The following is a 132,261-nucleotide window of genomic DNA, read 5'->3' on the forward strand; positions in this document are numbered from 1 at the left end:
TCATTGCCCATCGGTGCCACCTGTCATTGCCCATCGGTGCCCAGTGCCCACCCATCAGTGCCACCCATATGTACCAATCAATGCCACCTACGAGTGCCCATCAGAGCCACATACCAGTGCCCATCAGTGCCACCTGATCGGTGCCCATCAGTGCCGCCGTATCAGTGCAGCCATATCAGTGCCCGTCATTGAAGGAGAAAATTTACTTATTTACAAAAAATTTTAACAGAAACAAAGAAAAACTTTTTTTTTTTTTAATTTTCGGTCTTTTTTATATTTGTTGCGCAAAAAATAAAAACCGCAGAGGTGATCAAATACCACCAAAAGAAAGCTCTATTTGTGGGAACAAAATGATAAAAAATTTGTTTGGGTACAGTGTAGCATGACCGCGCAATTGTCATTCAAATTGCGACATCGCTGAAAGATGAAAATTGGCCTGGGCAGGAAGGTTCCTAAGAGCACAGTGGCCTCCATAATCCTTAAATGGAAGACGTTTGGGATGACCAGAACCCTTCCTAGAGCTGGCCGTCCGGCCAAACTGAGCTATCGGGGGAGAAGAGCCTTGGTGAGAGAGGTAAAGAAGAACCCAAAGATCACTGTGGTCTCTTTTTTAATAAATCTGCAAAAATGTCAACAATTGTGTTTTTCTGTCAATATGGGGTGCTGTGTGTACATTAATGAGGAAAAAAATGAACTTAAATGATTTTAGTAAATGGCTGCAATATAACAAAGAGCGAAAAATTTAAGGGGGTCTGAATACTTTCTGTCCCCACTGTACTGTCTGTAACCAGTCCAGTACAGCGCCATCATACAGCTGGTGTGGCAGTGACCAGGGAAACTGACTTGTAACATGTAAAAGGGAAAAACAAAAAAACACACACACACACACACACACTTTTTAAAAAGTATTTTTCAGAGCAATGAAGTGTAACCATAGTGACATGATACCACTCTGAGGAGTTGATTTTTTTTTTTTTTTTACACATACTATGATTCACTGCTATAAGCAAATATTTGTACTGAATGGCAGTGTGTAGACACGGTGTATGGTTGTGATTAGCTGTGGTTTGCCACAGCTAATCACATGGTACAAATGGGCTGCAATTGGTCCTGTCTGTACCATGTGATCACTGTGACCAATTACAGCTAGCAACACAATTGTATACAATGAATGGGATGAAAGGAAGCCATTTATTGTTTACAACTGTCATGTGGTCTGCTGTGATTGGTCAGTGATCACATGGTTCCGGCAGCAGGCCAGTTCACTGATCAGTGATTCGCTGTGTCCTGACAGATCATGCCAGAGGCATGTTATCTGGAGGTCATAAGACGCCCTCCCATAACTATAGGGTTCCTGCCCGACCAGGAAGCAGTTAAAGCGGTTGTATCCGCCGCTTAGATTTTTTTACCTACAGGTAAGCCTATAATAAGCCTTACCTGTAGGTAAAATGAAGATCTCCTAAACTTTCACAGTTTAGGAGATATTCACCCTGAATGCAGCCGCTGACGTCAGTGGCGCAATGCACTCTGAAGGTCCGCCGGATCGTGCCGAAAATTCAGAGCTCCTTGCCTGAACGGAGGAGTCCCGCGCATGCACAGGAGTGACGTCATCGCAGCTCCGGCCACTCACAGCAAACCCTAAAACGCAGGTCGGTTGTGCTGTGAGGGCCTCGTTCTAAGGTAGTATGCGATTATATCAAGGGCTCCTCTATAGTAAAAAGGCTGACACAGGGCTTGGAGTCATCAATGCCAGATGAAAGGAAAGGAGTACAAAGTCAGGACTGCCAACAGCAGAATTCTGAAAGAGGAACTAAACTCGCTGATTTCACAGGACAACCACAGCATGCCAAGAATGAGAACCAAACATCTGATGTCATAACTGATCACATGTGCAGCACCATGGCAACTGCAGATCAGAGGCCAAGATGGCAGCCTCCTTAGTGACAAAGGATAGGAGGGTTTAGTTCCGCTTTAAAATAAATTACAAACCTGATTGGTTGCTGAGGGCGATAATCTATAATATCATATTATAATCCCTCATAAAACTCAGGAGTCCCTACAACCCTCATCTCCTTCTAACACAACCTTCTTATTGAGGTTTTGAGTGAATGAATTAATCCTGATCAGGAAACCCCCCCCCCGTACGTGTGACCCCATCCTCTGAACCCCATCGGGGGTGACCCATCCCCTGACCCCCATCGGGGGTGACCCCTCCCCTGAACCCCATCGGGGGTGACCCATCCTCTGAACCCCATCGGGGGTGACCCCTCCCCTGAACCCCATCGGGGGTGACCCATCCCCTGACCCCCTTATGTATTACCCCATCCCCTGACCTCTTATATGTTACCCATCCCCTGAACCCCATCGGGGGTGACCCCTCCCCTGTAAGGATGACACTTACCCAGCCAATACCTCCTCCAGATGAGACGTCCGTTGTCAGGTCCCTGCTGGGCGGAGCTCTAAACCCCGCCCTCTCCCCAGGCTGACTCTTCCGCTCCTGTTCCTCACCAGTCTCCAGCCCCACCCTTCAGCAGACCCGCCCATCTACTGCTTCAACCAATCACACAGTGTCGTCAGGCGGCCTCTCTACAGCGCAGACCACGATTGGTGCGTGACTAGACCCTGATTTCCAGAAGTGCGGCTCCCTGCTGTTACACTGAATGTCCTCCTCCGCGCAGCCCAACCAAGGGATGTAGTAGGCGGTATACAGAGAATGCTATGTTGTAGTGTATGGGAATGTGCGGGGTGAGGTGCCGTACCTTGCCTGTGCTGCAGGGCAGCTGAGCCCGCTCCGGTCCCGCACACAGCCGCCATGGCAGCACGGAGAGCTCCGTGTCCGCTTCTCCACCTATGTGTGAGTCTGGCTGAACTCAGCCAATAGGAGAGCGAGGCCTACAGAGGGTAAGCCAATCCCAGACAGCCTGTTATCCTACCCCCGCCCTCCTGTCTCTATAGTGTGATTGATCAGCCCACATGTCATTTACAGAGTCCTGTCCAACGTGATCCTGCCAGGGGGGAGGGACTTGACTTGACACTTCCTGTTATAGGTGACACCTCCTTCCTACAGTGCTTTGCTCTTATTGGGCCTCCTACTAAAGCCCAATGTATTGTTATGGGGCTGCAATGGACGGTTTATTTATATTTTTCTTCTTTTTCTAACTTTATTGAAATGTTACAAAATGACACTTCATTGAGCTCTCTGCAGTGTGTTGCGGCAAATTTCAGAGAGGTGCTGTGCGCCGTTTTCTCAGAACATGAAGCATTTTATACGTAACACACCACAAGTGATATAAATTACTTGGCCTTCGGAAGATTTACTCCCATTCATGACCAGGCCGTTTATTTGTGATTCGGCATTGCGTTACTTTAACTGACAATTGTGCGGCCTTGTAACGTACACAAATAAATAAAACTTGTCATTTTTTTAACACAAATAGAGCTTTATTTTGGTGATATTTGATCACCTCTGCGGGTTTTTTTTTTTTTAGCGCTATAAACAAAAACAACAATTTTGAAAAAAAAAAAATATATATTTTTTACTTTCTTCTATAAAACATCCAATAAAAAAATGAAAAAAATCTAATTTCTTCATAAATGTAGGCCAATATGTATTCTTCTACATACTTTTGGTAAAAAAAATCAGAAATAAGCGTTTATAGGTTTGTTTTGCGCAAGTTATTGCGTCTACAATCTATGAGGTATTTACTGGAATTTGTATTTATTTTTTCTACTAGTAATGGCGGCGATCAGCGACTTATAGTGGGACTACGATATTGCGGCGGATAATTGGGCATTACCTAATTACTTTTGAAGCTTTGTGGGAACCAGTGACGCTAATAAAGTGATCAGTGCTAAAAATACGCACTGTCACTGTGCTAATGACACTGGCTGGGAAGGGGTTAAACATCAGGGGCGATCAAAGGGTTACCAGTGTGCCTAGCCAGTGTTTATGTGTACTGTGTGTGAGGTGCTTTTACTAAGGGAAGTGATGGCATTTATTCCCTGCTTTGCAGGAACACAAAATCCATCACTTCCCCCTGTCAGAACGGAGATCTGTCTTGTTTACATAGGCAGATTTCTGTTCTGACTCTCTGCCCAACAACTGGCGGGTGCCGGCGGACATCCAGTGCCCTCAGATCGGCTACTACTGTAATCATAGCATAAGTGTATATATACATGATTCTGCGTAGGAGGGTCACCCTGTAGCAGTATATCTGCTATGGGCGCGGTCCAGAAGTAGTTAAAGGTTTTTGTTTTTTTTGTCTTAAAGCAGTATTAAACCTAAAAGCCAACATATATATTTATTATATTGCAGCTTTCCAATTCTTAGATGAGGTGGCTGCATTAGTTTTCTTTTTTAGGCTTCCTTTCTGTTATTTTCACCTGGCCATCCAGCTAGTAAGTCTGTTGTTTTTCACAAAAACAAGCTGTCCTGCAGATGTAGTAGTTAGAGGATTGAGACAAACCATTTAACACTGGCAGGGGTGCTTACAATGATTAGCTTTTATCCCAAAAGGAACAAAACTGTTTGCTGTGAATGCTTTTAAAGTGTTGGCTGGAGTTCAGGTTCAAATTGTTAATGTATCCAAATCTGCTAGTACATCTAACCCCACCCCCCCTCCCAGAGACGGACAATGCTGCTGTCCAAAAGTGCCCCTTGTGCTCCTTCATCCAGAGGGGGGGGGCACTGCAATGCCCCGTACACACGGTCGGATTTTCCGATGGAAAATGTGTGATAGGACCTTGTTGTCGGAAATTCCGACCGTGTGTGGGCTCCATCACACATTTTCCATCGGATTTTCCGACACACAAAGTTTGAGAGCAGGATATAAAATTTTCCGACAACAAAATCCGTTGTCGGAAATTCCGATCGTGTGTACACAAATCTGACGTACAAAGTGCCACGCATGCTCAGAATAAATAAAGAGATGAAAGCTATTGGCCACTGCCCCGTTTATAGTCCCGACATACGTGTTTTACGTCACCGCGTTCAGAACGATCGGATTTTCCGACAACTTTGTGTGACCGTGTGTATGCAAGACAAGTTTGAGCCAACATCCGTCAGAAAAAATCCTAGGATTTTGTTGTCGGAATGTCCGATCAATGTCCGACCGTGTGTACGGGGCATAAATCACACTATTGCGGTGGGGGAAATGTGATTCAGACAGGAATCGCACCGCTTTCCTGTTCAAATGTATGCGATTCTTTGCACTGTGATTTTAGCCATTCCTTTTGTATGGCACAAATCAAATCCGCACCCACACAAAAGGTGCAGGAATCGTTTTTCTCCACATTTGGATCGGATCACATAGGTGTTCACACCCATGCGATCCGATTCAGCAAATTGCACTGTGTTTTGCAAACCATTCTTGGAGTGACGTTAAGTTAACATTGACACCCGCGGCGGTTCGCATGAACGGAGTGCGATTGTGATGCGGGAAACACACAGGAATGAATGCGAATCCCGCACCGCATCAATGTGTACTGGCACTAATACAGAAGGTGTGTTACTGGTCAGATAATCAGGTGCAAACAGAGGGGAAAAGGCTAAAAATGACAGTTTGCAGCATTTCTGTCTGCTGAGCAGGGCGGCTGGATGACGGGTCCACGTTTACCGATCCCCTTTTTTTTTTTTTGTACCAGGAGGTAGCCGGGTGTAGAAGGGCACAAATCTGTTTACATCAGACTGCCCTTAGAGGAGAATGCAGGGTCTGACCTGGTCCGAATCAGACCTCTCATGCAAAAGGGGCCATAAAGCGGTTGTAAACCAATAGTCTTTTTTTTTTTGGACCCTGCAAGGTAATGTCATAATGTGCTAGCACACAATGTTAAACTTACCTTAACCACTTCAGCCCCGGAAGATTTGGCTGCTCAATGACCAGGCCATTTTTTGCACTTCGGCCCTGCTTCGCTTTAACTGACCATTGCGCGGTCGTGCGAAGTTGCACCCAAACAAAATTGATGTCCCTTTTCCCCCCACAAATAGAGCTTTCTTTTGGTAGTATTTGATCATCTCTGTGGTTTTTATTTTTTCCGCTATAAACAAATAAAGAGCGACAATTTTGAAAAAAACACAGTATTTTGTACTTTTTGCTATAATAAATATCCCCATTTTGTTTTTTAAAAAAAGCTAATTTTCTCTCAGTTTAGGCCAATATGTATTCTTCTACATATTTTTAGTAAACAAAAAACGCAATAAAGCTGGCCATACACCTATAGATTATCTGCAGATTTTCTATGGTTAGATGGAAAAAGTGGGAGATTCCTCCATCCACACAATTTAGCGAACATGGAGAGATCTGTTGCACTTTTTCTATCTAACCATAGAAAATCTGCAGATAATCTATAGGTGTATGGCCAGCTTTAGCGTATATTGATTGGCTTGCGCAAAAGTTATAGCGTCTACAAAATAGGGGATAGATTTATAGCATTTTTTTTTTTTTTTTTACTAGTAATGGTGGCGATCTGCAATTTTTATCGTGACTGCGACATTATGGCGGACACATCGGACACTTTTGACACATTTCACATTTTTGGGACCATTGGCATTTATACAGCTATCAGTGCTATAAATACAATGCACTGATTACTGTAAAAATGTCACTGGGAGGGAAGGTGTTAACACTAGGGGGCGATCAAGGGGTTAAATGTGTTTCCTAGTGTGTGTTCTAACTGAAGGGGGGATGGGACTATCTAGGGGAGATGACAGATCGCTGTCCATACTTTGTATAAATAGACGATCTGTCTCTTCTCCCCTCAGAGAACCGGGAGCTGTGTGTTTACACACACAGCTTCTGGTTCTCACTGCGTCACGAGCGATCGCGGGAGCCCAGGCAGTCATCAAGCCCACCAGGCACTTGCATTGGCTCGGGGGTGAACAGCGGGCGCACGCGCACCCCTAGTGGCCACAGGGCGAAGCGATGTAACATAAAGTTGTTTCGCCCAGCCGTGCCATTCTGCAGCAGTATAACTGCGGCGGTTGGTCGGCAAGTGGTTAAAAGGATGCCTTCCAGCGCCGAGATGTCAGACCTGTAGGCGCTCCCATCTTCACTCGTCTTGCTTCCGGGTTCGTGGACTCCAGCTCTGTGGCTGACCGTAGCCCCGATGATGTCACTCCCACGCATGTACACGGGAACCGCCATTTACGGCACAGGGCTCTAAAGGAACGGCATGGGTGGCAGTTCCTTCAGAGCGCATGCGCCAGTGATGTCACTGGTTGTATGTAGAGTAAATATCTCCTAAATGGTGCATGTATAAGAGATATTTACACTACCTATAGGTAAGCCTTATTATAGGCTTACCTATAGGTAAAAGTTAGTGATAGAAGTTTACTTCCACTTTAAGATCTGTTTGTAACATTTACAAACTGGAGTTGAATGGAACTTTAACCAGTTCCCAACCGGCTCACGCCGATATACGTTGGCAGAATGGCACCGCTGGACGAAGCCTCGTACCCGTACAGCGCTCGCGCCTGCAGGCAGGTGACGCGTACGCCCGCGACGATCGGATTCATTTCAGAACCGATCAATCTTCAGGTCCAGGCCAGTGATTTCTGTACTGAACCTGCTGATCGGTTCTGGCGAATGAAATGCTTCCCCTGCCTGTAAGTGTAAACACAGGCAGGGGAAGTGATGTCATCTCCCCTCCTGGAATTCTTTTCGATTCCAGAGAGAGGAGAGATGACATCTAACTGTGTCTTGCACCAACACTACACTAACACCAGTACAGGTAGGCACACATTTCACCCCCCCCGATCGCCCCCCCCGATCGCCCCCCCCGTTAACCAAGTGCAGTCTTCAGATTTTTTACTGATCACTGTACTGGTGTCACTTGTGACTCTAATCAGCATTAGGGCAGTTAGTAGTAGGCCCAGGTAGCTTTAGGGTACCCCCCTAAATCCCCCTAATAAGGGGTTTAACCCCTTGATTGCCCCCCAGTTAACCCTTAACCCCCTGTCTCCAGTGTCACTAATATAGTGTACAGATCTATATTTTGATTGCCGTATTAGTGTCACGGGTTAGCCAGTCAGTTGGTTAGTTTCACCGTCAGGTTTTTATAGCGTCAGGTATCCCCATATATTACCTAATAAAGGTTTTAAGCCCCTGATTTCCCCCTAGTTAACCATTCCACCCCCTGTCACCAGTGATCACCGTATCAGTGTTACGGGTGACGCTGGTTAGTTAGTTTTTTATAGCGTCAGGTTACCCGTCGTATATTACCCAATAAAGTTTTAACCCCCTGATCACCCGGTGGGTGACATCAGTTAAGTTTTAGTGTCAGATAGTGTCAACGTCAGTCCCAGGCAGGATCAGATTAGTGCCAGTAGCGCTAACACCCACGCATGCACCATACACCTCCCTTAGTAGTATAGTGTCTGAATGGATTAATATCTTTGATCCGATCAGAAATATATTAGTTTAGGGTTCCCAAAAACGCAGTGTTAGCGGGATCAGCCTAGATACCTGCTAGCACCTGTGTTTAGCCCCTCCGCCCAGCCCACCCAAGTACAGTATCAATGGATTACTGTCACTTACAAAACACAACACACATAACTGCAGCATTCACAGAGTCCTAATTGGGAGCCCACCACTTCTGCAGTACCCATACTTCCCCCATTCACTGGCCAACCCGGAATTCAGGGGGAAACAGTAGATTTTATGTCACTTGATTTTTATTCGCTGTTTATAACGGAAGATCTCTATAGATCTATTGTGGACCAAAGCAATTTGTATGCTGGTCAATTCATCGCAGCTAATCCCCAGTTGATCCTTGCCAGAGATTGGAGACCTATTACGATTTCCGAATTTAAGACCTTTCTGGGCCTATCCCTCCTCACGGGCATAATTAAAGAAAGTGAGTTACGGTCTTATTAGTCCACTGACCCAATTCACCATATCCCCGTGTTCTCTGCCTCCATAACCAGGACACGATACGAGCAGATCTTGCGGTTCATGCATTTCAATGACAATGAACGCCGTCATCCTCAGGGTGACCCTGGATACAATCGGCTCCACAAAATTCGGCCCCTCGTAAAAGACTTCAACCAACAAGTTTGCAGCCTTGTTTACTCCCCATCAAGTTGTCTGCGTTGATGAGTCCCTGATTAAGTTTTCTGTCCGCTTGTCATTCAAACAGTATCTTCCCAGCAAGTGTGCCAGATATGGGGTCAAGATGTATAAGCTCTGTGACAGGGCAACAGGCTATACATATAGTTTTATGGTTTTATGAGGGAAGCCGGAGAACTACCCAGACTACATAGGGAGCGCTGGTTAGATTGTTTGGGACTTGGTGTCACCCTTATTCGGAAAGGGATACCACTTGTACATGGACAATTATTACACGAGCGTGCCACTTTTTAGACACTTGTTTGATCATGGAATTGGTGTATGTGGCACCGTGCAATCTAATCGCTGGGGCTTCCCCCCCAAGGGCTTGTAGAATACCGACTTAGACTGGGGGAGAGAGCCTACTTGAGAAGTAATAATTTGCTTGCAGTGAAGTGGAGGGATAATCGGAATGTTTTCGTTCTGTCCTCCCTTCATGCAGATACGACTGTCCAAATTCCTACGGCGACTGGTATTGTGGAGACACCTCTTTGTGTCCACGAATATAACCTTAATATGGGAGGAGTGGACCTCAACGACCAGTTAATGGTGCCGTACTTAATTGGCCGTAAGGCCAGTCGCTGGTACAAAAAATTGTCTGTATATCTATTTCAATTGGCTTTGCTGAACTATTATGTGCTATACAAAGCGTCAGAACGAACTGGATCCTTCCTTAAATTCCAGGAAGAGATCATCACAGCCCTTCTGTTTCCAGACGGTGCTGTGGCCCAACTTCCCAGTCAAAATGCAATAAGCCGGCTGCATGAGAGGCATTTTTGGTATGTCCTCCCTGGTACCCCTACCCAAAGATCACCCCAAAGAAAATGCGTCTGTGGAAAATGTGGATATAGGCGTGACACTTGCTTTTATTGTCCCTCCTGTCCTGGCCAACCTGGTCTCTGCATCGGATGAATGTCTCGAACGCTACCACACATTAGTGGAGTGTTAGCGTAGGGTACAGCACTGCACAGACTAGGACACACTTTCACAGGGTCTCCAAAGATGCCATCACATTTTGAGAGACCCAAACCTGGAACCGTTACAGTTACAAATAAAAGTGTAAAAAAAATAATATACAGTAGGGACGGAAAGTATTCAGACCCCCCCTTAAATTTTTCACTCTTTGTTATATTGCAGCCATTTGCTAAAATCATTTGAGTTAATTTTTTTTTCCTCATTAATGTACACACAGCACCCCATATTAACAGAAAAACACAGAATTGTTGTCATTTTTGCAGATTTATTAAAAAAGAAAAACTGAAATATCACATGGTCCTCAGTATTCAGACCCTTTGCTGTGACACTCATATATTTAACTCAGGTGCTGTCCATTTCTTCTGATCATCCTTGAGATGGTTCTACACCTTCATTTGAGTCCAGCTATGTTTGATTATACTGATTAGACTTGATTAGGAAAGCCACACACCTGTCTATATAAGACCTTACAGCTCACAGTGCATGTCAGAGCAAATGAGAATCATGAGGTCAAAGGAACTGCCTGAAGAGCTCAGAGACAGAATTGTGACAAGGCACAGATCTGGCCAAGGTTACAAAAAAATTCTGCTGCACTTAAGGTTCCTAAGAGCACAGTGGCCTCCATAATTCTTAAATGGAAGACGTTTGGGAGGACCAGAACCCTTCCTAGAGCTGGCCGTCTGGCCAAACTGAGCTATTGGGGGAGAAGAGCCTTGGTGAGAGACATAAAGAAGAACCCAAAGATCACTGTGGCTGAGCCCCAGAGATGCAGTCGGGAGATGGGAGAAAGTTGTAGAAAGTCAACCATCACTGCAGCCCTCCACCAGTCGGGGCTTTATGGCACAGTGGCCCGACGGAAGCCTCTCCTCAGTGCAAGACACATGAAAGCCCGCATGGAGTTTGCTAAAAAACACCTGAAGGACTCCAAGATGGTGAGAAATAAGATTCTCTGGCCTAATGAGACCAAGATAGAACTTTTTGGCCTTAATTCTAAGCGGTATGTGTGGAGAAAACCAGGCACTGCTCATCACCTGTACAATACAGTCCCAACAGTGAAGCATGGTGGTGGCAGCATCATGCTGTGGGGGTGTTTTTCAGCTGCAGGGACAGGACGACTGATTGCAATCGAGGGAAAGATGAATGCGGCCAAGTTCAGGGATATCCTGGACGTAAACCTTCTCCAGAGTCCATAGGACCTCAGACTGGGTCGAAGGTTTACCTTCCAACAAGACAATGACCCTAAGCACACAGCTAAAATAAGGAAGGAGTGGCTTCACAACAACTCCGTGACTGTTCTTGAATGGCCCAGCCAGAGCCCTGACTTAAACCCAATTGAGCATCTCTGGAGAGACCTAAAAATGGCTGTCCACCAACGTTTACCATCCAACCTGACAGAACTGGAGAGGATCTGCAAGGAGGAATAGCAGAGGATCCTCAAATCCAGGTGTGAAAAACTACTAAATACTGAGCAAAGGGTCTGAATACTTAGGACCATGTGATATTTCAGTTTTTCTTTTTTAATAAATCTGCAAAAATGTCAACAATTCTGTGTTTTTCTGTCAATATGGGGTGCTGTGTGTACATTAAATTAAATGAATTTAAATGATTTTAGCAAATGGCTGCGATATAACAAAGAGTGAAAAACTTAAGGGGGGTCTGAATACTTTTCGTCCCCACTGTATATAGAAAAAAAGGCAAAAATAGTTGTCATTTTATTGTTCCTCTCTCTCGATTGTTCTCCCTCTATTGTTCTCTATTTTTTTTTTTTTTGTCATTTTTCAGTCACTTGTGACAAAAAAATAAAATATTCAATGGGCTCAACATGCCTCTCAGCAATTTCCTTGGGGTGTCTACTTTCCAAAATGGGGTCATTTGGGGGGGGGGGGGTTTGTACTGCCCTGCTATTTTAGCACCTTAAGAAATGAGATGGGCAGTCATAAACTAAAAGCTGCGTAAATTCAAGAAAATGTACCCTAGTTTGTAGACGATATAACTTTTGCACAAACCAATAAATATACACTAATTTAATTTTTTTTTTTTTTTTTTACCCGAGACATGTGGCTGAATGCATTTTGGCCTAAATGTATGACTAAAATTGAGTTTATTCTATTTTTTTTTATAACAAAAATTAGAAAATATCATTTTTTTTCAAACTATTCAGTCTTTTTCCATTTATATCGCAAAAAATAAAAACCGAAGAGGTGATCAAATACCACCAAAAGAAAGCTCTATTTGTGGTAAAAAGTGGACGCAAATTTTGTTTGTGTACAGGATTGCATGACCGCGCAATTAGCAGTTAAAGAAGCGCAGTGCCAAATTGTAAAAAGTGCTCTGGTCAGGAACGGGGTAAAATCTTCCGGGTATGAAGTGGTTAAAAGATTCAACAAAGCTTGCTGAAAGCTCTTCAAATGCTTTGAAAAAGCTTGCTGTTCACACTGCTCCTATACAAGCTGGAGCCATAGTTTTTTTCTCTTTATTTTCAGCTGGTGATCCGGCCAGTAAAACACTTTGTCTTTGGATGGCTACACTCTGTGGAGAGGGTAGTGTAAGACCCCATACACACTACACAACTTTTGTTGTCTGCTTTCCTTTAGATTTACCAAAACCATGTAGTGCAAGAGCCTACCTGATTGAATACAAATTGAAATTCTTGAGGTTTGACCTCATATTATATGGTTTTGGTAAATCTAAAAGAAAATTCTATAGTGTATACCCAGCTTTAGGTGGACTAGTAGATTTAGGCCTTATTTAGAAATGCTGTTGGGGGGGGTGTTAAAAATTGGCAGCTCCTTCTTCTTCTCCTCAAGCTGCAAATGGTAGTGGATGGAGATGTTTACGTGCCGCAGTTGCGATGCTTAACGCCTGCTGCAAAAACTACCCACCCATAAATACCCCATTTCATTGCATGTGCTTGCAGCAGGCTTGTTGGTCTAAAACAGGCATCGCATCACATCCTTACCGCTTGTCAATCACCAGATAGCTCTTCAAAGGAGAGGGAGATGAAGACGAACATCTAAATTTACCCTTATCCCCTTCCCGCCGTCTGTACACATCTATGCAGCCTCACAGAAATGGGTTGTTTTCTGTGGGGCTGCATATACACTATAATGTCAAAAGTATTGGGACGCCTACCTTTACACGCACATGAACTTTAATGCCATCCCAGGCTAAGTCAGTAGGATTCAATATTGAGTTGGCCCACCCTTTGCAGCTATAACAGCTTCAACTCTTCTGGAAAGGCTGTCCACAAGGTTTAGGAGTGTGTCTATGGGAATGTTTGACCATTCTTCCAGAAGCGCACTTGCAAGGTCCGTCACTGATGTTGGACGAGAAGGCCTGGCTCTCAGACTGTGCTCTAATTCATCCCAAAGGTGTTCTATCGGGTTGAGGTCAGGACTCATCCATGTCTTTATGGACCCTGCTCTGTGCACTGGTCCTAATAATTTGGTGGAGGGGGGATTATGGTGTGGGGTTGTTTTTCAGGGGTTGATCTTGGCCCCTTCCTTGTTCCTTGTGCATTTTGGACAATTTCATACTCCCAACTTTGTGGGAACAGTTTGGGGATGGCCCCTTCCTGTTCCAACATGACTGTGTACCAGTGCACAAAGCAAGGTCCATAAAGACATGGAAGATGAGTTTGGGGTGGACTTGGATCCAGTAATAGATCCAGCAATACAATATATATTTTATTATTTTTTGTAAATTTGGACAGTTTTTTTACAGATGTTGTAGAGATACAACATATTTTGTTGTTTATCCTTTGTGTGCATTGCATTGCTGTATGTTGCAAAAAAAAAAAAAAAAAAAAAAAGCAAGCAGAGGAGTGATTGTTTTTGTATTGAAGGCAATTTAAATTAAAGTAATACTAAACACACACTGTTTATTTACATTGCCCCTTCTCTTTCTGTATATGGATGGTGGCACTGTAATTATTTTAATTTAAAAAATCTAAGTACATTTTTCCTAATCAATATACAGCTGTCACATGACCCAAATCTTTCCCAGCCTGTCTGCAGGGAAACATAAGCAGATAGAGCTTCTAGTTCTTTGCTGCTGGTCAAACGGCCTTTGGAATAGAGCGTAAAAATAAATAATATCAATACATTGTCATACAAATATATATTTGAAATGAAATCTTTATTATTTTGTGGAAATAACATGGTGTGGGCAGATTTCTGTCAGTCACAGCCTGTGTCATGTCCCTCCAGCCTGTGTCTTAGAATAAGGAGGAGGTGAAGCCTCCATTAATCTACATATAATATCCCACCCCCATTGTGTTTAGTTGATTAGTGGGCATGGAGGAGGAGGGAGGGAGTGGGCTGTCATTTACCACTGTGTATACATCCACATGTGTGACTCTATAGTCACATGGTCTGCTCAGATGTGATAGGGAGGAAGTGCTCAGCATGGAATCTCACTGAAAATTGAGCATGTGCAGAGTTGCCAACACTGCTCTGCAAAATCCTCAACTGAATTGGGAACATGGACAGAAGGGAGTGATAGAGAGCAGCAGGATCAACCAAGTTTTTTTTTTTTTTTGCAGAGTACAGAAAACAGATCCCATAGTGACAGAGGAGTATGAACAGCATGTAATACATAATTTACAGATAGTTTTTTATGATGTGGGTTTAGTGACACTTTAATAGGCTGTTGAACGCAATTGGTATTATGGTATGAATAAGAGTTAAAGGAAACGTGTAATGAGAGAAATATGGAGGCCAGGAGTGCTGATCTCCTGAAAATGCTAGTCCCCACATAGTTCTTCTGATATTGGTGTCTGTGTGCAGCTCGCAGTGGACAGCACAGTGATTACTCCACACTGACCATAGTATAGAGCAGGGGTTTCCAAACATTCTAAACAAAGGGCCCGTTTAGACTGCATTCCCCCCTTGAGCGTTTCAAAGGCGCGTGTTTTTCCCGTGATTTTGTTCAGGTAACAAATGTAAAAAGCAGAAAAACGCCTGTAATCTGCCTTAAAGAAGCTCATGTTCTTTTTTTGAGCTTAGGGTGTTTTTCTTCAGGTGACAAAACGCTCCGATGTGAACAGGTGCCATTGAAATGAATGGGATTTTGCTTGTTGAGCATTTTTCGGGCAATTTACAAGCATTTTAGGAGCTGAAAACGCTCAGGTGTGAATGCAGCCTAATGCCGCGTACACACGGGCGGACTTTTCAACTGGACTGGTCCGATGGACTGAATCCAGTGGACAATCCGACCGTGTGTGGGCTCCATCGAACCTGCAGCGGACTTTTTTGGTCAAAAATCTGACGGACTTTAGATTTGAAACATGTTTCAAATCTTTCCGACGGACTTGAGTCCAGTCGAAAAATCCGCTCGTCTGTATGCTAGTCCGATTAACGAAAACCCACGCTAGGGCAGCTATTGGCTACCAGCTATCAACTTCCTTATTTTAGTCTGGTCGTACGTCATCACGTACAAATCCATCGGACTTTGGTGTGATCTTGTGTAGGCAAGTCCATTCGTTCAAAAGTCCGTCGGACCAGTCCGGTCGAAAAGTCCGCCCGTGTGTACGCGGCATTACTGTCCTGACTAATGTCCCATTTTTGGTGTCAGTTGGAGGAATATCACCCCATCATTGGTGTAAGGATGGAAGGCATTCTGCTCCATCATTGGTGTCAGTGGGAGGATTTTTGCCCTTTCGTTGGTGTCAGTGAGAGGAATAGTTTCCCATTGTTGGTGTCAGTGGGAATAGTTTCCCATTGTTGGTGTCAGTGGGAGGAATAATTTCCCATTGTTGGTGTCAGTGAGAGGAATAGTTTCCCATTGTTGGTGTCAGTGGAAGGAATAGTGGCCCATCGTTTATCAATGGATGGAATTGTGCCCATTGTTGGAGTAAGTGGGATGAATTGTGCCCCATCATTGGTATCAGTGGGAGGAATTGTGCGCTTCTGATGGTGTCAGTGACAGGAATTATGCCCCATTATTGGTGTCATTGGATGGACCAGATTAGTGCAAGCAAAGGGATGCACCTGACCTTCAGGCTGCAGTTTGGAGAACTTGCACCATCCTCCAGAGTTCTCTTCATTATGCTGCAGAGAGTACCTAGTGATTGGAGGAGAGGCAGGGCGCGAATGGCAGGACACATGACCTACCACTCCTCTTCCCAGCTTTTTTTTTTCCTGTTAATTCGTTCATTGGAATGAATAACGGTGTTTGCTTCACAGTTCAAAAGCACAGTTTTATAGCAAGTTGGGGCATACCACTGCTTTATATATAGGGTTCTGTGCATCACAAGGTGACCTTTACATGGCAGCTGGGCCCACCAAACACACCTATGACTAAGAGTACCCCATAAGAGAGGAGCCTCTCCAGAACTAAACTCCGGAATATACTCACCTCAGCCTTCCAGTGATGCGAAAGTTACATCCACCTGTTGCTATCTTCTTCTCTCCGGGTTCCGGGTTTTCAGCCACTTGATTGGCCAATTGGCATAGCGTCACCCCTTACATGCGCCCTGGAGTCATTCATTCTGGCACAGCAGTGTACATTTTTGCTTGCACATTAGCAGAGCTTCACCATTCACTAAGGCCCCTTTAACACTTATGCGACCTGAAGCAATGTCTGTGTAATCTTGAGGTCTATGGACCTCAAGTGACAGCAAAGACGGACCAGAGTAGCGCATTGACTACTTTGACGTTGCACAGAACAGAAACTCATTGGAAGTCATGGGGTATGGCTTGTCATACAAATTTGCAGTCCCAAGTCGCAGGACAAGTCACACAAGTGTGAAAGGGGCCCAAGAGTGAGAGGAACTGCACTTGCAAAATGCAGTCTTTTTGTCTTTAGTAAATCCATCCCACGGCATGTCTTTTCTGCAATAAAGAGCTGCATGCTGGCCGTTTTCTACAAGTTAGGTTTAGTTCCACTTTAGGCTTACCACTGCTGTCTTCTTTTTGATATTCTACTGCTGTGGTACGTAGCTTGTATATTCTCATATAGTAACCAACTGAAGCTATGTAGTCAGCTGGTGTGTTTTGTTTGCACACCCTCAGCCACTTCCATTTACATCAGTAAGCACAGACTAACTCTCTTCTCTCCTACTTTTAGCATTCCTCCCAAGGGAACTGCAGGAACATGCCCATCAGCAGAGCAGGCCAATTGGGATATCTGTGGCTGAGTGCATGAGACCTGCAGAGGCTTACATCAGTGTGTCTGTGTTAAAATTGAATGCATTGCTTTTTCAGGTAATCATTAAGCTGTGATGCATAAACACTTAATGACATTGACGTTTTTTGTAAATTTTGTCTGGACTTGTAAACAGGCTTTGGCTGGATCAGAAAAATTTATCTGGCATAGCGATTGAACATTGTTGGGATAGCAGGCAGAAAGTGTAGAAATCAAGACCGTTCTTGTTTTAGGCTAGGGTTTCCACTATTGCGGCCCTAAAGTCGCGCAATTTACAGTGCGACTTTGCAATGCGATGTCATGCGACTGGTAAGAACCACGGGAGAACAAGTTGCACCAAAGTCGGAACAAAGTAGTACAAAAACCTTTTTTGGAGTCGCACCAATTAGAACAGGGACCATTGAAATACATGGATTTTGACTTGTTATGTGACTTGACATGTGTCAAGTCACACAACAACTCGCAGTAGTGGAAACAGAGCCTTGAAGGGGTTCTAAAGTCAGGCGGTTTGTTATCTTAATGCATTCTATGAAAAAACCTTCTGTGTGCAGCAGCCCCCCTAATACTTACCTGGGCTCCCTCTCGGTCCAGCAATGTTGCACAAAAGCTATGAAGTCTGGGGACTCTCCTTCCTGATTGGCTGAGACACAGCAGCAGGCACCATTAGCTCCCGCTTCTGTCAAAGTCAGTGAGCCAATAGTAAGAGAGGGGACAGGGCTGAGCTGCAGCCCTGTGTTTGAATGGACAAACACAGCAGCGGCTCAGGTGCCCCCATAGCAAGCTGCTTGCTGTGGGTGCACTCGACAGGAGGGCGGGGCCAGGAGCCGCAAAGAGGGACCCAAGAAGAGGAGGATCTCAGCTGCTCTGTGAAAAAACACTGCACAGAGTGGGCAAGTATGAATTTTTTTTTGTTTGTTTAAAATAACAAACAAGACTTTAGTATTGCTTTAAAAATGTTAGCGCCGGACAGATATAAATGACACCATAAAAACAGAAGTGTGGCTTTTCAAAAAAACAAAACACACATACTCATGCAGGTGGATGCAGCATCGATCTGATGCTGCATCTGAACCTTGCCTCCTCTGTGACTAAGAACTGGGCGATCAAAGACAGCTGATCGCTCTGCCCCTGTGGAGGGGGTGGGAGCAGAGGTTTAGGCTCTCAGCAGTGCACTGATAGGCTGAGCCAGCTGCTGGTCAGGAATCTGGGTGGATCCCAACATTAAAGTCAGGATCCCTCCAGAGCCTGGACCGGCTCAGTGACATCAGATGACAGCAGGCTTTAGAGGAATCTGGGTCACAGGAGTGCAGAACTAAGTGCACTCTTGTGACCCACAGGAGAAGTAGGGCCAAAAGAGCTTTGGCCCTACTTCTCCTTTAAATGCAGTCATGTATGTTACTGCAATGCACAGATGTGTAGTCAGACAAAATGTATTTATTTGAGCCTCCTGTAATCCCCTTTACAGCAGGAAAGACAGCACTAGGAGCCAATCAGGCTCTGCTGCTGTGCACTTGACAGGAGGAGCGAACAGAGTGAGGGGGACTCATTTTTGTACAATTAGCAGGGTGGAGGTGTGCTCATAGCTAAGCCCTGTTGCTGCTGCATTGTAGGTAGAGGATCTGCCTATTCTCTCAAGATTATAAGATAGGTCACTTTGCCATCATTGCAAGGGGCTGGGACATAGAGGGATGAATTGGGCAGTGTATGGTCAGTACAGTGGAGTAGAAATGGGTAGAGTGGGACCTAAGGAGTCAGTGGTGCAAGGAGGTGACAATGTAGGCTGGGTTTGCACTGAGCTTGTAGACTATGGGGCTGATTTACTAAAACAGGAGAGTACAAACTCTGATGGAGCTGTGCATGGTAGCCAATCAGCTTCTAACTTCAGCTTGTTCAATTAAGGTTTAACAAAATGTAAAAAAAAAAAAAAAACTGGAAGCTGATTGGTGTCTATGCAGAGCTGCACCAGATTTTGCACTCTAGTTTTAGTAAATCAACCCTATGTGTTTCCTATATGCATTGCAAGGGTTGACTTCCCAGGTAGAGCATGTTTCTTAAGGCCCATACACACGATCTGATTTTTTGACAACAAACATGCAAATGACCTGTTTTAAGGCAACATCCGACCGTGTGTACGCTCCATCGGACAAACTTTTTCGTTTTTCATCGGACAAATGTTGGCTGTGCAAACAGACAAACCTTCCTGCAACAAAAGTCCTACGTCGGCAGGTCCGATCGTGTGTACATAAATCCATCAGACTTTAGTCCAAAGTACAAACACGCATGCTCAGAACCAATACAAAAGATTAGACAACAATACAGAAGTTGACCAAAAGGTGGCTGCAAAGAGCTGAAAAATCACGTGATTTGGTGAAAGTTGGCTGAAAAAGTCCTGCCGTGTGTATGCATACCAAGTTCATGGCCAAAGCCCTTGGAACAGAAATCCACGGAAAAGTTTGTTTGAAGTCCGATCGTGTGTATGAGGCTTTACTCAGTGCTGCTGACTTCATGATGTCACTGCATTAGTGTCTTTCTCTGCACCAGTACACTGTGATTGAAGGGCAATGTGTTGACGCCCTGAGCACCATTTTGTCACGGTCTTCCTGATTGAATGAAAATTAGGGATATCTATCAGCAGAGAAGATGTACTAAAAGAAACAGTCCCTGACTGAAGGCGAGTATTACAGCCTAAGCATTTTTTGCAGGGGAGGCTGGAGGACATTCATAACAATAAAAACCTGCCTAGGTGACCATATACAAACATTAGTCCACAGGTGGGATTTAAAAACTAGAATGCTCTGCTCAGTCCCTCTGTTCAGAAACCTGCAAGAATAGCAAGACTGGCCCCTGCTTGTAACCATCAGAAATAATAAAATGAACACAAAATAGGATTCTGCACAGTATTTCTATAATAACCTTTATTAGTATTTTTAAAAGATACAAGATAATCCTAAACAAGCCAATAGTAATGTACATTTATTATACAAACAAGTAACATTGGAAATACAGTTGTTGTGCTCTGGCACCCTGATAAAATGGCCAATCCATCGTGTTTTTTCATATTTAGCTATCCAGATTAAATTAAATGGTTAGATTGAGTGAAACAACCACATACATAGTATATAGTATTTGCAAATCTAAATGTTACACTATGGCTCTTGAACAGAATGTGTGACTCCACTTACATAAGCATAATACAGAATGTGCACACTAGTTTTCGAACGTTCAAGAAAAGTCACAGGCTGTAATACTGCATAAGGTTCATGTTTTTGGCCAGGCTAATAGAAACGTATAAAGTACACCTCTACACAATGGAGGCAGCTTCTTGTACACTGTACAGCATAGCCTTATGGACAAACTACCTTTTGTGGGGCACCCAGCTCCAAATTAAAGGATGCATACCCCATTTTTGTATTTTCTGACTATATGATAGGGTAGCAAAATACTAAGCAAGTAAGTAGTATTCATTACTTGTCGTATTCCCTTATGTCTGCATGGACTTTTATATCTACTCTTTCCAATGTGTATGTTCAAAAAAGCACTGCCATGTGGAAACAAGGTACCCATAAACCTTATACGAGGAACTGTAGAAATAAGGTACCATAGACCCAACATAATGGAACTGTAGAAATAAGGTACCATAGACCCAACATGAAGGAACTGTAGAAATAAGGTATCAAAGACCCAACATGATGGAACAGTAGAAATAAGGTACCAAAGACCCAACATGATGGAACTGTAGAAATAAGGTAACCACAGACCTAACATGAAGGTACCGTGGAAACAAGATTATTATGATTACTGCAGTACCCACAGACTTAACATGAGGGAACTGTATAAGTAAGGTACTCAAAGATTCTAACATGAGGGAACTGTAGAAAAAGGCCGATGTGTGTAAACTAGAATAGAGTAAGGTACCCACAGACTTAAAGTGTAACTAAAAGGCATAACTTTTTTTTTTTCCCATTTTGGATTGAGTAGGGGAGGGTAATAATCCCTGTCAGATTTTTTTTTTTTGCCATCTGTGTCCCATAGGGGAGATTTCCCTTTATGTTCTGTCCCATGACCAAAACAGGAAGTGGGAGGAAATCCCTCCAAAGTGAGGAAATCCTGGGGTGTCACCATTGCAAGAAGATTTCTGCCCCATTACTGTTCTGGAGTCAACACAAAATTTTACTTTCACTTTTAATGATAATGGTAAACATGACAAATAGAGAGGGTGAATCTCCCTACCAGGGGAACAGACAGCAATAAAACCCGACAAATGTTCTAATGCCTCTCCACTCTATCCAAAACTAAAAAAAGAAAAAAAAAAGTTTTGCCTTTAGTTACACTTTAATATGATGGTACTGCAGAACTAAGGTACACACAGATTCTAACAAGAATAAACTGCAAGAATACGATATCCACAGGCCTGACATGAGGGAACTGTAGAAATGAGGTACCCACAGACCCAACGTGAGGGAACTGTAGAAATGAGGTGCCTGCAGACCTAACATGAGGAATCTGTGGAAATGAGGTATCCCCAGACCCAACATGAGGTACCCCCAGACCCAACATGAGGAAACTGTAGAAATGAGGTACCCACAGACCCAACACGAGGGAACTGTAGAAATGAGGTACCCACAGACCCAACATGAGGGAACTGTAGAAATTAGGTACTCTCAGACCTAACATGAGGGAACTGTAGAAATGAGGTGCATGCAGAGCTAACATGAGGGAACTGTCAAAATAAGGTGTCCACAGACCTAACACGACGGAACTGTATAAATGAGGTGTCCCCAGACCTAACATGAGGAAACTGTATAAATGAGATGTCCCCAGACCTACTAACATGAGGGAACTCTCAAAATAAGGTGTCCACAGACCTAACACGAGGGAACTGTATAAATGAGGTGTCCCCAGACCTAACATGAGGGAACTGTATAAATGAGGTGTCCCCAGACCTAACATGAGGGAACTGTATAAATGAGGTGTCCCCAGACCTAACATGAGCGAACTGTACAAATGAGGTGTCCCCAGACCTAACATGAGGGAACTGTGCAAATGAGGTACTGCAGACCTAACATGAGGGAAATGTAGAAATTAGGTACTTGCAGATTCTAACATGATAGTCACGCAGTCTAGCCAATGAGACTCATATCAGGAAATTGTTTGCCTCAACCTAACTTGTCCAGACACCCCTTAACTGAGTGGTGGTCAGATCTTATGACCTCTGGCTTCATTTAATGGGTACATATAATCTTTATATCATAAAGATTATAGAGTTAACAGTGTAAAGGCACATCCCTACATAAAAAGGAATGCAAAAGTATGTTTTAAATAACTGAATATGCTCAACAGAAGAAAACAGCTTGTGAATACTATGGCTATATATTTTGCTGCCCTGTCTTACAACAAATGTACCTGAAAGGCAGAGTTATACTTTAACTTCAAGAGTGTAGAAGCCACCAAGTCAGGACCCATATGGGCAGAGTTCAATAAGACAATGTATTTTGGGAATTGTTTTATTAAAGAAAATGTGTTTTAGGAATCAGAACTCCCCATAAACTACCCACTGACACACAACTCTGCTGTAAATAATTTAACAGCATGACTCAGGCCAATTCAGTAAAGTAGCCAGCAAAGTGCAGACATCCACACCAGCAATCCTAATTCAACTGTTTTTGCCTTTTTTTTAAAACCATTTGATTGGCTGAAATGGGTACCTGCACTTTGTACATCATAATTGTGCTTTGTCTTACTAAATGAGCTTAAAGGCTTCTTTGTCCAAAACATTGCTGTATCACAATGTGTTTACCTCCATTGTTATCTAGGTACACAAACTTTACATTTCCCCACTCATCTGCTTTAACCAAATAGCGCCATTAATGTTGTCTCCCGCAGTACAGAACAAAAATTACACAAAAGGAACTTCCCCAAGCCCCCTATTAGGAAATCATACAAATTCTAAATGGTACATTCTATTAATTGAGAACAATGGCTTTTCTTATTAGTAGAAAAAGAAAATAATATCAAATAAGTGACACTTCACAGGTAAGCAGATTCCAGCTGCAGCTTAGTTAAAAAGGGACCAACATCAAATTATCCCGCTGGAGTTAAGCGCATAGGCAGCGCAGGTATGATTCCCCTCCCTCCATCCCCAAAGAAGTTAGACATATGTTAACATATCTAAACTTTGAAATTATTATGTAGAAAGAAGTTCTCCAGAAAAGAACAATGTTCTACATACTGCAATGAGGCCTAATGTTCACAGATTAGACATATGATGAGTATATGGTTATTGCTTCCTATGTAAAGGTGCATTGTAATTATGACTGTGTCATTAAAGGGTTATACTTTCAGAAATTCAGGATCACAGTAGCAATCAATAAAAGAAATGTGTTATAAAATATCACATATTGCCTAAAAGAAACCATGCTGTGATGGGCTAGCCTAGAACAATGGACATTCTTCTCAAGCTTAAAAAGAAGCCTATGAAGAAAGAAGCATGGGCACAACCTTCACGCTCAAATTTTGTAGCTTCATGTTCCATGGTTGTCCCATAAAACAGTTCAGTGTTTTTTCACTACCTGGTGAATAAATGACCCCAAAAAAGCATTTGTATATCAAGTGTTAGTGCCGGTTCACACAGGAGCAACTTGTCAGGCGACTTAGCCGCCTGACAAGTCGCGCTCCGTCCTGTACTATGGAACTGTTCTAATAGGAATGACTCAAGTCGCTCAGACTTGGAAAAGGGTTCCTGTACTACTTTGGGACGACTTCAGGGAGACTTGCATTGGCTTCTATACAGAAGTCATTTTGCAAGCCTCCGCTGAAGTCGTGTGTAGATCGCCTTGCAAAGTCGCACTGCCCCTGTGTGAACCGGCACTTAGAGAAGGTGTCAGGACTCCCTATCCTTCTCCTATTTGGCACTGCTAGTGCCCCATGATTGGCACAGTGCTGTCACATGGAAGCAGGTAAGAGGACCATAGCCCTGTGTAAGCTCCAAGTCAGTTGGCAGCTTACGCAGGGCTTTCTTTCCATAGTCCTAGTGGGTGAAGTGATCTGTGTGGGAGGGCGTAAAGGAGAGTACATGGTACAGGGGAGAGGTGGTGGGGGAGTTAATTGTCCTGTTTACTTTGTTATTCAAGGGCAAAGAAAAGGGTTGGATTAAAGTGGAAGGTCAGTCAAAAGACAACTAAGGCAGGCCATACACGGTGCAATTTTTTTTTTTCCTATAAACACAAGTTGCAGGAAAGAAATTTGCAGGATTCCCCCATCAATACAGACAGTGCTGGCAGGGGAATCCCTCCTGCCGAGCAATTGTCTGCTCCTGGTGCGGGGGGGGGGGAGCTGTCCCCGCTAGAGGAGAAGACCGTGATTATCGCTAGCAGCTATTGCAGCCGCCAGCGATAATCACAAGAGAATCCAGCAGGCTGGTTGTACCCAAGTTGATCAATTGATCAACTTGGTACATTCAGCCTGCCCATTAACGGTTCGAATCTAAGCAAGTTCCTTTGAACTGTGTATTGTCAGCCTAAGGCTAAACCTACTCCCACCCCCATTCTAGGACTATTCTCTCTACCCTGTGAAAGAAAAGGTGTCTATACTTACCTATTCTAATGCCACTCTGGTCTGGTCACAATGGTTGCAAATGCCTGTGTGTTGATGTCACCCACAGGCCAACTATGGGGCATCCATTGTCGGCTGCCCCTCCTCTACACTGAAGCCGGTGGTGGAACCTGATCATGTGACCTGACCGGAGTGCCCTCAGAATAGGCAAGTATGGACATCTTTTCTTTCACAGGGTAGATAGAATAGTATTAGAATGGGGTGGGAGTAGATTTAGCCTTAGTTAGATTTTGACTGACCGAAAGTACGTACAAATATGTAAATTTTTCTGATGTATCCATATATTTTAGTATCACAAAATATGTAGTTATGTTTGTTAAAAGATAGTGAAAACTAATCCATGCACAAACAAATCCAAATATTTTTTTTTAAAAAGTCAGCTTTAGCCAAGAAATGGTTAGCTTTATAATCTTCAATAGGGAAATCCCAATAAAGGTCTATTAGGCTGCTGGAGGCATTATTGTAATTTTCATTACAAACTTGTCCTTTAACTATGATTTTCAGGAAACCAAGATAATATTTTTGTAAAAGAGCATGTTGAAGTAAAAAATTTTAAATTCATATCTTTCGCCTGGCAATACAAATGTTTGGATGCTATCCAATGTAAGCAATGAAATGTAAAACTTGATTCTCCAATTCAGGTTGGAAAATAACAGTTAGAATCTGATAGACTATTAGGAGAAAACACCTCAAATTTGTATTGTTTAAGCTTATATGTCTAACCCTTTGTGCCTGTGGATATCCTGAATTTCATACTGGTAAAGAATACCTGTACGGGGGAAAACATGGTGACATCCACTGCCAACCTCCTTCTGAAAGTACCAGATGCCTGGCTGTCTCTAGCCTTGATATTTTGTGAGTCACAGACCTGAACTGAGCATGCAACAAGCAAAGTTACAACTCCTGATTAGCATACATAGTTTTGGTTCTGAGACTGGACAATTGGGTCAGCATGATAACAAGGCAACAATCCTTTTCAATGAAAGAGGTCAGCAGCCCACACGTTTCTTTCCGCACAGATTTCCTTCAAGAACAACAGCAAATATTCTGATCCAATTAGTGCCCATCACAATGCACCTTTAATGAAAGCTGCTATAATGCTATTTAATTTAGTAAGACGTAAACAGTGGGATCAAGTCACCGTTAAAAAATGAAAATGCTGATTTTGTACAATATTTGTGTAATCCTCAAAGAATGGCACATAAACAAAAATAATCATTTATAATATAACCCAATGGACATGTTTAACAATGAAAAATGACAGATGCCTGAACATGTAAATAAAGCTTAGAGTTCTAGCAGCAAAGACAAAACTAATTTGCATATTATGTAGTGCAATGGGTATTCAGCACATGTCTCTGACCAAATATCACCCCTCCCCCAATGAATATGGTTAGATGATACAGAATTGGGCACACCGACGTGGGGGCCTAGTCATTTCCTGCTACATAGCAGGGGTATGCTGGAACCTGTAATTAACAGCAATAGCATTGTAGGGTTGATTTACTGAAACTAGAGCATGCAAAATCTGGAGCAGCTCTGCATAGAAACCAATCAGATTCCAGTTTTTTTTGTTAAAGCTTAATTGAACAAGCTGAATTTAGAAGCTGATTGGCTACCATGCACATCTAACACGAGATTTTGCACTCTACATTTTTAGTAAATCAACCTCAGTGTGTCTGAATCTGAGCATTATAAGGAAAGTCCAACCCTAGCAGAACAGTCTGCAAGGCTGCAGCTCCGTGTCACTAAGTCGCGTCCTACACCTTTGATTCTCCGGGTGATTATAACCAAAGAATACAAACTGCAGTAGCTTGCAACATATTCCAGAGGCACAGCAATGCAGATTGGGCTACCATCACTGAGTATGAAGGCCACAGGTGGACATTCTCATAAAGCAGTTCAGTGGCTGAAAAAGTCCTTCAATGTATTAATCTGTGTAAATTCAGCCACAGCCCACGGGATTACGAAAGCTAATACCCAAAATCATTAACCATAAATAACACGCTATAATTTTCTATTATAGACAGGTCTATGCAAAGGTATGCTCTGGATAGCTAACTTTTATGGCTCCCCAGTAACAGGCCCGAATAAGACAAACTAAGCCTAAAAGATAGGCAACCGCCCAGGAGACATATGTTGCACGGAAATGCCTGGCAAAGTCTTGTGTGCCAACCTGCGAAAAAGCAGAGAATAAAGTCACTTTAACTGCAGTAGTATTTCATGCATTTTAACAGTTAATTTCTGTATTAATTCCGCTAAAATGAAAAGAATATTGGCAATAAAGTTTGGCCATACATGAATAGAAATTCTGCCAGTTCAACAGGGACCAGACAAAATTTCCATCAGCCAAGGCTTGGCAGAAGTCGGTTGATGATTGACACACACTAATGGGGGGGGGGGGGGGGGGTGTCATACAGCAACCTCGTTTTGGGGGTGGAGGAATTTGTTCATTATTTTCGTTGAGCTCACTGGCTAAATAGCAGTGTATGGGCAACTTAAAGTGGTTCTAAAAGGCTCAATATTTTTTACCTTAATGCATTAGGTAAAAAACCTTCTGGCTGCAGCCCACCCCCCACACACACACCCAAGCAGCAACTTATAACTTATCTGAGCACCATCTTGATCCAGCAATGTGCATGAGAGCTGTAATTTGTATTATGGCCACACATATCAATTTCAATATGATATGAAATTGATCATTCAACTGATCATTTATTACAACTAATTTAATCAATTTGAATGAACCACTTAACCTTAGGTGGAGGTCATATAATGTCCTTAGGTTGAAGTGAAGATATTGGAATGATGCCTGTCAGATATTTTTTTTCAGCAGGCGATTCCCTGCAATGTAAAAGCAATCATAGCAGTTTAGCCGCTTTAAAGCTTTTACAGGTGGCAGGAGGGGAAACCCCCACTGCCCCCTGGTGCTCTCCCAGCTCACTAGTGCGATCAGCAAACCAGAGAATTAATCCATGTATAAAAAATACTGCGCTAACAATCAGGGTGATAAGTGAAGCTGCAACTAAGGAGTGTTATACGACACCAATCAAAGTAATAGGAGAATAAAGTTGCGCTAATAAAAATTGTGGTGAAAACTAAAAAGTTAAGTGCCACAATTAATAATGATAATAATGAATAATAAGTAATTTTAAATGCAAAAATGAAAATCGAAACAATTATAATCAAACGTGCGGACATAGGAAAGTGCTGTTGAAAAGTTTTGGTTTGATTATAATTGTTTCGATTTTCAGAGAATGAATCCGCCAGCAGGTGCTGTTTACCATGGAGCTGACCGTGGACCAGACGGTCTTCAGGGTTTTTGACCCTCAGAGGCCGGAAGTGACGTCATGACGTTACTTCCGGCGCTGGCAGATGTAAACACTGGCTACAGTCACCCAGAGGTTATAGATTGGTATTCTTTTGGGCTAGTTCACACCTGAATCTCACAGGAATGCAGCCCACAGCGTTTGCGATCTGCATTTGTGTGTGTTAATGTCGTTAAGAATAGATTGACTTCCGGAGCAGATCACACATCCAGTGCATTTTAAACACCGCACATAAACGCGAATTTCCCGCACAGTGTTCTGCTGTGAACCAACCATTAGGCCCCTTTCACACGGGCGGACCGATCAGGTCCGCCTGTCAGTTTTTTTAGGCAAACCCAATCTGACCATCTATTGCCCTCTACGGAGCTGCGGATGTAAAGGGACATGTGCCTGTTTACACCCACAAACATCCGATCCCATCCGCTAAAAACAGACAGATGGGGGATTCATTCCCCATACGTCTGGCAGATCAGGTCGGTTGTAAACAGACAGGTGGTCCATTTACATCCAAAGCACATAGAAGAAAGTGGGCTGTGTCCATGTCCACTCTGCTGAGCAGGCAGATCTGTGTGAAAGAGCCCATTAAGTGAAAACAAATATTTATTGTGAGAAAGAACTTAATATCTTGCGTTTCCTAAACCTAAACAGCTACGTAATTATAGAATTCTCAATGCTAAAACTAAAAAATTTTCGGTAGTTTTTAAAACCTGGTATTTTAAAAAGGATATCAAATACAAAGATGGATTTAGTTTAGAAGTTATAAAAAACACATTTCAAAATTGGTGGACAGACTTCCTTGCAGTAAATTGTAATGGCACTCCATGTACCAGTCATTCTCGTGAACTTAAAATTTACAGGAAAGAAGCCTGTGGGAGAAGGAATAGTTAACAGTAAATGACTCGCTTACCGTTAGGCCAACACCAATAAAAATGCAGATCATTCCCATTGTAATATAAGCACAACAGCGTCGGCGGGGAAGGGCACTTCCTACAGATGATCTGTCAGAAAATAATAGAAAAGAAAATTATTATTTTTTCCTTACGCCCCTCACAAGCATCTCTTTCAGATTACAGTTTTTTTTTTTTTAAAGCATGCAGCCGTGTGGGGCTCTGCCCACATGGCTGTGTCAATCATTCACAGAGTTCTGCGAATGAATCAACTAGAAGTACTGACATTCTTTGCGGATGTCGGCTTGTACTTCTTAATGAACTACCATGGCGCCGTTGCATGCTCTGGTTGTTCATAGATTCTTTACGATGTACAGCAGACAGCTTACACTAACAGTTTGCAGCAGTCCTGCATGGCACCATCGATCTACTGATCGCTGGTGAAATGCTTTCCAGGCTCCTAAAAAAAAATAAAAAAAAAAAATAATAGTAAATGCACTTTTTTTTACCTGCAAAAAAATGTGCATTTATTCTTTTTATTTAAAAGGTGAACGTATCCCTTAAATAAAATGTGTTTTTGATTTTTCACATCATTGTCATTTAACAAGTTATTCCTCACACACAGCATAGGCATACAGTGGATATAACCTGTAAAAATGTCAGGTTTCTGTGATGTAAAAAAATGACAAAGATAAATCAATTCAGAATCTTTACACCTTTAATGTGACCTATAAACTGTACAATTCAATTGAAAAACAAACTCTTATAACTGGGAATGTAGCTGTGTTCATAATTAAGCAATCACATTCAAACTCATGTTAAATAGGATTCAGTACACACCTGAATTTGATGCCTTTGACAACGTCGATGATGAAACGCGTAAGGCGGAGCTACGTACCTACGTCACACGCGGAAGTCGGAGAGAGTGTGGAGCGCAGCTGAGGCACATGCCGCTCGGCTGTCAGTTTGCATCCACGAGCTTCTCTCCAGGCTTGACCTCCCATTACGCAGTGTGATAGTCTGACTCCTATTAAGGAGTACGAATCTTTTTAACACTTTATAGTACTTATTTTTTATTTTATTTCATTTTTATTGCTGCTATTCAGCATCTTTTTAATAAAATTCAATTACGTTATCACACTATGGGAGCCCTGTTTCTTTCATGTGAGGGTAACTCAAATGATCTACTAATGGCTAAAGCCAATGGACACTATTCTGTACTACGTCTCCTGGATCTCTCTGCTGCCTTTGACACAGTGGACCACCCCCTCCTCCTCAAAAAACTCCACTCCTTCGGTCTCCGTGACTGTACTCTTCGCTGGTTCTCATCCTACCTATCCCACCGCTCCTTCAGTGTCACTTACAACTCTACTTCCTCCTCTCCTCTTCCTTTTTCCGTTGGGGTCCCCCAAGGTTCTGTTCTTGGACCTCTCCTTTTCTCAATCTACACCACCTCCTTGGGTCAGTTGATTGCCTCCCACGGCTTTAAATATCATCTCTACGCTGATGACACCCAAATCTATCTCTCCACCCCCCAGCTCTCTCCATCTGTCTCCTCACGCATTACCAACTTACTAGCAGACATATCAGCCTGGATGTCACATCACTTTCTCAAACTCAACCTATCCAAAACTGAGCTCATGATATTTCCTCCCTCAGGTGCCACTTCCCCTGATTTCCCTGTCAAGATCAGCGGCTCAACTATCAACCCATCTCCCCACGCCAAGGTCCTAGTTGTAATCCTGGACTCTGAACTAACCTTTCGACCCCACATTCTATCACTATCCAAAGCTTGCCGCCTCAGTCTTCGCAACATCTCCAAGATACGCCCCTTCCTAACCAATGACACCACAAAGCTTCTAATCCACTCCCTGGTCATCTCCCGCCTCGATTACTGCAACTCCCTCCTCATTGGTTTACCTCTAAATAGGCTATCCCCACTTCAGTCCATCATGAACGCTGCTGCCAGGCTCATCCACCACACAAACCGCTCAGCGTTTGCCACACCCCTCTGCCAATCTCTCCATTGGCTGCCACTCAGTCACCGAATTAAATTCAAGATACTAACTATAACTTACAAAGCCATCCACAACCTGGCCCCCAGCTACATCTCTAACCTAGTCACAAAATACCAACCTAATCGTTCTCTTCGCTCCTCCCAAGACCTCCTGCTCTCAAACTCCCTTGTCACCTCATCCCATGCTCGCCTTCAGGACTTCTCCAGAGCCTCCCCCATCCTCTGGAATGCTCTACCCCAATCCGTCCGATTTTCTCCTACTTTATCCACTTTCAGACGATCCCTGAAAACTCATCTCTTCAGAGAAGCCTATCTGGCCCCCACCTAACAACTGTACATTTATCTTCTCAATCAGCACATCAGCCATAGTTATTACCTCTTGTATCTCTTGACCTTCCCTCTTAGATTGTAAGCTCTAAGGAGCAGGGCCCTCTGATTCCTACTGTATCAAATTGTATTGTATTTGTACTGTTTACCCTCAAGTTGTAAAGCGCTGCGTAAACTGTTGGCGCTATATAAATACTGTATAATAATAATAATAATAATAACCCGGAGCTTTGAAGGATACACCGTATTTGGAGTGGAAGCCCCCAGGGACAACTTCACTGGAACCCTAGACGCCACCGAGTGCTGGATAGTATATGCCGATTACCCCTGTAGGGGTGCATGGAGCTGGTGAGTGGGGACCCTTGAGGGGGAGCACCGGAGTCACTGGATATCAATTGTCGCTGTCACAAAAGTCACTTTACACAGAAATTTTGAATTTGGTGGAACTATATGGAACTTTTTAAGCTGGGACTTTCACAATTAATTTTTTCATTTTTCATATTACATTTTTTACATTTAATGTGGTTCTAAATAATTTTCACAAGTTTTTACACGTTTTCTTATTACTATGGTGTTTTTTAACGCTGATGAACTGTGTTAAGGCTGTATTCAGCTGCCCAACTGTCTGCTGGGGAGATAATGTGGTAACACGTATATCAGATGTTATATTAATAATTGCAAACTGATTGATGGTCAATGCTTACATTAGTTGGAAGGAGGATTTCTATTTATTTATTCATTTAATCCCCTCAATGCATTTAGGGGGACTAGATTACTTATACATTTTGATCAACTGTCACTGATGTGGCTGTACCTAAACCTTTTTATACAATAAGGATTCATTTGTTTGTACACACTGTCACGGGACATCAATCCCAATTGGCACACATTCACTTTATAATTTATTTTTATGTTTATTTTGAGTGGAGTGCACATTTGCGCACTCAGGAGAGATTATATATCCAACTAGGTATCCAATACAGGTAGCGCCACTTGCCCCTATCTATAAACTCGCTTCAGTACACACCTGCCATCATTTAAAGTACCTCTGATTAACCCCCCAAAAAGTTCAGCTGTTCTAGTAGCTCTTTCCTGACATTTTTTTTGTCACATCCTACAGCAAAAGCCATGGTCTGCAGAGAGCTTCCAAAGCATCAGAGGGATCTCATTTTTAAAAGGTATCAGTCAGCATAAAGGTACAAAAGAATTTCCAAGGTATTAGATATACCATGGAACACAGTGAAGACTGTCATCATCAAGTGGAGAAAATATGGCACAACAGTGACATTACCAAGAACTTGTCCCTCCAAAATTGATGAAAAGACAAGCCTGACAAGAGGCCTAAAGCAACATTAAAAAGGAGCTGCAGGAATAACTGGCAAGTACTGACTGTGTGGTACATGTGACAACAGTCTCCCGTATTCTTCATATGACATCCAAGCCTGGCTAACTTTTGCAAAAACACATCTGAAGTCTCCCAAAAGCATGTGGGGAAATGTGTTATGATCTGATGAAACCAAGGTTAAACTTTTTGGCCATAATTCCAAAAGATATGTTTGGAGCAAAACAACACTGCACATCACCAAAAGAACAACATACCCACAGTGAAGCATGGCGGTGGCAGCATCATGCTTTGGGGCTATTTTTCTTCAGCTGCAACAGGAGCCTTAGTCAAGGTAGAAGGAATTATGGACAGTTCCAAATACCAGTCAATATTGGCACAAAACCTTCAGGCCTCTGCTAGAAAGCTGAACATGAATAGAAACTTTACCTTTCAGCATGACAATGACCCAAAGCATACATCCAAATCAACACCAGAAGATGATTAAAGTTTTGGAATGGCCCAACCAGAGCCCAGACCTGAATCAGAATAAAAATCTGTGGGGTGATCTGAAGAGGGCTGTGCACAGGAATATGCCCTCGCAATCTGACAGATTTGGAGTGTTTTTGCAAAGAAGAGTGGGCAAATATTGCTAAGTCAAGATGTGCCATGCTGATAGACTCATACCCAAAAAGACTGAGTGCTGTAATAAAATCAAAAGGTGCTTCAACAAAGTATTAGTTTAAGGGTGTGCACACTTATGCAACCATATTATTTTAGTTTTTTTATTTTTACGTCCCTCCACCTAAAAGATTTCAGTTTGTTGTTCAACAGAGTTGTACAGTTTATAGGTCACATTAAAGATAGAAAAAGTTCTGAAATGATTTAGCTGTCTCATTTTTTTACATCACAGAAACCTGACATTTTAACAACAGGGGTGTGTAGACTTTTTAATATCCACTGTACTTCTAATGACACCCCAAAACACATTTTTCTACTCCTGCAGAGTATGGGGATACCACATGTGAGATTTTTTGACAGCCTAGATACATAATGGAGCCCAAAATCCAAGGAGAACCTTTAGGCTTTCAAGGAGCATAAATTTGTCTAATTTTTCTGATTACCTATCATATTTCTTGAGTCCCTGAAATGTCAGGGCAGGTGAAACACCAACAAAATGACAACATATCGAAAAGCAAACACCACAAGGTATTTTCTGAAAGGCATAGTGAGTCTTTTTGAGTATTTTTTGCCACAAGTTTTTGGAAAATGCAGGAAAGAAAATTCAATAATTTTATTTTTAGACAAATTCACTGAATAAGATATTTCTAACACGGCATACTTAGAATAACAAACCAAAACACATTCTACTACTCTGCCAAAGTGTGGGGATACCACATGTGTAAGACTTATTTTTACAACCTAACATAGTGGGGCCCAACATCCAAGGCGCACTTTCTGGCATTCTAGGGGAATAAATGATACATACTGTATTATACCACCTATCACTTTTTTCTGGAGTCCCTGGAGCACACAAAACACCCAGAAAATGTCCACATTTTGGAAAGCCAACACCCCAAGATATTTTCTAAGAGGCATGGGGAGTCTCTTGACTTTGCCACAAGTTTTTGGAAAATGCGGAAAGAAAATTCAAATTAATTTACACAAAGTTGTCAATTTAATAAGATATTTTTCACGTAAAGCATGGTCATATGTAAAATCTCACCCCAAAATACATTCTACTACTCCTTCCAAGTATGACATATCACATGTGTGAGACTTTTCCAATGTTTGGATTAGGGACTAGTGGTCAAGGGCTATAGCTTAGTGTAGTTATCACCTATAGCAGTTCCCGTTCCTGCAAATCTAGCCAACTGGAATGCCATGTTCACTGGCCAGGAAGTACAGGAGACTGAAGAAAAAAAAGAACAAGACAGTTCCTGTGACTTCAGGAGTGCAGTTGTCTGCAGGGGATGGCTGGGACTGGTGTCTCACAGAAACGTAGTCAGTGGGAAGTGCAGATGATCAGTTCAAACGACAGGCAGAGACATGGTCAGCAAAACAGGAAAAGGATAAGTCCAGGCAGCAGGCTGAAATGTGGTCAATAAACAGGCCAGGATCAGTACAGGCAATAGGCAGAGGCAACGATGTGCCCTTTTCTAAGGTGCGCATGCGCTTGGGTCTTTCGTAAATACCTACTAAACCGTGGAGGTTTAGGAGATATTTCAAGCACCTACAGGTATGCCTTAATATAGGTTTACCTGTAGGTAAAAGTGGTTGTACAGGGTGTAAAACCACTTTAATGAACAGGCTGTCAGACATTTCAGGACAAACAGTTCAGGATTGCTCATCCATCCTTGTTTGCATGTAACCACTCAGACATGCAGTTATAGGCATACAGGCGCAGCGTTTGACAGCTTGATATTGAGGTTTACAGACTGCTAGCCGCAGCTGTACTCCAACACCTGTGACTTTTCAAGTGCAGAAATATGCTGAATTTTTTTGTGCATGAGCCTTTACAGTGGCAGTAGTTACAGTAGATGCCATCCCAAACTGAAAGATATATAGTTTGCTAAAGCATTGTGTATCATGAACAATTGCCTTTTTTTTTTAAATACTTTTTAATTTTACTCCTGCAGCCACTTCCTGTCTACAAACATGCATTCCAGCAATTGCTTCTTGTCATATCCTAGGAAGGGTTTTGTGAAGATGACAATAGTGGACCATGCCTATATATGTGCATAAGAGTGGCCTTTTGTATAGGCAGAGCATGTGACAGTATAATAGCGCAGAAAATCAACTGGTAAACAGGGACAGGGCGCAGTCACCCTATAAGAGAAACTTTCTGTGCAATGACTTTCATGGCAGGATTAACAGGTATTTATTTTAATGAAAACTTCAGTTTTAAAAATATTGAATATTACTTTTGAAATGCAATTAACATGTTTATGTGAGATTGTAGTGGTTGGGTATACATACAGTATACTTTAATGAAAATATAAGCATTAGATTCTAACTATTCATTTTTATAAGGACAATGATTTGGTAAAAATCTTATATATACAGTGGTACCCTGAAAAGGTATTCATACCCCTTGAAATTTTCCACATTTTGTCATGTTACAACCAAAAACGTAAATGTATTTTATTGGGATTTTATGTGATAGACCAACACAAAGTTGCACATAAATGTAAAGTGGAAGGAAAATAATAAATGGTTTTCAACATTTTTTTACAAATAAATATGTGAAAAGTGTGGCGTGCATTTGTATTCAGCCCCCCTGAGTCAGTTCTTTGTAGAACCACCTTTAGCTGCAATTAAAGGTGGTGCAAGTCTTTACTAGCTTTGCACATCTAGAGAGTGACATTTTTGTCCATTCTTCTTAGCAAAATAGCTCAAGCTCTGTCAGATTGGATGGAGAGCGTCTGTGAACAGCAATTTTCAAGTCTTTCCACAGATTCTCAATTGGATTTAGGTCTGGACTTTCACTGGGCCATTCTAACACATGAATATGCTTTGATCTAAACCATTCCATTGTAGCTCTGGCTGTATGTTTAGGGTCGTTGTCCTGCTGGAAGGTGAACCTCCGCCCCGTCTCATGTCTTTTGCAGACTCTAATGCCGCGTACACACCAGCGGAATTTCCCTCAGAAAAAACTTGGATGGTTTTTCTGACGGAATTCCGCTCAAGCTTGCCTTGCATACACACGGTCACACAAAAGTTCTCTGAACTTTTCGACCGTCAAGAACGCGTTGATGTACAACACTACGACGAGCCGAGAAAATGAAGTTCAATGCTTCCGAGCATGCGTCGAATTGTTTCCGAGCATCCGTGATTTTTTTGCGCAGCCGATTGCATACAGACGAACGCATTAACGGATAAGAACTTTTTCCGACTGAAAAATAGAGAACCTGCTCTCAGTCTTTTGCTGGCTGGAATTCCGCCAGAAAAAGTCTGATGAAGCATACACACGGTCGCATTTTCCAACCAAAACCTCTCATCGGAGTTTTGCTGGCAGCATTTCCGATCGTGTGTACGGGGCATAACAGGTTTTCTTCTCAAGCCTCGTACACACGATCGGATTTTCCGATGGGAAATGTTCGATGTCAGGCTGTTGGCGGAAAATCCGACCGGACAATTGTTGTTGGCCTTTCCGCCAACAAATGTGGGCTAGCAGGTTTTCAAATTTTCCGACAACAAATGTGTGTTGGTCGGATTTTCTGATCGTGTGTACACAAGTCAGTCGGACAAAAGTCCAAAGTACAAACACACATGCTCTGAAGCAAGGACGAGCCAGAAGTGGTCGGTCTTGTAAACTAGCATTCATAATGGAGAATTAACATTTGTGACGTGGCAAATTATGAAATCTCCAAAACAATGCAGCGCACAATTCTCTTCTTCTTTAATGGGATAATAATGAAGCTGCTTTGCTGGTGATACTGATGGAGTTATTGCAGACAAATTTTCAAAGGCTTTTTTTTCTAGTGATATCAAGATTATTATTTTTATGCTTTTTTATTTGGGCAAGTTAACACAATTATCCCGTAGTTTTTAAGATCAAACATACAACTATGTTGGTGTCCCTTGTCAATTTTATATTGTATTTTTTAAAATGTAACTGCCTACTCCCAAACTGTCATTTGAAGTAAAACACATAGCCAAGTATTATTCTACAGAATTTTTTTATTGTGCTTTAAAAAAAGAAAACAAATAAAATTAGACATGCTATCTGCCAATAGAACTTAACTGCTTCGCGACCGCCTCACGCAGATATACTGCGGCAGAAGGGCACGTACAGGCAGATTAACGTACCTGTACGCTGCCCTTTAAGAGGCAGCTTGCGGGCGTGTGCGTGCCTCCGGGAGCTCTGCGAGCGTGATTGCGGGTCCCGCGGACTCGATGTCCACGGGGATACCCGCGAGCGCCTCACGGAGAGGAAGAACGGGGAAATGCTAATGTAAACAAGCATTTCCCCGTTCTGCCTAATGACACCGACACTGATCACAGCTCCCTATAATCGGGAGGAGTGATCAGTGTTGTGTCACATAGCCCATCCCCCCCCACAGTTAGAATCAATCCCTAGGACACACTTATCCCCTACAGCGCCACCTAGTGGTTAATCCCTTCACTGCCAGTCACATTTACACAGTGATCAATGCATTTTTAATTGCACTGATCGCTGTATAAATGTGAATGGTCCCAAAATCGCGCCAAAAGTGCCCGATCAGTCCACCATAATGACGCAGTCACAGTAAAAATCGCTGATCACCATAACTAATTAAAAAAAAATTATTAATAAAAATGCCATAAAACTATCCCCTATTTTGTAAACGCTATAACTTTTGCGAGAACCAATCAATAAACGGTTATTGCGATTTTTTTTACCAAAAATATGTAGAAGAATGCGTATCGGCCTAAACTGAGGGAAAAAAATGGTTTTTTTAATATATTTTTGGGGGATATTTGTTATAGCAAAAAGTAAAAAATTATGCGTTTTTTTCAAAATTGTCGCTATTTTTTTGTTCATAGCGCAAAAAATAAAAAACCGCAGAGGTGATCAAATACCACCAAAAGAAAGCTCTATTTGTGGGGGAAAAAAAAAAGGACGTCAATTTTTTTTGAGAGCCACGTCACGTGACCGCGTAATTGTCAGTTGAAGCGGCGTAGTGCCGAATCGCAAAAAGTGCTCTGGTCTTTTGCCAGCCAAATGGTCCGGGGCTTAAGTGGTTAACCAAAAAGTGCAAAAATATAGAAAATATACCAAATCAAATCATTCAACCAAAAAAAGAATGTTGAAGCAATAACTCCAAGGCCAATAATAAATAATACGTTATCTCCTCCGATTCCGCAACATGTCTGGTTGAAGAACAGCCTTTCAGAAATGAACCGAAAAGCATGAAATGAAAAACGCAAACTGAAAAGCACGAAATGAAAAGTGCGAAAAGAAAAGCGCAAATCAACACTCAAACTTTTACTAACACAAAATTAGCAGAAAGAGCCCAAAGGGTGGCGCTAAAGAGCTGAAAAAACACGTAGTACATCACTACGTTCGTAATTGTTGGCCAACAATTGTGTGGCCGTGAGTATGCAAGTTTGAGACAACACCCTTCAGACAAAATTCCACGGTTTTGTGGTCGCAAAATCTGATCGTGTGTACGAGGCATAAGAGTGTCCTGTATTTGGCTCCATCCATCTTCCCATCAACCAGGGGCGTTGCTAGGTGGCAAAAAGACCAGGGGCTTCAGCCCGAAGTCCAAGGCCGGCACGGGGGGCCTCTAGTGGCGCTGGGTTTTTTTTGGTTGGGCGGAGGGGTTGTGTGGTGGGTGACAGGCTGACTTGCTGGTTGCTGCCTGGCTTACCAGTGCCCATCAATGCTGACCACTAAACTGGCCTACCTACCTGACACACACTGACCTACCTGACATACTGTGACCTACATACACTGACCTACCTGACCCACACTGACATACACACACTGACCTACCTACCTGACATACACTGACCTACCTGACATACACTGACCTACCTGACCCACCCTGACCTACATACATTGACCTACCTGACCCACACTGACCTACCTGACCCACACTGACCTACATACACTGACCTACCTGACCCACACTGACCTACCTGACATACACTGACCTAACTAGCCCACACTGACCTACATACACTGACCCACACATACTGACCTACCTGACCCACATTGACCTACCTGACCCACACTGACCTACATACACTGACCTACCTGACATACACTGACCTACATACACTGACCCACACACACTGACCTACCTGACCCACACCCACCTACACTGACCTACCTGACCCACACACACTGACCTACACACACTGACCTACATAAACTGACCCACCCACACTGACCTACCTGACATACACTGACCTACATACACTGATCTACCTGACCTACATACACTGACCCACACACACTGACCTACCTGACCTACATACACTGACCCACACACACTAACCCACACTGATCTGGTACCTGCCATACACACACTGACTGACCTACCTGTGTCCAGGTCCTGCAGCAGCAGCTCAGCCGTGGTGCTGGTGTGTGAGGCAGCCAGAGGAGAGCCGCCCGCCCGAGCGCCGATCGATGTCGCACGGCGGCCAAACTGTAATTGCCGCCTTCTTCCTCTTCCAGTCACAGCACGCTGGCAGAGGACTGATAGGTGGAGTGCAGGCTCTGGGAGGCGCTGGGGATGCTGCTCAGGGTGGCGCTCTCTTCTCTCTCTCCCTCCTGGGCTGTTCCCGGCTGCCCAGGTATCGCCATCCCTGCACTCCACGGCGCCACCGGAGGGCCGCTCCAGTCCAGAAATGGCAGGCCCCATGAGCACGAGAGCGGAGGAGGAGGAAGTGCAATCCTCCTCCGCTTTGAATGCTGGACAGTGTGGGCACAGTGGGCAGTGACGTCACTGGTTGCTAGCCACTAGGTGGCTATAGCAACCAGTGACCAAGAGTAAAGTCAGGCGGAGCTGGAGCCGGAGCCAGCGCTACCACGGCTCAGTCCGCCCCTGTCCCCTGCATTCTAGGACCGGGACAAGAGACTCGGGGCTATTAACCCCAGGCTCGGGGCTTTAGCCCCAATAGCCACCCTCTGATGACGTCTTTGCCATCAACTCTGACCACCTTCTCTGTCCCTGCTGAAGAAAAGCATCCCCACAACATGATGCTGCCACTGCCACGTTTCATGATGGGAATGGTGTGTTCAGGGTGATGTGCAGTGTTAGTTTTCTGCCACACATAGTGTTTTGCTTTTAGGCCAAAAAGTTTAATTTTGGACTCATCTGACCAAATGATATTAGTGCAACAGTTTATGAAACTATGAAACGTAAAATTCAGTAAGTTAATTTTAGGACACACAAACACAATAATTCACCCAATTTTTGGGTAAAATATAAAATATGAAATTGAACCGAGTAAATAGATACCCAATATGTCAAGCATTTGCACCTGTGAAGCAGTGAAGAAACTTCAATGCCCTATATTTTCCATGGGCAATGCTTTAAAAGCACCTACATGTCATCTGGTTAGCATTACCCATGAGCTCTGGTGCTAAAATGATATATCTCACTGTGGCCTGCGCTGGGATATGCAACATGTGTAGCACAAACGCTGCTTTTTACGTAGGTGCCCCCAACGCACGCGTCTTTGTATGTATGCCTGCATATGTGGGGTGGGGAGGCTCAAATTTAATTTAATTTTTTTTAAACTTATGTGTCTTTTTAAATGTTTAATTTTTTTAAACTTATGATTTTATTGCGATCACATAGGAGACCAATAGCCCCTTATGTGATAGCATATAGGGGACAGGTCCTCTTTGTGGCAAGGGGAGGGAGCAGTGTATATACAGTGAGGGGGCAATGTGTACAGAGGCTCCCTCACTTGCCCGCTCTGTTGTTGCCGACACTGAATGCAATTGATGGCTCCTTTGTTTAGTTTGGAGGAGGAGCGGTCATTTGGTCTAGTTGCTAAAGTAAACAAAGGGGCGTGGTCACCCGGTGACATCACTCCTACATTCTGCCCCATTCTCTACTTCAGTGATAGGGCCAAATGACAGCTCCTTCTCCTTCTAAAGATGAAACAAAGGAGCCATCAATTACAGTTAGAGTCGGCAAGTGAGGGAGCCTGTCTGTACACACTGCATTTTTTTTTTCATAATTTTTATCCTTTATTTTCATCTGTGATTTCCCCTCTAATGTCTACCAGTTATGCTCTTCCTCCTAGGGTGACAATTATTACTCACTGGAGTGCATTTATGAAGGACACCTCTTCATAACAGAGGGGAGGCATTCTTTAGTTCACAGACGGCACTGGGAGGAAAGCTAACTGTTAACAGTGCAGCAAATATTTGGCAGGATCAGCCTTACGATTTTTTTTTTCACCTATTGGACATGTTATGCGTTATATTTAACAAACCAAAAAAGACAGCAGATAGACTGTGCACTTTGCAAAGTACAGTTGCGCTCTGCAAGAACAGTTGCTCCAGAGCTTAGTAAATAAGGGGAAGCTCTGCTGACTTCCATCATCCAATCACGTGCAAGCAAAAATTCTGTTTTTTTAATTTTCCTTGCATATGATTGGGTATTCTTTGCAAAGTGAAGCTTTACCTCATTTACTAAGCTCTGGGGCAACTGCACTAGGGTGCAACTGCTTTTTGCTAAGTGCACAGTCTATTTGCCTTTGGTAAATCAACCCCATAGCGTTTAGCAAACTAAAAGTCATTCAGTTAGGGTTTACATGTACATTGGAACTTCAATGATTATATACTATCCTTTGTGTGTTAACTTTTTTTTACAGCTCTGCACAATTTCTATTATAAAATGCCATCCTCAGAGTGGGATTTCAGCATGCCTGGCCTACATTAGTAAAAAGTTTAGGGAAACCACGTGACATTTGACTATATCCACTATGTGATCATTTAATGGTATGCTCGCATGACTACAATGTGACTGGGCTTTTCTCATGGAATGCGTAGAGGTGAAAAGTCTCTGCTTCGAGCTATGCTCTCCCCAAATAGGAGAAAAATGTCTGGTTGAGTTGATCTGGAAAGCAATTTTCGTTACTCCGTGTGAATTCTTTCTAGAATTGCAGTCATTGTTACATTTTAGCTTTCATAATGCAAAGTCAACACCACCCAAAATACAAGTGGGCAGGATCACCCAACTAATTCTTGGATGTCAAGCAATGCCCATATGGTCCACCAAACCCTGCTGTAATATATGTCTGGAAAGCAACGAGACTGGCCCACCTCCTGCTTGCTATTTGGAATTTTCGTCCACTTTCCAGTAATGTGCACAAAGAGCTATTTTCATTCAATAAGTCAGTATGTAAACAAGTTATTTTTCAGAGCTGCTAGTTCTTGTCATATAACTTACAGTAAAGAGAGCAATATCCTCCCCTAAAGCCCCTTCTCTCCCACTGTTCATTACTGTAACCCCAAGCCTAACATTAACCCTTCCTGTTACCCCAACACTAACCCGCCTTGTAGCTGCAACCCTCATACTGATCATCCCTATAAACAGAACCTGGGGGGGGGGCAGAGCCAAGCACAGCATGTGAGATGTTCAGCTTCTCTGTGCTTCCGTGGACAATCCTGCATTTGATCCTCTCCCTGTCTCACTGCCTGGCTAATTCTGCGCCCAAAGTGGTTGATACACCCTCGGGCACTTGCTGCACCTGACGATTGGCTTGTTACCTCGCTGTACAGTCACTATGACCCGCTCTAAGGATGATGAAGCAGCCTCAGACTCCCAAAATAGCGCCGCTGCCCGGCCACAGAGGCCACCACGTGGAGCCAAGAGCAAAGACAATGAGCCGGTATCTCCAAACATGAGGGAGCCAGGACAAAAGGTAAAGAGGGCACTAGGGATATGCTTTACTATGCTCAGAAACTGCCTTGGCCTTGCGCCCAACCTAATGACATTGAGGGCAATGCTGCTAACATGCTAGAAGAGGAGGAGGGGGAGGAGCAGAGTCCTTGCAGATAGAGCAAGGTGCCCGGTCACAGGATGAATGGGAGGGGGGTGATACAGAGCAAGAAAAACCCACGCTCTGGGAAATCCTGAAAGCAGTTAACAAGTGCACAGCGTCTGTGGATAAGCTTAAAACACATCTAGGAATCTTATCAGAAGATGTTGCATTGATCAGACAGGACCTCCAAAAAATTAGAGAACACACAACTGCCACAGAAAGTCGCTTTAATGACTTGGAGGACAAGCTTCTCTTCTGCGGGACTGACAGACCACTAAGCAGTTGGCTGGCGCTAACAGTCTGCGCACGGAAGACCTGGAGAACTGCATGAGGAGAAACAATGTGCGTATTGTGGGCCTCCCAGAGAAAACAGCTGGATGCGACCCCACAGAATTTATAAACAGAACACATACACTAACCCTCTCTGTCTCCTTAACACTACCCATCCTTATAACCCTTACTCTTATGACCCTCTCTTTAAATCAAACCCCAGTACTAACCATCCTTGCAACCCCAACCCTCACATTTGTAAATATAATCTCCATGCATTCTGACTCCTTAATCCTGGAGTCAGAATGCATTGTTCCAAGCCTATGCACCTTCACTCCGATAACACTGAAGGCATCTCCTCTGCCACGCGCATCATCTCAGTATACAGACATACTTTGGGTAATTAGAGCATTTGTACTGAAAATATGAGTTTCAAAAGGAATACATAAGTGAATTAAAAGTTAGTTGAAGATATTTGCCTGGAGTTCTGTAATCCTCAATATCAGATACTCACATTTTCTTGCAATGTGGGCACTTTGCCAATGTGTTGAATCTCAGTTCCATCCACTGTAAGAGATAAATAGGAGCTAGTTAGCGACAATGTTTATTTTGTGTCACCCCCACGTCATACACAGACTATAGATACAAACCTCTCTCTCCAATGTTATTTAACATTGATATATTACTGTCTTCAAGGAAATGGCCTGCAGACTGGTATTCCCAGAACATGAAATTTCCCAGGCTTTGGTGAAATTAGGTCAGCCACTGGTTGACGTAACACAGGCTCTAAGCAATGACAAACCATATCACTATATACTCATTTAAGGGCACCGAACGTCATCTATGCAGTACACGCCACAAAAAAAAAAATCCACACCACAAAACATTTCCTCTCCTGTAAACATCTTGCATGTCCTTAATGTTTTCAGTGCTACATTTTCTGGGACACAAATGTGAAGAAATATATGGAAAAACGGCATGTCATAATTCTACTTAAAGCTGAACTCTGGACACAAAGCTCATTTAAATCCTCAATAGCCACAAAGCATATAAATCCACTCTGTAAGCACCAAATGCCTTGTCACTTTTACAAGATTATACCTGGGTGTGTAATCATCACTGTGCTGCACAGATCGTATGCAGAGGGCAGAGCTGTGGGAGGGAGCCAACAAGTCCACCCACTACAAGCTACCTGCAAAAACTACAGGAGGAGTGGAGAAAAGCCCAGTCACTCTGCACAAAGACAGCAGTGGCCTGTCTATTACAAGAGGCTCTTGCACAGATACAAAGTTTCACACTGGATAACTGCACAAATTTGAAAGAAACTTACCTGCCTTGTGCAATGATATTCCTCCTCTTCTGGGGTCGCCCGCCAGCGCTCTCTGCTCCTCCTCTTTTTTGTGTGCTTGAGAGCGCTGATCAGGAGCCGATCGGCATACCCTTTTCGTTCATGCCCCTTCAAAAGAAGCCAGCCTAAGTTCGGCCGGCTTCTGTCGGACCGGCTGCAGTACACACAGGCCGAATGTTGGACGGTTTATAATAAACCAGCCTATGTCGCATGACATTTGGCCTGTGTGTACTAGGCTTTAATTGTATAAACTTAGTTTCTCAAGAAATGAGGCAAACCGCGCTACTATGAATTATTTACAATATTAATATACAGATAATGAGTATATAAAATACTGTTCTCTTTATGGGTGCGCTCCAGAGCCAGTCTGAATGCGTCCACGGACACATTCAGCTGCACCCTCTTCACAGGATTTGATTGACAGCAGCAGGAGCCAATGGCTCCCACTGCTGCCTCTGTGCCTGTGAGTGCAGGGAGAGAGAGACCAGTGCTGCTGCAGGCTGGCACAGCGTTGAAATCAGTACAGGAGTCAGGTAAGTTTTTAGGGAGGGTAGTGGAAGGTTTTTACTTTATTGCAGGTAATGCAATAAAGTGATTGCAAAGGTTCTTTTTTTATTTATTTTTTTAATAAACAGTCGTGTTATACTTACCTGCTCTGTGGTAAGGATGAGCTCCGGCGTGTTCGCACACTCCACGCGCAGAGCCCGCCAGGAAGTCGGCACGGCGCTGCGCTAATCACAGGCAGTGAGACATTTTCCCAATGTGCGGCTGCAGAGATTGGGAAATGTCTCACTACCTATGATTAGCGCAGTGCCGTGCCAACTTCCTGGCGGGCTCTGCACGTGGAGTGTGCGAACACGCCACAGCTCATCCTTACTCTGTGCAATGATTTTGCACAGAGCAGCCTCAGTCCTTCTTTTTCTGGGGTCCCCTACTGGCGGGCTCCACCCTTCGCCTGCAGTGTCTGCCCCATAGCGAGCACTTGTCTTTAGGGCAGAGGTGTGGGCTTGCGCCAGAGTTGGCTCTGTGTCAATAGACACACACAGTGTGGCTAGGCCCCGCCCCCCACTCTCTGCTTATTTGCTCCTACTGCTGTCTATGGAGGAGAGAGAGAGCAGCACTAGATAGAGATTGAGCTCAGGTATTTAGGGGGGCTGGTGGGGGCAGGGAGCTGCACAAGAACATTTTTTTTCACCTTAATGCAGAGAATGCATTAAGGTAAAAAAATAACTTTATAGCCACTTTAAAGAGGAACTGCAGTCTGCTCACATAATTTGTAATAAAAACATCTTTGTCATTCTGAAGCTTCCCTCCATCCACTTTTCATATTATTTTATAGATATATACTGTGATTCTGTACTTGCCAAATATGCTGCAGAAATCTCCCTCCACTGAGTCTGGCTGCAATCATTTTAACTGTGGGCAGCTGAAGCTGCTGCCTGTTCACTTCCTGGATTTACACAGACACACATAAGCACACCTCCAGCTCTGCAGCTCTCATTGGCCCTATTATGATTCATCCCCCCTCCCTTCCTGGCAAACTCTCACCAGAGTGAGAGAGAGAGCTGTACATGATGTCATAAGCCTAGGCTAATGACCAGGCAAGAAACAGGAAGTGGGCTGTATAAGGTATTTACTGGCAGAAAAAAAATGTTTTACTATCCAAAGTTAAAACAAGGGCAGAGGATTTAATAGATGAAAAAATGAAAAAATTACTGAAGGTCCGCTTTAAAAAAAACCTTTTGGCTTTTAGAACCACTTTAAGGATACATGTTTTTCTTGTATTTAGGCAATATTTCCTTATCCTTTCCAAACGTGGTGGAAAATCTTATGCCTTGCTATCGGATTGCTTAACAGGGATATTGTTTCAATCAATTTCTATTTGAATTCTATTATTGTTTCAGTTTATTTCAGTCTGTAAAATGATCAGAGTTTTCCAGATGATCAGTTTGTTAATGTTTGCAAAAATTTCCACAACCTACAACTTGATCAAAGTCTGTTTGAAAGTGGTTGAAATTGTCTGTGTGTATGGCCAACACAACAGGCATATTCAATAGGATAGCATAACTAGCAATTGGCAGTAATGTACAACAGCCAACAAAGAATCCCCCCTCTGGTTTGACTACAGTACATAGACTAAAGCCTAGTACACATGGCCAATGTTGGGCGGCATTGGCCGGTTCAATAGAAATGGGGCGAAATTCAGCCCATGTGTACTGCAGCCGGTCCAACAGAAGCCTGACCGAAAAAGGTCTGCTGATCGGCTCCTCCTGAGCTGTCAGTTTTTTTCGTTCAGCCCTGCTGGGTTGAACAAAAAAAAAAAAAAAAACTAGTAGTGTGTACAAGGCTTAACCACTTAAGGACTAACCTCGTTTTGAGATTTTGGTGTTTACAAGTTTAAAACAGTATTTTTTTGCTAAAAAATTACTTAGAACCCCCAAACATTATATATTGTTTTTTTTCTTAACACCCTAGAGAATAAAATGGTCATTGCAATACTTTTTTTTCGCACCGTATTTGCGCAGCGGTCTTACAAGCGCACTTTTTTGGAAAAAAATAATTTTTTGAATAAAAAAAATAAGACAACAGTAAAGTTAGCCCAATTTTTTTTTTAAATTGTGAAAGATAATGTTACGCCAGGTAAATTGATACCCAACATGTCACGCTTCAAAATTGCGCCCGTCAAACTTTTACCCTTAAAAATCTCCATAGGCGACATTTAAAAAATTCTACAGGTTGCATGTTTTGAGTTACAGAGGAGGTGTAGGGCTAGAATTATTGCTCTTGCTCTACCGGTCGCGGCAATACCTCACATGTGTGGTTTGACCGCCGTTTTCATATGCGGGCGCTACTCACATATGCGTTCGCTTTAAATTTTTTTTTTCCTTATTTATTTTACTTTATTTTATTTATTTTTTCACCAAAAAAAATTTGGATCACTTTTATTTCTATTACAAGGAATGTAAACATCCCTTGTAATAGAAAAAAGCATGACAGGTCAAAAAGTCCTCAGATCTCATAATTTCAAAAAAAAAAAAAAAATTTGTCATCTGAAAAAGTTACAACTAAAAAATGGCCCTTTAAGTCGTATGGGCGGCGCTGACGTTATGACGTCACTTCCGCCCTCCTATGGTATGGAGACAGGTGGGGGCCATCTTCCCCTCACTCGTCTCCATACCACAGACATGACAGGTCCCGATAGCCTCCACCGCTACTGAAGGATCCGGTAAGCGGCGGAAGGCGTGGAAGAGCGGCGGGAGGGAGGGTGGCACCTCTCCCGCCGCCAATAACGGTGATCTTGCGGCAAATCTGCTGCAGAGACCACCATTATCCTAAACACGACCGGCTCCTGAAAAGATGGATACCTTGGTTGTGGCAGCAGCTGCTGCCGTTACCAAGATATTAATCTTCAAAAGTGCTGACGTATATGTACAGGAGCCGGTCGGTAAGTGGTTAAGGCAGCACAAAGAGAAGTGATGGGGAGTAGTGTGTAAACCAAAGGAACACTTATGCCTGGTGCACACTACTAGTTTTTTCTTTTTTTTTTTTCAACCCAGCAGGGCTGAAGAAAAAACTAGTAGTGTGCACCAGGCATAAGTGTTCCTTTGGTTTACACACTACTCACCATCACTTCTCTTTGTGCTGCCTTAAGCCTGGTTCACACTCCTAGTTTTTTTTTTTTTTTTGTTCAACCCAGCAGGGCTGAACGAAAAAAACAAACTGACAGCTCAGGAGGAGCTGCTGTACTAACTATGTGATGTTAGTACATCGATTTGTACTATTGTGTTCTGGCGGGGATGTGTCCCCCCCCCCCCTCCCCTCCAGAAGACTGCAGTCAGTGCTCTCAGCCATTGGATGAGAGTGCCGATCGGCAGACCTTTTTCGGTCATGCCCCTTCAACGGTTGGACCGGCTGCAGTACACACGGGCCAAGATCGGCCAGTTTCTATTGAGCCGGCTGATGCCGTCTGACATTTGGCCTGTGTGTACAGGGCTTTATTGTATAAACCTGAACTAGTTTCTCAAGAAATGTAGCAAACCGCACTGCTATAAACTATTTACAATATTAATATACAGATAATGAGTATATAAAGTACTGTTCTCTTTTAAAGCAGAAAACATGACCTTTTTTAAAGATAATCTTGTCATGTCCAGGCTAGTACATACAGGCGGTCCCCGGGTTACGAACAAGTTAGGGACTGTAGGTTTGTTTTTACGTTGAATTTGTTTGGAAGTCGGAACTGTACATTTCTAAGTATAACTCCAGCCTGTGCAGTAATGTGGAATGTTCCGGGTGCTTCTGCGTTAGTTGAGTTATTTGGGGCTCTTGTGGTCATGCAGTACTGCAGTGTGGGATGTGTCCGGCGCTGCAAAATGGTTGCTCGGCGATATCCGGGACCAGCGTGGAGCGCAAGCGGCCGGCAGTGACGTTACGCCACCTCCGGAGTCGTTCGTAATTTGGATGTTCGTAACTTGGAGACTGCCTGTATCTAGGTAAAATGTGAATCCAAAAACTTACTAGAAAAGTGTTTCCACAGTGGCCACAAACTACTCGGGTACCTTCTGGCTGAACCGGGAGGGCAGGCTGGGCTGGCTGTTCTTCGGGTATCAGCATCACCGGGCCCAGATTAATGATACGTCTGCTATAAAAGATAAGCCAATATTATTACCCAAGAGATGTAGGTTCTAAGAATCAGATTTTTTTTTTTCAGTAGGTATTTTTTAGCACAGGTCATTGTTTACATTGGGACAGAAGGAATTATGGAATCATACGTTTTGTGGCCCAGTTCAAATGGAAGATTTCCCAAGTTACTTTGAATTGACATCCACAGCCAAACTGATTACAGCACGAGATCTTTGAACTGCTTGTTCTGACCACATTGTGGAGTAGTGATTCTGTTGCCCTATATGACTGGGGTCCTGTATTCCATAGCCCTCAGGTTCATACAGGCATGTCGTTTAAATTCCACTGTGTGCATGGGACTCCTACAAGTTCAACCCAAAAGCTAGGGCTTTGTTAAAGTCGATCTCCTGGTAAAAAATATTGTTTGAAAACACCACAATGTAAAGTTATCTTAAAGAATCACTAAAGATAATTTTTTTTTTTTTTTTAAATAACAAACATGTTATACTTACCTCCATTGTGCAGCTCATTTTGCACAGAGTGGCCCCGAACCTGGTCTTCTGGGGTCCCTCGGCGGCTGTCTCAGCTCCCTCCTGCAAGGACTCAACACTTTCATGTGAGCTCCCCCGCATGGTGTTGAGTGCTTGCGGGCGCGCTCCCGTGATACAGCTGGCGGCCATAGCCGGTCACTGTATCACTCGGTCGCGCCGCGTCATTGGATGTGATTGACAGCAGCGTGAGCCAATGGCTGCGCTGCTTTCAATCCATCCTCTGTAACCAATCAACGGTCAGGCTGAGCGGCGAAGAGGATGTCAGGGGCGAGCGCGGGTGTGGGGACTTTCGAGGGGTCAGGTAAGTAAAACGGGGGGGGGGTGTTGGGGGCCGGTATTGTCAGATTTTTTTTACCTTAATGCATAGAATGCATCAAGGTGAAAAAACTTACCTTTACAACCCCTTTAATTATTCATATTCTATTCCTGCAATGCTGCCTGTTACTTTACAATGACAGTTTTATTCATGGTGGATATTACAACGCTCTTTTTTCAGCACTGTGACTGACAGTTCTATCCACAGTACAGAGATTATGTTGTTAACTCTTCCCTCCCTCTCACTTTATCTATTCACCAAAAAAACCTTATACTCTTAATATAAAGGTGCACTGTGAATAGACTAGGGGAGATCCTGTTGCCCTTCCTCTCTCTTTATCCATTCACAAAAAAAACAAACGGCAACTGCCTCAACTTATAACTGGCCTTAACAGCAAGCAGCACATGGAAGGGCGACACATGTCAAACAAAAACAAAGAAAAAATCCCAGCTCACTTACCAGCCAGCCTGCAACAAACTAAATTGTCCTGTCTAACAGGCCATGTTAAAAATAGGGGTTTCGTTTGCACACATTTGCAATTACGTGCAAAAGCTGCAGAGGCCATGACGAGGCACCCCAGTATTATCTGCAGTCCTAACTCTATACATTTTGAGAGCCTCCATAGTAGGAGCACATAGCGTATATAATAATGGATAGACTGAGGGCAGGTATGACTGGACACCTTCGCTGCCATTGTGCTATGTGTCCAGTGCATCCCTTTGCCTTTGAGGGGTGGGCTCCCTCCAGGTATACCTGCCCTCAATCTATTACTATATATGTGCTCCTACTATGGAGGCTCTCAAAATGTATAGAGTTAGGACTGCAGATAATACTGGGGTGCCTCATCATGGCCTCTGCAGCTTTTGCGCGTATTTGCAAATGTGTGCAAACTAAACCCCTGTTTTTAACATGACCTGTTAGACAGGACAATTTAGTTTGTTGCAGGCTGGCTGGTAAGTGAGCTGGGATTTTTTCTTTGTTTTTGCCCCAACTTATAACTGGCCTTAACAGCAAGCAGCACATGGAAGGGCGACGCATTTCAAACAAAAACAAAGAAAAAATCCCAGCTCACTTACCAGCCAGCCTGCAACAAACTAAATTGTCCTGTCTAACAGGCCATGTTAAAAACAGGGGTTTCATTTGCACACATATGCAAATACGTGCAAAAGCTGCAGAGGCCATGATGAGGCACCCCAGTATTATCTGCAGTCCTAACTCTATACATTTTGAAAGCCTCCATAGTAGGAGCACATATATAGTAATAGATAGATTGAGGGCAGGTATGCCTGGAGGGAGCCCACTCCTCCTTAAAGGCACAGGGATGCACTGGGCACATAGCACAATGTCAGTGAAGGTGTCCAGGCATACCTGCCCTCAGTCTATCCATTATTATATACACGGTATGTGCTCCTACTATGGAGGCTCTCAAAATCCATTCACATAATACCTTGTATTCATTGAAAACAATACAGGGCTTTTTGTAAATGGACAAGGGGAGAGTGAACAACTTGATCTCCACACACTGAATGTATATCCAGTATGGTTAAAATGTTCATCTGTAGTGTAACAAGCAGCTCTGCGGGCATAGGATACTAATCATTGAAGGTAACTTAATTAAACTGTTCTGTTTCCAAAAAAATATTTTTTCCTGGACCTAAACTTCAAGTGGATTCTGTATACAATATTCGTGCTTGTAGGCATTTTGTAGTGACTTTAAAATGATCTTCACTAAGGAAAGAATGCGACTGGAAAGCAATATTGACTGATGTGCATGGCCAGAGCACACAGTGTATAGGCATGTTTTAGGTGGGCTGTACCCAATACTTGTAGTGGTTATAGCAGTGCCAATACGAAGGGGTGCTGATAAGTATTGAGCCTTACTCAGACAAAATTGAGCTAGGAAGCTGTAAATTGTAGGGTGTGCTGGCCAATTTGTCTATATTCAGTGGTGCAAAAATCAACTACCTATGATCTTAACTTATCTTTCTTTTTCAGGTCCAAAGCGAACATGGCAGCACCTCCAGAAAAATTCGATGTGGAAGAGCATAGGACCAGTATTAAGTTCCTGTTTCTCCAAGGGGAAGGTGCAAAGCAGATTCATGATGAAATATCAAACACTTTGGGTGGCAGTGGCCCTTCATATGCAACAGTTAAATGTTCGGTTGTCAATTTTAAAAAGAGGACAACGCCTAGTCACACACTGCAAGTGAAACAATGGCAAAACTGACCTCCTTAGGCTTTCAAGAGATGCCCCATCCAGCCTATTCGCCCGACCTGGTTCCTTATGACTATCATCTGTTCCCCAATCACAAAAAACAGCTAAAAGAACAACAATTTGGGAGTGTTGCGGAGTCAACTAATGCTGCAAATGAGTGGTTACACCAGCAGGCAGAAGAATTACTATAAGAAGATGCAGGCCAGATGTTGCAAGTGCATTGACTTCCTGGGGGAATATGTAGAATAGTGTGGCAGTTACAGCTTTCTAGCTCAATTTTTTCTGGGTAGGGCTCAATACTTATCAGCACCCCCTCGTATTCCCTTGCTTGTTATCTTTGATTAGTAGGCGATAATACAAACTTTTGTGTCCCCCATCTCTCCTATGGGTGTAGTGGGGTTGGTGTAGCACTCTGTATATTCTTTGGTTAATTACTTGACACTCATGTTTGATATGCATTACAGATGTCCTGATATTTGTTTTATATAGGTTTACAAGCAAATGTGGATGCTACTTCTTGAAACTGTATTGTGGGAATGTATAGCTGCTGCCGTTTTATTTTGTTTTCATCCACTTTTTTTTGTTTTTTGTAAAACTTGAATAAAAAGTATTTGAGAAAAAAAGGAAGGAATGCCATCAATGATTCTATGAACTCTAAAGAATTTTTTAATAGGACAGCACTATGTAATGCAATAAGATCACTCACTGAGGCTGAAGTGCCTAAAACGAATTCAAAGAATTCACACTACGAGCTCAGTTTTTCAAATATTTACAGGCTTGCTGTTTAATGCAATACACAGTAGTAGGTTTGTAATTGACAACCACCCATGAATAGATTTGAATGTGCTCTTATGTGTAACCACCCTTGAACTGGCCAGCTCTTTGATTGCTCTTCAATTCCAGCAAAAATAGAACTGGGAATTCAAATGTTCTACTAAACCACCACACATATGGCCAGATGAAAGTGGTTGTAAAGTCAGAAGGTTTTTTATCCTATTGCATTCTATGCATTGAGACAAAAAAAAAAACCTTCTGTGTGTAGCAGCCCCCCCAGCCCCCCCCCCCCTAATACTTACCTGTGCCCCATCTCGATCCAACGATGTTGACTGTCCAGGACTCTCCCTCCTGATTGGCTAAGACACAGCAGCAGGCTCCATTGGCTCCCACTGCTTTCAATTAAAGAAGGGGGCAAGGCCAAGCCCTGGCTCTGTGTCTGAATGGACAAACAGAGCAACGGCTTAGTTTGGTGTGGGGGCAGGAGAGAGGGGCCAGGAGTGCCAGCAAGCGACCCGAGAAGAGGAGGATCTGGGCTGTTCTGTGCAAAACCACTATACAGAGCAGGTTAGTATAACCATTTTTTAAATTTTTTTTAACCACTTCACGACCGTCCTATAGCAGTTTTACTGCTACAGGCGGCCGCTGTGCGCAGGATCACGTATACATACACGTGATCCTGCACCTCCAGGTAGCGGGCACAAATTCGCGTCACCGGCAGATCGCCTGGGATTACAGGTGCCCTATGCACAGAGTGCAGAGTTCAGGGGTGTGCTATGTACAAAGAGCAGGGTTTCGGGGTGTGCTATGCACAGAGTGCAGCGTTCAGGAGTGCATTGCGTACAGAGGGCAGAGTTCAGCAGTGCATTACGTACAGAGGGCAGAGTTCAGGAGTGCATTACGTACAGAGTTCAGGAGCACATTACTTACAGAGGGCAGAGTTCAGGAGTGCATTACGTACAGAGTTCAGGAGCACATTACGTACAGAGGGCAGAGTTCAGGAGCGCATTACGTACAGAGTGCAGAGTTCAGGAGTGCATTGCGTGCAAAGTTTAGGAGTACACTATGCACAGTGCAGAGCTCAAGGGTGCGCTGTGTAGTGCAGGGTTCAGGGGCGCGCTTTGCAGTGTGTGCAACCCCTCCCCACCCCACCACCCCCAGTTGGTGGGTCTTGTGGAAAACTGGGCATCTGCAGAAAGAAGTGTGCCTACTGCAATGTCCTTAACTGAAAATTCAGAGGGGCACAATGAGGAGGAGAGAGGAGAAAGTTAAACAGCAACACAGTTTTCGACCAAGCACCAGAGGCAGAAGCAGTTGGGAGTTAACCAGGAAAGGCCAAAGTTCTGATTTAAGTCTAACAGAAAAAGTGGCATTACCCTGCTGCCTGTGCTGTCTGGTAGAGAAGTATGGATCACAAAGTTGGTTAGACAGAATTATATAATATTATGCAGATAAGACAGCTGACTTATCAACTGCGTGTCTTCAGTAGTCTGCCTGGATTTCGACTTTAAGGCCAATTTTACCAGAATGAATATTTCAATTATGAGTGGGAGTACCCTGGTGGTACTTCCCTACAGACTTTCCCAAAACATAATATTTCGAATGCTTCAGTTAGTACATAAAACATTCATATGCATCCCCTGCAGACGTATAGAGGCAGAACCGCAGGGGAAAATCTCCAAGTAGGGTGTCTGTGGGAGTTAAAGTAGGCTGGAATGTGAATCAGTCCAGGACATCATCACACAGTAGGAATATTGCTTTGGGATCAACTAACTCCACATTTTATATTTCAATGGAATTTCTAGAAAGGTATGATAGGAAATGCAGATCACAGATGGCAGAAAATCAGGCTAACCCTCCACAGACTGGATCAGCCACAGACATCCCTATAATGAAACTAGGCAGCACAATATCTGAACACGTTTTCGCTCAATTTTACCATGAAGAAAATCCAATAGTCTCAGCAGGGTGTACACGGCAGGTTAACCACTATTCATTGTCAGAATAGCTCCATCCCGAAGATTGCAAGCAGCCCATATGCAAATGTATAGGTTTATTTTTAAAAGATTTGTGCTCTTAGTGAGGTCTAATCTGTAAATAAAATTTTTTATACCTAAATAAAGGGATTCTTGATTTCTTTTTTGAGGCCTAGTACGTACCAGTTAGGTCGCGGACATCCTATTCGCCGTGATGTATCTTTGCAGATAAGGAGGCAGTTGCAAGGACACCTGACATACTTCTTCCCCGAGGGAGGGGTCTTGATTGGCTGAAAGGAGACCAAATTTTGTATAAACTAAACAAAGTACAAGGCTTAGTAAGCACTTGAAGGAAAGGTAAACCCAGATTAAAAAAAAAAAAAAAAAAAAAAAAGCAAGGAAGAAAAAAATGTTGTTTCTAACCCCCTTCTTCAAAACTATTTTGATCGTCTCATACCTGAAAACCAGTGTAAAGTAGTGGGTACTTTACCTTTCCATTCATTCCACTGGGTCTTGTAGTGCTGGTCTCTGGGAGGAGGTTATCCAGCAGTGATATGTTCAACTCTTCTGGGGCTTCAACTCCAACCATTCCATGCTGCCTGTAAGGTCTTGCAATGATGCAAGGTAATGGTTGCAGGCATATTTGTGCTTGCCATAAGCTCACAATCAGCTCAGAATGCATTTTGATGAAATTAATTGAGTCAGAAACTACAGAAGGCAAGGGCGAAGAGGAGGGAGACGACACTGGGGGGCCGATTTACTAAAACCGGAGAGTGCAAAATCTAGTGCAGCTCTGCATGGCAACCAATCAACTTCTAAATCAACTTGTTCAATTAAAGTGGTTGTAAAGTCTCAAGGTTTATTTTACCTTCATGCATTCAATACTTACCCAAGCCTGATCTTCCTCTAGCAATGTGCACGAGAGCTTCAGCTCTCCGGGGACTCTGCCTCCTCGTTGGCTGGGCCTGTGGCTCCTGCTCCTGTCAATCACAGCCACTGATCTAATGAGGAGAGAGAGGGAGCAGGCTCTGTGTGCGAATAGACACGCAGAGCTGTGGCTCGTGAAGGAGCCTGCTTGGGTGCCCCCATTGCAAGCTGTTTGCTCTGAGGGCACTTGGCAAGAGTGAGGGGCCAACAGCGCCAGCAAGGGACCCGAGAAGAGGAGGATTGGGGCTGCTCTGTGCAAAACCAACAGCACAGAGCAGGCAAGTATAATGTGTTATTTAAAAAAAAACAGAATATTATATATATATATATATATATATATATATATATATATATATATATATATATATATATATATATATATATATATATATATATATATATATATATATATATATATATATATATATATATATATATATATTATATATTTATATTACACACACACACACACAGTGGATATAAAAAGTCTATACACCCCTGTTAAAATGTCAGGTTTCTGTGATGTAAAAAAATGAGACAAAGATAAATAATTTCAGAACTTTTTCCACCTTTAATGTGACCTATAAACTGTACAACTCAATTAAAAAACAAACTGAAATCTTTTAGGGGGTGGGGGGGTAGAAGTAAAAAAAAAAAAACTAAAATAATGTGGTTGCATAGGTGTGCACGCCCTCTTATAACTAGGGATGTAGCTGTGTTCAGAGTTGCAGAATCATATTCAAACTAATGTTAGATAGGAGTCAGTTTAAAGTGCCTCTGATTAACCCCAAATAAAGTTCAGCTGTTCTAGTAGGTCTTTCCTGACATTTTCTTAGTTGCATCCTACAGCAAAAGCCATGGTCCACAGAGAGCCTCCAAAGCAGAGGGATCTCATTGTTCAAAAGGTATCAGTCAGGGTACAAGGGTACAAAAGAATTTCCAAGGCATTAGATACACCATGGAACACAGTAAAGACGGTCATCATCAAGTGGAGAAAATATGGCACAAGAGTGACATTACCAAGAACTGGACGTCCCTCCAAAATTAATGAAAAGATGAGAAGAAAACTGGTCAGTGAGGCTGCCAAGAGGCCTACAGCAACATTAAAAGGAGCTGCAGGAATATCTGGCAGGTACTGACATTGTGGTACATGTGACAATCACCGGTATTCTTCATATATCTGGGCTATGGGGTAGAGTAGCAAGACGGAAGCATTTTCTTGTAAAACATCCAAGCCCGGCTAAATTTTGCAAAAACACATCTGAAGTCTCTCAAAAGCATGTGGGAAAATGTGTTATGGTCTGATGAAACCAAGATTGAACTTTTTGGCCTTAATTCCAAAAGATATGTTTGGCCCAAAAACAACACTGCACATCACCAAAAGAACACCATACTCACCGTGAAGTATGGTGATAGCAGAATCATGCTTTGGGGCTGTTTTTCTTCAGCTGGAAAAGGGGTCTTAGTCAAGGTAGAGGGAATTATGAACAGTTCCAAATACCAGTCAATATTGGCACAAAACTTTCAGGCTTCTGCTAGAAAGCTGAACATGAAGAGGAACTTCATCTTTCAGCATGGCAACGATCCAAAGCATACATCCAATTTCACCAAGAAGATTAAAGTTTTGGAATGGCCCAGACCTGAATCAGAATAAAAATCTGTGGGGTGATCTGAAGAGGGCTGTGCGCAGGAGATGCCCTCGCAATCTGAAAGATTTGGAGTATTTTTGCAAAGAAGAGTGGGCAAATATTGCCATGTCAAGATGTGCCATACTGATAGACTCATACCCAAAAAGACTGAGTGCTGTAATAAAATCAAAAGGTGCTTTAACAAAGTATTAGTTTAACCACTTCCTGCCCAAGGTACGTCATATGACATTCTTGACTTTGTGGGGGTATATCTGAATGATGCCTGCAGCTACAGACATCATTCAGATATCATCTTTTAGTGCCGGCGATTCCCTACACCATAAGAACGATCATAGCGGCTGTTCCACCGTTTGATCGTTCTTACGGGTGGCGAGAGGGGAACCCCCTCCTCCCGCCGCCCTCCGGTGCTTCTACCGACTCACCGATTCCATCAGTGAGTCGAAGACCGCATCCGCCGGCCCCGGATGGTGACCATAGATATTTCCGGCGGACCAGATGGTCGCCGGGGTCTCTATGATCGTTCGAAGGCTGGGCGCGATGTTATGACGTCACACCCAGCCTCTGCATTCAAACAAATGGCGCCGCCTCGGCTGGGAAGCCGTGATCGTTATTTTTTTTTTTTTTTTTCGATTTTAGGCTTCCCAGCCTAGAGGTGAGATGTGGAGTCTTATTGACCCCATATCTCACTGTAAAGAGGACCGATCATGCCATATATTTTTTTTTTAACGTGTCAAACTAAAAAAAGAAAAGTAAAATTAACAAATAATAAAAAATGTTTTTAAAGCGCCCCTGTCCCTGTGTGCTCGCACACAGAAGCAAACGCATACGCAAGTCCCGGTGTTCAAATCACACATGTGAGGTATCGCCGCGAATGTTAGAGAAAGAGCAATAATTCTAGACTGAGGCCTCCTCTGCAACGCAAAACATGTAACCAGTAAAAAATTTTAAAGCGTCGCCTATGGGGATTTTTACGTACCGAAGTTTGGCGCCATTCCACGCGTGTGCGCAATTTTGAAACGTGACAGGTTAGGTATCTATTTACTCGGCGTAACTTCATCTTTCACATTCTGCAAAAAAATTGGGCTAACTTTAATGTTTTTGTTTTTTTTTTTAAAGCATGAAACTGTTTTTTTTCCAAAAAAAACCCACGTGTTCGAAAAATTGCTGCGCAAATACCGTGCGAGATAAAAAGTTGCAACGACTGCCATTGTATTCTCTAGGGTTTTCACTAAAAAAAAACCTATACGTTTGGGGGTTCTATGTAATTTTCTAGCAAAAAAAATGATGAATTTTACATATAGGAGAGAAATGTCAGAATTGGCCTGGGTGGGAAGTGGTTAAGGGTGTGGACACTTACGCAACCATATTTTTTTATTTTTACTTCCCTCCACCTAAAAGATTTCAGTTTGTTGTTGAATTGAGTACAGTTTATAGGTCACATTAAAAGGTGGAAAAAGTTTTGAAATGATTTACCGTATCTTTGTGTCACTTTTTTACATCAAAAACCTGACACTTTATTTACCAGGGGTGTGTAGACTTTTTATATCCAATATATATATATATATACACACACACACACACACACACACACACACACACACACACACACACACACACACACACACAAGCCGTGGGGTGGCACCAGGGGCAGGGCCCCGTCCAGGCCCCGCCCCATTTTCGGCACGGTTATCGGCGTGATATCCTTTTCGGAATTTTGCCAAGAAGGCCATTTTCGGCCGATATGTTTCAGCGGCCGAAATTTCGGTGCATCCCTAGCAACTATACAGCGCAGGGAATGATAATAGTAAGGTCCACATGAACTCCTTTTTTAGATTCCCTCCCAATGCCGACTCTGGCTGACCGCCACCAGGATAAAATGGAGACCCTGATAACAGAGGAAGAAGTGTTACTGGTCATTAAGAATCTTAAACAGGGGTTGGCCCCTGGCCCAGACGGCTTCTCCACGCCTTACTACAAAAGGTTTGCCCAGACCTTGGCGCCGCACCTCGCTCGCTTCTTTAATGACAACACTAAAGGGGACCCTTTAGATAGACAACTCAGCATTTATCTCTGTAATGCCCAAACCAAAGACCGAGGGGAGGTGGGTAACTACAAACCAATATCTCTGATAAATAATGACATGAAGATCCTGATTAAGATCCTAACGAACCATATAGTCAATTTTATTAGCCTGTATATACATAAGGACCAAGTAGGTTTTATTCTTGGCAGACAGGGCCCAGAACAAATCAGGAGAGCAGTCAACATAATTTCTCTACGACAGGAAGGACTACTCCTTTCCATCGATCTCCAGAAAGCCTTTGATTCGGTCTCCTGGCCCTATCCAATATCATGAATCGATAGGGTTTTGGACAGAGATTCATTGGCCTACTGACAGCACTCTATTCCTTCCTGGAAGCCCGAGTACGCCTGCAAGGTTATCTCTCAGAGCCAATTAAAATAGCCAGAGGAACCAGGCAGGGTTGCCCCTTATCTCCTTTAATATTTGCAATAGCAATAGAATTTCTGGCGATAGCCATATGTAATCACCCAGACATCCAAGGGGTTAACTGCGGTCCACAGACACATAAATGTGCCCTATTTGCGGATGACCTCCTATTATTCCTCATGTCACCGACGACCTCCCTTCCGAACATATGTAAACTGCTGGAAGACTTCGCTAAAGCCTCCGGGTTGCAGGTCAACCTATCCAAATCCCAAATTCTAAACGTGACAATCCCAATTCAGAAGACTGAGAATCTTAAAAGCTCCTTTTAATTTGAGTGGAGTGACTCAACCAATAGATACCTGGGAATAGATCTTTCTTCAAAGATTGACAGACTCTACATGGTAAACTTCCCCCCCATCTACAAAAAAACTCAAAATGGTTCTTAAGAAATGGGCGCTCCATTAAATATCCTGGCTAGGGAGAGTGAATGCGGTTAAGATGACACTACTTCCCAAACTACTTTATCTCTTTAGGGCTCTCCCAATTTCTAATAATAAAGATCATCTGTGGCTTTTCCAAAGCAAAATTACAAATTTCATCTGGGGCTCCTCTGGACACCGCCTCTCCAGGAAAAGTTTATATAGACGTATTACAATGAGAGGATTGGGAGTACCTAGCCTACAGTGGTATTACCAAGCGGCACACTTGGCACAACTGTCGACTATCTATACACGTTTAGAGAAACCTGATTGGGTGCATATATAACGGCAAGCAGTCCACACACACACACACACACATTAGACTTCTTACTCTGCTGTCCTCCCAAAGATTGCCATCCTATAATGTCTCTATTTCCCTTTGGGAAAGCCTGAAAAGCCTCCCCGCTCTAACCTCGGACATGCAACCTTCAGTCCACATCTTTCACAACCCCAAATTCACTCCGGGAAAGAACATTAAGGCCTTCAGGTGGTGGTTAGACTGCATTGGACACTACCTTACCCCCCTTGGCCCCATCTCGCTCAGTTACTGTAAAAGCAAATTGGAGATACCTGACTCTGAGAGGTTTAGATTCATGCAAATATCCCACTTCTTAAACGCTCAATGGAAAAATAAACCAGAACCCCCAAAGCTGACTGCATATGAGCAATGGTGTGGCCAAGTCACAGAGCAGAGTGGGGGCATCTCCACAATATACCTGTCACAAATTATCATACATGCTGGCCTAGGAGGGAGAGCTAGGGGACAGCTGGAATGTGGAGGTGTGGAATAGAAACTTTCTCCGATCTTACAAAAGGTATGCACAACACTGCCCTGATTGAAGCAAATCTAAAAGTGTTAACTAGGTGCTACTTAGTTCCAACCAAGTTAGCTAAAATGTTCCCTTCTGCCTCTTCTCAATGCTTTAGAGGCTGTACTCTTTCAGGGTCCATGATTCACCTATGGTGGGACTGCCTGAGAATCAGAGGATTTTGTAACAGATTGTTTCACATGATACGCCAGGTTACGGGATGTCAGGTCTCCAAAGATCCCTACATAGAATTACTAAATGCTCCGGTCTCTAAAACCACCAAAGTCACCCAGAATTAAATTTTCTTTATTCTTTTGTGAGCAAAAACTGACCATTGCACGAGTCTGGAAACAGAACGTCTCCGTGGCAGCAGCCAAATTAAAAATTTCTTGGGTGATGACACAAGAAAAAATGGTCAGCTCTCTGACGGACTCAGCTGCTAAGTTCGAGGCAACATGGGAACCCTGGTCATCCTATACAGGCATTTCAAATTAATATGGAAAATATAGATAGGGACCCAGGAGAGGGATCACGAGGGGCTGGCTAATTTCCTTAATATCTTTACCTTCTTTCTTTCCTCTCTGCTTTCAGGCTATTCTTCCTTCCTTAAAAATACAACTTTGCACTACCTCTTAGTGCACCATATTACTTATGATTATCTTTACGGTCATGGAAAGGTTATTCAGAGACCTAGGATAGACAGCACCGTGACTGCTTAACAACCTAAGCATAGACTGTAGCCATAGAGGCCAATTGACCAATTGCTATAAATTAAGCGCAGGTCAACACCTTTGCTTCACAGCCACCAGTGCGATATACTCCTGGGGGAGTGATAATATTAACAGTCTATTATTAACAGTTATTTTATGTGTAATCCGAAGATCTCTGTAAACGACATCAGTTTTATGTCACACTTGACATTTATTGTTCACCTTCTTATTTGTGATGTAATGTCACATGTTATTGACAATAAAAAACTGTCAGCTGTCCCTAACTCTGGAGGTCACCATTGGGCCTGGAGAGGCTCGGGACTTGGCTACATATACATGCATCTATGTATTAAACATGAAAGCATTTTGCTCCTGCAATAATTTCTATAAAGAATATAAATGCATGAGAAGCCACAATTCACCCTTAAAAAGGTATCGTAGAAATTGATATACAGTATATGCTGCCACAATAATGCTAGTGAAAAAAATCATTTGATGATATGTGCTTAAATCTTGTAATATTATTTAGGATTTGATTTTTCTTTTGCACAGGTCTTTATATTGTTCTGCAAATGTACATGCAAGCCCAGCAAAAGTGACAGTGACCAGGCTTTGGACAAACTAGCAGCTGGAGCAACAGTACTTTTTCTTTTAACCACTTGACCTCTGGAAGATTCAACCCCCTCCCCCCCTCCATTCGTGATTAGGCCATTTTTTGCGATACTGCAATATTTTAACTGACAATTGCACAGTCGTGCAAAGCTATACATAAATTCCTTTTATGTAATTTTTTCCCACAAATAGAGTTTTCTTTTGGTGGTGAATTGATCACCATTGCGTTTTTTGCACTACAAACAAACAAAAAAAAAAATGTTGAAAAAGAACCCCAACATTTTTTACTTTCTACCATAAAACATATCCAATAATTAAAAAAAAAAAGTAAAAATCAAAAGGTCTTTATAAATTTAGGCCAAAATGTAATCTGCTACATATCTTTGGTAAAAAACAAACACACACCCCAATAAGCATTTATTGATTGGTTTGCGCAAAAGTTATAGGGTCTACAAACTAGGGGACAGATGCTGGAATTTTTTTTTTAATACTAGTAATGGTGGCAAGCAGCGACTTATAGCGGGACTGTGATGTTGGGGTGGACAATCTGACACTTTGTGGGAACCAGTGAGGCTGGGTTCACACTAGAGATGGCAGCGGCTCACAGCAGGAGTCCAGTGCGTCTCCATTCACCATTTCAGGGCCGATTTTAGCCCGAATTTTGGACTAAATTCAAAACTAAAATGGACCAAAAGACACACAGGACTCCTGTGCAATTCGCATTGGAGCCGCTGCGCAAATATGTGAATTGGCTCCACAGAGAGCTGGTCACAATCTCCTGACAAGCGAATTGGATACCTGGAAAGCCACATCCAATTCGCAATAGTGTGACCCCAGCCTGACACAAATACAGTGATCAGTGCTAAAAATATGCATGGTCACTGTACTAATGAGACTGGCTGGAAAGAGGTTAAACATCTAGGGCAATTAAATGCGTGCTTAATAAGTGTTTTTGTGTTTATGATGTGGTGCTTTAACTAAGGGATGTGTTGGATTTTATTCCCTGCTTGATGACATGCACATTTACATATTTTTTCTAATTGATTTCTTTCAATCTCAAAATCTAAATTAAACTTTAGAATACTAGACAGCTGCCATTACTACCCATCGAGCATATTGTACATAGAATATGAAGCCTTCTACAACTACAGCTGTTATCACAGCGGTAAGTAGGAAATGGGTAAAAATGGGTTAAAATGGGTATACACTAGTATAGTGAGGAATCCATGGATGTCCATGCTTAAGGAGGCTATTATATTGGATTTTAAACAGGCACTTTTATCTAGTGCACTGGTTTATGAGTGCACTCTCCTGAGTAATAATCTCTTTTGGTAAATAAACTTTTAAAGGGTTTGGCATATTACTCTAATGCCCTGTACACACGACCGGTTTTCCCGTCGGAAGTTCAATAGCCAGTAGCAAACAGCTTCCGTCTCATACTTGCTTCAGAGCATGCGTCGTTTTTGGTACGTCGGAACAGCATACAGACGAGCGGTTTTCCCAATAGGAATAGGTTCCGTCGGAAAAATTTAGAACATGCTCTCTTTCTAGGTCCATCAGAATTTTCGACGTAAAAAGTCTGATGGGGCATACACACCATCGGAAAAACTGATGAAAAGCTCCAGTTGGCCTTTTTCTGTTGGACATTCCGCTCGTGTGTACACGGCATAAGAGTGTCTTTATTTCTTATATCCCTTGCTGAATGAGAGGCCAATATTATTGTGGAGTGGAGAGAGACCTGTTCCTCTGAGTTCTTGGATGATTGCTGCAGTGTTATATCCCAGTGTTCTGGGAAAGCGATGTATGACCTTACCATTGTATGAGTCTACCTGAAGTAAGAGACAGCTTGAACAGGTGGTGGAACACAGCGGTGGAGAACACTTTTTTTTGCACATGCATCTATATTGAAGCATGCACGTTCAATGCACTTGTATCATCAAAGTTGGCACATATTATTGGTGAACTTTTTATGATTTGCTAATTATTTATTTCAGAGTTTATTACATTAGGTGTTTGCATATATATTTAAAAATAAGTATTGAACACGTCACCATTTTTCTAGGTACTGTAAATATATTTCTAAAAAGGTGCTACTGACATGGAAGTTTCACCACATGTCAATAACAATACAAGCAATCTATACATACAAAGAAACCAAAACAAATAAGTTCAGAAATTAAGTTAATGTGTAATAAAATGGAATGACAGAGGGAAAAAGTATTGAACAAGCTAACTGAAATGTATTTAATGCTTCGTATAAAATCCTTTGTTGGTAATGACAGCTTCGAGACGCCTCCTGTATGGAGAAACTAGTCGCATGCCTTGTTCAGGTGCGACTTTGGCCCATTCTTCCACACAAACAGCCTTCAAATCTTGAAGGTTCCGTGGGCCTCTTCTATGAACTCTGATCTTTAGTTCTCTCCATAGATTTTCAATTGGATTCAAGTCAGGTGATTGGCTGGGCCATTCTAGTAGCTTTATTTTCTTTCTTTGAAACCAATTAAGAGTTTCCTTGGCTTTGTGTTTGGGGTCTTGCTGAAATGTCCACCCTCATTTCATCTTCATCCTCCTGGTAGATGGCAGCAGATTTTTATCAAGAAGGTCTTGATCCATTTTTCCATTCATCCTTTCTTTAATGACGTGAAGTTTTCCAGTATCATATGCCGAAAAACAGCCCCACACCATGATGTTCCCACCTCCAAACTTCACTGTTGGTATGGGGGTGTTTTTGGGCAGATGTGTGCAGTGCCATTTGACCTCCAAACATGGTGTGTATTATGGCATCCAAAGAGTTCAATTTTGGTCTCATCTGACCAGACTATATTCTCCCAGTGTTTCACAGGCTTGTCTAAATGTTGTGCAGATGAGCTTCAACATGCTTTTTCTTCAACAATGGAGTCTTGCTAGCTTGCACATACAGGCCATCGCGGTCGAGTGCATTACTTAATGTTTTCTTTGAAACAATTGTACCTGCTAATTCCAGGTCTTTCTGAAGCTCTCCACAAGTGGTCCTTGGCTCTTGGACAATTCTTCTGATAATTCTTTTCACTCCTCTGTCAGAAATCTTGTGTGGAGCAACTGGTCATGGTTGGTTTATGGAAAAATTATGTTCTTTCAACTTCCGGATTATGGCTCCAACGGTGCTCACTGGAACATTCGGAAGTTTATAAATCCTTCTGTAACTAATGCCATCAGTATGTTTTGCAACAATAAGGTTAGGAAGGTCATGAGAGAGCTCTTTGTGTTTACCCATCATGAGAGGTTTGTGCGACATCTTGGTAATGAGACACCTTTTTATAGGCCATCAGTTGATCAGTTTATAGAACTGATCCAGCTGATGCTAATTTGCACTGACAAGGAGCAGGATTGCTTTCTAATTACTGATGGGTTTCAGCCGGTGTCTTGGTTTCCATGCCTTTTTGCACCTCCCTTTCTTCATGCTCTCAATACTTTTCGCCTGTGTCATTCAATTTTATTGCACATAACTTAATTTCTGAACTCATTTATTTTGGTTTCTTTGTATGTATGGATTGCATGGGTTGTTACCGACATGTGGTGAAAATTTCATGTCAATAGATTTACCTAGAAAAATGGTGACGTGTTCAATACCTATTTAACCTGTATATGGTATCAAATGGAGTATGGCGCAGTGATTTCAGTTTTGTTTTTTTTGCCCAATGTAGTGGAGTTTAGTTTGTCTTTAGGGAGGTTTTCCTTCACTTCCTGTGACAGGAAATGTATTCAAAGTGAGGGAACCCTGGGATGTCACCAGAACTAGTGTCCCCATTGGAAGATTACTCTTTTACTCTTCTGGTGTCAACCCAAAATTTAGAATTTTCTTTTACTTTGATGATAATGGTAAACAGGTCAAACAGAGGGTCAATCTCCCTAACAGGGGTACAGGCAGAAATAAAAACCTGACAGGTGTTCTAATCCCTCTCCACTCTATCCAAAGCTAAAAAAAAAAGTTATACTGTAATATTGACTGTGCCAAGTTTAAAATGATGGCCCAAACTGTGCTGGAAGCTGCCTTAATACAATGGAGAGTCCTTTATTCACAAAGTTAGGATGGATTGGAGAATCAAGCAGTTTTCAGTTTCTTGTGGACTAAATAATAGAAATTTGAGCTGTCTATTAGGCATTTTAGATGCAATCTTTCAGAATGATGCAGATCGCTTCTTCAACCCTGAAGAAGGCATTTGAGTCATCCCTAAAGCTTGCATTTTTAATGCGTTAGCCAACAAAGGGTATTGCGTAAACTCCAAACTTTCTGCACTGATTGATGGCTAACACTGTACAATACTCTACTACAGCAAGTCAAAGAAATCCAATCTAATTTCTAGGCTGTACTTTTGATATTTTCAAAAATTCACACTTCAACAAAAATGGTTTGCACTGTCTGAATGTTTACTGCATTCATAATATAGAAAACCCTTTTACACGGGTGAAAGGATCAGGTCGGCCTGTCAGTTTTTGAGGTTGACCTGATCGGAAGGCCCATGTAAAACGGACTTGTGTTCCTTTACACCCGCCTAAACAGACTTGTGTTCCTTTACACCCGCCTACCTTTGAGTCTGATCTGGTCCATTTAAAAAAAAAAAAAGGAAGGGGATTTGTTCTCTTCCGTTTAGGCCGGGGGTCGGCAACCCATCGAACGCGGGCTACCTGTCGACCGCGGGTAGGTGACTGGTAGACTGGAAACGGGTCTCCGCCACCGACCCCCGCCTTCTACTGCTACCTGCCGGTCCTCTGTCATCTCCCAGCTTTCCTGCCACGCCTTCTCTCTCCCACCCCTCCAACCTCCTCCGCCACTGTCATCAGTGAACAGCGAGAGGCAGCACAGCTCAGGACGGAGGGCAGGGGGAGGAGCTGGCCAAATTAACTTTTCTAGTTAACCCACAGGTGATTGGTTGCTAGGTCCTAAACAACCAAATTGCCAGCTTGTTAATTTGAAAAGTCACTCTGCCAGCTCCCGCTCTGCCCCCTGTCCAGAACTGTGCTGCCTTTCTGTCTCCTGGCAGGGCCATCCCCATAGCAGTGAAATTTGCACTGAGTATGGGCCTGCTATACTCTTTGTACTTGCTTCTTTGAGTTTATCTGGAGTGTGTTCTTGTCGGGTTGTGTATTGTATTGTTGTGTATTGGTTTTCTTTTCAATAAACTTTGGTTGCTGGATAAAAATATAAAAAAAAAAAAAAAAATTGTAAAAAATACACTCTGAAGTGGTACTAAGGCAAAATAAAAATGATATATGATGCAGTCTGTCACTAGCATTAACAAAGCAGCCTTTGTCTTTCTGAGACCCCCCCCCCCCCCCCATATCTTTTTTTTATGTGTGTTATTTTTCAACTTCCAAACCAAGCTGGAAACAGCTGACAATGGTCAGCTTTTTTTTTATTAATTAATGTGAAAAAAAGGGTTTCTGTAACTGCTTAAAAAAAAAAAAAAAAAAAAAAAAAAAAGGTTGGCTGGCATTAGGCTTTAATTTGTTAGTCACTTATGTAAAAAAAACATTTAAAAAGGAAATTCATCTAACACTACCCTCTCAAGATAAATACCGCTCCATAGATAGAGAAGCCACCCTAAGGGGCCTTTCACACTGAGGAGTTTTTTAAGCGCTTTTGCCTTAAAAAAACGCCCGAAAAGCTCCAGAGAAATGCTTCTCTTTAAAATCAATGATTCACACTGGGGTGGTGCACTTCTGTTGCAGTGAAAAAAAATCCTGCTTGCAGCATCTTTGGAGCATGTTTGGGGAGCTAAAAAAAAGGTGCACCAAAAATCGCACCTTCCCAATGAAAGCAACGGAAAACTGGATGGAAAACAAATGGAAAAATGGAAATCCACGGTAAAAATGCCGCCACAATGTGTTTTTGGTGTGGTTTTTTAGCCACATGTCCTTTAAAAACCGCGCCGCAAATGCGGTAAAATCGCAGCAAGAATGCATATGCAGGACTCAAGAGAAAGCCAGCCGCCAGCGGAAAGAAAAAATACCAGGGTTATAGCTGATGGCTTCAGCCATAACCCTGGTAAACCACTTGCAAACCGTAATGTATATATATGTATTGCAGCCGACAAGTGTGTAAAACCACTACTACAAACCTACAGCAATGGTAGTCTTATACGCAAAGTGCATCCAAGTGTACCTGCAGCTTTGATTATGAGAGGTCTTACTCTTTCCGTTGGATTATTTTGATTTAATGCATTTTTAAAAAGAGAAGTTTTAGCCAATATTAGTTGCGAATACTCACACTTACTGGGTTCTAGATTTACAAACATTAAATATTCCAATCAATAATTTCACATGCAGAGAAAGCAATTCCCCCGGGCTATTCCCATATCCTTCGAATTAGACCATTATATGAGATATTCTGTTTACCGTGGCCTCATTGCAGACTGTGCACTTCACGACATGCTGATGAAGCTTTCCATCCAGATTAATAAGAGACTGGCACACGCGGCAGTTTATTACAGGAACTCCATTGGCATCTGGGCTGGCAATGGCTGTGTATGGAGGAGGTAATTCAGCTGCAAAGAAGAATTATTTTGTAAAAACTGACAGCCAACGTTTGCTGTAAACATCAACTCAGAGCAACAACATAGCTTAATGATATATAATAAACCCTAATGCTACCCGGTAATCACATTTATAACATTGCAGATCTAATTAGAGGTTGGTGCGGTAACGAAAGTCAGAAAATAGACTATTAGCAGAGTCTGTTGATAGAAACTGTAGATAACGCGACCTTTAATGATCTGCACGTCTAGCAACATTCTGCCGCTTCCTGAATTGGAGGACTGTCAAAAATCAAATGTTCGCTATATGCTTGTTTCAAAACTAACGTATTGCAAAATACTGTTCCCAAAGGTTATGTACACAGCCGTGTGGCTCCATCTGGTACATCCTTTTCTTCCTGATCAATGGTGGAAGCTTTCAGCAGAGCCGAGATCATTACTAGCCATTCTAAAGCTTAAAAGGAAGAGCAGTCTGTTGTGTAGAATGTTTTTTATATATACACCTGTTAAAAGGAATACGATCATTACTAAAGTGGACTTTCAGGAGGATATAAAAAATACAAAATTATTGTGCCTTTGTTTTATTTAATAAATTCTTTTTTTTTTTTATATTTATATGCAGTGTAAGTACCTGAGTTTGACCAGGTATCAGACCTTTGTAGTACCTGTACAGCAGGGCAGAAGTGTGCGAGGAAACAGCAGCACATGGAGCCAATTCGTTTTGTTGCAGGGTTTACGTGGAAACAAGAAAGATCAATGAGAGCAGAGAGACGTGTGCTGCTTCTCCTTTCACATATCCAAACCCCCTTAAACTCACCTTGCCCTTTCTCCTTTTCGCCCCTTTCTCCTCCACCTGTGTCAGCCAGTGATGGAGGTGATGTAATTAACTAGGACAGGGGTCAGCAACCTTTTTCCATTTAAGGGCCGGATTCAATGTATGTGAACGCATGGAGGGCCGCATTCACCTGCTAATAAATTAAGATAAAAATCTGGACCCCTTTACATAACAGCCCCTATACCTCTGGACCCTTTTGCATTACACAGCCCCTGTACCTCTGGACCCCTTTATATTACACAGCCCCCATACCTCTGGACCCCTAAACATTACACAGCCCCCATACCTCTGGACCCCTAAACATTACACAGCCCCCATACCTCTGGACCCCTAAACATTACACAGCCCCGTACCTCTGGACCCCTAAACATTACACAGCCCCCGTACCTCTAGACCCCTAAACATTACACAGCCCCTCTGCATATTACACAGCCCCCCCCCCCACTCCATGTTATGCTTTAAAATTGCGCACACTCATGGAATAGTGACAAACTACAGTACTTAAAAATTTTCATAGGCGAGGCTTTAAAAATTTATACAGGTTACCTGTTTAGAGCTACAGAGGAGGTCTTGCGCTAGAATTATTGCTTGTGCTCTAATAATTGAGGCGATAACTCACATGTGTGGTTTGAACACGGTTTACATTTGTGACTTATGTATGTATTCGCTTCTGCACGCGAGCACGGAGGGATGGGGCACTTTAATTTTATTTATTTTTTTCTTATTTAATTTTTTTATTTTTACACTGTCCCTTTAAAAAAAAAAAATTCTGATCACTTTTATTGCTGTCAGAAGAAATGTAAACATCCCTTGTGACAGCAAGTCAGTGACAGGTACTTTTTATGGAGGGATCCGGGGTTATAAGACCCCAAATCCCTTCTTTGCACTTTAAAAGCATTCAAAACGCCAACTTTGGCCGTTTTGAATGCTGAAATTTCTTCAAATTTGGCACCTTTAAGTCTTCTGTAACGCGCAGCAGCGTCAACCATACAACGCCATATTTAAACCAAGCCTCATTTTCAGATGCTGAGAAAGCGAGTCAAGCCTCGCCCTCAAAACCAGGCTGATCCTCGCATAAAGCGGCGCCAATACCAACAGATTAACCCCCACATGAACTGAGAGCATCCAATTGTTCGTCCCCGCGCTGCCAATCACAGACATTATGGACAGCCATAGGTATAGCCTCAATAGAGTAGATGCTAGAGGCAAAATCTGTATCAGCAACATCATTAGAGGCCGGTTACCATACATGATAATATAAACCATGTAATGTATTACGAATAAAATATATGGTGAAGAATCAATGCGAGTTAAAAAAAGAAGAAAGTGTATTATATTTCTGACAAACACCATGGACCATTGGATGCTCTCAGTTCATGTGGGGGTTGATCTGTTGGTATCGGCGCCGCTATACGCGAGGGCCAGCCTGGTTTTGGGGGCGAGGCATGACTCGCTTTCTCAGCATCTGATAATGAGGCTTGGTTTAAATATGGCGCTGTATAGTTGACGCTGCTGTGCATTATAATCCACTTTTCAGAGCGAGGCTTGTATCGAACGCCATGGCGCCATTTTACCGGAATAGGAAGCTAACCACTCTTCAGAGTGAGGCTTGAAATGCACGCCCCTGCGCCATCTTGCCAGCACAGGAAGCTATCGCGTTTACATACATTTGCTAATGAGGAGACACCACAGGTCTGTATCTCCTTATGGGGGTCACACCACTTTATTTAAACACAGCTGACCAGCACCCCAGATGATGTCTTGTTAGACAAAACACGTCGGGACGGGCTCCGCTGATGACATTGCATCAAATTATACCAAAGGGCTTTTTTATCTTCACAAAATGTGAGTGTTCCTTTTTTATTCAATAAATATCTCTTTGCTCAATGGAATTACACTATGTGGTCCTTTATTCTTCTTCCTAACCACATTTCACGGGAGAGTTTATACACCCCACTCCTTGATTGACTACCCTGCGGGCCACCGTTCTGGAGAGCCATTGGAAGGACCGTAGGAATATCTGATGTCTGATGTCCAACCAGAGGTCGCCTACAGGGATACCCCCCATTTCTTGGTGTGCTTCACCACAAGCTTTGTTGGCTCATCAGGCATACGTCCTTTTGAGTCCAAACCCTCCGGTAAGCCTTCATCCAATTGGTGGTGGATAATCTACTTGCAACTTTTCTTCACACCTATTTTCATCTTTTGATGCCATGATAATTCATGTCTGGACTCTTGCATGTTTGATTTTTTTTTTCTGTGGACTTCACGCTCACTTTATATACACAACTTATTTGCATTGTGGACTTCACAGGTTTCATTACATATCTATTTGTTTGATATGATCAACTCTATTCACACGTTTATTATATGGTTGTTACATGACAATCACTCAAATCTTAGTTTATTCTGAGATTGTTTATTAGCGCTGCACTTATATTTGTTTTATACAATCACTGTGACTTTTTTTTTTTAACTGTACTTAGCCACTTGTCGACCGTCATACGGCGGCAGGCCGTCACGATCCCGCGAACCATCATAGCTGTACATCGGCTCCTTTAAGCGGGATAGCAGGCGCGTGCTGCTATCTATCCCACTGGGGTGCCGATGGTCACGATGACTGCCGCAATCGCGGACACGAGAGCCAGAACAGGGACATGTGTGTGTATAAACACACAAATCCCTGTTCGGAGAGGAGAGGCAGATTGTGAGTTCCTACTAGCTAGGAACAACGATCTGTCATCTCCTCTAGTCAGTCCCCACCCCCTACAGTTAGAACACATACGAGGGAACACAGTTAACCCCTTGTCAATGGTCCCAAAAATGTGTCTGATCTGTCCGCCATGTCGCAGTCTGGATAAAAAATAAATAAATAGGAAAAATCGCTGATCACTTCCATTACTAGTAAAAAAAAAAAAATAATAAAAGATGCCATAGATCTTTCCCCTATTTTGTATAACTTTTGCGCAAACCAATCAATATATGCTTATTGCGATTTTTATTACCAAAAATATGAAGAATACATATCGGCCTAAACTGAGGAAAAAATTCGCTTTCTTTAAAAAAAATTAGGGATATTTAGTATAGCAAAAAGTACAAAATATTGCGTTTTTTTCAAAATTGTAGCTTTTATGTTTATAGCGCAAAAAATTAAAACCGCAGAGATGATCAAATACCACCAAAAGAAAGCTCTATTTGTGGGAAAAAAAAGGACGTCAATTTTGTTTGGGTACAGCCTCACACGACCGTGCAATTGTCAGTTAAAGCGACACAGTGCCGAATCGCAAAAAATGGCCTGGTGATTGAGCAGCCAAATCTTCCGGGGCTGAAGTGGTTAAAGAGGAACTGCAGCGGGCCAGTACAGTGATCTGTCATTGTATGCCAGAGCACAGCCTGAGGCGCGATCCTAGGAAACATCTGACTTTCCACAGTCACCAATAATAAACCGCCACCAAGCTTCTGGTAGCTATGATCCTTGTAGTCTCGTCTGCCTGGTTTTCAAGGACAACTCCACTTTCAAGAAGGAGAAACATAAATAAAAATACACTATGTTGTATTTGTACGCATGCTTTAAAAGCACATGAACTTTAATGGCATCCCAGTCTTAGACCGTAGGGTTCAATATTGAGTTGGCCCACCCTTTGCAGCTATAACAGCTTCAACTCTTCTGGGAAGTCTGTCCACAAGGTTTAGGAGTGTATCTATGGGAATATTTGACCATTCTTCCAGAAGTGCATTTGTGAGGTCAGGCATTGATGTTGAACGAGAAGGCCTGCCTCACAGTCTCCACTCTAATTCATCCCAAAGCTGTTCTATCAGGTGGTTGAGGTCAGGACTCTTTTCAGGACAGTCAAGTTCCTCCACCCCAAACGCGCTCATCCATGTCTTTATGGACCTTGCTTTGTGCACTGGTGTGCAGTCATGTTGGAACAGGAAGGGGCCATCCCCAAACTGTTCCCACACAGTTGGGAACATGAAATTGTCCAAAATGTCTCGGTATGCTGACACCTTAAGAGTTCCCTTCACTGGAACGAAGGTGCAAAGCCCAACCCCTGAACAACTCCACACCACAATCCCCCCTCCACCAAATGACTTGTACCAGTGCACAAAGCAAGGTCCATAAAAGGTCATGGGTGAGCGAGTTTGGGGTGGAGGAACTTGACTGGCCTGCACAGAGTCCTGATCTCAACCTGATAGAACACAGTTGGGATGAATTAGAGTGGAGACTGTATTTTAATGTTCTTAAAAAGTGCCTTTCCTTTTCAACTTGCATCCACTGTAATTCTCTGTAAAATTCAATGCAATATGACAACCCAAAGGTGTTCTTGTACACAGTTGGTGAACAAAACTTCCCCTAAAATGCCATTTCCTGCTTGTATGATTGGCTCACTGTTTTTCCCAGAGGTCTGCACAATACAATTCAGATTTTAGGCACCCTATGCAGGAAATTTCCTTTTTTCCATGGCTCATAATTACTACAAACAGTGCGATTTTGTTATTGTACGCCAAGATGATCCATGTGAAGCACGAATTGTAACAACAGATACTCTTAATTCAACTTATACCATTGACTAGCATTTCTGTTTATTATTATGTACTAATGGGCACCAGAGCCTTTCCACCATTCACTTCCAACCCAAGAAGATGATATACACAGGAATGTCCTCAATGGTGAGGTTTTATTGTGGCCTTTCCATTGGGGTGAATAAATCACAAGCCTGACTGTCCTTTACACTGACAGCAATTCACATGACATTAACATCAGCCAGAGTGGAAGGCAGACAATAGGGATTTAGGCGATAGTCTGCTGAAATCATTTTTACGTTTTGTGACAGGGAAAAATATAAAGCAAAGGAAGCTGGCAGATCTTCCACAGGACAAATGTAATGAATGCAGCCTTCTTGGCTAATTAGGACAGATATGTAAAAGGAGAATGCCGGATATAGTACAAAACTCAGCAATGATTATGCACATGTGTAAAAAAAATAAACTGCGCTGTGTCCTATAAACCCTGAAACTTCCAGCAGCTCTAGGTGAGAACAACACAAAAATAGACAATAAAATATGAGAGCTGCGCTCTATAAACAAATCTTGACAAATTGTGACAATTGTGAAAAATGTGACAATATGCGAGTCAACACTAATGCCCCGTACACACGGTCGGACATTGATCAGACATTCCGACAACAAAATCCATGGATTTTTTCCGACGGATGTTGGCTCAAACTTGTCTTGCATACACACGGTCACACAAAGTTGTCGGAAAACCCGATCGTTCTGAACGCGGTGACGTAAAACACGTACGTCGGGACTATAAACGGGGCAGTAGCCAATAGCTTTTGTCTCTTAATTTATTATGAGCATGCGTGGCACTTTGTCTGTCGGATTTGTATACACACGATCAGAATTTCCGACAACGGATTTTGTTGTTGGAAAATTTTATAGCCTGCTCTCAAACTTTGTGTGTTGGAAATTTCGATGGAAAATGTGTGATGGAGCCCACACACGGTCGGAATTTCGGACAACAAGGTCCTATCACACATTTTCTGTCGGAAAATCCGACCGTGTGTACGGGGTATAAGGGTTGTCGAGTCCATAGAAATAGGTAGGCAACACGAATAAACATGTCCTACCAAGTATTGCTAATAAGCAATAGACGAACACCAAGTGTTTGAAGTCCTCATCATGCAGATGACAAATTCACACCAACATGCAAAGTGCATCCGCCACCACATAAAGTGCATGCTTACCAGCTATCGCAAGCTGGATTGCTTGTGGCCAATACCCAGCCAGGGCCTTTGTCTCCAGGAATGGCAAGCAGCGACTCTGACCAGAACAGCCTCCAAACACCACTTGTAGGCAGATGGACCTATATCATCACAGAAGCTCAAAAGGATCCAGGGTCCTCGATTCTCATGATCTTGATAACCCAAAGGAAAGAAAAAGGCTTGCCATAGGTAAAACCAGACTAGTCATTTATTAAATAAAACAGTAAAGGAAAGGGGGGGGTGAAGAAAGGGTGATAAAGAAGGTGGGGGAGGAGAAAAAGAACGCAAAACCAGAAAAGCAGGGTCCTTCACCCAGGGCCAAAATCAAGCCGGTCCCAAAAATTCAACCGGGTTGCAAAGCCTCCCGTAGATAGGCATTGGTGTATACAAAATGTTGCCATGGCCTCCAAGTGTCCCGAAAGGTCCCCTCCCGATTGTATAAGGTTGCCAGAAGATCCTCCACGTCTCTGAGTTCATTAATTTTGGAATACCAAAGAGACCTTGAAGGCAGAATCACAGATCTCCAGAGCAAAGGAATACAAGCCTAGATACAGGATTTTAGTAATGAGAACGGTATTATTAGCAGTATACAGCATGGATTCATGAAGAATCGTTCTTGTCAAACCAATCTATTAACCTTCTAGGAGGAGGTGAGTTGCCATCTAGATAAAGGAAGGCCCGTAGACGTGGTGTATCTGGATTTTGCAAAAGCATTTGACACAGTTCCCCATAAACGTTTACTGTACAAAATAAGGCCTGTTGGCATGGACCATAGGGTGAGTACATGGATTGAAAACTGGCTACAAGGGCGTGTTCAGAGGGTGGTGATAAATGGGGAGTACTCAGAATGGTCAGGGGTGGGTAGTGGGGTAAGCCAGGGTTCTGGGCGGGGATCAATCCTGTTTAATTTGTTCATAAACGACCTGGAGGATGGGGTACACAGTTCAATCTCTGTATTTGCGGATGATACTAAGCTAAGCAGGGCAATAACTTCTCCACAGGATGTGGAAACCTTGCAAAAAGATCTGAACAAATTATTGGGGTGGGCAACTACATGGCAAAGGAGGTTCAATGTAGAAAAATTTTAAATTATGCATTTGGGTGGCAAAAATTAATGCAATCTATACACTGGGGGGAGAACCTCTGGGGGAATCTAGGATGGAAAAGGACCTGGGGGTCCTAGTGGATGATAGGCTCAGAAATGGCATGCAATGCCAAGCTGCTGCCAACAAAGCAAACAGAATATTGGCATGCATTAAAAAGGGGATTAATTCCAGAGATAAAACAATAATTCCCCGCTCTACAAGACTCTGGTCCGGCCGCACCTGGAGTATGCTGTCCAGTTCTGGGCACCAGTCCTCAGGAAGGATGTACTGGAAATGGAGCGAGTACAAAGAAGGGCAACAAAGCTAATAAAGGGTCTGGAGGATATTAGTTATGAGGAAAGGTTACGAGCACTGAACTTATTCTCTCTGGAGAAGAGACGCTTGAGAAGGGATAGGATTTCAATTTACAAATACCATATTGGTGACCGCACAATAGGGATAAAACTTTTTCGCGGAAGGGGGTTTAACAAGACACGTGGCCACTCATTAAAATTAGAAGAAAAGAGGTTTAACCTTAAACTACGTAGAGGGTAGTTGGAATTCCCTTCCACAGGCGGTGGTCTCAGTGGGGAGCATCGATGGTTTCAAGAAACTATTAGATAAGCACCTGAACGACCACAACATACAGGGATATACAAGGTAATACTGACACATAATCACACACATAGGTTGGACTTGGCATTTAGAAAGATGGAGACGAGGTTTCCGATGGGACCACACAAATTCCCGAAAGAGGGAGTTCACTTGTTTGAAAAACACAGGAGGTAGTCTAATGGGAAGAACTTGTAAGAACATATTGATATTTTATTTAAAAAAATAAATGTGCATTTACAAACTGTAATTGTAAATTTACACTATGCTATATACTTTTCTTGATTTCTGAGCTAATTTCTGAGCCCAAAGACAACAATTTTCCAAATTGTATTTAAAAATAACAGACAAAAAAAAAAAAAAAAAAAATCAGGTATGCATTTTAAAGCGTTTTTTACCCCAATATTTTATATTCCTGATATGTGCCTGCTGTACCATGTACTTGTATAAGAAAGTATCCTGTTTTCTTTGTTTTACTTCTTTTATGTGAAATCCCTGGTGTTCCTGCCAGTCCCTCTACTTTCCTATTAAAAACTGACCACACTAAGCAGGAGAACACAGCGTGTTCAGTTCTCTAGCTATGCTGGGAACCCAGTGTACTCTCCTCCAATGATCAGACTTGTCCTGACATGCCCCCCCCCCGCACAGCCATTCACTGGGAAGCTCAGTGTACTGCTGCTTCTCCTCCCCGCAGCTCTTATGCAGCTGAGAACAGAGGGAATGTGATCACTTATAAAAAAAGGGGGAAAAGGTATTTATAATGTTTCATTTCTAATTTAAACTGAATGGGTTGTTTTACAAGGGGATCGTTTATAATCACTTTAAGATAATGGTTATGGTTATGTTATAAACATATGTCTGATGCACACATTTCATATTATGTGTGGCTATGTATGACAAAACAAAATTATTAATTTATTTTTGTAATCATATTGTTATGGTGCCTTATTCTGTTTTCTGTCAGAAAACTGAATATTTGTTATAGACGCTCTTAATGTCCTAATTTCTGTTAAACCTCACTGTAACCACCTGATTTCTAATAATTGTTGGATGCCAATTACCAGATACAAGATGACATTCACCAAATGGCGGTTGTATAGATGCCCTGAGCATCCATCTGCCACAAAAGACGTCTTATCTTTTCTTTTTCAAAAATGAAAATAGAAGGGTATGAAATTGATCATTTAGATATTTAAGTCTCATTACCAGCCTGCCAACTGTCACAAACTAAACCAAAATTTTAAAAGGAAATAAATTGTGCTGAAAGAAATAGGTAGTCTGCCATTGCTGGCTGCTAGTCCTGGATAGGCTAGCCACCCGCCACGCTAACTCAAATGGCTTCAAAACTTTATCATTTCATTTATAACAGAGAGTGGATATCGCTATCCACACAATATTATACTTTACGTGACTATTCCACTCATTCTGGCAAGCATGGTGTTGCCAAATGTGTTACACAATCAGTGTTTACGTACACATGTCCTAGGTGCGCGTACGTTTAACCACTTGACCCCCAGGCTCTTTTCTGACACTTTTGTTTACATGTAAAAATCATTATTTTTTTGCTAGAAATTTAGTTAGAACCCCCAAATATTATATATATTTTTTATAGCAGAGGCCCTAGAGAATAAAATGGCGGTTTTATACTTTTTTTTTTTTTATTTGTACAGCGGTTTTTCTAACGCTATTTAAAAAAAATACACTTTTTGAATTTTAATGCAAAAAAAAAAAAAAAAAAAAAAAGGAAATACAGCTAGTTAGCCGCTAGGATTGCTTTTACAAGAGAGCCGACCGCTGGCTCTAAAAAACGGTACCGTTGCCTGCAGCAGACATCATCCCAGTGTAACCACTTGAAGTCTTAGATTTGTTTTGTTTTTTAATAAAGGACTTGTCAAAATCTGCCTCCTGTGTTTTTTACACTACACTTATTTTTTTTGGGCTGCATGCTCAGATAAGGGTCTGGTATGGATTTTGAGAGGACCCCCACACCATTTTTTTTGCCGTGGGGTCCCCCTTAAAATCCATACTAGACTCAAAGGAATCCCCAAGCTGTTTTTTTTTTTTAAATTACTAATGGCGGCCCTTTTGTATTACAAAATCGTTTTGGAACAGCAAATCCGAATATACAAAAGGAATTCTGAAAACAAATCATTTTTTGGTGGCTGTATTAGTTTTTTTAGTTTTTTAGTTAGTTTTCACCTGGTGATCTGATCAGTAACACCTCCTGTATTAGCATTCCCCGGCTCTGGATGAAGTAGCAAAAGGTCACCTTTGGACAGCAGCTTTGTCAGACTGGGGGGGACGGAGTGTTAGATGCACTAGCAGATTTAAATACGCTAGCGAACACTTTATAAGCATTTTTTTTTCTTTTTTTGGATAAAGGTTTTACATAAATAAAAGCTGATCAATGTAAGTACCCCTGCCAGTGTTAAAGAGGCTGTAAACCTCCCCGTGCATTGTTTAGGAAATATTCACTGTTTACTGCGCCGATGGATGATGTATCTGCGCATGCGCTCTGAAGGAACGGCCGCCTGTGCCATTTCTTCAGGAGCGTCTGCTGTGACTGGCGGCTCCCGCGCACTTGTGCGGGAGTGACATCATGTGACTCCGGCCAGTCACACAGCCGGAGTCCGCGGCCCCGGAAGAAAGACGGGCGAAGATGGACGCAGCCTGCAGCGAGTACAGTGCGGGCTTCGTTTGTAGGCAAGTGTCACATAATGTGCTAGTATGCGATGCATACTAGCACATTATGCCTTTATTTTGCAGAGAAGAAGAAAGGAAAAAAAACATCAGGGTTTACTTCCTCTTTAAATGGTTTGTCTCAACCCTGTAAACTGATACATTATCAGGAGAGCTTGCTCTTTTGAAAAAAACGACAGACTGGCTGGATCAGCAAATGAAAATAGAAGAAAGAAAACCTACAGATATTAGATCTAAAAATTAGTACGCTGCAATATAATAAATGTTTGCTTTTGGGTTTAACTACTTGCCGACCAGCCGCCGTCATTGAACGGCAGCACGTCGTCTTGTTTCCGTGAATAGTTGTCGTACGTCGGCTCGGAAACTCTAGTTTGTGGGCGCGTGTGTGCCCACTGGCCAGCGGGTGAGCCAATCAACGGGTGGGGCAGACTCGATGTCCGCCGGCCACCTGCGATCGTTCCCTGCAGTGACAGAACGAGGATCTGCCTGTGTAAACAAGGCAAATCTCTGTTCTGAGAGGGGAGATCACACAGATCCTTTCTGCTATGCAGGAAGATGGATCTGTGTTTTGTCCCAGGCAGCCCATCCCCCATACAGTAAGAACACACCTGCAGGGAACACAGTTAACCTCTTGATTGCCCCCTGATGTTAACCCCTTCCCTACCAGTGTCATTAGTACAATAACAGTGCATATTTTTAGCATTAATTACTGTAATAATGTCACCGATTCCCAAAATAAGTGTCAAAAATGTCAGTTAGGTGTCCGATCTGGCCGCCGCAATCCCGCTAAAAATCGCAGATCACCGCCATTACTAGCAAAAAAAAAATAGTAATAAAAATGCCAAAATCTATCCCCTATTTTGTAGATGCTATAAATTTTGCACAAATCAATATACACTTATTGCGATTTTTTTTTTTTTTACCAAAAATGTGTAGAAGAATAATATATATCAGCCTAAACTGAGGAATTAGTTTTTTTTATATATTTTTGCATAGTTATTATAGCAAAAAGTACAAAATATTGCTTTTTTTTCCGAAATGGTCACTCCTTTTTGGTTTAAACTGCCTGAAGAAAATTAAAAAAAAAAAAAAAAAAAAAAGGGGGATATTTATTATAGCAAAAAGTACAAAATATTGTGTTTTTTTTTCAAAATTGTTGCTCTGAATACACTGAATACATATCGGCCTAAACTGAGAAAAAAATTACTTTTTTTTTTTTTAAATAAAAAATGGGGATATTTATTATAGCAAAAAGTACAAAATATTGTGTTTTTTTTTTCAAAATTGTTGCTCTGAATACACTGAATACATATCGGCCTAAACTGAGAAAAAAATAACTTTTTTTTTTTTTAAATAAAAAATGGGGTTATTTATTATAGCAAAAAGTACAAAATATTGTGTTGGTTTTTTTTTTTTTTTCAAAATTGTTGCTCTTTTTTTTGTTTATAGCACAAAAAATAAAAACCACAGAGGCGATCAAATACCACTAAAAGAAAGCTCTATTTGTGGGAAAAAAAAGGACGTCAACTTTCTTTGGGTACAGCGTCGCACGATTGTGCAATTGTCAGTTAAAGCGACGCAGTGCCGTATCGCAAAAAACTGCCTGGTCATAAGGGGGGGGAAATCTTCCGGTCCTTAAGTGGTTAATACTGCTTTAAAGCATGGGGAAAGAATAGACAGAGGTAAAATGTTATATTTGCAAAGCTGTTTGGAATTAATGGATAAAAAAAAAAGATCTATAAAAATATGAGGAAGCTCTGTACAATTTCATTTTATGTAAAATGATTGATAATTGAGAAAACCAGGGACAGAGAAAGAAAGTTTAGAGACGGACGCACACGCGATGCAGAAGACATTCCAGCACAGTAAAGTAGAAATCTGAACATCAGCACAGATGTCATTATTGGTCAATATACAAATGAGTGCAGCGTGAAGCGTGGGGGATATGCTGACGTTTGCATTTATTTTGACCATATAGTGAAGGTGACATTCTGCAGGAAGCACCAGGGGGCACTAACCAGATGCCAGAAATGCAGACATGTGAACATGACGGAATCATGAAGAAAGCTCAGACCCCCCCCCAGGATTTGACTGTAGCATCTGAAGAATGTCCAGATTTTCAGGATTACAATATTCCAATCATATTAGCAGATTTACAGCTCGTCTCTCCTCCCAGCATTTCTCCAACGTCATTTTATTTTCCTGTTTAACCACTTCAGCCCCGGAAGATTTGGCTGCTGAATGACCAGGCCATTTTTTGCGATTCGGCACTGCATCGCTTTAACTGACAATTGTGCGGTCGTGCGACGTTGCACCCAAACAAAATTGATGTCCTTTTTTTCCCACAAATAGAGCTTTCTTATGGTGGTATTTGATCATCTCTGCAGTTTTTATTTTTTGCGCTATAAACAAAAAAAAAAGAGCGACAATTTTGAAAAAAAAAAAAAACAACACAATATTTTGTACTTTTTGCAATAATAAATATCCCAATTTTTTATTTAAAAAAAAAAAGCTACTTTTTTCTCAGTTTAGGCCGATATGTATTCTACATTTTTTAAAATTTTTTTATTTTTTACCAAAAATAAAAATCGCAATAAGCGTATATTGATTGGTTTGCGCAAAAGTTATAGCGTCTACAAAATAGGGGATAGATTTATAGCATTTTTATTATTTTTTTACTACTAATGGCTGTGATCTGCAATTTTTAATGGGATTGCGATATTATGGCGGACACATCAGACACTTTGGATACATTTTTGGGACCATTGTCATTTATACAGCTATCAGTGCTATAAAAATGCACTGATTACTGTAAAAATGTCACTGGCAGAGAAGGGGTTAATACTCGTGGCCGGCGATCATCGCGCGCGCGCCTGCTATCCCGCTTAAAGGAGCTGACGTATAGCCATACCTCCCAATATTTTGAGATGGGAATGAGGGACACCTACTAGCAAACTTATTTAGGTATAGGACACGCCTCCTGCCACCCCCCTTAACCGCTTAAGGACCAGCCTCGTTTTGGATTTTAGGTGTTTACATGTTTAAAACAGGTTTTTTTGCTAGAAAATTACTTAGAACCCCCAAACATTATATATGGTTTTTCTTCTAAAACCCTAGAGAATAAAATGGCGGTCGTTGCAATACTTTTTTTTTTTGCACCGTATTTGCGCAGCGGTCCTAAAATCGCACTTTTTTTGGAAAAAATTCACTTTTTTGAATAAAAAAATAAGACAACAGTAAAGTTAGCCCAATTTTTTTTTTATATTGTGAAATATAATGTTACGCCAAGTAAATTGATACCCAACATGTCACGCTTGAAAATTGCGCCCGCTCGTGGAATGGCATCAAACTTTTACCCTCAAAAATCTCCATAGGCGACGTTTAAAAAATTCTACAGGTTGCATATTTTGCGCTACAGAGGAGGTCTAGGGCTAGAATTATTGCTCTCGCTCTACCGGTCGCTGCGATACCTCACATGTGTGGTTTAACCACCATTTTCATATGCGGGCGCTACTCGCGTATGCGTTCGCTTCTGCGCGCGAGCTCGTCGGGACGGGGGGGTTATAACATTTTTTATTTTATTTTTATTATTTATTTTACAATATTTTATTTATTTTTACACTGTTTTAAAAAAAAATGGTGTCACTTTTATTCCTATTACAAGGAATGTAAACATCCCTTGTAATAGAAAAAAGCATGACAGGACCTCTTAAATATGAGATCTGGGGTCAAAAAAACCTTAGATCTCATATTTACACTAAAATGCAATAAAAAAAAAAAAAAAAAAGTCATTTAAAAAAATGACATTTCAAAAAATGTGCCTTTCAGAGGCGTGGACGGAAGTGACGTTTTGACGTCGCTTCCGCCCAGCAGTGTCATGGAGACGAGTGGGCGCCATTTTAGCCTCACTCGTCTCCAGACACACCACAGAGGAGGACGCGATCGCCTCCGCAGCTACCGACGGCTCCGGTAAGCGGCGGAGGGCAGCGGATCGCGGCGGGCCCTCTCCCGCCACCGATAAAAGTGATCTCGCAGCGAATCCGCCGCAGGGACCACTTTTATCTGAAAGCCGGCCGCCGCACGAAAACGGGGATACTGGGGTTATGGCAGCTAGCTGCTGCCATAACAGCGATATCTGCCGCCAAAGTTTGGACGTACATCGTCGTGCGGCGGTCGGTAAGTGGTTAAAGGAGAATTAACCCAAAAAAAAAAAGGTTAATTAAATCCACAAGGGCTTTTTTTTTTACCACTTCTATTCCTTTATATTGGTTTTTAAAATTTACAAATGCAGCTATTTAGAATTTGGATGAAAGGTTTAGCACTGGGAAACACTTTTTGAAAGATAAAAAGTGCATTTTATATACAACTTTATAGATCAGACCAAAGTGAGGTATAGCTACGACGGCTTGCGGGATCGTGCCGACCTGCCGCAGTATAATGATGGCCGGCAAGCGGTTAAAGTAGAAGTTCACCCAAAACCAAAGCCACAGACATGGTTGGCAGGGGATTGTCTGTTGACAGACTGTTGTCCTAAAATCTTACCATTATTGCGCTCTTTTTGACAATTGTTGTCCAACTTTCGGCCAACAAATGTTGGATGGCAGGCTAGTAAATTTTTGGTGGACAACGGTTTGACGTCAGATTTTCGTATGGTCAGTACACAAATCCGTCACACAAAAGTCAAAAGTACAAACACACATGCTCGGAATCAATGCTCACCCAACACGAAATTAGCAGAAGGCGCCCAAAGGGTGGCGCTCAAGAGCTGAAATTGCTTGTAGTACGTCACTACGTTCTTGTTTGTGGCACAACAATTGTGTACCGTTAGTATGCAAGACAAGATCCTGGCACACGTCCTTTTGACAAAAATCAGACGCTCAGTTGGCCAACAATCGTACCGTGTGTATGAGGCTTTACTCAAAACCTACTTGCAGCCACATTCTAAAATGAATCTATCTAGTCCTGTAAAGTAGAAATCGCTATACATACCATTTCTGCAGCCGCTCCGGTCCCACGCTGAGCTGTCAGCAGCAGCTTTGCTGTGTGGGAGTGTGCAGAAGAGGCAGCTGACAACGGGAGCCCCATAGTAACTCTATGGGTGACGTCACTTCCCAGCCCTTGTCGTCTCTCTCCTGCACACACCATTCGCCGCTGCAGACCGGATCGGCTTCGGAAAAAGATATGTTTCTTCCTTACAGCGTTAAATTCGTTTTAGAATGTGGTTGCGAGTAGATTTAGAGAGTTAGTTAAGTTTTGGGTGAACTTCTATTTTAAAGCTGAACTTCAGGGAAAAAATTGGAAACATTCCTTGCAGTGGAGCTCCACCTGTATTGTAAGGGTTAAATGCTTGTTTTTGTCCAGACTACCAATAAACAGCAGGTTTACTTACCTTCATTTTTTGCTCCCATAGGCTTCCTCCTTTTTGTGCAACCTATCTCTGATGCTCCATCTGTCGCTCCCAGATGTTATCACGTACAACGCAAAACCAACAGTCCTCCATTGTAAGTGAGGACACCAAGGGCCTGCCCACAACCTGGGGTGTTGGAGGTAATAGGATAGTGCCAGCTGCTGCTGTCAGGGGAGAAGGAGAATGTAAGTAAATCTGCTTTTTAATGGTGTCCTAGACAAAAACAAACAAAAAAATGGCCCCACTGCAAAGATACTTTTGAAATTTCCCTACACCCTACACATTCCTTACCCTTTTGTCCCTGCTGTATTTACCTCCATGGATGATTAGCTGTCACTACCCACGCAGCTGGTACAGTGGTCTGAGGATTAAAAATCTGCTGTCTTTTTCCAGGATAGATCAGAGTAATTCTAATTGGACAAGTGCTGGCACCTGACCTCTTTGACCAATTGGTATCACTCTGATCAGTCCCAGCACCCCTAAGGAAAAAGGGGGAAGAAGAGCAGAAGTGCAGCAGGGACCGGGGAGGGGAGGATGTAGGGTGTTCGTTCACCTTTTCATTTTTTATGAAACTTGCATGAAGATAAAAAAAACCTTCTGTGTGTAGCAGCCCCCCATCTCGATCCAGTGATGTTGCATGAGAGTCTCGGCTGTCAGCATGTCAACAGCTCTCTGTGCATTGCGGTGCCATACATTTTGTATGGAACCCCCAAATATCCATATATTTCATCGAACCACAAAGAACTGATGTGTACCATCTGTGTGTTGCGGTGTGCTGTGTTGAAAAAAAAAAAAAAAAAAAAGTATTGTGGTGCAATGTTTGTTGCGGTGCATTGATTGTTAAATCCTGTGTTGTGGTGCCATTGACTGCCTAGTCCAAATATCTGTTTAAATTACTGCCATAGATTATCTAAATAAAGTAATCTAAACTGTTTGGTAAAAGACGAAAAAAAAAAAAAAAATCAGGCTTCCAACATGAAGAGACTTGAGCAGAGCGCAGTGCTAATGTGCCTATCCCCCTACATCAATCTCCGTCTGACACATGCAGCCAGGCGGAAAAGCAGCCCACAGCCAGGCTCCAGTTAATGTCTGAACCATTTGGACTTTATTAGTCACACATGTGAGAAGGAGCGAGGGAAATGACTTTTTTATGTACTTATAGAAGATATACAGCCCTTGTTTTTCTTTCTTGAGCGTTACAAAATCTGGAAACCATTATCCTAGAACATTTTTTAGTGAAATGCATATTAACAATGTGATCTTTCTACCATTGGTATTAAGAAAGCTTTTGTTTAGTAAACATTCCTTATCAAAGAGGGAAAGGCCAATCACATTCATGCTTTTATACTGTTATCGCCATTTTGCAGACGAGAAGATATTTCTCCAATATTGACAGCAATGAAGATATCTCTCTATTCTAACTCCAGGACCCGCAGTCAACGTCGTTAACCTAGGGTTGCCACCAGTCCAGGATTCACCCGGACAGTCCGGGTTTTGAATCAGGGGTCTGGGTTTCCGTCCGCCTGAAACTGGGATACTATATTCAGACTGGAATGTTGCTCGGAACAGAGCTTGACAGGAGGGTGAGGGGGCATCATGTTCGCCACATTACTATTCTCTTTGGAGAGCCCAAAGGTTTCCCAGGTCTGTGGCAATCAGTGGCGGCTGGTTCTCAATATTTTTTTTGGGGGGGAGGGTGGGAGCAGTGTCAAACAATCATGGAGTCCCCTGGGAGGCAGATGGCAGTCAATCAGTGCCCCCCCCCCTGTGGGAGACAGACAGCGGCGATCAGTGGCCTTACCTTAGGAAGGGCCGATGCTCCAGCTTGCAGGTTGCAGGCTTCAGGGAACAGGCCAATGCTGCTCCTTGCAGGTTGCAGGCTCCAGGGCTGGGCCATTGCTTCTGCTCCCAGCCAAACAGGAAGTGGGTCCGATTGGCCGGGAGTTCTAAGACTCCCTGGCTAATCAGGTCTCAGGATCGGCTTCCCGATTGATTGTCCGGGAAGACAATCAGGAAGTTAATAGCGAACATTAATTCACTATTGTCACACAACTAGATGGGCTCAGGGTGCAGTGCTCTGTGCCCGAGCCCACCCTTTTTTAAAAGCCTATTAGAGCCTCTGGCTCTACTCACATGCTTTAAGAAAAAAAACCAAAAAAAAAACCATTGGAATCCATGCGTTTGTCACCCTGCAAGTAGATTAGGGGGCCGGATGCATAGATTAGGGGGGGCAGCACCCCTGCGCCCCTAATGGATGGGCCGCCACTGGTGGCAATACTATAGTGTATACTAAAACAAAACAAAAACTAATGTACTGTGCGCTGCTAAAGTGTTCGGTTTGAGTTGGCTTGAGGAAAAAGTGGCGACCCTACTTCAGCGCACATAGGTAGGTTATATTAGATCCTTCACTCTTCTCCATAGAATATAGGGAAAAGAGAAGGCATTAGGGGCTAGCACTAAACATCAAAGCACCACATCCCAAAATATAAGAATCAAAACCACTTGTAGGACATTCAAAAGAGAAGCATGGCCAAAGCTTTTTTGGTCATGCTTCTGTAGAACCCTGGAGTTTAGGAAGGGTTGCTCCCCACAAATTTACCTGCCAGGAATAATTATTCTGGTTGATTGTTAGAGATCTATTGATTTCTCCCTAAGTTTGGCCCCATTGGACTTTTTTCTTCTACCACTAGGTGGCCGGGTACTTGGTGGTACTAGATGAGAAGGGCAATGCAAGGTCAGGTTATGGGTATATTGGGTATCTCAGCCAATGGGCAGGGGTTTTCTTGAATCCCTTGGCCTGCTGGGAGAGTATAATATATATATTATATATATATATATATATATATATATATATATATTTATTTATTCGGGTGGAGTCAGATGATCTAGGTTCTGTGCCACCTGGACGGCTGTCTGGGTGGACATGTGTTGTATTGCCCGGGCTTCTAGGCCAGGGATTGGGCCTATCCCGGGCACATCTGGCTGCTAGGCTGTCTGAGGGACTATCCAGAAGCAAGAGAGCAGCGCAGGGTTGAGATTGCGGCTTGCAGTCCAACCAAAAGTGACGGTTCTGCCGGCCGGAGAACCTGTCATGGTCGGAGGTAGAGGGGAAGCTGTCACCAGCAAGGGACTATCCGCCTTATTACCAGGGACCACAGTGAGTAACTGCTGCTCCGGTACTTGCTTCATTCTCACCAACTGGGGACGGTGAAGAATTGGGAAACTTCAGTGGGTATCAAGCCAGGGACCCAGCCAGCGGAGGGGACGCTTGCAGAGTAGCCTTGTGTGTCAAGCCAGGGACCGAGCAGGCCAGTGGGGGTGAAGCATGAGAGGTATCTAGAGTGCCAAGCTAGGGACCCAGCAGAGAACGGGGGTGACGCTTAAGGAAGATACCATCGTGAAGATTGGAGGAGCTCAAGGGATTTAGTGGGTCTAGTGAGAGACTGGGAGCTCAGTGTGCTGAAGAACTATAAGGAGCAATTGTAGTGAAAGTGAAGGAACTGTTAAAGACTGTTGCCATAGGAGACAGCTTTCCTACACATGCAGATATGGCATCTTGCTGGGTGCCTTTCCCTGCATGGCTGTCCTCCTATTGAAGTCGGAGTCTGCCGATTATTCTTGCAACTATCTATGGGTGTCCTGGCCCTAACCCTCTCTCCTCCAAAAACAGTTTCTGAAGAGAAAAACTTTCTTTTGCATTCAAGAAGTGTCTGGCGCCCAATAACTTTAAATAAGTATACACCCACCATGCCTCCCAACCCACTACATACAGAAGGAGGTCAGCTATCCCTGGCCCTGGAGGTTCTCATTGGATCAAAGGAGGCCTGGAACCTTGCTACACTTCAGATTTAGAATACTTTATTAATCCCAAGGTAAAAAAAAAAAAAATAGTACTTTTCTCTTGTGGGTCACAAGAGTGCTCTTACCTGTGCTCTCCTGGGTCCCAGAATCAACTGGCAGCAAGCTAAAGCCCACTGTCAGCTGATGTCACAGGGCCACTCCAGTGAGAACTGAGCGACCATCAATCATGTGATTGGTTCGCTCTTGGGCTTAGAGCTGGCAGAGGACAGCTGCAGCATGGAGGTGTGCATTTATTTTTTTCTATAACCCCAAACTTCTCCTTTAGGCCAGCCATACACAGCTGAGATTCGAAATGTTAATGGACAGGCTGAACGTACCAAGTTGATCGATCGATCAACCAGGGTACAACCAGCCTGCTGAATTCTCTTGCGATTATTGCTTTTGCCACTGGTGTGGAAGACTTTCCCTGTTGGTAAAAGACAATTGCTGATTCCCATCAGCACTGTCTATGTTGATGGGGGAATCGTGTGAATTTCTTTCTTGCAACATGTGGAGGAAAGAAATACACATTATTCCCTCCATCAACACAGACAGTGCCGACGGGGGTAAGAAATTTGCACCGTGTATGGCCAGCCTTATGCCCGGTACACACGGTCGGACATTGATCGGACATTTCGACAACAAAATCCATGGATTTTTTCCGACGGATGTTGGCTCAAACTTGTCTTGCATACGCACGGTCACACAAAGTTGTCGGAAAATCCGATCGTTCTAAACGCGATCGGATTTTGTGCAACCCGGCGGGTTGCACAAATAAAGCAGACACCAGTTGTTAACCTTCTATGAGGAGGTGAGTTGCCATTTAGATAAAGGAAGGCCCGTAGACGTGGTGTATCTGGATTTTGCAAAAGCATTTGACACAGTTCCCCATAAACGTTTACTGTACAAAATAAGGTCCGTTGGCATGGACCATAGGGTGAGTACATGGATTGAAAACTGGCTACAAGGGCGAGTTCAGAAGGTGGTGATAAATGGGGAGTACTCGGAATGGTCAGGGGTGGGTAGTGGGGTCCCCCAGGGTTCTGTGCTGGGACCGATCCTATTTAATTTGTTCATAAACGACCTGGAGGATGGGTAAACAGTTCAATCTCTGTATTTGCGGATTATACTAAGCTAAGCAGGGCAATAACTTCTCCGCAGGATGTGGAAACCTTGCAAGTAGATCTGAACAAATTACTGGGGTGGGCGACTACATGGCAAATGAGGTTTATTGTAGAAAAATGTAAAATAATGCATTTGGGTGGCAAAAATATGAATGCAATCTATACACTGGGGGGAGAACCTATGGGGGAATGGAAAAGGACCTGGGGGTCCTAGTAGATAATAGGCTCAGCAATGCTGAGCCTAACTAAGCAAACAGAATATTGGCATGCATTAAAAAGGAGATTAATGCAAGAGATAAAACTATAATTCTCCCGCTCTACAAGACTCTGGTCCGGCCGCACCTGGAGTATGCTGTCCAGTTCTGGGCACCAATCCTCAGGAAGGATGTACTGGAAATGGAGCGAGTACAAAGAAGGGCAACAAAGCTAATAAAGGGTCTGGAGGATCTTAGTTATGAGGATAGATTGCGAGCACTGAACTTATTCTCTCTGGAGAAGAGACGCTTGAGAGGGGATATGATTTCAATATACAAATACCATACTGGTGACCCTACAATAGAAATAAAATGTTTCTGCGGAAGGGGGTTTAACAAGACTCGTGGCCACTCAATAAAATTAGAAGAAAAGAGGTTTAACCTTAAACTACGTAGAGGGTTCTTTACTGTAAGAGCGGCAAGGATGTGGAATTCCCTTCCACAGGCGGTGGTCTCAGCGGTGAGCATTGATAGCTTCAAGAAACTATTAGATAATCACCTGAATGACCGCAACGTACAGGGATATGTAATGTAATACTGACACATAATCACACACATAGGTTGGACTTGATGGACTTGTGTCTTTTTTCAACCTCACCTACTATGTAACTATGTAACTATGTATGTAACTCTGAAGTCAATACTTTAAAGTGGAACTTCACTCTCTCAATGAACATTGACTATTATGCATACTTATGCTGCTAGCCTTAGTAAACAGATACAAAAGGTATATCATATTTACTTCTTTTCAATAGTTTTTTTTTACATTTCTTTGGTTATTTCCTACTTCCCATGTCTAGGCTAGGGTTGCCACCCATCCAGGATTCACCCGAACAGTTCGGGTTTTGAATCATGTGTCCGGGTTTCAGACCACCTGAAACCCGGACACATTATCAGACCGGACTGTGGCTCCCTAAGTAACTGAGTACCACAACCGCCAAGTGTATAGGTGTGTGCACACCATAATCACTAGGTTTGCCAACCACCCAGAGGGCTGGCTGCAGTTGTCTAACACAAGTGTCTGTGACACTCTCTCTCACACTGCCCACAGCCAGAACAGCCCCCCCCCCCCATTACCACCACCTCCAGGGATGGGAGAGGAGAGAGGGCTTGATCGGCTCCTCCTGCCCCTACCACTCTGTATCTGCTGCTCACATTCCAATACCCAGGTATATATGTGGGAGGGAAATCTGAAGCCCAGCAGCCGGAAGATATACAGTATAGTGGATGAAAGGTGCCTGTGCCTCCATCCTCAGATAAGTGAGCTTGCCATCCACTGTCCGTGACTGAAGTCTCCTCCCTCCCTCTCTGCTCTCTCCTGCCTCCCAGCGAGTGAGTACACTAAAAGTTAGAGGGACTCAGATGTAAGGGTGCAATGAGGACTCTGATGTAAGGTGGGCTTTGGTGAGAAGAAAACCCCTTACATCAGAGTTCCCCTTTTCACCAGAGTCCACAGCATCGTTCCCCTCCCCCCCCCCATAAAATTTTGCTGTGCACCACTAAAGTTTTCAGGTTTGGCTTCAAGAAAAGGTGGAGACCTTGGCCAAGGCAAATGATTTTATACATCCCCAGGTGTCTTTAGGAGGGGGGTTTTCCCAGCTAAGCACACCCTCCTGCCTGCATGCCTGAACTAAGGGCAGATAGATTCCAGGAAGTAAATGCTACATGAATCATCTGTCCTTACTCAAGATCGCTACAGCTAGAAATGCAAGGGGATGTTTTTCTAAGTGAGAATACAGCACAGAGACATGGATGGATGGGTAGTTTGCTTTGAATATTAAAAACAAATTAAATAGTGTTTTTTTTTTTTTTTTTGGTGCTCGGATACAGCGAGTTAAGTCAGGTGGGTAGAAAGGTCTTAGTGAAATTAGAGGTCCTGGTCTACATATCTGCTCCAGGTCAGTGAAAGTACTAAAGCCATTAGAACAGTATGGAGGTTAGACAATTAGCATTTTCAGAAGGAAAGGTTAGTAATAACATACCCCATATTGTCTCTACACATCTCCTTTAACCACTTGCCGACCGCAACGTATACATATATGTTGCAGCTCGCAAGTGGTTTACCGGTATTATGACTGAAGATATCAGCCATAACCCTGCTATTGGTTTTTTTAGCAACTTTAATCGCCTTTATGGCCTTGGAGGACCAGGGTGAAAGTAAACTTTTTTTTTTTTTTTTGCTTTTAAAAAAGGTCTTTTGGACCCCAGATCTCTTCATAAAGAGGACCTGTCATCCTTATTTCTATCACAATGGATGTTTACATACGTGATAAAAAAAAAAACACACACACACACCTCATTTAAAAAAGGACAGTGTAAAAAAAAAAAAAAAAAATTTTTTAAAGCATCCCCATCCCTCTGTGCTTATGCGAACACATATGTAAGTTGTGCATGCATGTGTTCGCACCACACATGAGGAATCGCCACAAATGTTAGTGCAAGAGCAATAATTCTAGCAATAGACCTCCTCTAACTCTCCTCTAAATATAAACCTGTAAAGGTGTTTAAAACATTGCCTATGAAGATTTTTAAGTACCAACGTTTTTTGCTATTCCACGAGCGTGCGAAAATTTAAAGCGAGACATGTTAGGTATCTATTTACTCAGCGCAACATCTTTCATATTAAACAAAAACAAAATTTGGGTATAGTGTTTTTCTTTATTCATTAAAATTCATTTTTTTCCAAAATATAAAACGCTGCGCAAATACCGTTTGACATAAAAAAATTGCAACGATCGCCACTTTATTCCCTAGGGTCTCTGCTAAAAAAAAATAAATAAAAAGAAGATGTAATGTTTGGAGGTTATAAGTAATGTTCAAGCAAAAAATACTATTTTAAATGTGTAAACAAAAAGTGCCAGAAGTGGTCTTCAAGTGGTTAATTATAAAGTTATAAATGTTATCAAGTATAAAGTTAAAGGATAAGTCCACCCTAACACTAAAACCCCTGCATCTAGAGACCCATCTAGCCCTGTAAAGAAGAAATAAGTATACATATATTTTTTGAAGCCGATCCGGTCGGGTCTCCAGCGGCAGAAGCTCTGCAGAGGACACAGCCGACAACGGCCGTGAAATGAATGGGGAGTGACGTCCCCCATAGACTTCCTATGGGGCATCCCTTTCGGCTGTGTCCTCTGCAACCACCTCCATAGCGTAGCCGCAGCCGACAGCTCAGCGTGGTATCGAGTCGGAGCGGCTTCAAAAAAGGTATGTATACCAATTTCTACTTTACAGGTTAGTGTTAGATGGTGGATGTCTGTAGATGCAGGGATTTTAGTGTTGGGGTGGACTTCTACTTTAATTATAAACTATGCTTCTGTGCTATATCTCAGTGTAAAAGTAGAACGCCAATTAAAACTTTGTTTCAGAAAGAACGGGGGGGGGGGGGGGGGGGGAGACTGTATTGCAGCTTTGTATTACTGCTTGGATCTCCATTGAGGAGATTTTCCTTCACTTCCTGTCCTGGAAGCTGGTGCAACAGGAAATGAGGATAATATCAACAAAACAGGACACAGACAGGTTAGGGAGCTGGCCAAGGTTGGAACACCTACCTGGCCCTACTAAAACATAAGTACGGTTAAGGTTGTCTGTGTCCCCATTGGAAAGATCTGTCATCACTTCCTGTCCCAGAGGTACCACCTTCCTAGTCTGTGTCTCATGTTGGCTGATGTTCCACCGAGTTACGATATTGCTGGTTCCTTGTTTTATTCTTCATATGAGAAACCGTTTCATTGAGTTCACCTGATTGCTTCTCATAAAAGCCAAACCAATATGTGTCAGCCAAGACAAGGAGAAAAATAGTTCTCCATGAGTGGAGAATTATCTGGTTCATTGATTTTGTGCAGAAATGCCCATTATAAATGAATACAACGTATACAGTATAACTGCACTGAATATCATCGTGCTATAATGTTATTCAAAATGAGCTTTCCAGTTTAAATCACACTTTAAATATTGATTAATCAAAATGTTGCTTCCTTGAAGGGCAATGGTATTCTGTTTGTAGACAAGACTTCCTAGAATTCTGTCTTTCATGGAATATTTCATCTTTAGGAGACATACCAAAGAGCATCACGAGACTAGAGGGATGTCAGAAACCAGAAAACTCTTATTGCAATGCAGGCACTGTTCTTATGGCTGCAGTAGGCTGACACTCCAACTTTGCATTTACAAGTTTACCATCCTCCCCTGAACACCTATGGATTATTAGAAGCAGGTAAGTCTGCAATGAAGACTGATGAAATCTGTGACCGTGTAAATGCCCTATTGGGGATTCATTTTTTAACCCAACGCAACTGGGGTGTCATTTCACAAACTAGGTTATGTTTTAGGCAGACGTCATGCCTATATTATAAGTGTGTGGAGATTTATTCCGATTTATTCTGAATTGCACACCAACCCACATACCCAGCGTATAGAAACATGCCTGTCCTAGCACAACACAATGTAAAGATGTGAATGCGGTGTCTGTGCAGCAACTCTTCATAAGGCCATACTAAAGGCCCTTGGTATACTACACCAACAAATGGCCACTGCCCCATATAGAACTGACCTTTGCAGCAAGGAGCACATGGAAGGGCAACGCATGTCAAACAAAACCAAAGAAAATTCCCAGCTCAAGTTACCGACCAGCCTGCAACCAACCAAATTATCCTAACAGTAGGTGTTAAAAACAGGGGTTTAGATTGCACACATTTGCAAATACATGTGTAAGCTGCAGAGTCACTTTGCAGCACCCCAGTATTATCTGCACTAAAAAAATCCTGAATAATAATAATAATAATAAATAATAATATTTTTATTATAGGCACATTTTTTCCATACCTGGAGCTATAAATAAAACACAGGGAAATGTGCATGTATTGTAGAGATTTACTAAATACGATTGTTATTTTCCCCATACATTCTTTAACCACCTGTCAGCTAAATTGCTAAAATTGTAAAGTTTTTAATCATTTATGTATTTTTAGACCTAGATTTTATACAACTATTGAGTCTACCATTAGCAATGACATGCAGGAGATCCAGCAGGAGTTACCCTGAAGAAGTCACGTGATCGGTGATGACACGCGTAGGGACGGAATAGGCTGTTTCACATTGCTAGACACAGAACGAGTTCGCTGCTCGTAGGAGAGAGGTTTGCTCTGCATTGTTTTTATGTGAGTACATCTACTTAAAGATTTTTAATAAAGCATTACCTGGTTAAGACATACTTCACTATCAAGTACCTTTGTCCTGCATATTCCTGTACGTACATACCTGAGATGTGGAGGCTGAGCTAGGATCCGCGCTGGTCCAGGACCCCTGATAGGACCATAGCCACCTGTAATCAGCTGCCATTAGGATAACCCAACACCGGCAAGCGTGGATATAGGGACACGATGGAGGCTCAGGACCTGGCGTTTTAGCTACAATTCATGCGGTTGACCTAGCCCTGCTAGGTAAGGGGCCACTGCTTACATTAGTGTTTTATGCACGAAGAGGACACTGAGTGAATTGCATCCCAGGCACCCCACTGTTGTTTTGTTGAATACACCAGAACTTGCTTTTGCACTTTCAATGACTTTTACACTGGCACTTTAAATTTGCTGCACTTACTGGCATGTCATTGGTCATTTGTTTCGCAGGCCAGCACAATATATTTTATATCACTATTATTGGGACATTTATTTACATTATTTATTATCCATATTGCGTTGGATTGATGTGTTTTATTTGCGATATCTAGATCACCTTTAAGCACTGGCACTTTGTACGTTTTGCACCATTTATAAGGATATGTTTTTGATGGTTATTTCTGATTTATTCTATGTATTTTTATTTAGAATTATTCACATGAAGTAGTGTTTATGTCCCTTTGTGCACCAACACATGATTATCTAGATTTATATGTTTTTAGTGTCAACACTTATTTATGCGATTTTACATGCAATTTTTTTTTTTTGTCATTTAGTATATACCAACTGAAAAGGATTTTTTATGCACTTTTTTCACATACACAGGATGCTGATTATTAAGACTTGAATGTTTTTAGTGTCAACACTTATTTATGTGATTTATATGATTTATTATGCGATTTTATGTCATTTTATTAATTGACCACAGACAGAGATTTACAGCTTTCTTCTGGTTAGCGCAGCACCTCCCCCCCTATACCTCAGGAGTTCCCAGCAATTAACTGTAGGTGGAAGCCCTATCAAAAGCAATGGGAGTCTGAGAGCTCCAACAGCTAATCGCAGCCGCTTGCACGTATTCACCCATGGACCGATTACCTGCAAATGATCAGCCGTGAATGCAGACAGTCTGCTTCCAGGGACAATCATTTGCAGGTAATTGGTCCATGAGTGATTACGTGCAAGCGGCTGCGATTAGCTGTCGGAACTCTCAGACTCCCATTGCTTTTGATAGGGCTTCTGACATCAGTTAATCACCGGGAACCCCCACTGTATCCGCCACATGTAATCACTAACAGACCCAAGTGTGAATGGGGCCTTATGCTATGTAAGGCTGGGTTCATACTAGAGCATGGAGCAGCTCACAGCAGGGGGTCCACATTGCGTTCCCATTCACCGTTTCAGGTCCAATTTCAGTCCGAATTTTTGGCTGAATTTGGACCTGAAACGGACCAGAAGACGCACAGGACCCCTGGACAATTCGCTCCAGAGATGTGTGAAGTGAACATGCAAATTGGATGCAGGGAAACCCACATCCAATACTAGTGTAAACCCCGCCTAACATGTTACACCCATATATAAAAGTTGTAACATAGTGGAACCCCTCCCCCCTCCAACCACACCCCCTCTTACAGAATTCCTGGGCTTGTGAATAGATTCTGGAAATGGAGGACGGGCAGATGAATGACAAGATCTGCCTCCTCCAATCACAGAACATTTTACGTTTTAGGAGGCATCTGGCGGCTAGGCTGTCTGAGGGCCCATCCAGAAGTGAGAGAGCAGTGCAGGGTTGAGATTGCGGCTTGCAGTCTAACCAGAAGTGACGGTTCTGCCGGCCGGAGAACCTGTCAGTTGACTCGAAGTAGAAGGGAATCGGTTACCACAAAAGGGACCAAATCGTCTTTACCAGGGACCACAGTGAGTAACTGCATAGCTCCCAACTGTCCGTGATTTCGAGGGACTGTCCCTCATTTAGAAGAAAGTCCCTCTTTCCGCCTCAGGTGTCCCTCATTTTGGTCAGATCTATATAGTTGTATATAAAATGCACTATTTATCTATTCAAAAGTGTTTTACAGTGCTAAACCTTTAATTCAATTTCTAAATTGCTGCATTTGTAAGTTTCAAAAGCCAATATAAAGGAATAGCAGTGGTAAAAAAAATCCCTTGTGGGTTTACCCAATCATTTATTTTTCTACAATTCTCCTTTAAGGGGGCGTGGCAGGGCATGTGCGCTAGGACTACATACCTTTGCTAATACATGTCCCTCATTCCCATCTCAAAAAGTTGGGAGGTATGCAACTGAAGCAAGTACCAGAATCATATTCTCACCAAAGGGCACGGTGGAGAATCGGGAAACTTCAGGCGGTGATCAAGTCAGGGACCCAACCAGCGGAGGAGATGCTTGCAGAGCAGCCTTGTGTGTTAAGCCAGGGACCGAGCCAGTTAGCAGGGGTGGAGCTTGAGGAGTATCTGGAGTGCCAAGCTAGAGACCCAGCAGGGAAGCATGGGTGACGCTTGAGGGGATACCACCACAAACCTTGGAGGAGCGCAAGGGATTCAGAGTCAGTGGGTCTAGTGAGAGACCAGGAGCTCAGTATTGAAGAACTACAAGAGGCAGTCGTAGTAGAGCTGAAAGAGCTGATACGTTTGAGTTAGGAACTGTTAAAGGACTGTTACCATAGGAGACAGCAATCCTGCACATGCAGAAGTGGCACCTTGCTGGGGCCTTTCCCTGCACAGCTATTCTCCTATCGAAGTCTGAGTCTGCCAATTGAGCTTGCAGCTATCTGAGGGTGTCCTGGCCCGAACCCACTTCCCCCCCAAAATATATAAAAAGGACTGTCAAAAGAAATAAAACCTCTTTTAGATCCAAGAAGTGTCTGGCGCCCAATTACTTTCACTATCTTTGCACCCACTATGCCTCACAACCCACTACATATTGAAGGATGTCAGCTATCTTTGGCTTTGGAGGTTCTCATTAGACCAAAAGAGGTAAAAGACCTTGCTACACAGGCAAGTCTAATATATAATAAATCCAATTTAAACCAACTGGGAGTCTGTGGTGGGGAACTCTTGCCAGTCTTGCCAATAATTGATATAGAAAGGAAATCTTCCATCAGGGACACTAGATCCGGTGAGCACCAGGGATTTCTTTTCACTTTCTATTTTGGCTGTGGGACTGGAAGTGAAGCTAAATCTCCCCAATGGGATACAGATGGCAAAAGCAACCTTATGGATTTTATCATCCTCCCTTACACTATTTTTTACATATTTGTCTATGAATGGTAATAAAAATGCCTAAACTGTAATATTTTAGTGTTTAGCAGTACTCAAAGTGCAAGAAAACCCTAACTATAACTATTCTTCAAATGTTCCTTCCCCTCCTCCTACCTATGATCTGTATATTTTGAATCCACTCTGCGCCGGTCACGTGATCCTGCAGCTCTGTGTAAGGTACCGCTCAACGACTCTGAGTTCCTGGAGCCATGATGTCACCCATAGGCTCCCATGGCTCAGCCATTTTTTCGGCTCTCCCTTCTCTCCTCTGCAGCAGCCACTCACTGACACAGGGGAGCCGGAAATGCGAGATCAGGTTACTGGAACAGAACAGATTAAATTAGGTATACAGATCTTTTTTGTACAGTTTAGGCAGGATACATAGGAGGAGGGGGAAGGGAACATTTTTAAGAATACTTTAAAGTGTACTAAACCCAGGACCCGGAATTCAATGTATCTGGTCTCCCACAGTACACAGAACATGGAAATACAATAGTTTTAGTAAATATAAACTGCTAAATACCTTTTCTCATCAGCAGTTAGAACAGTCTTGTGACTTCTATCAGTGTCTGGTCAAAGCTTGTAGGAGGAGTTTTCATTATACTTTGATTGTCCTATAAGGCTGCAGGACCCCTGACCCTTTGTCTGGCCCAGTGCTGATCACATGCACCCTCCCAAGAAAAAAAATATCTAGCAATACACACCAAACTGAGCATTGTGCAGATTTTCCCCTAGCCTCTGTTCCACCAGGAGATGAATCGGGAACAGTGGAAGAAGGGGAGGATAAGAGAAGACAGGATCAAATAGCCTTTTTACACAATGCAGAGGATTAACCCTTTAGGTTCCACAGTGAGTATAACAAGCATGCTTTACTGCATATACACACTGATTTTTCTGTTCTGGGTTTAGTAACACTGTCCTGTTGGGTGAAAAGGCTGCTTTATATTATATAAAATAATACTGGAATGTGCAGTAACAAATGACAGCTGTCAGTGACTTAGGGAGCACATGCTCCAAGGCAGACTGCAACATAATACAGCAGAAGACATCTATGCAGGAGGCAACCTCTACACCCCACTGGGATATCAAAGGGGATATACAGGATGAATAATACATCTCCCTTGTTACTGGATCTGGAAAGAGCACTTCCCTTACATGTGACACCTCCCCAGGGTGAACATAAAAGACATGAGAGCGTGTCCCTGGGGGGGGTTTACTAAAACCATTTCTTGAGATAATTTTGCTAGGATGACACTGCAATCACACCAGAACTTCCATTCACCAATAAGGCAGCCTGCATGGTCAGCTTGCTTATTCATGTCACAAAATGAAAAGATCTACAACTATGATAGGGAAAGTAATTAGTGCATGTAATGGGGAGCTACCATCGCTGGGCTCCTTTTAAAAATGCAAGCTGACTGGCTGTTATGCCGATCATGTCTTCAATACTTTGAGTCACAAACCAGAACACAATTGCTGATTGGATAATCTTCTGTATACATCTGCAAATTTGTTCCAGGTTAGTAGTTCAGATTAATTAACTGGTATTAAACACTGAAGCAACCAAACAAAAATTATATATTGCAGCTTTTAATTTCGTAAAGGTGGTTGATGCAATAATTTTTCCTTTTTTTATTTATTTTCACCTGGTGATCCAGCCAGTAACACACTTCCTGTCTTAGTGTGTCCCCACTCTGGATGGAGGAGTGATGGAGACACCTATGGATAGCAGTAGCTTTGCACCGGTGCCGACACTAAGCATTTTTACAAGTACTGGCACTCGTGCAAATGCTCAGACACCAAAACCTATACCCTCGGTGCAATGCGATTTGAGCCCATACAAGATGAATGGGCTCAAACTGCACTGCAAAGAATCTCATGTGATTTGAACAGGAATGCGGTGCGATTCATGTCCAAATCACATGCGGTTTCCCACACTGGTCCTGTGTGAACCCAGGCGAAGCCTGAAGAAAGGAGGCAATTGAGGGAGAGGAGGGAGCCGTGGTGCACGATTCAGGTTGGAGTTCAGAAGGAGCAGAGAGTGGTTGTATAGAAAGCACTGTGGAGGATTGAGATCTTTGTGCCGGGAAAGCTGGCAGCTGAAGAGAAGTAATGGCACTGGCACCGTCTTGTAGCATTCTGGAGGCTGTAGAGGGCTCGGCACAAAAGGGGTCTACCAGGCAATGTACAGAGCAGTGAGAGATAGACCTAATGGCTGCCAGCATGTTTGCCCTGTATGCAGAGACCAAGCGAAAAGGGCACTGATGCCACTGGAGGAAGACCGCACCGCAAGGATTAAATGTTCATAAAAGTAACGTATGGTAAAAGCAATTTGTTACCTGATCCTCCACTCCCTCATGCTCCAGCAGTGGACTGTTCCTTGAGGTTCTTATGTCCAGTGCAGGACTATCGGTCCTACATTGGCCTTGTAGTTCTTAGAGAACCTGGAACTGCTGGAGTGCTAGAGAGAAGAGGGACCTGCCTAGCAACATGGAAGAACCTACAGGTGCAGATATTTAGGGAAGTAAACAGTGCTTTTCAAAATCCGCTAGGCCACATATGTCAAACACCAGGCCATTTCATGTGGCCCCTCTCCTCTTCACTCACTCCTCCTACAGATCCTGCACCTTTCTGTGCAGTCACAGCACCCCCTACCTTGTCTCAGCATGCAGCGGACTCCAGCCCTCCTCCAGACCCTGCACTTTCTGCTTCCTGGCTCTGCCCCCAGCTTCTTCCCGGCAGCAGCACAAGGTAAGGGGGTGCACTGTGACGTAATGGAGGGTGGAGAACTCTTGACTGCTGATGGTGGGGGGGGGCTCTTGACATCGGTGGTGGTGGTGGGGGGGGGGGGGGGGATGCTTTGGACATCTAGATACAGCCGTCCCTTTGAGGACAACCATAATGCTTATGCGGCCCACGATTAAATTGGGTTTGACACCCATGCACCTAGACTTAACCCTTGCAGTGAAGACACAGGAGTTTTATGTTTTCATGGCGTTTAGCTTTAACCACCTCCCGCCCGCTGTATAGGCAAATGAGGGCGCCGGGGTGGTTCTGTTGTTCTGGGATGATGTCATATGACGTCGTTCCACTCAGCGCAGTGATCAGCAGTGTGCTGTGTCCCCGAGACACAGCGCATTCCCGATCTCGGTAAAGAATTAATGACGCGGCTCTTTACCCATGTGATCAGCTGTGTCCAATCACAGCTGATCACATATCAACAAGGAAATGCCAGTTATTGGCTCTCCTCTCCTCACACTGACAGCATGTGGAGGTGAGGAGAGATGATCAGTGGCATTTGCTTAGAGGGGGGACCTGCACAGATCATCAGGGCACTGCTTATCAGTGCATGCCCCAACAGTGCCCATCAGTGATGCCAGTCAGTGCCTGCTCACCAGTGCTGACTATCCATGCCGGTAAGTGCTGCTTATAAGTGCCTATCAGTGCCACTCAGTGTCGCCCATTAGTGCTGCAAATCAGTGCCGTCTCACCAGTGCCCATCAGTGCAGCCTCATCAGCGCACATCGGTGAAGAAAAATTACTTCTTTACAAACAAACAAAAAATAATTTATGGTCTTTTTTTGTTTAGGAAAAAAAAAAAAAAAAAAAAAAAAAAAAGAAAAAGCCCAGTGGTGATTGAATACCACCAAAGGAAAGCTCTGTCTCACAAAAATGATAAAACTGTAATTTGCATACAGTGTTGCATGACCCCAGAGAATTGTCACTGAAAGTGCGACAGCACTGAAAAGGTGAAAATTGGCCTGGGCAGGAAGGGGGTCAAAGTGCCCAGTATTGAAGTGGTTAAAGAAAACCCATTAGGGTGGCTGTTACAGGGCTCAGTTGAAACGGATTGAAATGGAGCTCCAGAGCTGGCATGTTGCTGCTGAATAGTGCTACAAAAGGTGTGCTCTGCCATGGAGCGATCGTCACTTCTCAGGACCAGTGCAGGATGGGAGCTTCATCATATCGCTTGCAATGTTCTCAGTAAATGTGTCCGAGTGTTTCCAGGAGAGCTCCAAGCATTCAGCATCAAAGTGAGTGACGCGATTGACCTGAAAGCAGCACGCTTCCACATTCAGCCATAATGTGATGCAGAGGAGGGCACACAGCATCATTAGCCTCTCTCTAAGCACAAGCAGCTTTATAATGGTGCTCTTAGGAGGTGATGATTGCCATTAAACTAAAACTTTCTATATATAAAAGTGTCGGTTCTATCAGTATGAAGCCTATATTCATAATGGGAATTGTGTGCAAGAAAAATGCCACTTGAACTTCTAAAGAGTGGATTTTATCTGTGCATTAAGGCCCCTCTCACACTGGGGCGGTAGGGGGCGTCGGCGGTAAAACAGCGCCATTTTTAGCGCTGTTTTACCGCTAGCGATGCGGTTTTAACCCCCCGCTGGCGGACGAAAAAGGGTTAAATCCACTCGTATAGTGCGGCTATAGCCGCTGTATAGCCGCGCTGTCCCATTGATTTCAATGGGCAGGAACGGTGAATACACTGCTCCTTCACCGCTCCAAAGATGCGGTTGACAGAAGATTTTTTCTTCTCCTGCCAGCGCACGGCTTCAGTGTGAAAGCCCTTGGGCTTTCACACTGAACAAACAGCGGAGGCTGTTTTGGGGCGGTTTGCAGGCGGTATTTTTAGCGCAATAACGCCTGCAAACTGTCCCAGTGTGAAAGGGGTCTAAAGCAGTATTAAACCCATAATATTGCAGTGTACCAATTCTTACATGTGATGGCTGCATTCGTTTTCCTTTTTTAGGCTTTCTTTCTTCTATTTTTACTTAGTGATCTGGTCAGCAAGTCTGTTTCTCAAAAGAACAAGCTCTCCAGCAGATGTATCGGTGTACATGGATGGAACTAACTATTCAATACTTGCAGGGGTGCTTAAAATGATCAGCTATTCAAGTAAAAAAAAAAAAAAAAAATCTATTCCAAAAAGGAAGAAAAACAGTTTGATGGAAGTGTTAGCTGGAGTTTGACTTCACTTTGTTAGTGTATTTAAAGCTGCTGGTACATCTAACATTACCCTCCTATCCAGACTGACAATGCTGCTGTCTGTTGTGCCCCCTGTGCTGCTTCATCCACTCTAATGCAGTTACTGGCCAGATCACCAGGATAAAACAGGAGGGAAAAAAGCCAAACTAAGGAAGAAGAAAAAAAAAACTAAACGCAGCCACCACCATCATCCAATGATTGGCAAGTTGAAAGCTGCAATAGATTCGATTTTTGCTTTTGGGTTTAATACCGCTTTAAATTCATTTGATTGCACATAAGATCTAAGGCAGCATACATTTATTATGTATTAAGGGTACGTGCACATTGGCTACTTGTGCCAACTTGTATTACGTTAAATCCATCTGCATTCAGTTTGCTTTTGAGTGCTATAATGTTTAATTGAGAATAAAAAAATCCAGTTTAGGTCAGTTATACCCAGATTGCAAGTGTTTTAGCAAACTTCATTGCAGCCGTTTACCTGTTCTTGTTCTGTAGATACTGACTTATGCATGTCACATACACTAATTAGCCATACGATTATGACCACTGACAGGCTAAAGCTTAGTACACACTACAAGTTTTTGTTTTCCATTCAACCCAGCAGGCTGAAAAAAAAAAAAAATGATGGCTCAATCCAATGTAAGAACAGCAAACTCCCCTGTTGTTCTATTGTGTGGCATCTGAAATATTATTGTAGCACCCCGATGTTGAGGCAGGGTTGCTCCTAAATTTACCTGGCAGGTATAGTTGCCTTGGCTAATTGCTAGGGATCAATTGATTTCACCCTAATTCTGAAATTGCTGCACTTCTCTCTTCTGTCGCTGGGTGACCGGGTACCTGGTGACATTGGATAAGATAAGGGCGATGCAAGGACAGATTAGGAGTATATGTGGTGTCTCAGCCAATGGGCAGGGGTTTTCTTGGCCCCTTAGCCTGCTGGGAGAACCTATATATTTGGGTGGAGTCCGGTGATTGGAGTACTGTGCCACCTGGACGGCTGTCTGGGTGGACATGTGTTGTACTGCCCGGGCTGCTAGGCCGGAGTTTGGGCCTATCTCGGGCACATCTGGCTGCTAGGCTGTCTGAGAGCCTATCCAGAAGCAGGAGAGCAGCGCAGGGTTGGGATTGCGGCTTGCAGGTCAACCAGAATTGACAGTTCTGCCGGCCAGAGAACCTGTCATGGTCGGAGGTAGAGAGAAAGCTGTGGCCACTAAGGGACCAACCGCCTTATTACCAGGGACCACAGTGAGTAGCTGAAGCGAGTACCGGAGCAGTATTCTCACCAACCGGGAATGGTGAAGAATCAGGAAACTTCAGCAGGTGCTAAGCCAGGGACCCAGCCAGTGGGGTGACACTTGAGGAGTATCTGAAGTGCCAAGCCAGGGACCCAGCCAGTGGGGTGACACTTGAGGAGTATCTGAAGTGCCAAGCCAGGGACCCAGCCAGTGGGGTGACACTTGAGGAGTATCTGAAGTGCCAAGCCTGGGACCCAGAAGGGAAGCAGGGGTGACGCTTGAGGAAGATACTAAGTAAGACGATTGGAAGAGCTCACGGGGTTCAGTGGCCGTGAACCAGCAAGTCTAGTGAGAGAGTCTGGGAGCTCAGTGGGTTGAGAATCTACAAGAAGTGATCGGAGGAATAAAAGGAGTTTGTTACAATTTGTGTTAGGAACTGTTAAAAGACTGTTGCCATAGGTGACAGCGCTCCTACACATGCAGATGTGGTGTCTTGCTGGATGCCTTTCCCTGCATGGCTGTCTACCTGTAGAAGTCTCAGAGTCTGCTAATTAACATTGCAACTACTAAAGGGTGTCCTGGCCCTAAACCCTCTCTCCCACAGTTCTGTTTAAGAGACAGTAAATCTCTTTGCAATCAAGAAGTGTCTGGCACCCATGAATCTACCTTGCACTACACTCACCATGCCTTGAAACCCACTCTACAAAGAAGGATGTCAGCTATCCCTAACTCTAGAGGTTCTCTTTAGACTAAAAGGAGGCCTGGGACGTTGCTACATTAGGCAGCAAGTGAACATGTTCTCCCTGAAGTTGATGTGTTGAAAGTAGAAAAAATGGGCAAGCGTAAGGATTCAAGTACATCTGACAAGGGCCAAATTGTAATGAAGAGATGACTTGGTCATAGCTTCTCTAAAACTGCAACTGTTGTGGGATTTGCCAGGCCTCCAGTGGTCATGACCTACCAAAAGTGTTTCAAGGAAGGAAAACCGGCCAACCAGCAACAGGGTCATGGGTGGCCAAGGCTCATTGATGCACGAAGGGAGCAAAGGCTGACTTGTGTAGTCTGATCCAATAGAAGAGCTACTGTAGCTCAAAATGCTGAATAAGTTAGTGCTGGTTCTGATAAAAAGGTGTCAGAGCACACAGCGCATCACAGTTTGTAGCTCATGGGGCTGTATAGATGCAGACTGGTCAGGGTGCCCATGCTGAACTGTGTCCATGGCCAAAATTGTCTACAATGGGCATGTGAGCATCAGTACTGGACCACAGAGCAATGGAAGAAGGTGACCTGGTCTGATGAATTCAAGAATGGTTTGAGGAACACAATGAGTTTGAGGTGTTAATTTGGCCTCCAAATTCTCCAGATCTCCAGCTAATAAAGCAGCTGTGGGATGTGCTGGAGAAACAAACATGGAGGCCCCACCTCGCAACTTACAGGTTTTGCTTCTGACAGCTTGGTGCCAGATACCACAGCATACCTTCAGAGATATAGCACAGTCTATGTGCCTTGATGGGTTATGGTGGTTGCTCAGAATATTATGGCTGATCGGTGTAGATACCAACTTTCCTGGGTTTGCTGAGACAGTCCCACATCTTGGCCCTCTGTCTTACCAATGCTGTGTCCTGGGCTATGTCCCAGGATCACAGCATCAACATTATTTGAGTTACTGCACATGTGCAGTAACCCAAAAATGCTATTCATTGCAGAGATCGTGGTATTTATGTGCCACTGAGCTAAAGTGGAAAGATCTGCATATGTATGGATATCAATATGTTCTGGACAGCCTGGAAGAAGAGTGAAGCTCAGAAGGTTCAAATGGAAGAGCACTTTTGTATGGGACAATCTAATGGTTCTGGATGTTGGCGATTCCCTGACTGCAGTGTTCTACATGTGTTGTGGATAATAGAAGAGAGGACTGTACATTTATCTGGATCAGGCAGTGATGGATCTTCTTGGCAAAGTACAGCTGATGACGTTGGTTTGTAACTCTACTGGAATCTGAGTAACCAAAATACTGGAAAGTGATATCATGTTTTGATTAGTTTGTCGTTTGGGAAGTAGCTTAGAATATGGGGCACTTTCTTTGGGCAACATTTAGCACAATCAAAAGTAGATATAAAATGATGACAGGTCTTCTTCACAGATAGAGTGGAACGTAAGTCAGAAATGACAGTCTGGCCCCTTTTGCAGGTATAGCTATGTAAAACATTAAAAATAAGTGTCCATACTGTTTAAAACCCAGTAATGCACTGTCTTACCTTGTTCTGCACATGCTCAGTTGCTCTCCATTTTTAGGCACTGCCGAGTTTGTAGAGGCCGATCTACTGACAGCCTTGAGTGGAATTAAACCCTTCTATCCTTCACAGCCAAGGAAGTTGCTTCTGTCTGATCTGCAACTGCCATGGGTCTGCACATGTGATCAGTTATGACACCAGCCATTTGATGGTTTGACAGTTTGGTTGAGGACAAAAGCAAATGTGAGTTAGCAATTCCAGGAATGCAACTGTTTTTTGAATCCGTTAAATATATGGGTTTAGTTCCACCTTATGATTTACTGCTGTTCAGGGGCTCCAGGCTTCAGCAAAATGCCAGCCACCAGCAAGAAGTAACAGGAGCAATGCTGAAGGCAACTTACAGCACACAGTAATTTTGGTAGCATAATTAATGTGGAATGTATGTTCCTTGCTAAAAAACATTTTTTTTTTATCAAGTTATTATGGGTAAAATTCTGCTTTAAATAACTTTCTGTTGTTTGTAGAAGTTTCCAATATATGTGGGAAATCATAGCCAATAGGTGATTGGGATTTATCTCCTTTTGATTTTGTGTGGGAGAGTAGAGGGCAGGGTGTGGCACGCTGGTAAATATGTACAGGACCAACAACAGAATTTGGCACCAAATCATCTGAGAGTACAGGTGGGTCCTTGCAAAACGTGAGGTGCCCCTATGTCTGTAGTTACCCCAGAAAGGCTGAGCATGGGACAAGCTCCCTGACATTCATGGTTGGAAGATTGTGTCACATAAACTGTGACAAAGCCATAAAACACATAAAGAGTCTTCTGAGCCCTGCTTTATCTCATCTTGGCAGGTGTGAACTCTTCCCCAAATACCCTGTGAGACACACAGGCATAATTAATGACAGATCTGCAATATTTATCATTATGAACCTCTGCTTATTAGAGATGGAGGGAACACCACCCGGATCGGTTTACGGCAGAACTCTTGAACATCGCAAAAGTTCGGACCCAAACCATATTAAAGTCTATGGGACCCGAACTTGAAAAATCAAAAGCGTCCATTTTGAAGGCTTTTATGCAAGTTATTGGCCATAAAAATGGTACAGGGGCCCGGCTACTGCCCTGGGGGACATGCAAAAATATTTAAAAAAAAAAAAGATAGTTTTTAAAGGAGCAGCGATTTTAATGATGCTTAAAGTGAAACAATAAAAATGAAAAATTCCTTTAAATATAGTGCCTTGGGGGTCCCCTTAGTCTGCCTGCAGTGAACAAGCCTTATGTGAAGAGGCCAATTTATAGTACACTCAGGCCCAACTTCATGGGGGGGAACAGGACTGCCAATTTGTTGCTTATCGGTGTTCTCCCCTCTCTGTAGGCTCATGTTACTCCCTTCCTCGACCTCAGAACCAACATCAGAATTAAGTAATGTCTGTGCATCCTCAAGAAGCAAGTGGCTGACGCTGTGTTTAAATAATTCAGCTGACTCATCCATACCTGATGCTGGGGCTATAGCAGGAGTAGCTGTGGACAAGGAGGCAGAATAAGCCACTCTGGCAGCTGCGGTGGACTGCGCACTAGTGTCAGCTTGGGTCATAGAGGATGAGAAGAATGAGAAGATGATTTAGATGGTTTAGGAAGCCAGTCCACAACCTCCTCTACATGCTGTGGCTGGATAGCACAGGCAACATCACTAAACAGAGACAAATGTGCCCTGCCTGAGGACAGACCACGTCCACCTTTGCCTGTGAACACAGGCGCTGGCCCTCTAATAGTGGCATGGGAACATCTGCCTTTCCTTGTTGGCCTCCCAGACATGATTGGGGGGGGGGGGGTAAATTGGCCAAATTTACTGTATCATTGGGTAGACTAAAAATGCCATGCCATAAGCAATTCAATACTGCCATTTCCCATGCCCTACAGCTCAGTTTGTAAACCAGTGCTATGAGCACCATGGGGGTGTGTCTAAATGGTTTGGGGTCCTACAACAGACATGTCCACTCAAGAGAGACGTTTCTGGGGGGATAGTACTGAGTACACGGGGTGATAGGAAACTATTTCCATTATACTAAATTATATTTATTGAATTTTTATTATTTTTATAAATCATTATTTGAAATGTAATAATATACAAAAATAAATAAAAATACTTTTCTTCACAAAATTACTGATACAATACGTATTGTATAAAACTATAATCATAAGAAAATTTTATCAGCATCATTAACCATAAGCACTTAGCCAGTTTTCGGCCTTCTCACTCTTATTTCAGTCTAGTCTGCTGCCATTGCCTCTAGGGACTTTCCTCAATTTTAGTTTGCACTGTAAATGTACTATCTACTACAAGAAAAGAACCACCACATTCCACGTAAACAACACAGAAAATACTGAATCTAGAATACAGAGCACAGAAGCTTTCTTTTACTTACCGGCCCTGAGCGCACCCGGACAAGAGAGTAGCAGCCACTACATCAAAAATAATCCAACCAGTTACTCATTCTACACACGCCTGATTCAATATCCCACTTGCAAGATTGACTAATATAAAGCATTGCTACTAGAAATGATCAAACCCCAGGGTAGCCAGCCATTTAGCTGCAACACTCACCTTCAATCTGGAGTAATCCCTGCAATACTTCATTTGCACCACCACTGTCACCCCTTCATTTACGATATGATGATACAGAGAGTGGCACTAATGTCATCGCATCAGTGCCACACTCTGCATTTGGAAGACTACTTACTACTTGGAAAAGACCCAACGCATTATGAGGACCCAACATGAAGACTTCCGAAAAAGGTACTGCAAGTACTGATTTTGTACATTTGCCCACTGACAAAGAAATGATCAGTCTATTATTTTAATGGTAGGTGTGACAGACTCACCTGGGACAGAGACTTTTGGAGGGGACTGAATGCTAGCCTCTTGCCTACCGACTATGGGCCTTGGCATTTGAGGGAGCTACAAGCATTTAGGAAGATATTCTGTTATATAATGCAAAAGGACATTATTAAGGAGGCTATGATGGTCTCTGCCAGCTTGGGGTGGTCAGTATATTGTCTCATTTTGTTGTGTACTCTTTGCTGGGTCATTTGGGTTGTGGCTGTATTCCAATGTTCTATTGTGTCTGTGTCCTTGGATATTATGGGACGTGTATGTAGATTAGCTGTGAGATTGGTGGGGGCGAATTCCTCCAACAGCTCTCACTGCTGATTGGATAGTCTACCCCTGCCTGGAATGCAAAGGTGGGGGGGATTGTCCAGAGTATTACCTGTGTTTTCAATAAACAGTCCGTGTTCAGCAACCAAACGAGTATTGTCTTGTTGTTAGCGGTTGGAATATCTGATATCTATATTCAGACTGGGAGGAAGCGGGAGCGTGGGACGTTTCGTTACAGTAGGTTTATTTTAACAGTGAGAGACAAAATAACAACAAAAATAACCAGAAAAATGCATTTCAAAAAAAGTTATAAAATTGATTTACATTTTAATGAGTGAAAAAAGTATTTGATCCCCTATCAATCGGCAAGATTTCTGGCTCCCCGGTGTCTTCTATACAGGTAATGAGCTGAGATTAGGAGCACTCTCTTAAAGGGAGTTCTCCTAATCTCAGCTTGTTACCTGTATATAAGACACCTGTCCACAGAAGCAATCAATCAGATTCCAATCTATCCACCATGGCCAAGACCAAAGAGCTGTCCAAGGACGTCAGGGACAAGATTGTAGACCTACTCAGGGCTGGAATGGGCTACAAGACCATCACCAAGCAGTTCTGTGAGAGGGTGACAGCAGTCGGTGCAATTATTCGCAAACGGAAGAAACACAAAATAACTGTCACTCTTCCTCAGTCTGAGGCTCCGTGCAAGATCTCACCTCATGGAGTTTCAACAATCATGAGAATGGTGAGGAATCAGCCCAGAACTATTACGGGAGAATCTTGGCAATGATCTAAAGGCAGTTGGGACCATAGTCACCAAGAAAACAATTGGTAACACACTACGCCGTGAAGGAATGAAATCCTGCAGTGCCTGTGAGGTCCCCCTGCTCAAGAAAGCACATGTACAGGCCTGTCTGAAGTTTGCCAAAGGAATAATTCAGAGGAAAACTTGGTGAAAGTGTTGTGGTCAGATGAGACTCAACTCGCCATCAACTCAACTCGCCATGTTTGGAGGAGAAGAAATGCTGCTTATGACCATAGGCAGCATTTCTTCTCCTCCAAACGCAGTGAGTCGAGTTGATGCCAAAGAGCTCCCCATGGTCAAACAGGGAGGTGGAAACATTATGCTTAGGGGGGTGTTATTCTGCTATGGGGACAAGATAACTTCACCGCATCAAAGGGACGATGGACGGGGCCATGTACCGTCAAATCTTGGGCGAGAACCTCCTTCCCTCAGCCAAGGCATTATAAATGGGTTGTGGATAGGTATTCCAGCATGACAATGACCGAAAACGCACAGCCAAGGCAACAAAGGGGTGGCTCATGAAGAAGCACATTAGGGCCCTGGAGTGGCCTTGCCAGTCTCCAGACCTTAATCCCATAGAACATAAGTGGCAGGAGCTGAAGACTCGAGTTACCAAACATCAGCCTCGAAACCTTAATGACTTGGAGAGGATCTGCAAAGAGGAGTGGAACAAAATCCCTCCTGAGATGTGTGCAAACCTGGTGGCCAACTACAAGAAACGTCTGACCTTTTGCCAAGTACTAAGTCATATTTTTTGTGAAGAGGTCACTCATTAAAATGGAAATCAACTTATAACTTTTGTGAAATGCGTTTTTTCTGGATTTTTTTTGTTGTTATTCTGTCTCCCACTGTTAAAATAAACCTACCATTAAAATTATAGACTGATCATTTCTTTGTGCAAACATACGAAATCAGCAGGGGAACAAATACTTTTTTTCCACCTCACGGTGTATGAAAAAGAAAACCGCATAAACAGGGACTCTGGGTAGGGAGGAGGCGATCAGCTGGCAGCAGGCTGAATCGGGCTTTAAAAACTTTAGCTTTTATAACTACTAGATTTTAGTACAGCAATCTCCCCCACTGAGCTATTGTGTGTCAGAACACACTGGTCGGCGCAATCAACCATTGGCAGAGAGCGCTGATCGAATGCCGATCGGCAGACCTTTTTCAGTCATGCCCTATCAACAGAAACCAGACGTTCGGCCGGCTTCTGACGGACCAGCTGCCATACACACGGGCTAAATGTTCGGCCCATGTGTACGGGGCTTTAGTTCAGCTGCATAGATCAAGCAAAGTCACATGAAAAACAATTGTTCTCCATGTGCCCTGGTAACACCATACAAGAATCTGGTCCGGCCGCACCTGGAGTATGCTGTCCAGTTCTGGGCACCAGTCCTCAGGAAGGATGTACTGGAACTGGAGAGAGTCCAGAGAAGGGCAACAAAGCTAATAAAGGGTCTGGAGGACCTCAGTTATGAGGAAAGGTTACGAACACTGAACTTATTCTCTCTGGAGAGGGGATATGATTTCAATGTACAAATACCGTACTGGTGACCCCACAATAGGCATAAAACTTTTCCGCGAAAAGGAATTTAATAAGACATGCGGCCGTTCACTAAAATAAGAAAAGCGGTTTAACCTTAAACTACGTAGAGTGTTCTTTACTGAAAGAGCGGCAAGGATGTGGAATTCCCTTCCACAGGCGGTGGTCTCAGTGGGGGGCATCGATAGTTTTAAAAAACTATTATGCCGCGTACACACGGTCGGACTTTTCGTCTACAAAAGTCCGACAGCCTGTCCGACAGACTTCCTGCGGACTTTCGGCGGACTTGCAGCAGACTTTCTAACGAACGGACTTGCCTACACACGACCACACAAAAGTCCGACGGATTCGTACGTGATGACGTACACCGGACTAAAATAAGGAAGTTCATAGCCAGTAGCCAATAGCTGCCCTAGCATGGGTTTTTGTCCGTCGGACTAGCACACAGACGAGCGGATTTCGGGGTCCGTCGTAGTTACGACGTAAAGATTTGAAGCATGTTTCAAATCTAAAGTCCGTCGGATTTGAGGCTGAAAAAGTCTGCTGAAAGTCTGGAGAAGCCCACACACGATCGGATTACCAGCCAGCTTTAGTCCGTCGGTGTCCGTTGGACTTTTGTAGACGAAAAGTCCGACCGTGTGTACGCGGCATTAGATAAGCAGCTGAACGACCGAAACATACAGGGATATACAATGTAATACAGACATATAATCACACACATAGGTTGGACTTGATGGACTTGTGTCTTTTTTCAACCTCACCTACTATACTATATATGTATGTATTGCTACATAGAGCATTCCTGCATGACCTGTGTGCCACAATAAACTCATAACATTAATATTCTGGTATAAAGCACATCATTATGTACAATAAAAATGTATTTTCCGTTACCATATATACTCAAGTATTAGCCGAGTTTTTCAGCACATTTAACTCGGCTTATGCTCGAGTTAAGCACTTTTCTGCAGCAGAGAATGACATTTTCCGAACTGACTTTGGGGCCCTGTATCTCGGGGTCACTTAGTGCTAGGAACCCCAAATTTGGTGTGCAAACCCAGCTGGTGTTCCTAGCACCAAGTGGCCCTGAGATACGGGGCCCCAAAAATCGGTTCGGAAAATGTCATTCTCTGCTGCAGAAAAGAGCTTGACATTTTTGAACCCCAGCTGGATATGTTGTAGTGCTAGTTCCACTGGGTTTGCACACCAAATTTGAGGTTCTTAGCACCAAGTAGCCCTGAGATACAGGGCCCCAAAGTCGGTCAACTGTGTCCATCTGCAGCAATGTCATTTCGGGACCCTTTGGGTCCAGAGACCCCAAATTTTGGCTGCAGCTAGGGGGCATCTAGGAACCCTTAACTGCCTAGTTTGAAGTTCGGGGGACCTATGGCTGCAAATGGGCACAGTGAGGCAGCAAATGGGCATTGTTGACCCTCTTTTCCACTTACAGTAGCTGCGCATTTCTCACCCTCATCTTATACTCGGGTCACTAAGTTTTCACTGTTTTTTTGTGGTAAAATTAGGTGCCTCGGCTTATATTCGGGTTGGCTTATACTCGAGTGTATAAGGTATATAAAATCATGTGCAAGGTTTCCAAATATGTAATTGGTTATTTATTCCTCTATTTATTTAATACAGGCATTTTTTTTTTTTTTTTTTTTTTTAGTGCCAACAGTTTAGGCAGAACTTTACATATTATACATTCAAATCCTCCCCCTAGGAGCTTACAATCTAAGGTCCCTATTTCACATTAGCAACAAACTCATTGTGTGGTCCACCAGATAAGCTGACCTATACAACGAGATACATTGTAAACATTGGCTGTTTCAGTACTTTACTAAAAGCTTGTGCTGAAAAAATACGCAGAGTGCCATTGAAAATGCTAGTTGCCAAGCTCTCTCTGGCTTCAATAGGTTTAGTGACTCAACCACGTGGTTGAGCCGCATTTTTACAGCCCCTCAACCACAGGGAGGGGTTGGAGGTGTACACATGCCGCTGCCACAATGCTTTGCAACAAGAACCAAATGGGGCCATGTAGTAAATATAGTGTGGCATTTAGGGGGTTAACCGCTTGCTGACCAGTTGCCGTCATACTGCGGCAAGGTGTCACGATCCCGCAAATCGCCGTACCTGTACATTGGCACAGGAACTTGCTTTTGTGGGTGTGCACTTCCATTGGCCAGCAGAGGAGCCAATCAGCGGGTCCGGAGGACTCGATGTCTGTCGGCCACCCACGATCGTTTCCCGCACTGACAGAACAGGGATCTGCCTGTGTAAACAAGGCAGATCTCTGTTCTGATAGGGGAGATCACACAGATCCTGTCTTTCTGCTAAGCATCACACTGTCCCCATACAGTCAGAAAACACAAACCAGGAACATGTTTAACCCCTTGTTAACCCCTTCCCTGTCAGTGACATTTACACAGTAATCAGTGCATTTTTATAGCATTGATCACTGTATAAATGTCACTGGTCCAAAAAAAAAAAAAAGTGTCAAAAGTGTCTGCCGCAATGTCGCAGTCCCGCTAAAAATTGCTGATCACCGCCATTACTAGTAAAAAGTGCCATAAATCTATCCCCTATTTTGTAGACGCTATAACTTTTGCGCAAACCAATCAATATACGCTTATTGCGATTTTGTCTTTACCAAAAATATGTAGAAGAATACATACATATTGGCCTAAACTGAGGAAGAAATGTGTTTATAATATAAATAATATATATATATATATATATATATATATATATATATATATATATATATATATATGTGTGTGTGTGTGTGTGTGTGTGTGTGTGTGTGTGTGTGTGTGTGTGTGTGTGTATATATATATACACACATATATATACATATATATACATAAAGTGAAAAAAAAATACTTGGCTTTTTTTGTTTTTTTTTTTTTAAATCGTAGCTTTTTTTTTTTTTTTTTTTTTGTTTATAGCGCAAAAAAAAAAAAAAAAAAAAAAAAAAAAAAAAAAAAAAAAAACGCAGAGGTGATCAAATACCACCAAAAGAAAGCCCTATTTGTGGGGAAAAAAAAGGACATCCATTTTGTTTGGGTACAACGTCGCACGACCGCGCAATTGTCAGTAAAAGCGACGCAGTGCTGAATCGCAAAAAACTACCTGGTCATTAAGGGTTGTAAATCCTTCCGGTCCATAAGTGGTTAAACAGGCAGTGAGGGGGCAACATATTGTCTCCTCACCACCTATTAAACCCCTCTAAGAAGCGATCCACGCTCTGATCTGACAGTAAATACTGTCTAAACGGGTAATTTCCCTTACTTTTTGGGGATATTTTCTTACTTCCTGTTGCGTTTCTGGGACAGGAAGTGTGGGGAAATCTCCCCAATGGTACACAGACAGCAAAAAATAAACTGTAAAGGGGTTTTACCTTTCTCAACTATATCCAAACTGCAGATTATATCTCACAAGAGAAGCATAGGATGTTTTCACAAATGTTCCCACAGTAAAAGTGGAGTTGCCATGGGGTTGTAAAAGACTTCAGACCTATCACTGCCCATCCACACCAGCCAGCATGCTAAAAAGCGCAGCTTAATGCGGCCGTGGCTCAGTGTGTAAGGGGACCTATCGCTGTTTAAGCGGCGCTTTTCGGACTCTAGCGGGCGCTTTTTACCCCAAAGAAGGGGTTAAAAGCGCCCGTGTTGCGGCGCTTTGGAAGCACTGCCCATTGAGCAGGGCGTTTTGGGAGCGCCAAAACGCCCCAGAGATGCTGCTTGCAGGACTTTTTCTAAAGTCCCATGAGCGCACCGCCCCAGTGTGAAAAGTCACACAGAAATGAATGGGAGGCGGTTCTCAGAGGCTATTTCTAGTGCTAAAAACGCCTGAAAACTGCCTCAGTGTGAAAGGGGTCTTAGAAGTGTAAAAAAAAAAAAGTTACACTTCATTCAACTCTATGAATGGCAGCATGTGTGGAGGGCATTGAGAGTTTACATCGCAATCTATGACACTCAAGTCGCATCAAAGTAGTGCAGGATCCTTTTTAAAGTCGCTGCAACTTTAGATCACATCAATTTGAATGGCTTCCATTGAAATACATGGGCTGCGACTTGTCATGCAACTTGTGTTCAAAGTCGCACAAGTGTGAATGGAGCCTAAAATGTTTTTGCTTCAAAACTCAAAGAATTCTGTAAAGAAGTGTCAGAAAAGTATTGGAATGCATTTTCTTTATACATGTTCTGGGGCAGCGACTCAAAGCTTTGCAGCCAAGGCTTTTGTAGGACAGTCAAGGAACTAGCATAATGGCCGTCTCCATGATTCTCATATGAAGTTTTAAACAAGTTAGGAAACCGAGATTATTCCCAGAGCCTGGCCCAACTAAAGATGGCCGGACACATTTAATACGATCATTCAAAAATGTTAAAATGATCAAATTCAATAGGAATCCTAAAGCAGCGACCCGCTACACAGTCAATTTATTAAGCTTTTGATTGGCAAGTTGATCAGTTGTGGTAGAACGTTATTGGTTGTTTCTGATCAGTTGAACAAATATCTGCCTATGCATCACACAACTGATCAAAATACAGATCGATTCATTGATTGTTTCTGATAGTTTACACATTGAATCAATGTCATATGTGTTGCATCGTTGATTATAAATTGCTTGTTATCAATCACTCATACATAGAGGTGATCACAAATCGCAACATGTATGGTCAACTAGCAGTCTGGCCACACACATATCAATATGATCATTCAATCGTTCATAAGTTTTTACTAAAATTATCAACTTAAATAAGAATCATAAACCAGACCCTCCATTCGAGTGATTTCGTGAGTTTTTGATGCGGACAAGTTTTCAAAAGCTTATCGCTGATAGAGCTCATACTGTATGCTTGTTTACAATTGCGCATACCTAGACCAATCACAAATAGATGTGTGTATGACCACCTATATTATTTCCAGGGCCTGGCCCATGTAAAAGATGGCCCATGAGCATATCAGTATAATCGTTCATTTGATGTGACTAAAATGATTGAATTGAATAACACATGTTGCCTCGTTTGATATTTTCACTGATGATGAATGATTGTTTACTTGTACTGTACCTAAAAATCGATCACAAATCTATATGTGTATGGTCACCGAGATTATTGGCAGAACCTGGGCCATGTAAGGCCCCTTTCACACGGACGCCTCTGCTAAATGGGGGGGGGGGGAGATCTCTCCGCTTATCCCTGCTGAGCAGCCAGATGACAGGTCCAGGTCCGTGTCCGCTCCGCTATGCAGAGCGGACACGGACACAGCCCCACTCTCCTCTATGGGGCAATTGGGTGGAAACAGACTGCCTGTCCTTTCCATCCCATCCCATCCACCAGACGGATGAGGACTAGGACCACCGTTCGTCTTTATGGCAGATGGGATCAGATGGTGGCTGGGGTCAGCGGACATGTGTCAGCTGACATCTACCGCTCCATAGCGGAGGGTCCGATCAGGTCTGCATGAAAAATTGACAGGCAGACCTGATTGGACAGCCCATGTGAAAGGGGCCTAAATGTGACCACACACAAATCGCACACAGGTCAGCACGGCCATTCAAATCGCTCCCAGGTCAACGCAGGCCAATCGCTCGCAGGTCATTCAATCGCACGCAGGTCGACGCAGGCCATTCAAATCGCACGCAGGTCATTAAATCGCACGCAGGTCGGCACGGCCATTCAAATCGCACAGGTCGACGCAGGCCATTCAGATCGCTCGCAGGTCATTCAATCACACGCAGGTTGACGCAGGCCATTCAAATCGCACGGTCGACGCAGGCTATTCAAATCGCAAGCAGGTCGACGCAGGCCATTCAAATCGCACGATGGTCGACCCGGCTATTCAATTGCACGCAGGTCGACCCGGCTATTCAATTGCACGCAGGTCGACCCGGCTATTCAATCGCACGCAGGTCGACGCAAGCCAATCGCTCGCAGGTCATTAAATCGCACGCAGGTCGGCACGGCCATTCAAATCGCACACAGGTCGACGCAGGCCATTCAGATCGCTCGCAGGTCATTCAATCACACGCAGGTTGACGCAGGCCATTCAAATCGCACGCAGGTCGACCCGGCTATTCAATCGCACGCAGGTCGATCCGGCTATTCAATCGCACGCAGGTCGATCCGGCTATTCAATCGCACGCAGGTCGATCCGGCTATTCAATCGCACGCAGGTCAACCCGGCTATTCAATCGCACGCAGGTCGACCCGGCTAGTCGATCAATCATTCAATGTGACCAAAATTATTGAATTGAATAATGCACATGTTGCATTTAGGGTTGCCACCTCATCCCTTTAAACCCGAACACACATATGAATTACACAGGTTCTGAGGCAGATAATGCACCAAGTTTAATTACCACCCTAATTAGCCACAGAACCTGTGTAATTCATATGTGTGTTGGGGTTTAAAGGGATGAGGTGGCAACCCTAGTTGCGTTGTTCAATATTTTCATTGATGATGAACCGATTGTTTGCTCGATCACAAATCTATACATGTATGGCCAACCTTAATACAGTTATCACACAAGTGTCAGATCTTTGTTTAACCAGCTTGGTTTCCAGAGACACAACCTGAGCATGCGATGTGTCAGATCGCTCCGCACCCACCTACGGAGAACAGGCAAGTTTTCTCTCCAGGATTCCAAGAACCGTCACCCAGCAATTACAATTTCGGATTTAAACCACAAAATCATTTTGCTCGATCATTTGCTGGGGCTGCCAGCGCTTTGTGTATTGTTCTATGAATCCCTGCCAGGTACACACCCCCTGAATGTACTTACAGGAAGACCATGGGAGGTGGGTAGCCGTGCCAGCCTTGGATGATGCCAGTAAACATCTTTGCATTGAGTCCTGTCTATACCAAAAGGTCACTTTGTGATGCAAAATGCTATGTAAAACCAATACTGGACCAAGCGATCGATATTACAGCTCGCTATTGTGTATCGGTCTTTTGTCTATACCCTACACATGCAACAAATTTATTTTTTTTTTTTTCAGTGAATTCTTGTGGTTCAGCCAATGATTTCTATTGGTGTCTCGGTACTCAGGGAAAGCTTTGCAGCACACAAATCCTGTTAGGAGGATTAGTACTTGTCAGGTTTGGTTAACTCATTCAGGGCTACTAACTAACGAACGAACGCCAAGCACGTGCGAATAAAAGCCCCAACACATTGATCAATCAGGATCCCCGCTGTGCTCCCTACCATCCCCTTTCTGAGTCAATAGATAGCACAGCAGATCAGCCCCCTGGACATTATTGTGAAGACTTCTATCCCAACCAAACAAAGCGCAGGAGCTGCAATAGCCCAAAGCTCTGCAGTAATCCAGGGCTGGGTGATCCAAGCACTCTGCAAGGCTGGGAGTTTGGAATGGAGGACACAGGCTGGATGGATGGATGGATGGAGGGAGGCAAAGCCTGGCCTTACCTCGCAGGGTGCTGTCCTGTCCATAGGGGGGTGCGCCATTATTAGGAGAGATCAGAGGGGAACGCTCATCATCAATCCCATCAGCAGCCATGACTGCAGCAGCTGCAGCTCCAGCAGAGGGGAGGGAAGGAAGCCTCTCACAATGTACATGTCACAGGGCTGGGAATCACAAGGAAGAGGGAGGAGGAGACACAAGACTGCCTCCCACCTTGACCCCTCATGGCTGGCCAACCACGCCGTCCATGGATTCAAATCCTGACATGATGCCATACTTGTCAGCTGTCACAGGCTGGGGAGCCTTGTCCTTGAAATGAAGCAGCACTGATATTTCCAAGTGACAGAGGATTTGTCATGGATGGCGGAGAGAAATAAAACAATTCAAAGAAACCTTGACGTCAGCAATGATCCAACTTAGGGGGGCCATTCATTGAAGCATTTGCAACACGTTTCTGGCGATGTAGTGGCAAGCTTTGCGCCAAATTCATTTTCATTGCGAGAGCCAACGGGTGCAACACATTTTAAGTAATCATTTTTTGCCACACTTTTTTAGGCACACAAGCATAAAAATGCAGTTTTTAGGCTGCTTTAACACTGAGACGGTTTTCAGGCGTTTTATCGCTAGACATATCGCCTGTAAAGCGCCTGAAACAACGCCTCCCATTCATTTCGGTGTGACTTTTCACACTTGGAACGGTGAGCTTGCGGGACGTTCTGAAAAGTCCTGCAAGCAGCATCTTTGGGGCGGTTTGGGAGCGCTGTATACACCGCTTCTAAAACGCCCTGCTCATTGAAATGAATGGGAAGCGTTACCGAAGCACCTGCAAAGTGTTTCTGTAGCGCCACAACAAGGAGGCTTTTAACCCTTTCTTCAGCCGCTAGCGGGGGGTTGAAAGCTCCCCGCTAGAAACTGAAAGGTGCCGCTAAAACGACGGTTTCAGTGTGAAAGTAGCCTTGCGGGTGTACAGCATACTTTGTATGCCTCTAATCGCAGTTCTATGTTAGCCTATGTGGCCAAACACGTCAGACATTTAGATCTGTATTTTAAGAGCAGAATTTGTAGGCATTAAAAGCTGCACTCAGAGAAGCTTATGAGCGCAATTTATACACTTAAATATGCATATGAGTGTACATTAAGGTTCACAGCACAAAAACGCACTCCAGATCCGGATGCATTACATATGCTTTTTTTTTTTGTTTTTCCTGTTTTTTTTCACTGGGGTCTGGTGCGTTCTTGATGCATTTCAGGGCATTCTGGTGCATTTTCGTTGTGTTTTACCACGTTCCAGTGCAGTGCAGGGAAAAATGCAGCATGTTCTGCTTTTTTTTTTTTGGAACTGAAGCGCCCTGGAACTGACTGCACTGGTGTGAACCAATGGAAACCGTATAACCTACTTTCCATGCGTTTTTGTTGCAGAAAACAAAACGCACTGGACTGCATTTGGTGTGAACTGGCCCTTATTCCAATGGCCAGAATAAATTCATATTCTGGCCAGTGGAATGTGTTTATTCTCAACACCATACACGCATAAATGCAACAGTAAGCCCTGGTTCACACTGACTGCGGGAATGAAATTCCTGAATTCAGCTGAACTTGCACGATTTCATTCCCGCATGTCAGTCCCGACTTCGGGGGCGATTTCAGAGACCTCTGTGCAGGTTTCTGCACAGATGTCAATGGAAATCGCACCCTGAAATCAACAAAAGTAGTACAGGAACTACTTTTGGAAATCGGTACGGCGTCGCACCGATTCGGATGCTGCCATTGCCGACAATTGCCGCTGATTTGGCATGCGATTTGCCATGTCAAATTGCATCAATGTGAACCAGGGCTAAAGGTATTTTTCTGGCAAGTTCTGGTAGAATAAATCCAGTATGAATTCATATGACCGTGTGCATGAGGCCTTACTGTATGGTGCTACTGCTGAGACAAATACGTAACAAAATACCACCATCGGTGATAAAACAAGTGGAGGTAAATAACACCTCTTCCATCTTGGAGCAAATTGTTGATTGTGTCACACGTGTAATTATTGTGTCACGTCTTTCAGAAAATTCTGCACCAAAAACAGTTCCTACACAATGCCTGGAGCACTACTAGTCTTAGCGCTTAACTAGCAGCATACAGTAGACAAGGAACTACAACCTACAGCAGTTAAAGCCCTTTTACACTGAGCCGTGGCCGCGTTAGCGCTAAAGCGGCACTTGTTTTAGAGGCGCTTTAGCACTATTTAAGTGGCACTTTTGCGACACTTTTTGGCCGCTAGACGGGCACTTTTAACCCCAAAGAAGGGGTTAAAAACGCCTGCATTGCGGCGCTTCCAAATCGCTTTTCAATGGGCAGGGCGTTTTGGAAGCGCTGTATACAATGCTCCAAAACCGCCCCAAAGATGCTGCTAGCAGGACCTTTCCTAACGTCCCGCAAGCACACCGCCCCAGTGTGAAAAGTTACACTGAAATGAATGGGAGGCGGTTTTCAGGCGTTAGTTAAAGGTTATTTCTAGCGCTAAAATGCCTAAAAAAACACCTCAGTGTGAAAGGGGTCTTATAGTGTTCAACCAGTAGCATGTGGCAGGCACAGAGCTACAACTCTCAGCAGATCTGGTGGTCAAAAAGCAGCATATAGTTGATATGGCACTACAAGTCCCAGCGTTAACAAAAAGAAGGATTGCCCTAGATGTTAACCCCTTCCCAGCCAGTGTCATTAGTACAGTGAGAATGTATATTATTAGCACGTTAATGTCACTGGTGAAATGGTCAGTGTCAATTAGACTCCTTTCACACTGAGGCGTTTTTCAGGTGCTACAGCGCTAAAAATAGCACCTGCATATCGCCTAAAAAAAGCCTCAGCTGCAAACCCAGCGTGAAAGCCCGAGTGCTTTCATACTGGGGCGCTGCGCTGGCAGGGCGTCACAAAAAGTCCTGCCAGCAGCTTCTTTGCAGCGGTGGAGGAGCGGTGAATACTCTAATTCTCCACTGCTCCTGCCCATTGAAAACAATGGGGCAGCGCTGCTATACCGCTGGCAAAGCGCCGCTGCAGCGGCGTTTTGCGGGTGGATTTAACCCCTTTTCGTCCGCTAGCGGGGGTTAAAACCGCCCGCTAGCGGCCGAATAGCACGGCTAAAACGACGGTAAAGCAGCGCTAAAAATACCGCTGACACCCGGGGCGGCTCAGTGTGAAAGGGGTCTTAGTGTCAGATTGTCCGCCACACTATCACAGTCCTACTATAAGTTGCTGATCACTGCCAATACTAGTATAAAAAAAAAAAAAAAAGATGATTCTTCGCCACTTCAATCCATCAATATCTGATACTTGTTGGCGCTGCCTTTCTTACAAAGGCACCATGCTGGTGGGATTGCCCCCCGTCAGGAAATTTTGTCAACAAATTTTAGACTTATACTGTATACTACTTCACCCAAAGTAGCCCTCCTGTATATGATCCCCGGAATCTTTAAATCCGCAAAGAGAGATGTTCTTCATCATTTCTTGATCACTGCTAGGGCAATTATTCCCCACCACTGGAAATTGACCACCATGACGTCACCGGCTGAATGTACAGTAAATATTTCCTACACGGCGCACGTTTAGGAGGTATTTACACTACTTATAGGTAAGCCTTATTATAGGCTTCTCTATAGGTAAGAGTCAGAGATGGGAGTTTACTCCCACTTTAACTGTCATGAATGGCTTTCATTCATAACAGCTTACCTACTATTGTGATTGGCTACAGCTAATCACATGGTACAGGGTGCCAGGTACCATAAGATAGCTGTGGGCCAATTACAGCATCACAATAGTAAGCAAGCTGTCATGAATGGAAGCCATTTATGACAGTTAAAGTAGAAGTAAACCCTTTTTGTAAACTTGTACCTACAGTGTGGCCTATAATAAAGCTTCCCTGTAGATACTATGAATATCTCCTAAACCTGCACGGTTTAGGAGATATTCACACTTCATACAGTTGGTGATGTCACCGGCGCATGCTCTCTGAAAGCACAATATACCCGTTCTGTCCCTTCAGAGCTCCGTTCCATGGTCTATGACCCCCCGCACGCATCAGATGGCCGGAGTACGCAAACTGGGAAGGAAGACGGGGTGAAGATGAAAGCGTCTGTCAGAGCTGACAAGCATGGCGCAGCGTGTCTTCGTTCTAAGGTATTTCATAATGTGCTAGTATGCAATGCTTTTTCTTTGCAGGGTTTTAAAAAAGGTGCGGTTTACTGCTGCTTTAAAACTATTGCTTATAACAGTGATTATCATTGTTATAAGCATTAATAATCAATTTCCTTTTTTCTCCTGAAGATTTCTGTCCTCCTGGGACTTGTTGTCCCATATCCAGTTCTTGGCCTGATAGATAAGGGCCTCCTGGGGACTACAATCCCTCATAGTTCCAAGTTGTTTCCTCTTGTCTGTTTTCTCTCCCAGGCTTCACAGCAGCCAATCAGAGTGTCCTCTGCTATCCTGGGTGGTGATTGGTGAATGGGGTTTCCCATACCTCACAACTTTTTAAGATGGGAATGAGGGACACCTATCAGAAAAAGTATGCAGGCATAGGACACACCCCTTGTCACACCTCCTTAAAGGGGAATTGTACAAGAAAACAAGATTGGTTACACCCACGGGTGCTTTTTTTTTACCACTTTTACCACTACTATTCCTTTATATTGGCTTTTAGAATTTACAAATGCAGCAATTTAAAAATCAGATGAAAGGTTTAGCACTGGGTAACACTTTAAGATAGATAAAAAGTGCATTTTATCTACATCTATATAGATCAGACCAAAATGAGGGACAAATGAGGAGGAATGAGGGACAGAGGGACATTGCTCCAAATCAGGGACAGTCCCTCGAAATCCGGGACAGTTGGGAGCTATGGGTTTCCTCCAGCAACTGTGCAAATGCAGCCCTAGCAAAATGTCCTCAGTCCTCTCTGTCCTCTTCTCCCTACACAGCCACTTCTCTGCTCACTGGAGGCCGGGGAGAGGAAGAGAACCTGTGTGGACTGCAGTAGAATTAGAAATGACAGCCCAGTCCATGCAGAAGTGGGCAGGAGCTCCGCAGACCTGAGTGCAGTATAGTCCTGCTTTGGACAGTGGTGACATCCCATTGCTCCCACACTTTAAAAATTGTAAGAACAAAGAGATAGCAATTATTCTTACCATTGCTTTTATCATTTCCTTATCCTGTTACCTAGCAACTCTGCTACTTTTTTTTTTGGGATAAGCTATATTAACCAAATTGATCTGTAAATTGGAGATATAACATTGTGGAAGATTATTCTGTGATGAATTTGTGGTGCATTGCAAGATCTTCTATCACCTCTGGCTTTCCCAATGCTGGCCAAACACTTCGCCATCTGACTATCCACCTATAGTTTTTATTTATTTATTTCAGGTACTTATATAGCGCCGTCAATTTACACAGCGCTTTACATATACATTGTACATTCACATCAGTCCCTACCCTCAAGGAGCTTACAATCTAAGGTGTTACCTACAGAAGAGCCTCTGAATTGTTTTGTGATTTCTCATCACACCTGAAGATAACACACCTCGCTCACCCAGCACTTACTGACACACCTTGAGCTATTTCAAATAATTTATTAGGTCAAAAATACCCTATAAGAAGAGATGATTAGCATTCTGTGCATTAACCACTTGCCAACCAGCCGCCGCCATACAGCGGCAGGTCGGCTTGTTCCCGCAAATCACCGTAGCTCTACATCGGCTCTTTTAAGAGCTATAGCAGGCGTGCGCCTGCTGCACGGCGGGAGATTTGGCAACACGCAATCGCTCCACAGAGAACCAGAACGGAGATCTGTCAATGTAAACAAACAGATCCCCGTTCTGACAGGGGAGTAGAGAGCGATCGTCTGTTCCTAGTAATCAGGAACAGCGATCTCTCGCCTCCCCCAGTCAGTACACCCCCCCCCCCACAGTTAGAAACACCTCCCAGGGAACACATTTAACCCCTTGATCACCACTAGTGTTAACCCCTATACTGCCAGTGTCATTTTACAGTAATCAGTGCATTTTTATAGCACAGATCGCTGTATTGTCATTGTTGTTGCTGTCATTGCTGTCATGGTGATTTCAGCCTGGGTTTGCACAGGGGCGGTGCGGGAAACCGCATGCGATTTGCGCCTCATTCCTGTTCAAATCACATGTTATTCTTTGCAGTGTGATTAGAGCCTATTCATTTTGTATGGGCTCAAATAGCACCGCAAAGGTATCGGTACTCGGTATCGGCAATTACTTGACTGAGAGTATCCATACTTGTACTCATTGGTAAAAAAAAAAAAAAAAACGGTATCAGTGCACCACTAGTGTTTATAATTTTTTTCATATATATATATATATATATATATATATATATATATATATATATACACTGCATATACACAAATGTTTTGCCTTTCATTTCTATTTTAAACTAAATGGGTTGTCTTACAAGGTGAAGGTTTACATAAACTTTAAAGTGGAAGTCCATGCTAAAACTAAAATCCCTGCATCTATAGCCACCAACATTCTAACACTAACCTATCAAGCCTTGTAGAGAAGAAATCAGTATACATACCTTTTGTGCAGGCGATCCGACCCGATCTCCAGTGGCGGAAGCTCTGATCCCACACTGAGCTGTCAGCCGCGGCTTCGCTGTGTGGGTGGGTGCAGAGGACACTTCCGACAACGGAAGCCCCATAGTAACTCTATGGGTGACGTCATTTTCCACTCACATGAATTTTAGTGCACACTAAAGCCGCGTACACACGAGCGGAATGTCCGACAGAAAAAGTCAGACGGAAGCTTTTCATTGTATATTCCGATCGTGTGTAGGCCTCATCGGTCATCGGACTTTCTTTTTCGAAAATTCTGACGGACCTAGAAATAGAACATGTTCTAAATATTTCTGACAGAACCAATTCCTATCAGGAAAACCACTCGTCTGTATGCTGTTCCGACGGACCAAAAACGACGCATGCTCTGAAGCAAGTACGAGACGGAAGCTATTGGCTACTGGCTATTGAACTTCCTTTTTCTAGTCCCGTCATAAGTGTTGTACGTCACCGCGTTCTTGACGGTCGGACTTTGGTCAGACTTTAGTTTGACCGTGTGTAGGCAAGACCGATTGAATGGAATTCCGTCTGAGTTCCGTCGGAGAAACCTTCGGAGTTTATTCCGATGGCAAAACCGGCCATGTGTACGCGGCATAACAAATATAATACCCAATCTGGTACATTTTGGTGCATTTTGGTAAATTATAAAATACGATGTTGCATCAAGTAAACTGATAATAAACATGTCAATATAAAAAATTGCACATGCCTGTGAAATTGCAACAAACGACGGTACCCAAAATTAAAAATAGGCGATGCTTTAGGAACCTTTGCAGGTTATTAGTTTAGACTTAAACATGAACTATGGTGCTAGAATTATTGCTCTGATGATCGCAGTAATACCTCACATCTGTGGTACACTCAACATTTACATATGCATGCTATTTGCATTTGCGTGTGAGCACGGGGGATGCTTTTAAATGTTTTTTTTTTTTTTATTTTACTTTTTTTTTTATTTAACCAATTTATCTTCAGAAAATTTACCCCCCCCCCCCCCCCACTTCATGACCTGGTCATTTTTTTAGCGATACGGCACTGTGTTACTTTAAAGGGGTTGTAGACCCTCATGGTTTTTCACCTTACTTACCTGAACGCTGTCTTTCTCCGGCCGGGAACAAGCACACCAACTCTAGCTGGTGTCTCGGGTCCTGATTGGATAGATTGATAGCAGCGCAGCCGCTGTTGTCAATCAATCCAATGATGCGGGCGCTGGGGGGCGGGGCCGAGATTTGCTTTGTGTGTGAATACACGCAAAAGCAGGACCCGGGAGTGCGCCTGCACAGGTGTCCACCAAGGAGAGCGCTTCTCCAACATGGACACCCGATGCAGGGAGGAGCTACCAGCGCCGCCGGGGGACCCCAGAAGAGGTAGATCAGGGCCACTCTGTGCAAATCGAACTGCACAGGGGAGGTAAGTGTACCATGTTTGTTATTTAAAAAAAACCCCAAAAAACAAGGGTTTACAACGCCTTTAACTGACAATTGCACGGTCATGCAATGCTGTGCCCAAATTAAATTTATGTCCTTTTTTTCCTACAAATAGAGCTTTCTTTTGGTGGTATTCGATCACCTCTGGGTTTTTTATTTTTTGCACTATAAACAAAAAAAAGACAGGCAATTTTGAAAAAAAAAACATATTTTACTTTTTATAAAACATATCCAATAAAAAAAAAAAAATGTCTTTATAAATGTAGGCCGATATGTGTTCGGCATATTTTGGTAAAAAATCCCAATAAGCATATATTGATTGGCTTGCGCAGTCTACAAATTATAGCGTCTACAAACTATGGGATATATACTGTAGTTTTAATTTATTTTAATTTTTTTATAGTAGTAATGGCAGCGATCAGCACTTATGGCAGGACTGCGATATTGCAGCGGACAGTCTAACACTAACTGACACTTTTTGGGAACCAGTGATACTAATCAGTGCTAAAAATATGCACTGTCAGTGTACTAATGACACTGGCTGGGAAGGGGTTAAACATCTAGGGTGATTCAAGGGTTAAACGTGGGCCTAACCATTGTTTTTGTGTACTATGTGTGCTGTTTTTACTAAGGGATCTGATGGATTTTATGGAAAGAAAATCCATCACATCCCTGCTGACAGAACAGAGCTCTGCCTACCCGGGAGTGCCGGGTCATGTACTAGGTACGTGATCGGTGCAGGAAAGCTGCTCTGCCACCGTATAATTAAGTTATGCAGTTGGCAAGTGGTTAAAGTGTTTATAAACCTCAGAAATGAAATATGAACAGAGCATATCCCTCTATAGTGTGTACTTGTCTCAATTAGGAGCACTAAGAGTCACTTTTGTCTGCTGCCTCATTCCTCTTCTATCAGAATTAATCACTTCTGACAGGTTTTCCTAATACCAAAAAAAAAAAAATGGTGGCAGGGAAAGGACCTCCAGCTGATTGACAGCCTCAGATCTGTTCCTGTGGAGGGGGCGAGGTGTCCCTTCCCTCAAATCTGCTCTTGGGGGTCTCTTGACTGAGCTCTGCAGTGTGTAACTTCAGCTCCCCCCCCCCCCCTTTTTTTTCTGATCTCTCTGAAAAGCTTTAAAATGCAGCACTTTGAATATCTGTAGAGAAGAGAAGGCTGCAGGTAAACAGGTACAACTTATGTAGGAGGATTTGTCTCATCTCTGTGTATCACCTGAGGCCAATCACTTCACTGGGTATACAGTATGTGAGGGTTTACAACTACTTGAACAAGCCCCTTGTGATAGATTTTGGCAGTACTCTTAAGCCTCGTACACACAATTGGATTTTTGTCTGGGAATTGTGTGATGACAGACTGTTTGCCTAAAATCCAACCGTTAGTACGCTACATCAGGCAATTGTTGGCCAACTTTCCGCCAACAAATGTTGGATGGCAAGCTAGTAAATTTTCAGCAGACAACGGTTTGTTGTCAGATTTTCGTATCGTGTGTACACAAGTCCGTCACACAAAAGTCCAAAGTACAAACACGCATGCTCAGAATCAATGCTCACCAAACACGACATTAGCAGAAGGTGCCCAAAGGGTGGCGCTTAAGAGCTGAAATTCCACGTAGTATGTCACTACGTTTGTGTTTGTTGGCCGACAATTGTGTACCGTTAGTATGCAAGATAAGTTCACAGCACACGCCCTTCAGACAAAAGTCTGACGATTTGTCTGCGGAAAATCCGATCTTGTGTACGAGGCTTAAGGCTCGGTTCACACTGGAACTGGCTGCGGATCGCACAGGAACGCTATGCGTCCCTGTTCTCCGGTTCAGGGACGAATCTGCCTGAATTCGGCCCTGAAACGGGGCCAAAGACGCACAGCGTTTCTGTGCAGTGCGCCCTGTAGCCACCCTGGAGATATGTGAACCGGCTCCATAGAGATTTTCCCTGCATCCATTTCGCATAGGTGTGAACCCAGCCTTAAAGTGGTTGTAAACCCCATTCATGAAATTTGAACAAAGCACATATATCTCTAGTGTTTACTTATCTCTCTCCAAAGCTCAAAGTGTGGATTCTCTCTGGTTCTTTGTTTCTCTGTTATCAGCATGAGTCACTTCTGAGATGTTTTCCCAACACATGAGATATAATTTGTGATGGGGGAGGGAGATAAGCACACATATTATCTATTCAAAATGCAGCTCTGCATGTTCCTTCCTTCTGCTGCCTATGTGGAGGGGGGAGGGGGGTTGTCCCTTTCCTTCAATCAGCTCTCACACAGTGTATAGGAGCTGTAACTGCAGCTCTCCACCCCCTCCTCTCTGCTCCTCACAGACGCATTGGGATTTTATCACAAAACTGCACTTTTGAAGGGGTGTAGACAAGAGAAGACTGCAGATAAACAAGTAAAACCTATTTAGGAGGATTTATTTCATCCCTGTGTATCATCTGAGGCTATTCACTTCACTGGGTATATGTGAGGGTTTACATCTACTTTAATTGAGACATCAAGGGTCTATTAGACCCCGAGTGTCTCCCCTTGTTCTTCAAGGCATGTGATCAAACACAGATGCTTCCCTGGGTGTACCAGACGATCCTGAAACCAGAAGTGATAAAATCCTCTTGGCTTCATTAGTCACAGAGGAGATGAGGGAATGGATGTTCCTCCATCTCCACTGTGGGCAACTGGCCCGACCGCTTACGGGAGACCTAGGGAATGATGGTGAGCGGTGGCCCTTCCAAGTTCAGTACAAGTGATCGGGTGGCTGTAAAACTGCTCAATCACTTTTACTGGAAAGCTGATCGTCAGCTCTAAAAAAAAAAAAAATGGTACCAGGATCACAGCTACAACTGCAGATAAGATCCTGGTATAACTGCTTGCTACTCAGGCCCTATATATACAGCCTCTGGGCAGCAAGCCATTAAAGACAAGTCAGCAATGGCACCTGTTATATGTGATCATAATGTATATGAAGGTTCAGGAATATAAAAGCCATTTACCTGGATGAATGGTCAAATTAATTCTAAAGCTGAACTCTAGACAGAAATAAAAAAAAAAACACACAAATCAGTACAGCTTTCTAATCAGTATTATATTATTGTTTTTTTTTTTTTTCATTAATAAAAACAGCAGTGTACGTACCCAGTATCAGCCTCTTACAGTCCCTGTACAGCAAAGGTGAAGTGTGAAGGATGAAGCAGTACAAGGAGCCAATCAGATTATGTGCTGCCAGGAGGAGAGAGTGACAGAAAGATGAGCTCATTGCTGTGCTGCGTCTCCTGTCTCTGTCCAATCACAGACAGGTGGGA

The 132,261-nt window shown here is 43.2% G+C and overlaps 1 protein-coding gene across 2 annotated transcripts; it reads right to left on the bottom strand.

Moving 5' to 3' along the window:
• Positions 1-20,127: 20,127 nt before the first annotated feature.
• PIP4P2 (phosphatidylinositol-4,5-bisphosphate 4-phosphatase 2) lies at positions 20,128-121,113 on the bottom strand. 2 transcript variants are annotated; one of them, XR_012244547.1, is made up of 8 exons: positions 120,918-121,113; positions 69,301-69,449; positions 55,474-55,580; positions 49,354-49,477; positions 44,002-44,054; positions 29,073-29,163; positions 22,091-27,012; positions 20,128-22,048 (listed from the first exon to the last, which is right to left on the bottom strand). XR_012244547.1 is itself a non-coding variant. In XM_073631934.1 (7 exons), exons 1-7 carry the CDS (start codon positions 121,006-121,008, stop codon positions 26,869-26,871), a joined length of 759 nt encoding a protein of 252 aa, XP_073488035.1. In that variant the 5' UTR covers positions 121,009-121,113; the 3' UTR covers positions 20,128-26,868. The 2 variants fall into 2 exon arrangements, 1 of the variants encoding a protein (XP_073488035.1); XM_073631934.1 differs by having other exon boundaries at positions 20,128-27,012.
• Positions 121,114-132,261: the final 11,148 nt, after the last annotated feature.

Source organism: Aquarana catesbeiana, linkage group LG05 (assembly GCF_042186555.1).
Source record: "Aquarana catesbeiana isolate 2022-GZ linkage group LG05, ASM4218655v1, whole genome shotgun sequence".
NCBI classification, from domain to species: Eukaryota; Metazoa; Chordata; class Amphibia; order Anura; family Ranidae; genus Aquarana; species Aquarana catesbeiana.

Excerpts from the sequence above, each read along its gene's own strand:
- PIP4P2 (XM_073631934.1), bottom strand. The coding sequence starts at position 121,008 with ATGGCTGCTGATGGGATTGATGATGAGCGTTCCCCTCTGATCTCTCCT. Across the intron at positions 55,581-69,300 it reads CAGTCTGCAATGAGGCCACG|CCAATCAAGACCCCTCCCTC; the intron begins GTAAACAGAATA and ends GTCTCCTTTCAG. Across the intron at positions 49,478-55,473 it reads GGATGTCCGCGACCTAACTG|CAGACGTATCATTAATCTGG; the intron begins GTACGTACTAGG and ends TATCTTTTATAG.